A 144,179-nucleotide genomic window follows, 5' to 3' on the forward strand; every position below is an offset into this window, starting at 1 on the left:
TCGCCTTCCCCCCGGAAATTTGCACTTTCAAGAATATCCATGTTATTCACACCAAGACTTTCTTCTCTGCAACACAGCAGGGCCGTTGCTGGGAGCTGGCCGGGGCCCGGGGTCAGCAACTGGAAGTGTCGGGATGACTGCGTCCTAGGAAGCAGACCTGGGAGGGAGGAAAGAACTGGGAGGCTGAGGTCATTCTTGCTCTCCGCTTGTGCACACCAGAGGCCACCCCGAACGCGACACCTGACGCAAAAAGGGAGGCTTCACTCACTTGAAATGCAGAAATATTTATTTTGGTTTCCTTCATTGTTTTTGGAAATTCTGTTTTGGTTTATAAAACATAGAAATAGCCAACACTTAAAGCAAACATTCAAAACCCCAATGTGACAAATTATTGACTTCTTGTGCAATTAAGAATGCACATATGAAGCTAGGCTACCAAATAGCGTTATTACAACGACAACTCTTTAGGGCAAACCCCGTTGTGCTTGTATAATACAGGTACTCACATATCCACAAACAACTGCTTTCAACATATAAATGACAACTAAATTCAGTCACATGTGGCAAAGACTTGCAGTAAAGTGAAATGCTGCTAATTTCCCAAATTAACTTAAAAAAAAAAAATCCCTTGAGAAGTTAATCCCAGGAAATGAGTTTTTCAGATTCCTATGTCTTAGAATTTTGGCTTGTCAAATACATTTCATAGAAATCAGGTAGCATTATGATAGAAGAGCATTTATTAATTACTGTCCATTTCAATAAGTACCCAAGTGTATCTACTCCCTTAATATTTTTAAAGACACGCCTTGCCTGAGAGTTTATTCTGGGGAAAAAAAGCCACTTAATCACAACGTACTCTTTTGATATGAAAACCACATTAAAAACCATCACAGACAGAGCGACGGGTTCAGTGAAGGTAAAGTGGACAGTTCTTCAGGCGTCACAGTTGAACATGGCTGATCCAGGTAATTGTTTCCTTGTTGAAATGCTTGTCTTCACTGCAGAGTCTAAGGCAGATTTTTTAATAACCCCTGGGAAGGGATGGAGGAAGGGAATCGGGTCTGGAGAAGAGGGTCAGCGAATATTCTGCTCTGTGGGCGCCAGAATCCGCCCGCTCTGGTGAGCGGCCATCCATCCATACCTGCGCTGTTCTGAGCTAGGTCCATCCTCTGCTCCAACAGGAGTGACAGGGGTTAATCAGAAGGGTCACGTGAGATGGGGAGGGGACGGTGGCAGGGATTAAAAGAAAACCTCTGGTCCACTTGCGACCTCCTGCAGCTGGGACAGTTCTTGTTTATAAGGGACGGTTGCCTCCAGTGCACGGTACTCTTCAGAGCAGCAGACACCTGCAGAATTTGCAGCAAGTAGCAGACATCTCAGAAATAGCAAAGTCCTAACCACTTGGTTAGCAAAACAGGGAGACAAGTTTTCACCCTCTTTTTAAACTGAGGAAGTCATAAATAACTTAGCACATTTATAGTTTCCCCTTTACAATTTTTTTAAGGCTCATTTTGGAAATTGTATATCACCGTGAACATGGTCTGCAATGCGAGGTGACCATAAGGCAGTGTTCCATTCCCTCTAAGCTTCCTACGACGAGAATCTGAACGCACGAGGCAGACAAAGACGCTCCTTCCCTACTTGCTGTTGTCAAAACTACCCACTGAGGCCATGGGCGGGAGAAGACCGCAGAGGTATGCGGCCTCTTCCCAGCTTCCTTCCTCGCATTAGATTTTGATGGTGGAATAAAGTTCATCGATCTGTGACCTGAAATAATTCCGAAGCTCTGGCCTTTTAGCCTTCATCGTTGGGGTCAGAAGGCCGTTGTCGACAGAGAATAATTCAGAGTGGAGACTAATACCTTTGACCTGCAAAGAAACCAGGCAGTCAAAGGAGGAAAGGAGGACGGAGGGCACCTGAGTCTAAAAAGCACTTAAGCTTCCCAAGGGATAAAGACCCTTCTGCGCGATTCAAGCCAGCCTCTCAGGCCAGGCCCCACTGCACTGTCTCAACAAAGGGCAGTGGCCTGCTGTCAGTACAGAATCAGGATTGTAGCCTGACCTCCAGGAAGAGAATTCATACCCTTGGTTAAAAAATCCCCTCCCCTGCCAAACCACTCCACTATCCCTTCCGCACAGATGTCTTTACGTCACCTCATCCTCTTCTATAATATATTCACAAAAAACATCCTCCAGTCAAAAACCCATTTTGCAGGAATTCATACACTTGGATGCAAGTCTTACCTGTTCAAATGCTTTTAGGCCAGAATCCTTCCCCAGTCTCACCATGTCTTCCAGAATAGCTTTTTGGACACCCTAATAAGGCAAGAAAAGTAAGATCCTTACTCCCGCAGCGGGAGCCCCTGAACTTTGCTCCTAATGCAAAGGGAGGGTCAGGAGTAGGCTGCATGCTTCGGAACCGACCTTGTTTCTGCACAGTTCTTCAAAGGAGCCTTCAAAGCCTCTCTTCCGGGCCCAGGTACCTAGCGTCTCAACGTCTGGTATCACAATTGCTATGAGAAATGCCTTTAACAGAGACAAGTAAGTTGTTAAAGGGCTTGATCCAGATGCTCTAAAATTGTGGTTCTTTATTATCTGCAGCCTGAGCCCCTGGGAGAATCTGATGGGAGTTACAGATCCTCTTTTCAGAGCATGTTACCAGCCCCAGAGTCCGCGGGGCCCAGGTTAACTCCTGCCTCTGAAATATAGACAGCATTGGGGATTTTGCAACAAATGTTTTAAAAGAACCATTGGAAATCAAAACCTAATAAAACCCTAATATTTACTTACTCTTATATATATTTTTAAAAATAAAACAGGGTCAAATAAGCAAACAAGGGGATAGATATCAGGTAACTGCTTTAGAAAAAGAGAAAATGTATGCAGATTCATTTAGAAAAAACTCTAATACCTCATTCTTTACAATTTAGTGACAACGAAAATAAATAAAAATTAGAGGCGTGGGTATGATTCCAGGTCGAAGAAAAATAGGTGCACTTTCTTATAAGAAAATATTCTTCCAAAATTATTTGAAAATTTCAAGATTTGTAGAAATATTAACCCTCAGGAAACCAGACACCCTTCTCTTCCTTCCCACCATCTGTCCAAAATTTTAGCAAATGATGTTTCATTGCAATACTGATGTTGGTTTTCGACTTTAAGATATGTTGGCTCACAACCACCATTTGCTCAAAAATGACGTAGGAGACATATCATAAATAAGTTGCGTTTAGTATGTTTGAAAATTCTAAACTTTCTTATAACCTGTATATCAATATTTCCCCTCATAATTAAATTAGAAGCTTATTTTACCCACTCCCTTGGTATCCTTATCCAACTTCCCTTGGTAACATGAAATTAAAGAGAAAAAAACTTTTCTGGATAAGAACTGCCAAGAATAAGAGGTACAAATTTCCAGTTACAAAATAGATGAAAAAAAAAAAAGAAATGCCAAGCAGTAAAAACCAGTAACGTGTTGATAATATTCCAGCACATCAGACATGAAAGTCAACTCACACCCACCGCAAACTTCCCATCACACTGAAAGGCCCTGGACTTCTAGGCCCGGGCCACGCCGGCCACAGAATTCATGGCTGGGGCAGTGCGTACCTGCAAGCTCTCTCCATGGACAAACACCTGAGCGATAGGTTCACTTCGCTGGTAGATGTTTTCAATCTTCTCCGGAGCTATGTACTCTCCCTGTGCCAGTTTAAAGATGTGCTTTTTCCTGTCGATGATCTTCAAGGTGCCATTCTGTTTGGAGGGCGGGGAGCGGCCTGTGAGCAGGTCCAGCAGCTGCTTTCCCCCAAGCAGCGGGCATTTCCTGTACACTATCATTTAATCCTAATAACCTCTGGCGGGGGTCAGCTGTTAACCCATTTTGCAGAGAGGCAAACTGAGGCTTAGAGAGATTACGTAACCTCCCCCAGGCCACTGAGCAGAGTAGAGAGACAGAGAAGGGACTTGGGAGCCCCCCTCACTCCCAGCCAACCAGAGCACCCTGCTTGCTCCCTTCAGCTCAGCGAGCTTCACTTTGTCTCATATCTGAATCGGCCGCTCGATGGGGTAAAGGTCCTTGAGAGCAGAGACGCGCTCATCCTCCCACAGGGCTCTGCACAGAGCAGGGGCTGCAGAGGCAGCAGCTCACTTCCCTCTGTCCCTGTTCCAGGGTGGGGGCAGGAGGGGGCTGTCAGCTGCCCCCCATGATGACTGTGGGGATGCAAGAATCTCCAGACCAGACTCGCCAAATGCCAGTAGCTCCCACCTCCCCAACTCCCGTAAACAAAACCCCCATCCCCACCCCAGGCCACTCTCTCACTTCGGAGAGTCACCCACTGGAAAGTTCTCTCGGCCCACATCAGTTTTCCTCCGTTTCCAAAAGGAGCTGACTGAGGTCCAGGGAGATTATGAGATGTGCTCCTTAGAGCCATAGTCATAATCAGAACAGATACTTCATCCCTCCTGAGTCTGGAAAGAGGGACTTAATTTATTTCTAAATAGCCTGGGTGGACTTCCCTGGTGGTCCAGTGGGTAAGATTCCAAGCTCCCAATGTAGGCGGTCCAGGTTCAATCACTGGTTGGGGAACTAAATCCTGCATGCATGCCACAACTGAGAGTCCACATGCTGCAACTAAGACCCAGTGTAGCCAAAATCAATCAATCAATCAATAAATATTAAGAAAAAGAAAAAAAAGAACCATGGTGAAGTACCATAATGTCTATGAAAAAAATAAATAGCTTGGGTACTCTGAAATCTGAATTAATTGGGGGGGGGGATATTTTTCAAAACAATAAAAATTTCGGAGTATAAAGCACCATAAAAGAGGGCAGACAGCAGAAGCAAGAAGAACTACAATCCTGCAACCTGTGGAACAAAAACCACATTCACAGAAAGATAGACAAGATGAAAAGGAAGAGGGCTATGTACCAGATGAAGGAACAAGATAACACCCCAGAAAAACAACTAAATGAAGTGGAGATAGGCAACCTTCCAGAAAAAGAATTCAGAATAATGATAGTGAAGATGATCCAGGACCTCGGAAAAAGAATGGAGGCAAAGATCGAGAAGATGCAAGAAATGTTTAACAAAGACCCAGAAGAATTAAAGAACAAACAAACAGAGATGAACAATACAATAACTGAAATGAAAACTACACTAGAAGGAATCAATAGCAGAATAACTGAGGCAGAAGAACAGATAAGTCACCTGGAAGACAGAATGGTGGAATTCACTGCTGCGGAACAGAATAAAGAAAAAAGAATGAAAAGAAATGAAGACAGCCTAAGAGACCTCTGGGACAACATTAAATGCAACAACATTTGAATTATAGGGGTCCCAGAAGGAGAAGAGAGAGAGAGAGAAAGGACCAGAGAAAATATTTGCAGAGATTATAGTCGAAAACTTCCCTAACATGGGAAATAAAATAGCCACCCAAGTCCAGGAAGCACAGCAAGTCCCAGGATAAACCCAAGGAGAAACACGCCGAGACACATAGTAATCAAATTGACAACAATTAAAGACAAAGAAAAATTTTTGAAAGCAGCAAGGGAAAAACGACAAATAACATACAAGGGAACTCCCATAAGGTTAACAGCTGCTTTCTCAGCAGAAATTCTACAAGCCAGAAGGGAGTGGCATGATATACTTAAAGTGATGAAAGGGAAGAACCTACAACCAAGATTACTCTACCCGGCAAGGATCTCATTCAGATTTGATGGAGAAATCAAAAGCTTTACAGACAAGCAAAAGCTAAGAGAATTCAGCACCACCAAACCAGCTCTACAACAAATGCTAAAGGAACTTCTCTAAGTGGGAAACACAAGAGAAGAAAAGGACCTACATAAACAAACCCAAAACAATTAAGAAAATGGTCATAGGAACATACATATCGATAATTACCTTAAACGTGAATGGATTAAATGCTCCAACCAAAAGACACAGGCTCGCTGAATGGATACAAAAACAAGACCCATCTATATGCTGTCTACAAGAGACCCACTTCCGACCTAGGGACACATACAGACTGAAAGTGAGGGGATGGAAAAAGATATTCCACGCAAATGGAAATCAAAAGAAAGCTGGAGTAGCAATACCCATATCAGATAAAATAGACTTTAAAATAAAGAATGCTACAAGAGACAAGGAAGGACACTACATAATGATCAAGGGATCAATCCAAGAAGAAGATATAACAATTATAAATATATATGCACCCAACATAGGAGCACCTCAATACATAAGGCAACGGCTAACAGCTGTAAAAGAGGAAATCGACAGTAACACAATAATAGTGGAGGACTTTAACACCTCACTTACACCAATGGACAGATCATCCCAAATGAAAATAAATAAGAAAACAGAAGCTTTAAATGACACAATAGACCAGATAGATTTAATTGATACTTATAGGACATTCCATCCAAAAACAGCAGATGACACTCTTCTCAAGTGCGCACAGAACATTCTCCAGGATAGATCACATCTTGGGTCACAAATCAAGCCTCAGTAAATTTAAGAAAATTGAAATCATATCAAGCATCTTTTCAGACCACAACGCTATGAGATTAGAAATGAATTACAGGGGAAAAAAACGTAAAATACACAAACACATAGAGGCTAAACACTACGTTACTAAATAACCAAGAGATCACTGAAGAAATCAAAGAGGAAATCAAAAAATACCTAGAGACAAATGACAATGAAAACACGACCATCCAAAACCTATGGGATGCAGCAAAAGCAGTTCTAGAGGGAAGTTTACAGCTATACAAGCCTACCTCAAGAAACAAGAAAAATCTCAAATAAACAATCTAACCTTACACCTAAAGGAACTAGAGAAAGAAGAACAAACAAAACCCAAAGTTAGCAGAAGGAAAGAAATCATAAAGATCAGAGCAGAAATAAATGAAATAGGAACAAAGAAAACAATAGCAAAGATCAGTAAAACTAAAAGCTGGTTCTTTGAGAAGATAAACAAAATTGATAAACCATTAGCCAGACTCATCAAGAAAAAGAGGGAGAGTACTTAAATCAATAAAATTAGAAATGAAAAAGGAGAAGTTGCAACAGACACCGCAGAAATACAAAGCATCCTAAGAGACTACTACAAGCAACTCTATGCCAATAAAATGGACAACCTGGAAGAAATGGACAAATTCTTAGAAAGGTATAACCTTCCAAGACTGAACCAGGAAGAAAAAGAAAATATGAACAGACAAATCACAAGTAATTAAATTGAAACTGTGATTAAAAATTTTCCAAACAAAAGTCCAGGACCAGATGGCTTCACAGGTGAATTCTATCAAACATTTAGAGAAGAGCTAACACCAATCCTTCTCAAACTCTTCCAAAAAATTGCAGAGGAAGGAACACTCCCAAACTCATTCTATGAGGCCAGCATCACCCTGATACCAAAACCAGTCAAAGATACTACAAAAAAAGAAAATTACAAACCAATATCACTGATGAACATAGATGCAAAAATCCTCAACAAAATACTAGCAAACAGAATCCAACAGCACATTAAGAGGATCATACACCATGATCAAGTGGGTTTTATCCCAGGAATGCAAGGATTCTTCAATAGACGCAAATCAATCACTGTGATAAACCATACTAACAAACTGAAGGAGAAAAACCATATGATCATCTCAATAGATGAAGAAAAAGCTTTTGACAAAATTCAACACCCATTTATGATAAAAACTCTCCAAAAAGTGGGCACAGAGGGAACCTACCTCAACATAATAAAGGCCATATACGACAAACCCACAGAAAACATCATTCTCAATGGTGAAAAACTGAAAGCATTTCCTCTAAGATCAGGAACGAGACAAGGATGTCCACTCTTGCCACTATTATTCAACATAGGTTTGGAAGTCCTAGCCATGGCAATCAGAGAAGAAAAAGAAATAAAAGGAATCCAAACTGGAAAAGAAGAAGTAAAACTGTCACTGTTTGCAGATGACATGATACTATACATAGAGAATCCTAAAGATGCCACCAGAAAACTACTAGAGCTAATCAATGAATTTGGTAAAGTTGCAGGATACAAAATTAATGCACAGAAATCTCTTGCATTCCTACACACTAACAATGAAAGATCAGAAAGAGAAAGTAAGGAAACAATCCCATTCACCATTGCAACAAAAAGAATAAAATACCTAGGAATAAACCTACCTAAGGAGGTAAAAGACCTGTACTCAGAAAACTGTAAGTCACTGATGAAAGAAATCAAAGTTGACACAAACAGACGGAGAGATATACCATGTTCTTGGATTGGAAGAATCAATATTGTGAAAATGACTATACTACCCAAAGCAATCTACAGATTCAATGCAATCCCCATCAAATTACCAATGGCATTTTTTTTTTACAGAACTAGAAAAAAAATCTTAAAATTTGTATGGAGACACAAAAGACCCCGAATAGCCAAAGCAGTCTTGAGGGAAAAAAACGGAGCTGGAGGAATCAGACTCCCTGACTTCAGACTATACTACAAAGCTACAGTAATCAAGACAATATGGTACTGGCACAAAAACAGAAACATAGATCAATGGAACAAGATAGAAAGCCCAGAGACAAACCCATGCACCTATGGTCAACTAATCTATGACAAAGGAGGCAAGGATATAAAATGGAGAAAAGACAGTCTCTTCAATAAGTGGTGCCAGGAAAACTGGACAGCTACATGTAAAAGAATGAAATTAGAACACTCCCTAACACCATACACAAAAATAAACTCAACTGGATTCCAGACCTAAATGTAAGATCGGACACTATAAAACTCTTAGAGGAAAACATAGGAAGAACACTCTTTGACATAAATCACAGCAAGATCTTTTTTGATCCACCTCCTAGAGTAATGGAAATAAAAACACAAATAAAAAAATGGGACCTAATGAAACTTCAAAGCTTTTGCACAGCAAAGGAAACCATAAACAAGACGAAAAGACAACCCCCAGAATGGGAGAAAATATTTGCAAACAAATCAACGGACAAAGGATTAATCTCCAAATATATAAACAGCTCATGCAGCTCAATATTAAAAAAACAAACAACCCAATCCAAAAATGGGCAGAAGACCTAAATAGACATTTCTCCAAAGAAGACATACAGATGGCCAAGAAGCACATGAAAAGCTGCTCAACATCACTAATTATTAGAGAAATGCAAATCAAAACTACAATGAGGTATCACCTCACACCAGTTAGAATGGGCATCATCAGAAAATCTACAAACAACAAATGCTGGAGAGGGTGTGGAGAAAAGGGAAGCCTCTTGCACTGTTGGTGGGAATGTAAACTGACACAGCCACTATGGAGAACAGTATGGAGGTTCCTTAAAAAACTAAAAATAGAATTACCATATGATCCAGCAATCCCACTACTGGGCATATACCCAGAGAAAACCATAATTCAAAAAGACACATGCACCCCAATGTTCATCGCAGCACTACTTACAATAGCCAGGTCATGGAAGCAACCTAAATGCCCATCGACAGATGAATGGATAAAGAAGATGTGGTACATATATACAATGGAATATTACTCAGCCATAAAAAGGAACTAAATTGGGTCATTTGTGGAGACGTGGATGGATCTAGAGACTCTCATACAGAGTGAAGTAAGTCAGAAAGAGAAAAACAAATATCGCATATTAACGCATATATGTGGAACCTAGAAAAATGGTACAGATGAACCAGTTTGCAGGGCAGAAATTGAGACACAGATGTAGAGAACAAACGTATGGACACCAAGGGGGGAAAGTGACGGTGGGGGGATGGTGGTGTGATGAATTGGGAGATTGGGATTGACATGTATACACTGATGTGTATAAAATTGATGACTAATAAGAACCTGCTGTATAAAAAAATAAATAAAATTTAAAAATTAAAAAAAAAAAGTTCTAAAACTAATGTTCCCTTAACCAATGGTCATCATGTTTTTCTCCTTTTTCAAATTGTCCAAGAACAGCAGAAATAAAGGGGAAATTCTATGTAATCATTCCTCATAGGTGATAAATAAACAAATAAATAAATAAATAAAGCACCATAAATCTGTAAGACTAGAACAATACACAATAATAAAAATTACACTAGCCATTTGAGTGCCTGCAATTAAACATAGTAACAACTTTAAAAAGCAGTGGTGTCACCACAACAAGCACAAGTGATGAAACCTACAGGTCAGCTTTTTGCACAAGCATCTCACTCCCAAGACGGACTCTGTATTTCTCTATAGTAAACAGTTCTGGGGCTAAGTTCAAAGGGGATGGCCTGATCCTCTAAGCACTTATCCTGCTTTTACTGAGATTACAATGCTAAGAAACATGTGTGTTCACAAAGTCTCGCCTGTCATACATTCCTGGCAGCCTACGCAGTGTCCCCCAGACCTTAACTAAGGCCTCAACATCAAGGCACAGCAGTGAAATGTGAAAAGCCAGACACAGTGTCTCTGGATTTCAAGCCAGAAGCAGCAACCGGAAAGGATGTCAAGCATCAAAACAAAACATATTTGCTGCCGTTAAAGTGAAAATGCTACATGAGAATGCTAAGTATAAGCCTGTTTCCTGCAGAAGACGGAAGGGTCTATGCTCCACCGCTCAGTAAGGAGAAAGAGGAGGGAAGGTTAGGGTGCCCCTGCGACGTGGGGTTTTTTCTTCCCTACGGTGGAACAAAAGTGTCTGTGAACAGGGGAGGGGACCACTTACTGGTAACCACTTTCCAATGTCCCCTGTGTGCAACCAGCCGTCTTTATCCAGAGCTTCTGCTGTGTTTGCTGGGTCCTTTAAGTAGCCTTGAAATACATTAGGCCCCTTCACACATACCTGAGGGAAAAAGATAGGGAGGGAGGCGTGGGCGTGGGAGTTGGAAGACGGTGGATGAAAGGTACAAACATCCAGTTGTAAGATAAATAAGGACCAGGGGTGTCATGTACAGCATGGCGACTACGGTCAGCACAGCCATACGGAAGGTTTTAGAGTTGTTAAGAGAGCAGATCTTAAAGAGTTCTCATCACAAGGAAAAAAACCACATTTCTTCTTTTTTTTGTATCTGTATGAGATGATGGATGTTTCCTAAACTCGCTGCGGTGATCGCTTCACAATATATGAGAGTCAAATCATGATGCTGTACACCTTACGCTCACACCATGCTGGATGTCAATTGTATCTCAACAAAACTGGAGGGGGAGAAAGATGATCTGTTAAGAGCACTGACTGGGCCTTCTCCAGAGAAAACTCGTGTGTCTCTGTGTCTCCCAGCCTTTAGCCAGACCCTGAACGCCATGATGCACAGGGAGCTACCAGAGCCCCGCTGGCATCGTGGCGGCACCTCCAATCCCCCACTTCCCTTCCATAATGGCCTTGGCTGCGGTCAAGTTCCAGGGCTCACGCTCACCCTAGGCTCTGGATCAGAGCTGCTGGAAAACCCCAAAGGGGGTGAAATCCCAAAGCAATTTGGCCTTCCTTCCTCTAGCCAGTAGCTCACTAACAGGCATGGAGGGCAGTTAGCAGACAGGAAGCCGTGGCCCAGGACTTCAGGCCCTGGAGCCTCTGTACCCTCCTGGGCCCATGGCCCCATCGTGGCTGGCGGCAGAAGGCAGGCATTAGTGCCCCCCACCTCCCTACCCGCCCTGCGAGTTAGGCATAAATGTACCATCAAAAAGAAGGCTGTGTGACTCAGGGTCACCAGCAACACCAAGCTCAGTGGCTTTATGTGCTGTGGTGCTGAGAGGTGGTTGGTTACTGGAGGAGCCCGCAGTGAGGGGGTGACTGCGGGATTTCACTCACCTCGCCCTCGCCCTTGGCAGCCACGTAATTCATTTCTTCCACATCGACAAGCTTTATAATGTTGCAAGGCATTGGGGCACCAACATGGCCTGTATATCAAATAAAAGATGATCACTCCTAATGTGACAACCGATATCCTTAGGACAGATCACTTTTATCACAAACAAGCCCACTCATGATGAGAACAGAGGGTATAAACCTCTGGTTTCGGCAATCACAGCCTGTCTCCCCCTGGTAAATTACAGAGTTTATTCCTAGAAAAGAGACAAAAACATTCAAAAGTCTCTTAGGGAGCTTTCCCAAGTCTGATGCTCCAAATTATTTTTCAAAGTATAAATGATTTGGCTGCTCATTTTCAGGGTTTCTTTGAACACCTGGAAGCAGGTTTCCTGAAACTTTCACCTGGTTCCTATGATCTGACGGCCCTGCTCTCCCTCATACAGACGTAATGTCCCCGTTCTCTATAAGAACAAACCTTGACGGGTCAGATGGTTCCGACCAATACGGCCTTATTCCCTTGATTATAAACGAACATGTTTTACATGTAAGTTTATTAAGACAGGACAGGGATTCTTTTCACAGCTCACTTAACTCTCTTGCCAAAGGGTGCTAGGACTGGGTTCTTTTCCCAAAACAAAAATAACAGAAATTAGATTAAGTTTTAAGAGTATCATCACAAATCATTCTTCCTATGTTTTGATAATTTTAGCTTAAAGAAGTCACTATTCAAATTCTCTAGCCGGTAAGGCACCAGGAGTTAAAAATTAAACAAACAGGGACTTCCCTGGTGGTGCAGTGGTTAAGAATCCACCTGCCAATGCAGAGGACACGGGTTCGACCCCTGGTCCGGGAAGATTCCACATGCCGCGGAGCAACTAAGCCCGTGAGCCACAACTACTGAGCTTGTGATCTAGAGCCCATGAGCCACAACTATTGAGCCCATGTGCCACAACTACTGAAGCCCACGTGCCTAGAGCCCGTGCTCCACAACAAGAGAAGCCACCGCAATGAGAAGCCCACGCACAGCAACGAAGAGTAGCCCCCGCTCGCCACAACTAGAGAAAGCCCACAGGCAGCAACGAAGACCCAACACAGCCAAAAATAAATAAATAAATAAATTTATTAAAAAAAAAAAAAATTAAACGAACACCATGAAAAATGTTCACAGACTGTTAGTGCCAATCGCAGCGGAATTATGCTACTAGAAAGTGCTTCATACTAGAATCTATGTCATTAGATGCTCATATGTGTAAAACAGTGAACAAATCACAGAATTTATTTATCACAGTGTAGAATACACTGCCGGTGTGGGACAGGGGAAAGCATAGAAGTTTTGTGGTCAGACCTGGGTTGGAATCCTGGCTCTAAAACATAAAGCTGTGTAAATTCTTATACATTACTGACATGCTTTTTAGCCAACAATCAATCATGTCCTCTCAGAGGTAACAGGGCTTCTCTCACAGGGATGTTGGGATGAAATGCATATAATATGCATCATAAACTCCTGACGCAGAACCTCATGCAGGACAGTTTGTCCTCCCCTGTTTTTTCCTTTTGGAACAAAGGACTTGTGTTTATTTCTGTCTGGAGTCTCTGGAAATTTAATTAAAATTTACCAGCAAGTAATTAGGCCCCAATCAATTCCTGGAAAGCTCTGTTGGGCCAAACATTCTGAACCTGGTATAAAGAACACCATCTTTAGATATGACCTTCAGGATCTACGTAAGTCTCTGTTGCCACCCACCCACGTTGACAGTCAGAGCCTCAAAGTCACATCCCACTCTGCCACAGGGCCCCCTGGTTTCCAAGATTGTTGGCCCCGAGGCCTAATCATCAGAGACACAGCACTTGTTTAAGCTGGTTTATTAACCCAATTCCAATAATTCCGATGCCAAAAGGAAGATCCCAATAAGGAAAGTCCTGCCATCATACCTGCGGTCCAGTCCCCAGGCACGGTCAGGCAGCACCCGGCAGTGCACTCGGTCTGTCCATAGCCTTCGTAGAACTGGGTCACCAAGAGATGGGACAGGAAGAGAGGGGGACAGTCACACCTCTGCTGGAAGTGCTCAGTAATTAAGTTTCTCTAGCTCGTTTGGTAACCGCAGCCCATACACTACAACACGCTTTATTACAGCACCCAACGTATTCACCCGCATAGGAGACAATGTCATTAACAGGTCGCGCTGCGCACAACCTGCCCAGGGACACACTCGCTCCGTCGGCTCACGGCTACTTATCACCCACTCTCAGCTGGCTCCCCCTCCCCTTTAAGAAAGGGTCTCTGCATGGTTTGCAGGTCGGCTTATCACTTACTTCCAATCCCCATGCCCTCACACCTGATCTAAAGGCATCTTTTGTGCCTTACCCTAGAGAAAATTACCCAGTGGTAGACACAAACGCATATTCTGCCTGGGGTAAAAGATATATACAGCCACACCTCGTTTTATTCGCTTTGCAGATACTACTTTTCTTACAAATTGAAGGTTTGTGGCAACGCTGCGTTGTCAGATGACGGTTAGCAGTAAAGTATTTTTAAATTAAGATATATACATTGCCTTTTAGACATAATACTATTGCACACTTAATAGACTACAGACTAGTGTAAACATTACTTTTATATGCACCGGGAAACCAAAAAGTTCACGTGACTGGCTTTACTGCGATATTGGCTTTGTTGCAATATTGGCTTTATTGCAGTGGTCTGGAACTGAACCTGCGGTATCTCCGAGGTGTGCCTATACCCCTTTCTCCAAGCAACCTAGGAATAACATGATCTTCCAAACAAAAATACGACACACAGAGGAGAAGAAGAGTGCCTTTTGGAAAGCAGACTCCTGGGCGTGACTCGGTCCGAGACCAGAGGGAGGTGTGGAGGGAGGCGCCTCACCTGGCAGCCCAGCGCGGCTCTCAGGAAGGTCAGCACGGTGGCGGACACGGGCGCTGCTCCTGTGATCATCAGCCGTACTTTTCCTCCCAGGCTCGACTTGCAAGGCAGGGAGAGGGGAGAGGGGAGAGGGTGAGGGGCAAGTGGCTGGAGGGTGGCGGGCTTCTCAAAGATTCCTTCTTGGAACCCCAGTACTCTAACCCACCAGCTTCTTGTCTGCAGGCTGCAGAGAACTCACTGCGCCCGAGGACGCACAGGCACCCCAAGGGGGACCCCTGACTGGAGTTTGGTTCCACCCGAAACCACTCCATTCGCTCTCAACAGGTGTGGAAAATAAAGCAACACCTCTATACCTGCAGGTGTTTTAAGGAATTAGAACAAGAGTGTCGTGGGTTTATGGCAACCACCACCTTCTGGGGGACATAATATTATTCCATATTCTTTATCACTCATGCCTAAAAAAATACCTCAAGAGTTCCAGAACAGTAAAACAAAATGGAGAATCAGAAAGGCTGTGCTACCTGATTCCTTTTCTGCCCTGGATAGCTAAACACTGTTCAGATTTATCTTGGACACTGAGGTTTTGCTAATGGCTTTGTCCTTAGTTTTTAGAAATGTGCCAGAAATTCTCTCTCTCTCACCTTCTCTTTTAAAAACAGCCCTCACACAATATAGGGGTAGGGGATTAAGAGGTACAAACTATTAGGTATAAAATAAGCTACAAGGATATATTGCACAACATGGGGAATATAGCCAATATTTTATAATAACTATAAATGGAGTATAATCTTTAAAAATTGTGAATTGCTATATTGTACACCTATAACTTATATAATATTGTACATCAACTATACTTCAATTGAAAAAAAAAAGAGCCCTCACAGAAAGTTTGAAATGCAAATGAGTTTACAATGACAAATAACCATTGTGAGTCAATGTGCTACCTGTATTTTGTGGAAGATCAACTTATCCCACAGGCTGTTGTTTCTAATGATGCCACTGCGAAGCTCGGCTTCTTTCCTCTTGGAGGCAAAGTCCAACAGCCATCGCTTCAGCGTGGTGTTTGCCTGAGCAAAAATCTAATAAGTCAAGAAGCAAGAAGGTTTCACAATAAGTAGGATGGCGAGATAATAAGAAGTCAGATAATAACAAGTGTTGGTGAAAATGTAGAGAAATTGGAACCCTCATACACTGCTGGTGGGAATGTAAAATGGTGCAGCTGCTTTAGAAAACAGACCGGCGGTTCCTCAGTTAAACACAGAGTTACCTACCATATGACTAGCAATTCCGCTCCTAGGCACATACCCGAGAGAATGAAAACACATGTCCACACAGCCTCTTGCCCGTGAATGTTCACGGCAGCATTATTCATAATAGCCAAAAAGCAGAAACAACCCAAATGCCCATCAATGGATGGATGGATAAATAAAACGTGCTGTATCCATGCAGTGGAATATTATTTGGCCATTAAAAGGAATGAAGTATGGATGCATGCTATGACATGGATGGACCTTGAAAGCATACTAAGCAAAAGAAGCCAGCAACAAAAGAATATTGCATGATTCCATTCACATGAAAATCCAGAATAGGGAAATCTATAGATTCAGAAAGTAGATGAGTTTTTTTGGGGGTGGAGGGAGGTAGCAGGGTGGAGGATGATACCACATTCTTTCTGAGGTGATAAAAATGTTCTAAAATGGACTGTAATGATGGTTGCAGAACTCTGTGAATGTACTAAAAACCTTTGAATTGTACAATTAATGTACAATTAATTGTACAATTGTACAATTGTACACTTAATGGGTGAATAGCATGTAATGTGAATTATATCTCAATAAAGCTGTTTTACAGTTTTTCAAAAAACAACCATTAAAAAAATGAGAAGGTTGGCACTTCCCTGGTGGCACAGTGGTTAAGAATCTGCCTGACAATGCAGGGGACACAGGTTCGATCCCTGGTCCGGAAGATTCCACATGCCGCAGAGCAACTAAGCCCATGAGCCACAACTACTGAGCCTGCGCTCTAGAGCTCGCGTGCCACAACTACTGAACCCACGTGCCACAACTACTGAGCCTGCACGCCACAGCTACTGAAGCCCGCGTGCCTAGAGCCCATGCTCCACAACAAGAGAAGCCACCGCAATGAGAAGCCCACGCACTGCAACGAAGAGTAGCCCCCGCTCGTCGCAACTAGAGAAAGCCCGCGCGCAGCAACGAAGACCCAACGCAGCCAAAGATAAATAAATTAAAAAAAAAAAAATGAGAAGGTTCTCATAGATGACGAAAGCCATGTCTCAAAATAAAGAGTATTAGAACTGCCCAGTCCACATTCATTCTGGAGACTGCTCACGCCACACGGGGTCCTGCCCCAGCTGTGGGGTCCGTGCTCCAAAGGCTCACACCTCCTCTCGGTCCCTGGCTTGGTTTGAGAGTCACGTCTCTCAGGGTGGCTAAGTAGGTAATATTTTCCATGCAGTGGAGCTTTACAATTTATAAAGCCATTTCATAGTTATTATTTTCCTATGATGTAATTAGCATCTTTATGAGATGGAGGAGGTAACAGCCCACTGTAAAGATGAGAAAACAGAGGCTCAAAGAGTTTATCGTGAAAATAAAACAACCTCCACCTCACACCTGTATTGTGCCTTCCAGTTTATAAGGTGCGTCCACAGGCCTTTCTCTTATAACCCTCACTCACAGCTCTCGGAGGTCAACGCACTCAGGTTTATTAGCAGAGGGGTAAACTGCAGCCCCTCGAGAGAGTAAGGGCAGCGGCCGTGGTCACACACGGTCTTGGATTCAAGGTCCGGAGCTCTGCCCCTGCTCTTCGCTTGGCACTTACTCGGTCAAACATCCGGTTCAGCAGTCTGGGGACCACAGGGAAGATGGTGGGTTGAAGGGTCTTGAGATCATCCATAAGGAGCCTGATATCTCCTTGGAAAAATCCTATCTTAGCTCCGTGACACAGCATCATACACTAGAGAGGTAAACAGAAATATCCAACATGTCATCATTGCAGCAGGGATTACACAACACACACAGACACACAAGGCTCCAGTTTTAGCATTTCAGACCAGCTTCCAGAAATCATAAAGTTCCTAAATGTAGGGAGCTTTTAAAGCAACGTTCTTGTGTTCTGGGGTCCTTGTACAACATGGGAATGTGGCATTGCTCTTGACTATCCTGAAGATAAAGGGACTAGCAAGAAACCAGGGAATGTGGTTTTCAGGGATGATCAGAGAGGTTCTGCTATTTTAGCTTCAATAATAAATATCTGCTGAATGAATGACATGGTATTCGATAATCCAAATATTTTTAGCCTTCCAGAAACTTTAGGTCTAACTTATTCTCATCAAAAAAACTTAGCTACTTGCCTTAGCTTTTTAAAGTCTCATTTCTTCTATTTGAATCTAACTAAAAAATTCTGAGTAGTCAGAATACGCTGCGGCTGAGGCACTAGGCCATCTGTACCACAGCGGTTTGCATTCGGCTATAACCTAGTGCCTGAATCTTTTCCTGTCTGATGAAAGCTGCACTGGCAAGCCACAGGCACTTGACAAAGAGTCTGCCTGTTTTAAATTTTAAAAAGAAAGAGAGATTCAAGAGATGATGCAACGGAAGTACAAACGGTCTCAGGCTTGAAAGCAGAAACAACTAGAAAGGTTCATTGTTTAAAAATACAGCTCGGAGGCTTCTGTTCAGTGTGGCCTGCCTCCTGGGCACACTTTGAAAACTAGTTAGGCACCTACGGTCCACTGTCAACATGTCTGCAATCACTCTGTAAACTCACAAGGTCTCCTGAGGCGTGCAGGAGACACAAGTATCAGATGGAAGATCCTTGATCCTTTGGGGGAAGTGAATCCTACAGGGCGGCAGCTAGTCAAAGGGCCGGGACTTTATCAGCCACCCCTCTCTCTCCAATACCTGCCCAGTACCTGCAACACAGCTGGTGCTCCGTGAACATTCATTAAAATGAGTGAGCAGTGCTCACTGTTTCTCCTATAAGCATACAATCCAAAACTGTCCAAGAAGGAAAAAAGATGGTTCTTGGTCAGTTTTTAAATTAGTCACACAGTCGTGTATGAGGAGCTCAGGCAGAGGTCAGCTGAATATCATCCCGCTTTGCCAAAGGCACTTGGAATATTGCTGAAAAAATGAATCTGAAGTCAACTTGTGCCTTATGAACAAGCACAGTCAAAAATAGAGACTTCTGGGACTTCCCTGGAGGTCCAGTGGTTAGGACTCCACACCTTCCACTGCAGAGAGCACGGGTTCGATCCCTGGTCGGGGTACTAAGATCCCACAAGCCGCATGGCGTGGCCAAAAAAAAAAAAAAAAATAGACTTCTTACAGAACTGAAGCCTCACCAGCCTTTGTGGGATGGTATTCATAAAAATTCTACATTCACAGCTCACCTTTCTGAATTCATGTCCATATTCGTGTCCTTCAAAAGTCTGAGCTTCCAATTTTAAAATGAGTATTAAAGTTCAAGTATCTGGACCCAGAAAAAAAAATTATACTCTTAAATAATTAGCTCAATTTCTAAAATAGGGCTGAGCAAAGAACTCTCTACATAGAGGACAGTCTGCACATTCAAACTTATCTGCATGAACCACTCATGCATGTGTGCAATGGTAAAAATGAAATGTCTGTGTCACTGGCATTCAAGACAAGTGCTTTCTGTAAAACACAACGACTTAGCAGAACACAGCCAAACACATGTGCACAAACAAAATAAAACTCAGTGCCTACCTCTACAACTTTCTCAAACATGTGGGCAAGAGGCAAGAAAGAGATCAAAGTATCATCTGAGGAAGCAATGAATGCGCCCTGGAAAGCAAAGACACCAGGCAGGCAGAAAAGCATTAGAATTTCCAGGAACTTTCCGTTTTATTATTATAACTTACAAATTATTAATCTTAATATTAACATTAACTGTAAACATTTACTTCAATGATTCATGAATTTTAAGTTTTCTTTGAAGGTCAATAAGGAAATTAAAATTTCACTTGGTAAGGTACTAAATGTTGAACTCTGTTTAGAAAGTATATACCAAAAGGATTAAGAAAGTGTAAGTATAAGTGAAAGTGAGATCGAGCTTCTGCAGTCGCCAAAGGTGCCCATTCCCCAAAACCATTAAGCACAGGCTCCTACCTCAAAAAGGAGACCGTATGGAGCCCTCCCAGAGACATGTAATTTGCAAAAGCAAATTATGTAAAAGCGTGCAAAGGATATGAGGGAAAGGCATACATTATATTATTCAATAAGTGCTTTTTTAAAAGGCAAGTTTGAAATAGACCTTTGGTGTTACAGATTGAAATGTGACCACCCCCCTCAAAGTCATATGTTAAAGCCCTAGCCGCCAAAGTGACTGTATTTGGAGACAGGGAAGGTCATTAAGGTTAAATGAGGTCATGAGGGTGGGGCCCTGATCCAATAAGGCTGGTGTCCTTGTAAGAACAGAAAGAAACACCAGAAACCTCTCTCTTGTTCTCCATATGCAAACAGAGGAGAGGTCGGGGGAGGCGTGGTGAGGAGCCTGCGGTCTACAAGCCAAGAAGGGAGCCTTCACCAGAACCAAACTTGCTGGCGCCTCGATCATGGACTTCTACCCTCCAAAACTGCGAGAAAAATACAAGTCTGTTGTTTAAGCTATCCAGTCTATGTTATTTTGTTGCGGCAGCCCACACAGACTAAGATACGTACAAAGCAAACTTTAAGATTATAGGAAATAACTAAAGTTCGAGGCTTTAATCCTTCTTATAAAGTGGAAGCCAAATCAAATCAAGCATAATAAATAATAAAAACAATAATAATCCAAAAAACCTTCAGCAGCATTTAACATTTCTTTGTCAACTTAAAGAAATTAATTCTTTTCCATACTAAAATAGGAGATAAAAACAAGAGAGTCAGTTCTCTGTCCTTTCCTGGAAACATTTATAGAGCAGTATCCAAATAAAGTTTTACTACATAAAAGACGTAATAGGGCTTCCCTGGTGGCGCAGTGGTTGAGAATCTGCCTGCCAATGCAGGGGACATGGGTTCGAGCCCTGGTCTGGGAAGATCCCACATGCCGCGGAGCAACTAGGCCCGTGAGCCACAACTACTGAGCCTGCGCGTCTGGAGCCTGTGCTCTGCAACAAGAGAGGCCACGATAGTGAGAGGCCCGCGCACCGCGATGAAGAGTGGCCCCCGCTTGCCACAACTAGAGAAAGCCCTCGCACAGAAACGAAGACCCAACACAGCCAAAAATAAAAATAAAATAATAAAAAAAAAAAGACGTAATAAATTCTATCTGTCAATTCAGCTTAACGGTCACAGCAGGAGTTGGGGATTAGGTCCACAGTGAAAACTATTTGGGAGAAGGTGAATGTACGAAAGCTCAGACCTTATCTATATTTCAGACAGTGTTTCAAATACAGTCCATGCCTAACATAATAGTGGGGCTTTTACCACCTTCATTCTTGAGGCCTGATGCCAACCAATGGATATGAAGAAAGATGACAATATCCCCGAAGTTTACCTCTGTCATTTTCATAAACGCTGAACAATCGCTCACTACATTTCGATGGGTGATCAGTGCTCCTTTGGGGTTGCCTGTGAACACATAGGAACGAACAAAGTTAGAGGACAGAAACTCCATCCAAGAATGATGGACATGACAGAAGCCCAGAAACCCCATATCATTAGAGCCTCTGATGCCTGTAGTGTGAGGTACACCCATGAAAGCCAAAAGTTAGTCACATTAAATTCCTGAGCAATCTGCAATCCTTTAAAATGAAACTTATTATCTTAAACCATCTTTACTAATATGGGCAAGTTTTAGAGGGTGTGTGTAGCAGTTAAGAAAAGAAAATCCAGGAATTTTATTTCTGGAAACCATGGATACAGTTTGTCCCAGGAAGATGGGTGATCCTACTGTGACCTTTCATAAATGTTTGAGGACATGCTCAGATTCTGGGAACGTCTTATAGAGCTACCGTACGACAGGCTTGAACACTTCGGTCTCTTCTGCTTCTAGGCCATCTATAGCTCGAATAAGTCATCCACGAGAAAAGGCAGGGAATATACAGTTCCAGGTACCACTCAGAAACAATTCCTTTTCAAAACTGACCTGTAGTGCCACTTGTGAAGCAAATTATTGCAATATCTTCAGGCGCTGGAGGCTATAGCACGTTTAAAAAAAAAAAAAAAAAGCCAGTATAAATCAGAATAGAATAGAAAACTTTAAGTCCTAAGCTATCACTCAAGATTTCTACTAGGCTCTGAGCTGACTAGACACGGAAGCTACACAGAGGCTGGGGCAGGGTTGCCCATGGTACACTCACCTTGGGCTTCCGTTTGTTGGCTCTTCCCAGGTCCTTAAAGAGAAGAGAGAAAAAAAATCTTAAATGGAAACATTTTCTAAATGTAAAGAACAAAAGTCACATCAAGTCAGTTCAAGCTGACTTTTCTGTGGGATTCACTCACAGCTGACTCAAAGACAGCACAGATTTCAAATTAAATAAACTACAGCAATTTTAATTAACCTGAACCCAAATACTTACCCATTGTTCTAAGAAGCCATTTTCTGGTTGTTTTCTCCCTTATATAAAACTATATCGATGGCATTAGGACTGGCCTTTGAAATAGGATTTATTCAAAAGACAGGAATCAAAGTCTTTTACACGTTCTTCTGGTTTCCACTCCCCTTCCTATCACAGCCTTTAGCAAAGCCCGGCTCTTCACCATAATCAGAGAACCACAGCTGCTCTGTACCCTTCCAAAACCAGAGCTCAGCACAGATACGTGAGCACCCAATTCTGCAAAACTGACATCTTCAATCTGGAGAGAGAAAATCAGTCTCTGCCAGATTTAACTGGTGGCCATTCTGGAGAGGCTCAACTATCTGTACTCCCCACGTGGAGCAGAGGAAGGATCTGGGCACCTCTGATTACAAAACAGGCCACGACAGAAGCTCTAAGACCACTCTCGAATGGCTATGAAGGTTAAGAACGACAGATTCATTTCTGAGGTACGGCATTTCCCAAAGGCGGACTCCCAGTTACTACCAAGGGCTAATTCTGATGTTGTTATTTCATGAACGTGTCTCCATGACCACTTTAATATCTATTAATTTTTTTTAATGAACTATTTATATTCTTTTCCTATTAAAATTGAACAGCTTGAGTGAGCATATGGAATGAGCATGCCTAGAATTAAATGGAAATTAGATGGGTGGGCTCAGGGCTCAGTGAGTTTCTACCCAGCATACAGTTTTAAACAGTTTTTAATCCTAATCACACTTTAAATTATATATATATAACAGACCACTGATTAAAAATAGGAACACTGACATCCATATAGAAGTCAACTAAGAGTTAAAGTAACGATAATTCCACCAATCTTTTTCCTAAAATAATCTTTATCAGATCCAAATTTCCACTCATCTTTTTAAAATTTTTACATTAACTTCTTAAGATCTCTAATTCTTCAAAAATTGATGTTAAGTAAAACAAAGCAAGTTATATGCAATTAGACTTTTAATTTATTAGAAAAAAATTATCCAAACTAGTCCATTATTTGCCAAGAAAGTTTCATAGCCTGAAGCCTGACTTATGTCATTATTTAGGAAAAAATACAGCTATTATAAAGATTAAAGTTGTCATCTTTAGGTTCCAAATGCCAAAATAAAAAAGAACCATAAACAGAAGGAAAACTGAATTCTACTTAATGAAGTATTTGGGGGTGATAAAATTTGTACCCTACTGAAAATGCATAAAAAAAGACAAATCAGTGAATAAAGAGATAGAATGATTAATCTGTGATAAAGCAGATATATTAAAATGGTAATTGTAGACTCTTGGTGGGATATAGTGGTCTACTGTACAATTCTTTCAACTTGTTTGCATATTTGAAAATTTTCATAACAAAATATTGGAAAAAATGCAAAAATACCAATGTTTCTATTTTTGATGCTATAAAAATATACATTAATAAAAATTAGATCACATGATCAACCAAAAAGTTTTAAATTCATTGCTTAAAAATTTAATCTTTTGCTTATAAAAATTTTAAAAACCAAATATGAATCATATTATACAGGTAAGTGTAAAACAATGTCTTTTATAAATATTTTCATATAAACTTTATATTATAATCTTTGGTCACTTACTTATCTAAATTATAATCTTAAAATTACTTCTTTATCATACAGAGCAGTCAAAAAAGACAAAAAAAAGTTTGTGTATGTGTCTGTGTGTGGTGGGGGCAGCAGGAAGAGGAAAAATGGGGGAAAAGATATTATTATGAAATGGGGTTACAAGTAAAAAATACAAAAATAGGGAAATGCTAGGTGAAAAGCTAGTTAAAAACCCAATTTAGCAATTCAGCACACCCATTAGCTCTTACGGACTCCTGTTGTATGCTGTCGTGTGTGTGTGTGTGTGTGTGTGTGTGTGTGTGTGTGTGTGAGTGAGAGAGAGGCAGAAGCTCTGACAGAACAAATGACAGATTCTCTGTGACGACTAAGTTCCCCAGGAAAGGTTTTATAGATCCTTCCTCGTAGCTCAAATTCTTGATAGAAGGAGAACTGTCAATAAAATTCAAAACCCTATTTATAACAGTTCCAGGAAAATATTTATAACATTTTCAGAAAGAGAATGACTTATTCTATTGAACCTATTGCTTCCCGTGACGTGCACATAATAACAAGGGCCTCCTCTTGCCCACTGTTTTGGACTGAAGTTTAATCCAAAACCAACCGGGGAGACTAGCTTCTTATATGATCCGATGTCAAACAATCAATTTAAATATGGACCACACTCATTTCCCTAGAATGGTTACCTTTAAAGTTGTGATTAATGTGAATCTTAAATATAATACGAAAATAAACCAAATCAAGCCTCTATGCTAGAAATTCACCAGGACCCTATGAAAGCAACCTGGGGAATAATGAGGCAGATTTCTATGTCTGGCTCCGTTTTAGAGATAAATCAGTAAGTAAAAGGTGTTAAAGCCTAAAGAGGACATACAAACCTAAATCTCTGCCTGAATCTGAAATTCCCATTCCCAGCATTTATTGGCGTGGCTCGTCAGTGCCCTAGAATGAGCACGTGAGCGCTGCAACGCGCCTGATGAGAACGCTTTCTGTAAAATGTGATGGATTAACACTGGGCATGCGGGTAGAATTCTTCTTTCCAGTAATGAGGCACAGATTTCTGCTCTCCATCTTTTACAGGACCAGCCAGAGTTGGGACTTTGTGGTCGCACTGGACGCCACATCTGAGCCAAAATGAACTCAGGGAAACCCCGCAGCGAGGTGGGCAGGGCAGGGTGACTCACCTCCATCGACTTCATGCTGATGATCTCCACCCCGCACTTCTTGCCTCGTTCCGACAGATTACTGCCATAGGAGTCCATGAGAACGATAGTTTTAAGGGATGGTGTTAATTTATTTTCTACACCTTCTAATAAGAGGTTGGCCTTCCCTGGCTTGTCCACAAAAACCAGAGAGAGTTCAGCTGGAAGTGAAGAGACACAGTGAGGAACCAGCTCTGGGATATTAAAAGCTTGACTGTAACATCTGACACCAGGTTAAGTACTACATTTTTTGAATAGGAGGGTAGATGTACATTTAAATGGAAAAATCCCTATCATATCATGTATCAGCAAATGTAGTCTCTGTATTTAACCAATAACTATGCCAACGTGCCCCCAAAGGCCGCAAACGTACCTTTGTTGATGATGTAGGTGATTGCTTCTGTTCCGAGGGTATCGTAGAGGGGAACGATCACCATCGAATAAGCAAAGCATCCCTGTTCAATGATCACCCACTAAAGAAAAAAGTAAAGGTCAGGGTGAGAAAATGAGATATTGTGGAACCACTCCAGGGAAAACAATACTCTATAGAGATTCAACGTGGAAACACCAGATTTGGCAAAACTAACATCTGTGTATCTACTACTACGTGCTATGCACCAAAGGGATTCCTGATGAGAGCAAAACACTTGCCCACTTCTAAAGAGGAAAGTACAATTTGCCTGAAAATTTGAGGCAAATATGTGAAAAGAGGATGAACAGCATGAGAGTGACGGGCTCAGAGGCAAGACAGCCGGCAGTGGGCCTCCTTGGTGGGGGAGGTAACCGAGCTTGCCCTTTGCAAGAGCAGCACGATTTGGACAGGTGGAGAGAAAGGTAAGGGGACTCTGGGAGCGGGGACTGTGAGATCAAAGCAGGGAGGGTGGTCCAGTGGGTAAGAATCTGCCTTCCAATGCAGGGGTCGCAGGTTCGATCTCTGGCCGGGGAACTAAGGTCCCACATGCCGCGGAGCAACTAAGCCCACGTGCCACAACTACCGAGCCCGCACGCCACAACTAGAGAGAAGCCCGTGTGCCGCAATGAAAGATCCTGCGTGCTGCAACGAAGATCCCACGCGCCGCAACTAAGACCTAACGCAGCCAAATAAATATTAAAAAAAAAAAAAAGCAGGGAGTGGGGGCATCAGTGAGCCACAAGGCTGGCAGGGACGGCCCAGCAGGGCTGTGGGGACTGGCTAGGCTGGAGCGAGGGCTGGAGCCAGCCTGAGGCCACGGGGGAGCCTGGCTCTATGTCCCTGGCAAGGTGCAGCCTCTGGGGTTTCTCGGCCAAACAGCAACTGGGGCTCTGAGGGACAGCAATCTGGCCACAGTGTGCCGTAGGGCCTGGGACTAGGGGAAGAGGGACACACCGTCTAGCGGGAAAACTGTCCTGGAAGTTTCCCCAGGAAAGTGAGGAAGGAAAGAAGTGACACAGTCACTGGTCATCTTCCTCGACACCCACCAGCCACACAGCGACTGACCCGCCTACAAGGCAGATGCAGCAGAGTCACTCCTTCGCTTATAATCCTCAGTGGTGCCCGTCATCTGCAGAACACACGGCAGCACGGACGAGGGCAGAGTGGCCACGGGAAGCAAGCACAACCCACTCACATTCACTTGGCCTGGAGCTGCCTCTCTCTCTCTCTCTCTCTCTCTCTCGCCCTGACACTCCACCCTCCACCACAGTGAAACGCTTCATCCCCCATCACAGACATGCTGCGCCACGCAAACGTGCCATTGTTCCTGACATTCCCTTGGCCTCCCCACCCTCGTAGGCATCAAGACTCCACCTTGGACTTCCCTGGTGGCGCAGTGGTTAAGAATCCGCCAGCCAATGCAGGGGACACGGGTTCGAGCCCTGGTCCGGGAAGATCCCACGTGCCGCGGGGCAACTAAGCCCACGCGCCACAGCTACTGAGCCCGCGTGCTGCAACTACTGAAGCCCGCGCACCTAGAGCCTGTGCTCCCCAACAAGAGAAGCCACGGCAATGAGAAGCTCGTGCACCGCAACGAAGAGTAGCCCCAGCTCGCCGCAACTAGAGAAAGCCCGCGCACAGCAACAAAGACCCAATGCAGCCAAAAATAATCAATCAATCAATCAATCAATCAATCAATAAATAAATTTATTTTAAAAAAACCGCTGAGAAACCACTCTAATTTATAACATAGTAGCACAGGGATTGAACCAACATGTCTTTTGGACCCAAGTAGGTCTAAGAATCAATTCAATTTCTTCAAGCCCAGTGCTTGAATTTTTCTGCACCAGCTATGCCACTATTTGTTTACTCACACTACAGGCAATAGCTCCAGGGGGCTTCTCATTTAAATGTAATTTAATACAGTGGTTTACAGAAGCACCACGCATGGGCCCGGATGGCTAAACAACAGTCTGCTTGTCCAAATTAAGGCCAGCTCCCAGTGAGGCCCCTTCCCCATGGCCCCTGGGATTTTAAACTTGATAACCTGGGCAGAGAGAGCCCAGACCTTTTAGAGAGAAAAGATGAGAGTTTGCTACTGACAAAAATGTACCCAAGTTTCTCTGTCATTTATTAATGCCATTTTTCTAATCACAGAGGAAGCCCTTAAAGTGGGAAGACTTCTTTGTTAGTTATTTGCTCTAAGACTTTCTTCACTAGTTTTTGTTTGGGGACCTGATTTTAAAAAAAACAAAAACCATAATTTTCTTTAAAAGTGATTTTTTTTTTCTACCTAAAGGCTAAGAAGGGCCTGGTTTGGGTTTTCATACATGTAACTCTCTAAGGCATAACACAACGTCATGTTCTCAGAGGTAATCAGACCAAAGAGTCTGGTCTGAAGCAGAGGTAGGTGCGAACCCTAACTGGTTCTTCCATCTGAGACCTCTCCAAACCATGTACGGTCAGCGCCTAATGGTTAATACCTCAGGTCTGTTCTGAGAAAAGATGCCGATGAACTGATCTGGGGCCGCCTTGAAGCCCTTGTGGAGCAGCGCCGAGCCCACACACTCTGACATTTCTGCAACCTAAAACGGGGGAGAAAAAATCAGGAAGAGCATCAGGCCCAGCTCAAGGAACACAGCTTCCTGTGATGGCCAAGCCTAATATCTTAGCCAAGAAGCAGCACTGCCTGGGGGGGAAGAACAGGGGCAAACAGGTATTCCTTTAGTTACATGTTTTTGTAAAGTTCAAGGTTTGAATCACCAGAACTCACTGTAAGAAAACTGATGATTGATGATATTTCCTTCTGCAAAGCAAATGAACTTCACCCCAGCAGCTGCAGGTCACACGTGATAACATGTCAGAGTTCCTATACTTGTTTAGTTTCGATACTTTTATACTTCAGTTTTATAAAATTATGAAAGCAATCCAGGGACACAGAATTTTGTGTCCAAGCAGCCAAAACTTGTCCTTTGATGTAAACACACAAACAACAAGTCTGGGGGAGATCTTTAAAAAAAAAAATAAGAACAAGCTCTTATCGTTAGGCTCCACAATTCTAGTCTTGAGAATTTATTCTTTGGAAATAACCCAATCCTAACCAGAGGTCTGAAAAAACTTTAGGTACAAAGATACGTATTTCAAAATTATCTAAAGTCACAAAAGTCTAGGGGAAAAAAGACCAATGGCTGGATGGTTAAGTAAATGATGGTAAATCTCTAAGAAAATGTTCTACAGCTAGTAAATACTACAGTTATGAAAACCATATCAAACAGAGTATTTGTAACAATTTTAAGTAAGATAAATGCATACAAAAACGCATACTATTAATTACAACTATGTAAAAATAGGTAGATTCACAAAAATTAGGCAGGGCTATATCCCTGCCCCTATCCCTCATCCTCTCCTCATTCCTACCCCAAATGAACTAAAAAAAATTTTTTTAAATCTTAATTTGGAACTCTTTTCTTTATTCTCAGTTGGTAAATTCTCAAGAGCACTTTAAATCCACAGAAAATAGAACCACACCTACTCCTGCCCCAGAAGCCTGTAGGTTCTGGCACGTAGTGCCCCTCCCCCCGCACCAATGGCCAGGCGACAGCAAGAATGACATTAACATGCTTATTACTTCCGTACCCCATGGAATGTTTCACAACTCCCGCTTGTGTGTAAGCGCTGGGAACCTGCGAGTACCTAGATGGTTTTCAGAGCTTACTGGGATTCTACGCACGCACTTGTATCTCTAGAAAGAGGGTCCAGACCTTTCTTCGAAAAACCTTACAGGGGTTCCTAGCCCCCAAAGCTAAGAATCACTGGGCTAGGGGGAAAAAGTGATTTAAATATACAAATTCAAAGTTAGCTTAAGTCTACTTTTTTATCTTCACCAGCCTCTGTCTGAAATGTGCAAAACACCTTCTGAAACCCCAGTGATTTTCAATCTGCCTTCAAACATCCCACCTGCAATGGACCTGTTTTCTCTCCTCCAGCCAATATATAACAGAAGCAACAGAGGAACAGGTCACTATAGGTAACTGCAGTGTAAACCCCAAGCGCTGGGCCTTCTCTTTTTTTGTAATGCAAGTGCCTGCCTTAAGCTCTGATTGCGGACCATCCACTTCCAAGGCTGACGCATCACCAGCCAGAGGCTAGATAAGCAGCCAGGCCCCCTCCCCGCATGAGGCTCCTTTGTTTTACAGATCTTGGTTGATGTTGTTAACCGACCATGTGAGCCACTTGTTTTCTCTCTTCCTGTGCTTTGTTCCTTCTCTTCTGTTTCAAATTCATCAATAAGGGTGAGCCCTCGAAACCCTAGGCCCCCATCTTTGACCCCAATAAAGCAGAACCCCAGGTGCTCTACGCTCTCTCTCCCCCTCCCCGAGACCTCGCTTGTGTGGCCCAGGTGTGTTGTGTCATTTCCACGTCCTGTAGTAAGAAAGCTTTATTTTTTCCACGTTTCCTTATGGTTATTGCTGAAAGGCGCCTTGCAATCATAATATGAACCACGAGGGCTGGCCCGGCCACAATATTGATTATTGATAGGCTGAGACCTGCACAAAACAGTAACATGACAAGAAGATGATGTAACCCAGAAGCACTTGAAGATTCTGTGAGGCCTGAAGACCATCGTGCAATGTGAAAATTCCAACACACATGAACTGTTTTTACACCACTTGTGAAAATGAGGGATCTGAAAACTACTATTCGGCTGTGGTAAGGCAAAATAAGCACTGAGAAATCCCTCTGCCCACCGGACCTACAGCTCATTACTCCTTCCTGCCCAGTGTTCAACAGCTCCAAGAACTGCCATGTTGCAGCACTATGGCTCGCGTGAGGCGGCCACACAGCCAGAAAACTCACCTGTTTGTATGAAAGCCATTCATAGGGTTGGTCTGGTTTCCGAGAGCCTAAACATGGGCCATTATCTGAAAGGAGAAAAAAATTTTTTAAAAAAAGGATGGACTTAACATGCATAAATATTCCTAGGTTCTCGTTTTAACACACATAAATATTCCTAGATTCTCGTTTGTATCTTTCATTCCACAAAGTATCAGGTAGACTCTACTGTGGTCCTCAGATGTGAAACAATGAATTCAGATTGGAAATGTTTTCTCCCTGGGTTTTGGTCTGAGACTTTGTTTGTTTCTTTATTTCTGTTTTGTTCCTTACATGGGGCAGGAGGGAGAGGGACTGGAAGGCCGGGCAGCTTCTGGGTACCCGGGGTCTTTCGTGCCATCCTCAGGGATGAAGGGCAGTCCCATGAGCCAACACCCCCCAAGTGTCTCTGATGGAACCCCGCTTCCTTGGATGTCAGTGTTTATTTCTCAAAGTATGGGTCTCCTGGTCAAGCAAGTTTGAGAAATGTTGGATCAGGCACAATTAAACAGGTCTCTTTACTGCAAGAAACGTCAGAGCCTATTCTGAGCTAAGAGACGTGTGACTCTCCATGAAACACATATGTGACCACGGAAGCCCCTTGGCTGCGGGGCACAACAAGCGGGACCCGTGTGCAGTGGGACTCACTCTGCGGAAGTTATGGGAGGAGCCAGGGAGCCAGGAGCCAGACTGAGTGGGAGAAAGTTGGGAACAAATATGGCTTTCTAACGAAAGACCCCTCTTTCTGAAGGAAAAACATGAAGCATTAGTCACACGGATTCAGTCAAATGCTTACTTGACAGCTGTATGCCCCTCTGGAAACCTTCATATAACGTTCTGACGTCGTCATAGAAATACACCAAGGGCTCGTCACTGTCCAGAAGCACAGATCTCCGGGCACCATCGCTGCCCTGGGAAAAGACAGACAGACAGATGGCACGTCAGCAGAAAGCATCAAAAATAAAAAGTCTACCGTGTGCACCTTCAATCCTCTCCAGGGCCTGGAAGCAGCTGCTCGGTGAGCATTTGCTGGATGAACTCCAGGGCGGGATGTGGTGGTGTCTGATATAAATCATCCACCTGGAGACAAGTGCAGGCTTCAGAGAAGCAAGGCCGGGACCATGTCCATCCAGGACCCCTGGGAAAAGGAAGCAACTGAGGGAAAAAGAAAAGAGGCTCACAGACCTATAAGCACTGGTCCTGCCAGACAAGGCTGAAGAGTCTGAGGACTGGACACCAGCCCCCTAAATGCACTGCGATGATTCTCAAACCATGGCCGGCAGCACAGAGGACCGATTTTTGTCAGGTCTTGTGGAAAGAACACACCGTTCAGTTTTACTTCCATCATGTTATCTATGTTCTTTTGGAGATTATGTCTACTGCTTTTTCTCTTTGCCAACTTCAGTTTCTCAGGCAGCATCTACTCGTTACCATCATCAGCTATAAAATGTAGGATGTGCATGGACACACTGACCTGCAGCACTTGTAAGGAGGCAGAGTTGCTACCGCTGTGCCCCCTCCTCTAAGTTGCCATCTGTCAGCTCAGAAAGTGCACCCGTTATGGACAAGAACTCCTAACGGGCAAGTCATCTCAAGAGGCAGGAGTTCTCAACCAGCGAGCAGCTCAGCGTGCTGGGGCCCCGGAGATACTGCAAGGGGTACAGATGTATTTCTGTTTAAAATTTCTTTGGGGAAATTAGATTACGATACAAGGACTTCTGGTACCACAAGAAAGCACAGTTCAAAAGTGGGAGACATTGTTTCTAGCATGAGGTTTGAAGGAAGAAACTAGGAAAGGCTTCAGGAAGGGGCAAAAGGTGAGGTCTCAAAGAGGAAACAGTCTGAAGTGGCAGAGCTGATGGGAAAACAGGATGCCCTCCAGGGGACAGACCAATGTGGAGACCCTTTATAAGGCAAAGAGACGGCCAGACAGGTGCTGGTGGATTCTTTTCCTTATCGTTGTTGTTTTTTAAAAGTTAGGATTCTTCACTCCTCCTCCCACTAGCTCTTTCCTTCCCCTATTAAGTTATCATTTATAGGGGACTTCCCTCGTGGTCCAGTGGTTAAGAATCTGCCTTCCAGTGCAGGGGACATGGGTTCGATCCCTGTTCGGGGAACTAAGATCCCCCACGCTGTGGGGCAACTAAGCCCGTGAGCTCTGGAGCCTGCGCTCCGCAACTAGAGAGAAGCCCGCGTGCCGCAACTAAGACCCGACACAACCAAATAAATAAATAAATAAATATTTTTTAAAAAGTTATCATTTATATACTTATTAAAATTTTTAATAGTACAGAAGTATACCGAGGAAAAAAATGACTAGCCCCTGTTATCAGTTTGGTGAGCTCCTTCCAGACTTTTTTTTTTTGCTTATACATTTACATACGTTCTTTTAATATCTACTATGTGCTACATATGTGTGTTTAACTCTTGATCTACAACTGTTAATAGTCTTCTGGGGTAAATATCACCCAATCATATTTTCTAATCGTCACACAGTCTTATCTTGGCAGAAACTTTCTAAGACCTGTAGCCATGATTCCAAATACAATTATTAACTACAACATGCTACTTTATAAAAGCAAAGAAGTTATTCTTCGTGCACATAAAGACGGAAAAATCTCTTCACTTGAGAATCCTGCATTATTATTACTTAATCTCGGAGTCTGTTTTCTTTTCTGTAAAATGGGGATATCACGTGCCAAGGTCCAGGGTTAGTTTTAGTTAAACAAGAACTTTCCTGTAAAACACTAATGTGTAGAATATTACTCAGACACCTGATAACGTGTCCTAACTACAAAGCCAGTCCTTCTTAGCCTATACCATTTCACCAACAAATATTCAGATTAAAATTCAGGAGCAATTCGTGGCTTTATAGTAAACATCAGAAGCCTCTTCAACCCAGGAAGCTACCCCAAAGACCCAGGGCATCGAGGCTAAGATAGAAAGAGAGAGACAGGAGACTGAAAGACCGAAAATGGGAAGGAGAAAAAAAGCTGAGAAAAGTAAGAGCTGTGCCTGGTAAGGAGGAGCCAACCGCCATTAAATAGCTGCCTCCTGGCCACCCGCCCCACCTGCTCTGCGTGTCACCACGTGGCCTGGAGGCGCAGGCAGCCTGGTGGCCCGCGGAGAGGTCCTCATGACCTCAGCCGAGCACGGTGCCACCTACACCTCTCATCAGGACAGTCGCTCATCCATGGCACTACTCAGTTGTTTCTCCGCAAAAGCAATACTGCCTTCCCAGGGCGTTCTGCTGAGCGGCGCCCACGGCTGCCAACAGAGCTGACGGGAACCAGGCAAGTAAGATACAGGGCTTGCTCTGAAGGCGGCTAAATCTTATCCCTACATGACCAGAGGGACTCCAGGGAGTACTGGCTGAGCAGAGGAGCGTGGAGGGAGCTGGAATGAATAGAGAGGAGAAGCCTAGGATCTACAGAGCACAGGCTCACCCCAGAGCTGAGGTCCTCAGAGGATGGCCAAGGGAACTCCTGGCCCTCGTAGCGAAAGCATTTAGCGAGCCCTCTGCCAGATCTGCCAAGTCAGAAACTCTGGGGGTGTGATACAGCAGTCGCGTTTCAGCCGGCCCTTCGGGGGACTCTGGTGCGCCAGCCTGGAGGCGTTAAGGTCCCCAGCAGGGAAGCAGCGAAGATCCGGGTAATGCTGTAAAAGGAAGTCTACTAGGAGGCTGAGCAGTGTACAGAACAAGATGGACAGAGAGCAGCTGACGTGGGCCTGGACTAGGGCAGGGCCGTGACGCTGGAGGCGCTAAGCACGAACGAATGGGATCGGTAGGTAACGGGATGCAGGAAAGCGGGAGGGGAGAGTCGGAGGCCTGAGAGAACAGCAGTTCCGATTTATCCAAAATAGGAAACCAGGGATTGGGGGTAGGTTTGAAAAAAGAGATTAAGTTTAGCTCCGGATATATGGAGACCCTACCTCTTCAAGACAACAGGTCAACTCCCCAGTTCCTACTTTGAGAATCACTGCTCTGGAGGTATCGTTTTATAACAAACTTTTGCCTAAATAATTCTTTGGTTATGCTACCGTTTTGGTGGTATATGATCTTCAGGACTTTGAGAAGCATGGTGGTGAAACAGCCAAATCAAAGTTAAAGAAGTTAATCACATCCCAAATAAAGCCATCATCTTGACAAAGGAACCCGAGGACAAGACATTTATTATTACTCTAATTAGCAATTAGAATAAGTAGCAAAAGTTTGAAGATAAAGCAGTAAATGAATTCTATGCCAAAACTGCACAATTGAAGGTATAGGTGACACACTGGGTGATAGGTCACATTGTCACTTAACTGTAAGGCGTACTCTGTAATTTCAGGAGAGGAGCTGAGTGAAATGAGGGTGGGGAAGACTAAGCAACAAGGTCTGTGTTTTGTTGCTCCATGATGATCACAATATGCCCGTAAGGACTCATCATTTTTGATGTGCATGTGAGTTACCATTCATCTTGAACGAAAGTGCTATCCATAAACCCTGGGTGTTAGCAACCTTAGTTACACCTGCAAGGTGAGGGCTTGCATGCTGAGTGCAATGGAAGCTCAAATGTCCATATGTGCTACAAAATTGAGCCATTTCAAAGGCAGGGCATTTAACTATCGGGTTATTCAAGTACATGCAGCTATTTCTAGGAACACCTACTTAAATGAAGAAATATTTTAAATCTGGCCTTTCTGGACTTCCGACATAACCTACAGATCGGGGGTGGAGGTGCGGGTTTCAGCTGTGCTCAAAAAACAGGGAGAGCTATGCAGACAACCCCAATGGAATGTGCAGGAAATTGGTCGATAAAGATTGAGTCAGGGAGGATTAAGGGTTTTTTCTTTCCTCTTTAATGTGGTTTATACAGTTATCCCAGTTTAAAAAAAAAAAAAGATTGTGAGTCAGTGGGTAGTGACCACAGTACCGTCAAATCGCGGTCACGAGGATATTCGGCAATGGCTATACAAGCAAAGGTTCCTCTAGAGGTCAGTCTCCCCACGTGGGCTGAGTTAGGAAATAAAAGTTCAAGTTCCCCTCAGGGGCAGTAAGGACAGGAAGACAGTGAACATCTGTGAATCGATGGTTCCCAGGACTAGAGCTCTTGCCAATATTTGAGAAAAAGGAACATGTGATGGTGAGACTCATTTTGCATCACTCCCATATTTAAATGCAAAAGCAGGGACTTCCCTGGTGGCGCAGTGGTTAAGAATCTGCCTGCCAATGCAGGGGACAAGGGTTCGAGCCCTGATCCGGGAAGACCCCACATGCTGAGGAACTACTGAGCCTGTGCTTTAGAACCCATGAGCCACAACTACTGAAGCCCGCGCGCCCAGAGCCCGTGCTCCGCAACAAGAGAAGCCACCGCAATGAGAAGCCCGCGCACCGCAACGAAGGGTAGCCCCTGCTCGCCGCAACTAGAGAAAGCCCGCACGCAGCAATGAAGACCCAACGCAGCCAAAAATAAATATAAATGAATGAATGAATGAATGAATGAATAAATGCAAAAGCAAATTATTACATCCTTGAGGATTTCTCAGGGATAGAAAGGCCTGAGCTTTATAAATTGTGGTCCCATTTATCTCCATCTAGAAAATGGCCCCAAGAGTCAACCACCTATTATGTTACTACCATTTATTTCCTCTAAGGAGATGGACTGGGGGAGGGCAGGAAGTAGGAGGGAGGGAGGGAGGGAGGGAGGGAGGAGGGGAAGGAAGGGACAGCAGAGAGGGAGTGGGGAGAACCCAGAAACATCTAAAGAGGCTGCTGAAGACTGGGCTGGATTTCATCTACTCCATCTCTAGGGAGAAAAGCAGCAGGTGGAAACCACAGTTCTCGGGGGTAAAAATGACTTTTTTTTGCTTTTTCCAATATCGTCCATGTAAAATACACTCCTCCCAGCACGCAGATTTCACATGCATCTTACCTGCTCAGGCCACCATCACCTACAGCCTTTTATAAACAGGCACAAAGAGACTTTTCCATCCGGGGACCTAGAGGCTCTCTGGCCATCAGTTCTATCCAGCAACACGAGATCTTTGACAGAGCAAACTAGGGCCTTTATTCAAGACCAGCCAATAGGTGGTGTTCCCAACCAGATTTTTTAGGATAATGAACAGAGGGTATTTTAAAGATACCTAGACTCCTCCATTATGTTGACATAAATGTAACCATGCAACCATGAACCCTCAGGTTTACTATTCGCGTTCACCATTTAACCAGCCAACTTCCTGAGATCCTTTACACCCAGTGAGTGAAGAAGGGGCAGATGCATCCGTTACAACCGGTGCTGGGTGTTGTCATCTGAGTGCAGGAGGTTTGGAAGGAAGTGAGTATTCACTTCGAAGATGAGAAAACGGACAAACAGATGGTGGGGAGACCTTCCTGTCTCAGTCCCACGTCTAAAATGCAGCAGAGCGAGCTTCAGACCAGCCTGTAGGACATCTGGGTTCAAACTCGCCCACACACGGTTCATCTCCACCTTGCAGGAGACAAGCCCAGATCCTGGTGGCCAGCTGGGGGGGTCTGGTTCTCTATCACTCTCCTCTAATCCTCAGGAGGCTTTCCTGTCCCCCCACCCCAGCTTCCTCTCCAGTTTTCAGCTTCCTGAGCGCCCCCTGTACCGAAGGGAGGACCTGCCTAAGGGGTGGGGGAGGCCGACTCAGTACTTAGCAAACCAGTTCTGTGCCGCCAAACACAGGTCAATCTCATCACCAGAGAAAACTAGCCAACTGCACAAGGGAAAATAGCTCCCTCCCAACTCCGTGGAAGGGGAGAGAGTTCAAAGTCACAAAATCCAAATTCCCACAAACACACACTGGTCCAGCAAAACAAGCCTGCCTGTAGCATCTCCGAGTGCTGGCCACTTAGAACGAGCGAGGCACTAGCTCATAGTCTGAAGGAAACGCGTCTGTTCCTTACCCTTGTTCGGCCTTTTAGAGGCTGCTGTGAAGGCGGGGGTTTTGCCCAGAGGCTCAGAAGGCCTACATCTGCCGTGTTTCATTCGACAGGAGTGGACCTTGCTTGGGGCGAGGCTAATTAATTAATTTACTTATTTATTTATTTATTGGGCTTCGTTGGGTCTTCGTTGCTGCGTGTGGGCTTTCTCTAGTTGCAGTGAGCGGGGGCTACTCTTCGTTGTGGTGCGTGGCCTTCTCGTTGCAGTGGCTTCTCTTGTTGCGGAGCACGGGCTCTAGGCACGTGGGCTTCAGTAGTTGCAGCACGTGGGCTCAGTAGTTGTGGCTCGCGGGCTCTACAGCTCAGGCTCAGTAGTTGTGGCGCATGGGCTCAGTAGTTGTGGCTCGCGGGCTCTACAGCTCAGGCTCAGTAGTTGCGGCGCACGGGCTTAGCTGCTCCGCGGCATGTGGCATCTTCCCGGACCAGGGCTTGAACCCATGTCCCCTCCATCCCACCCTCTGCGCCCCAACTGCTAGGACAACTGGCTGAAAATGCCCTCTGAAGTTGTGATGTTTCTGGAAAACTTGTGTGAAAATTCTCTGAATATCACAGCAGCAAAGTCGCCAGTGGTGGGGCTGCAAGGGCACATCTCTGCCCACCTCTTTACCTGACCACATGTATAATCATATCACAGGGAAGAACAGGCCGTGGGGAACAGTGACAGGAGCTTGCAATTACAAAAGGTAAGTAACTGAGCGTTAATGCCTAATCACAGATTTACACAAGAATTCCAGACAGATATGAAGCCAGAGCCTCAAACCAAGGGATTCTTCCAAAGTCTCACACGCTCTCCTAGTCGACTGTTCCCGGGCTTCCCAGAGATGAGAATGATGCTCACGTTTAAGTTCACATTTACACGTGACTGCAGGAACGAGGCCGCCCCTCCCTTCCTCCTCGTGTGGACCTGGCTCAGACTAACGCCTGACGAGGCTAATGCCCCTCGCAGATTGCCCTGTCAGTCCTCCGCACGCCCACAGGGCTGTGTCAGAGGAGTGAGTGAGCCCACCATCTGGCCGCACCTGCCCTTCCTGGACAGCCTTCCTCTTGCTCTGCCCCTGCAGCTTCCCCTCGGGCTCGTCCCGACGCTGCTGCCTCTCATCCTGCCCAGTTCAACAGCCGCTTAAGCCCCTCCACTCAGGTCCGGAAGGGCATCGCCACTCTTGCTGTGTTTTTCCAGCTTTGCTGACGTGTAATTGACAACACTGTAACATATCTACGTGATACACACATGCGTTGTGAAAGGATCCCCCCATCGAATTAATTAACACGTCCATCACCTCACATATTTACCCTTTTAAATCTTTTTTGGACACTTAGGTTCTACTCTCTCAGCAAATTTCAATTATACGATACAACATTATCAACTACAGTCACCATGTCAGACATCAGATCCTCAGACCTTATTCCTCTGACAGCTGAAAGTTTGGACCCTTTACCAACCTCTCCCTGTTTCCTCCACCCACCCAGCCCCTGGCAACCACCATTCTACTCACTGTTTCTAGGAGTTCAGCTCTTTTTTTGGGGGGGGCACCATCATCACCCCTTTGTCTCCACAAGTCCAGGGTGAGAACTTCATAAAAGCTTTCAAACAACGACCTGCTCTCTTCTCGTGTGGAAATTGCTTTGCCAGTTTGCAAGTAGGTCTTTACACCCATACCCTGTGTCAAACGTGATTCTGCCAGCCACGGGGGAAATCCTACTCAGTGGCAGTCTCCATAGGCACCTGTACACATGGACTAAGAATGCCAGTCCCTGTCACAGCGGGCACGTGAGCTGGGAGGCCAAAGGTTTGTCCGGATAAGCAATGGCATCGAGAAGGCCTCCCTGGAGGAGGGGACTTTTGAATTCGAAAGCCTTGCTATTTACTGAGCATGTCTTCCACAGGCTGGATGTGCTACCTTTAGTTTGCTTCTTTCAAGTTCTTCCTGATAAAGAACCGTGGTTCTAGTTTTGTGGCATGAAAACAAGTCACTCATGTGACTCTTAGTTTGAGGATGGCCTTGTCCTCTGCCAGGGCTGGAAGGAGTCCTTGGTGGTCCTTCCTGCCGGGCTATACACTCCACAAGGGCAGCAACCTCTTCCTGCCTGGTCTGGGCACACCATGTATTTGCTGAATGAATGCCCATCTCATACCTACTCTGTGACTCAGGGAGGATCGAATCCAGAGTGTCCCAGCCTCTATATCTGACTTTCAGCAGCACGGGATTAAAATGCTAAGGCAAGTTCCTCACCATATATATATCCCAACATATGAATGTTTAAATCTCAACCTTTCATGCAGAAGGGTCACCCAGCCAGCATATGACCTGGATGTCATGAGGTTATCTGGGGTGGAAGTAAGTCATCCAACACGGAGACAGGATGAGTTATACCCACAGAACTGGTTCTACATATTAAAAGGTATGAACCCACGCTAAGCCAAGGCCTGGTAACAAGTCGAAACAGTGACTCTGTTATAGACTAACTGGTTGAGTTACCAGAGGTACATTTTAAACTAAGTTGTGATAGTCTTCAAATGAAGCCTTTAAAATGCTAAGGACTGGAAAGTATAAAAAAGTTTTTACTCGCAACGATGTATTCCCTTCTCTAATTTTTAAGAACAAAACAAAACAGTTAACTTGAGCTTTTGTTTCAGTGCATTATAATCTCATGGTAGGTCTCAAAAATCTTTCCAACGTAATTTGAGAAGATAGCCATCTCAATGCCTGTAAGACATCTTTCATCAATTGGAGGAATTCACATACTCGTCCTGCCACCTCCTTCCGCAACGGCAATGGTTCTCATCTATACTTTGTAATGGTTTGTTGCCTAAACCCCTTAAACCCAGGCCCACGACCCCATCAGCACCGAGTTCTGCTCTAGCCCCACCTATGTCCGACCCGGTTCAGGGAAGGCAGAAGCTCACCGCAACTCGCGTGGGCTGCTGCCCAGGTTCTGACAGCGCTCTGCCCCTCCCCCGGTCCCCACCTCCACCTCATCCTTGACAATTTCTGATCCTATCAATACATCCAACCCGTGTGGGGGACCCCAGACTCTGTTTCTTACCCTACCTGTACCTTCTCCTCCTTCCATTTCCATTACTACCTTTGGACTCATTTGCCTGCAAATCCGTTTTCAGAAGAGTCTGCTCCTGGGTTTAGAAACTCTAGCCACTGACTCATCAAATTTACCTACACGGATCCAAAGTTTCCTTATTATCCTGCTTTATCCTTTTCCCCCGACCAGAGTCCTAGTTATAGTACATAACTTTCAACCACCGTAATGAGGCAGCATAACAGAGTTCCAGAACTTCCACTAACTGTATGGTATAATTTCACCTCTGTGGGCTCAGTTATTTTCTTGTGTATAAAATGTGAGGGTTCAAAGAGAAGACCTTCACGGAAGAAGAAACTAACATTTACTGAACGCTTCTCTTGGGCCGAGTGGATGCTGCTTGCATCTATGCAGCCTCTTAACACTGCGGGAGGGAAGGTCCCGTCACTTCCGTTCTCCAGATGAGGAATCTGAAGGTCAGGCTGGGTGAGCCTGCCCAAGGCCGCCTGGTCCAAGCAGAGTGGTCAGGTCCAGCCTCGGCCACAGCTACCCCTGTCCCTCTGGTCCCTTCCGGCTCCAAAATGCTCTCCTACGCCCCGTAACTGCAACTACCACGGCCTGGGCCCTGATCAGTCCCAAAGGGTTTCTGGTCACTCCAGCAAAGATCAGCTTCACGAGTGGGACATGAGATCTCAATTCCAGAGAACAGGTTGAGACCAGCTAAAACTGGAAAACTTGCACATCACTTGTGAATGTGATTTAAAAAACAAAAAACAAAAACACCCAGATATACACACAAAAACGTGCTTTCATCCCCTGCTCAAAGTTATGGAGCAACAGTAGAGAAACGCTGTGGAAGACAGAATTCTTCCCGGACACGCATTGCTGCAGGTTGGGGGCTGTACCTGCAGACAGAGGGAAACGGCTCTCTAAATAGGGTCCTGATCGAACCAGGCTCAAACATTTATGAGACACTTTTGGGATTCTGTTGCCAACTCCAGTTTCTCTGCCCTATTCTATAGCGTGTGTCTGCATCACCTTTCCTGCACGGGTGCTAACAGCCTCTTTATTACCCTGATTTGTAAAAGGAAATTTCAGAAGCTTTAACTTATCCAGAACCTCTGTGCTGCTGCTTTATTTATTTATTTTCTTCCTTTTTTTTTTTTTTTTTTTGGCCACACTGTGCGGCATGCAGGATCTTAGTGCCGTGACCAGGGATGGAACCCACGCTCCCTGCACTGGAATTGTGGAGTCCTAACCACTGGACTGCCAGGGAAGTCCCCTCTGTGCTGCTGCTTTAAAAGAAAAGTGTGACTGGGAAGCAGCCCGTGTGGGTAGTGATGAGATGCAGCCAAACGCAAAGGGCAGATTCCTCTCATTCTCATAGGCATGTAAAGTTTACGGGAAGAGGAGGGTGAAAAAACTGCCTATGCAAAATGGGAGGGGGGTGTGAAGGTGGCGATGGGCAAATGGTGCTTACTTGGCTTCAAAGTAGGAACAAAGCAACAATACTTTATTCGGCTGATCAGCCCCTTCAACAGTGCCAGCCAGACAGGCTCCTGATTAATACTTAATGAATTAAGTTACTCTTTCTGCCATGGAAGTCCATATGACGATGCTAGCTATATAAAAGCATCTATATTACTAAGTATCGTAATCCCAAATTCAATATTTTAAGTTCTTTTTTAGATATGCAAAGCAAATTTTGTATCTCTTCCTAAGACCTGCAAATTCTGAAAATCAGAGCTAAATCTATTCCTATAAACAAGGAGAAAAATCAGGAAGCCCATACACCAGGTAATGGAATTAGAGATTTTAATTTTCTTTCTGGTTATCTGTAGTTTTAAATTGTTCTACAGAGAACATGTATGATTATTTTAATAAGGCTCAATGACTTTATGCTAAACTGGAACTTAAAAACCACATTGTAAGTGCCTCTCCAATTTCTCATAGAATAAGAATTTGGCTTTTTATTTTTTATTTTTTACAGTTACTGCTTAATTAAAAATATCTTAAATCTATACTGGCCAAGTACTCTTTTCAGAGTGATGGCAATGCTACGGTGAGACACCAAGTCCTCTGCCAGAAGAGAAGGGATGCCAAAAACTTCACACATATTAGAAAAAATTAAATTCTATTTACACTTGGTATATGACTAGCTGTTGTGAAATACTAAGTTTACCTTCTAACTAGAAATAAAATACAAAGCCAGCTTTCCTCAGCAGTAGTTCATTCTATTTTTACATTTTGGCATGAATTACACTGACATATCTTTTTATATATTTTAAGAGTTCCACATTAATGAAGCCAAGAAATTGTCTGAAATGAAACAAAAACTGAAACCTTATAAATACCAAAAAGGTATTAATTAGGCCAGGGCTTCATTTGGAAGGACACACTCTCCTGCTTGAGACCAGCAGTCCGGGTCAGAGGAGGGCAGGGAGGGGGTGGGGGGCGACCATTCACTGCTACATCTAAAAGTAAATGAGGCGATTCTCTGTTTCCCATTACTTTTCTTTTGCGAGTCATAAATCCTGAAAATGAATTCTGACCTGGGTAGGGGAAAGCAGGAAACTACAGAGAGGAGGTGAAGAGTCAAAGCACCAGTGAACACCTGGCTACTTCATCTTTTCTATTAACCTTAAAAAGAGATGTGCGAGGGAAGGAAGGCAGAGCAGGAGCACTGAGGATCTCTCTTTGGACGTCCCTATCATCCCACCCAGCAAGCCCTAATTACGGAACATCACTCTCTGCTTGGTTTTTAGAGCGATGAGAGCCTGACCTTTTGTTTGCCCAAGTTAAACACAACCACGGCACCCAACTCTACCTTACACACCTCTTGAATGTCCTTGATTCTTCACGCCCATCCTAAATTCTGTGGCCACATTAACCCTGCAGGCTCCCAGTCTGGCCTCATCCTATTATAAGTCCCCAAATCCCAACTCCCTCTTGTGAGAGGCACCAGAATCACAACTAACTGCTGAACAATCATCAACAGGAAGACACTGGAACTCACCAAAAAAGATACCCCACATCCAAAGACAAACGAGAAGCCCCAGTGAGACGGTAGGAGGGGTGCAATCACAATAAAATCAAATCCCATAACCACTGGGTGGGTGACTCACAAACTGCAGAACAATTATATCACAGAAGTCCACCCACTGGAGTGAAGGCTCTGAGCCCCACGTCAGGCTTCCCAACCTGCGGGTCCGGCAACAGGAGGAGGAATTCCCAGAGAATCAGACTTTGAAAGCTAGTGGGATTTGATTGCAGGACTTCGACAGGACTGGGGGAAACAGAGACTCTACTCTCGGAGGGCACACACAAAGTAGTGTGCACATCAGGACCCAGGGGGAAGGAGCAGTGACCCCATAGTAGACTGAACCAGACCTACCTGCTAGTGTTGGAGAGTCTCCTGCAGAGGCAGGGGGTGGCTGTGGCTCACCACGGGGACAAGGACACTGCAGGCTCCAGTGCTGGGTTTCCTCAGGCCAAACAACTAACAGGGAGGGAACTCAGCCCCACCCATCACTAGGCAAGCAGATTAAAGTTTTACTGAGCTCTGCCCACCAGAGCAGCACCCACCTCTACCCACCACCAGTCCCTCCCATCAGGAAGCTTGCAGAAGCCCCTTAGATAGCCTCATCCACCAGAGGGCAGACAGCAGAAGCAAGAAGAACTACAATCCTGCAGCCTGTGGACAAAAACCACATTCACAGAAAGATAGACAAGATGAAAAGGAAGAGGGCTATGTACCAGATGAAGGAACAAGATAAAACCCCAGAAAAACAACTAAATGAAGTGGAGATAGACAACCTTCCAGAAAAAAAATTCAGAATAATGATAGTGAAGATGATCCAGGACCTCGGAAAAAGAATGGAGGCAAAGATCGAGAAGATGCAAGAAATGTTTAACAAAGACCCAGAAGAATTAAAGAACAAACAAACAGAGATGAACAATACAATAACTGAAATGAAAACTACACTAGAAGGAATCAATAGCAGAATAACTGAGGCAGAAGAACAGATAAGTCACCTGGAAGACAGAATGGTGGAATTCACTGCTGCGGAACAGAATAAAGAAAAAAGAATGAAAAGAAATGAAGACAGCCTAAGAGACCTCTGGGACAACATTAAATGCAACAACATTTGAATTATAGGGGTCCCAGAAGGAGAAGAGAGAGAGAGAGAAAGGACCAGAGAAAATATTTGCAGAGATTATAGTCGAACACTTCCCTAACATGGGAGGGAAAATAGCCACCCAAGTCCAGGAAGCACAGCAAGTCCCATACAGGATAAACCCAAGGAGAAACACGCCAAGACACATAGTAATCAAACTGACAAAAATTAAAGACAAAGAAAAATTACTAAAAGCAACAAGGGAAAAATGACAAATAACATACAAAGGAACTCCCATAAGGTTAACAGCTGCTTTCTCAGCAGAAATTCTACAAGCCAGAAGGGAGTGGCACAATATATTTAAAGTGATGAAAGGGAAGAACCTATAACCAAGATTACCCGGCAAGGGTCTCATTCAGATCGATGGAGAAATCAAAAGCTTTACAGACAAGCAAAAACTAAGAGAATTCAGCACCACCAAACCAGCTCTACAACAAATGCTAAAGGAACTTCTCTAAGTGGGAAACACAAGAGAAGAAAAGGACCTACAAAAACAAACCCAAAACAATTAAGAAAATGGTCATAGGAACATACATATCGATAATTACCTTAAACGTGAATGGATTAAATGCTCCAACCAAAAGACACAGGCTCGCTGAATGGATACAAAAACAAGACCCATATATATGCTGTCTACAAGAGACCCACTTCAGACCTAGGGACACATACAGACTGAAAGTGAGGGGATGTAAAAAGATATTCCATGCAAATGGAAATCAAAAGAAAGCTGTAGTAGCAATACTCATATCAGATACAATAGACTCTAAAATAAAGGATGTTACAAGAGACAAGGAAGGACACTACATAATGATCAAGGGATCAACCCAAGAAGAAGATATAATAACAATTATAAATATATATGCACCCAACATAGGAGCACCTCAACACATAAGGCAAATGCTAACAGCTATAAAAGAGGAAATCGACAGTAACACAACAACAGTGGGGGATTTTAACACCTCACTTACACAAATGGACAGATCATCCAGACAGAAAATTAATAAGGAAACGAAAGCTTTAAATGACACTACAGACCAGATAGATTTAATTGATATTTATGCGACATTCCATCTTTAAACAGCAGATTACACTTTCTTCCCAAGTTCACACAGAACATTCTCCAGGATAGATCACATCTTGGGTCACAAATCAAGCCTCAGTAAATTTAAGAAAATTGAAATCATATCAGCATCTTTTCCGACCACAACACTGAGATTAGAAGTAAATTACAGGGAGAAAAACGTAAAAAACACGAACACATGGAGGTTAAACAGTACATTACTAAATAACCAAGAGATCACTGAAGAAATCAAAGAGGAAATCATAAAATACCTAGAGACAAATGACAATGAAAACACGACCATCCAAAACCTGTGGGATGCAACAAAAGCAGTTCTAAGAGGCAAGTTTATAGCAATACAATCCTACCTCAAGAAAGAAGAAAAACCTCAAATAAACAATCTAATCTTACACCTAAGGAACTAGAGAAAGAAGAACAAACAAACCCAAAGTTAGTAGATGGAAAGAAATCATAAAGATCAGAGCAGAAATAAATGAAATAGAAACAAAGAAAACAATAGCAAAGATCAATAAAACTAAAAGCTGGTTCTTTGAGAAGATAAACAAAATTGATAAACCATTAGCCAGACTCATCAAGAAAAAGAGGGAGAGGACTCAAATCAATAAAATTAGAAATGAAAAAGGAGAAGTTGCAACAGACACCGCAGAAATACAAAGCATCCTAAGAGACTACTACAAGCAACTCTATGCCAATAAAATGGACAACCTGGAAGAAATGGACAAATTCTTAGAAAAGCACAACCTTCCGAGACTGAACCAGGAAGAAATAGAAAATAAAAACAGACCAAGCACAAGCACTGAAATTGAAACTGTGATGAAAAGTTGTCCAACAAACAAAAGCCCAGGACCAGATGGCCTCACAGGCGAATTCTATCAAACATTTAAAGAAGAGTTAACATCTATCCTTCTCAAACTCTTCCGAAAAATTGCAGAGGAAGGAACACTCCCAAACTCATTCTATGATGCCACCATCACCCTGATACCAAAACCAGAGGAAGATACTACAAAAAAAGAAAATTACAGACCAATATCACTGATGAATATAGATGCAAAAATGCTAAACAAAATACTAGTAAACAGAATCCAACAACACATTAAAAGGATCATACACCATGATCAAGTGGGATTTATCCCAGGGATGCAAGGATTCTTCAATATATGCAAGTCAATCAATGTGATGTTAACAAATTGAAGAATGAAAACCATATGATCATCTCAATAGACGCAGAAAAGGCTTTTGACAAAACTCAACACCCATTTATGATAAAAACTCTCCAGAAAGTGGGCATAGAGGGAACCTACCTCAACATAATAAAGGCCATATATGACAAACCCACAGCAAATATCATTCTCAATGGTGAAAAACTGAAAGCATTTCCTCTAAGATCAGGAACAAGACAAGGATGTCCACTCTCACAACTATTATTCAATATAGTTTTGTAAGTCCTAGCCACAGCAATCAGAGAAGAAAAAGAAATAAAAGGTGTACAAATTGGAAAAGAAGAAGTAAAACTGACACTGTTTGCAGATGACATGATACTATACATAGAGAATCCTTAAGCGGCCACCAGAAAACTACTAGAGCTAATCAATGAATTTGGTAAAGTTGCAGGATACAAAATTAACGCACAGAAACCTCTTGCATTCCTATACACTAACAACAAAAGATCAGAAAGAGAAGTTAAGGAAACAATCCCATTCACCATTGCAACAAAAAGAATAAAATACCCAGGAATAAACCTACCTAAGGTTTACCTAAGGAGGTAAAAGTCCTGTACTCAGAAAACTATAAGACACTGATGAAAGAAATCAAAGATGACAAAAACAGATGGAGAGATATACCATGTTCCTGGACTGGAAGAATCAATATTGTGAAAATGACTATACTACCCAAAGCAATCTACAGATTCAACGCAATCCCTATCAAATTAACAATGGCACTTTTTACAGAACTAGAACAAAAAATCTTAAAATTTGTATGGAGACAAAAAGACCCTGCATAGCCAAAGCAATCTTGAGGGAAAAAAACAGAGCTAGAGGAATCAGACTCCCTGACTTCAGACTATACTACATAGCTACAGTAATCAAGACAATATGATAATGGCACAAAAACAGAAATATAGCTCAATGGAGCAGGATAGAAAACCCAGAGATAAACCCAAGCACCTACGGTCAACTAATCTATGACAAAGGAGCCAAGGATATACAATGAAGAAAAGACAGCTTCTTCAATAAGTGGGGCCGGGAAAACTGGACAGGTACATGTAAAAGAATGAAATTAGAACACTCCCTAACACCATACACAAAAATTAACTCAAAATGGATTCCAGACCTAAATGTAAGACTGGACAGTATAAAACTCTTAGGTGAAAACAGGAAGAACACTCTTTGACATAAATCACAGCAAGATCTTTTTTGACCCACCTCCTAGAGTAATGGAAGTAAAAACAAATATAAACAAATGGGACCTAATGAAATTTAAAAGCTTTTGCACAGCAAAGGAAACCATAAACAAGTCGAAAAGACAACCCTCAGAATGGGAGAAATATTTGCAAATGAATCAACGGACAAAGGATTAATCTCCAAAATATATAAACAGCTCACCCAGCTCAATATTAAAAAACAAACAACCCAATCCAAAAACGGGCAGAAGACCTAAATAGACATTTCTCCAAAGAAGACATACAGATGGCCAAGAGGCACATGAAAAGCTGCTCAACATCACTAATTATTAGAGGAATGCAAATCAAAACTACAATGAGGTATCACCTCACACCAGTTTGAATGGGCATCATCAGAAAATCTACAGACAACAAATGCTGGAGAGGGTGTAGAGAAAAGGGAACCCTCTTGCACTGTTTGTGGGAATGTAAATTGGTACAGCCGCTATGGAGGTTCCTTATAAAACTAAAAATAGAATTATCATATGACCCAGCAATCCCACTACTGGGCATATACCCAGAGAAAACCATAATTCAAAAAAACACATGCACCCCAATGTTCACTGCAGCACTATTTACAATAGCCAGGTCATGGAAGCAACCTAGATGCCCATCAACAGACGAATGGATAAAGAAGATGTGGTACATATATACAATGGAATATTACTCAGCTATAAAAAGGAATGAAATTGGGTCATTTGTAGAGACATGGATGGATCTAGAGACTGTCATATAGAGTGAAGTAACTCAGAAAGAGAAAAACAAGTATCATATATTAATGCATATATGTGGAATCTAGAAAAATAGTACAGATGGACCTGTTTGCAAGGCAGAAACAGAGACACAGATGTAGAGAACAAACGTATGGACACCAAGGGGGGAAAGCGGCGGGGGTGTGCTGGTGGGATGAATTGGGAGGTTGGGATTGACATGTATACACTAATATGTATAAAATAGATAACTAATAAGAAGCTGTTGTATAAAAAAATAAAATAAAATTCAAGAATTAAAAAAAAAGCTTAAAAAAAAACAAAAACAAAAAACAGATGTACCATACTAATGTTAGATGTTAATAATAGCAGAAATAGACGTGGGGTTTATGGCAATTCTGTAATTTTTCTGTAAATCTAAAACTGTTCTAAAAACTCAACTTAAAAAAAATCTGATATAAAGAAGCAATTAATGAGTATGCAGCCAAAAAAAAAAAAAAAAAAAAGAAATCCCTGAGTCCTTTTTAACCCCTGTGCAATGTGTTCCAGGTATCAGACAACCACAGGTGAAATCCTTCTTTCTCTAACAATTGACAACCCTCTTCTCCGCTGAGGGCAGGGACCCTGTGCCTGTCCTTTCCCCTCTCAGGATCCTCCGGGCACAGCTCAGAGCCCAGCGCAGGGCAGAAGCCCCATGAGATTATGGGACGAGCCTCTGCTCCGTGTGACGTGGCCAGACACCCAAGCAGCGTCACTGCCTGTGTCCCTCTGTCCTATTTTTTGCCCTCCTCTTCTCATCACTGCTGAAATTCTGTTTGGGGAGCACATTTCAGTTCACAAAGTGCCCGACCAATATTTGCTTGTGATTATGATCTTGCTCGACGCCGCCTTCGATGGGGCCTGGAACCTGCGGAGAGAGAGGCAGAGGTCCGGGGGCGGCCAGGCTCCACTTACCGCCACCTGCACCGACTGCATGGCCAGGTCGCACGGTGGCTTCAGGGCCCGCGGCCGCGTGGCGTACCAGAAGGTGGTGAGCGCCGCGAACGCACCGAAGCCCATGAGTGTGTTGGTTGGAAGTGTGCGCACGTACTGCCGGAAGTCAACCATCTCTGGCATCCGAAAGTACTGGGACAGCTCGTGGGCTTGCATCGTCCTGGGTTGGTGGCACACTACGCCGATATCTGCCGGAGAGAAAAACGTCACGTTCATTCCAGGGCGGCGCAATGCTGCTCTAGACTCCCCGGGCCGACCATCAGCTCGACGCTGGCTGACCGATCGGGGGCACTAAAGCCACAGGCTGACGGTCCAGGTCTTTTCTTGGCTGTCAAATCTCACTTTTCTAAAAACAGTTTAGGAATTCGTTTTACTTCTATCATCGTGTGTAAAGTTTTTGTTGACCACATTAAAAAGATTTAGTCACTCAGAATTCCTGCCATAAAATGTTCCCACAAGGGGCATAAGTTACCATTTTCTTGCCTTATATTCTCTCTCTTGTTCTCTTCCACCTAATCAAATACACTCAACTCTCATTATCACAGCTGATGGGGAGAAGAACAGAGAGGCAGAAACTAGCCCCAACCACCCAAAGGCCATCAGTTTCCCTTTCTTCTGACAAAGCTCAGCACAAGCTCACCAGCTGGTGAAAGAGACCAAGCTGGGTTTTGAGTGAGCCCCTCACCTTCCCCACGCTCTTTGTACCACAAAAGCAGCCATATAAGCGCACGGAAAACTGGAGTTGGCTATTCTGACAAAACAGTGTCATTTATATTCCTCAAGCTATTATAGCTAAAATAAATAATAAAAGGGTGTGCATAAATATCTAGAGATATTTATCTAGCAAATATCTAGGGAGATTATAGCATAGTATTTGAGAGAAAGTATAAAATAGTATTTAAGATCCCAGATTCTAGAGCCAAATCCCGCCTCCCCAGCTCATCAGCTGTATGACTGGGGACAAATCACTTGCCCTTTCTGTGCCTCAGTTTCCTCATCCACAAAAACAGCACCTATCTCATAGGGCTTTTATAAGGACTAAATGGGTCACATAAAGAGCTCAGGATGGTGTGAGGCACCACAATGTGTTCAATCCATGTTGGGCATTATTATTATTTCCTCTACCGACATTCTGTGATTAGTCCTGCATGGAGAACAGTAAGAGACGGAGGTAATAAAAGACGACACAACTACAGGGAGTTTACATACAAAATTAAGAAGCCAAAACACACCAAAGAAAATCAGATGAACAACCCCATATATATATTAAAGCCTCAAATTGAATATTATAAACAATTAATATATATATATCTCAATGTAAAAATAAATGTGCAGTACAGAGAACAAATAAGAATAATTCTAATTAGAAAATTATTGATGAATAACTGCTCTAAAGTATGTTTGGCAGTACAGGGAAGGAAATCCTAGTAAACGATCTGAAAGACTTTTCTCAAAAACTGCCCGGCAATGCGACAAGTGTTAACCTTTATCATTAATTCAGATGGTATTTTTGAGCTCCTTATTATATGTTTTTTAAATAGCTAGGTCCCAAGACTGAAAATCGTTTTTTTTCCCCCAAATATAGAAATCCTCTTCAAATTTAAATCTATATCATCGTATATATATTTTTACAGAGCTGCAGAATATCAGGAGCTTTCACTGGCCATCAATACTCTAGGAGGCAATGTAATGCAATCTTGTGCTACAATAGCCCTGTGTAGGCATACATACACACACACAGACACACAGAAAATTTCGAGCTTTAACATGACAACAGAGAAGGAGCAGGTAAGTGCATTTCTTCAGGTCATAACTCTGCAGAGAAAGCACCAGCAGTTACAAAACCACTCACCATCTGTGCCACCAACAGCTGGCTGCTGGGTGACACACCACTGCAGAAACAGACTAGGCAGCGGGGTAGGGGCGGAGTAGGGGATGGACGTGCTCACCCGGCGCTTACCCAGCCTGCCAAGTTCTCTCAGGGCATCCGTCACATGCCTGGTCCTGTGCTGCTGCCCACTGGGCTAAAGGTAACTAGCAGACAAAATCCATACTTGACTTCCCAAGAGAACAGACAGTGGAGGATAGGCCAATGAGAAGCTGGGAGCAGTCACCCCACTGGGCAGGGACAGGATCAGTGAGTGTCAATGCCGGTGCCAGTTCTGAAGACAGACACTGTTTTCTTTCTGCTCAGCAGCCCAATAAGGAGAGACAATGGGCATATTTTTTTTAAAACCACTGAAATGAACGATCAGATGTTGGGTGGTCATGTCAAACGGACATAAGACAGCTCAAGAAAGTAACTGATTATCAGTACACTGACAGCAGGTTTCTTCTAGATGAATTCATAACTCGAACTGAACTATCCCAGCCATTCAACAATTCTGAGCATCTTGTGTGGGCTAGGAGCTGGGAAGACAGTGCCAGATGACCCGGTCTGGGCTCTCAACGGGCTAACCAGCTAGTGGGGGAGATAAACAAGCAGTATCTGTCTGCAAGGTGGAGTAAGTCTTAGCACCGTTAAGACCCCTCTGAGGAGGGGACGTTTACACCGAGACCTCGAGCATAAGCAGACAAATCAAGTCCAGCTCTTACTGGCCCCGACTGGTCAGATTTCATACACGGTATTGCAACTCCACGGATGCATAGAAACCTTATGCATATAATGTGCACACCTGCCTTTCCCTCCAATCACTCTGGCTGTCTTCATCACCTCACAGCACTTCGAGTCTGAATGGGAGGTACCCACCCTATTTATTACACACATGCCTGCCCTTGCCTCCTCTCTCCCCAAAGTCCCTGAAGTCATTTCCGTAAAACCTAGATGGTGCAAATTTACAGGAGTTGTTCAACAGACTCACATCCCTGTGTGAGAGTATTAAATCATCCCCCCATAAACAAACACAGTCATAAACAAGTGATTAATTTTTTTAGATTATATTAAGCATCAGCAATAGCCAAGCTACAAGTAGATGGCATTATACTAAGAAAGAAATGTCTATTTCTAGAAATAAGTCTAGGAAAGAAAACTTTAAAAAAAAAAAGAACAAACCCCAAAAATTGCTGATTCAGTGGCATTATACTAAGAAAAAAATAAGTCTATTTCTAGAAATAAGTTTAGGAAAGAAAACTTAAAAAAAAAAAACACAGAAAAGTGCTGATTCAATAGCACCCATGCAAGAACATTTCATTAGGTACTAATCTGTAACACTAAGGATTTAAATCCAGCTAAATTCTTATCTTTAGTGGGTTATGATGACAAGCTATAGCAGTTTAATTCATGCCTTTTAGCTGGCAGCCGGGTAACAAGCTGCAAATCAACTTTGCTGAACAAATCGGTTAACGCTATACATGGGAAAACTATAGTCCACACAATGAAGAACGAAGGCAATACCTCATGTAGATCCACGTAAGGGAGAACTCTTAAACGTGAATGGGGAGTATTATAAATCTTTTCCCTTCTATTTAACTGCTATTAAGGAAACGGCACTTGGGCTATTTAGAAATGGAGGCAGACCTACATTCAAAGAAAATTAGCCACAATAAATAGCCTTTAAATGCTCCAGGTGAACACAAACGCCACGTCTTAAGACAGTCCCAGCAGGTCTCTAAGAAGTATCAAGACTCATGTACTTGCCAACAAGCGGTTAAAACCCAGATTTTATTCTTGTTCCAATAGTGCTCTAGTTGGAATCTTTTTCCTAATTCTTAATCTCCACATCATCTCAGGAAGTTTTTTATAGCCCAGGCATATAATCATGGTGCTGTTTGCTAAGAACATGATTCAGTCGGCTTTTAAGCCGGCTTAAGCGGCCAGTATTTGTTGCACACACAAGGCTACTGGCAGGCAGCTCCTCCTTCCCTATAGCTACTCTCACACCTACAGAAAGTGAGCTCGCTCAGTTGAGTCTTTCGTAATTCCTATAAAGCTGGAGTCTAAAACCACAGGATGACAGGGAGCGTTCCAATGGTGGGGGAAACCTGGCACAAGCTCACTGCAAAGAACCAGAGCAGAGGACACCTTTAAATAGACCTGGGTAGAAATAGATGTACGGGCAGGGGAATAGAAACTGGACTGCATGACCGTCAGAAAACAGAAATCCTGGCACCCAACTGCCCAAACTTCGGAAAGAAGAGCTAAATGATACAATTAGCATCAATTTTGTGTTTTGGAAAGGCTTTCACATCGTGTGTCTTATTTAAACATCAAAATATAAAATCTGATGAGGAAACGGAGGCTGGACACTTACAAGGCTTCCAGAAGCTATCTCCCAAGACCGGGACGCCAACCTAACTAAACTCATGCTTTTTCCTCTACAGGAACAATTCTTACCCTCTGCTGGGCCGCTGAATCTCTCCACTAAGAACATGCACGTACTTGTCTGCACCTGGGGCTCACAAGCCCCCAGCAGCCCACACCCCAGGTTAGGAACCATGAGAGCAGGCGGCCTCTACAGGTCCCTCCAGCACTCACACGCCACAGTATTAGGAGAGCTCGGCATCTGAAATCCATCTCACTCTCCATGTCCTACAGAACCGCTAGCATTCACCCCTTTACCTTGGCCTGGGAGCATGTGGGTTCAAGGCCCACTGTACACAAAGGGTCACCTCTTACCACTCTGTTTGCACCAGGAAAAAAGTGGCTCAGGGCCAGAGGTGACTCACAAGGGCATCATTCTCTATGGACACACACACACACACACACACACACACACACACACGCACAGCTCCTGCGATTCTGCAAACGGATACTTACATTAGCATTTTATTGTCTTCATGTCATTTATAAATCCCCCAAATGGGTGAGCTGGATGTTTCTCTCCTTCTAAAGTTCCTCAAGCTTTTCATCCAGCTGAATAACAGCGGTTTGATGGACTATTTCTCCAGGAATGCAGCCCTCAAACAAACCCACATAAATAGCACCCTTGCCCCAGCAGCAGCAGCAAATGAAGAAGTAAGTCCTGACATCTCGCCTTAAAGCAGCAAGCCAAGCTGGCAAGATGCTGCCATTCCTTGTACACCTCCTCCCCTGCACAATAGGCTGTTTACAGAGGCCTGAAAGCGCCCTCTTTGTCCGGCACTAGCTGGGCAGAGCTCGGCCTCGAGAGCAACAAGAGGGCAGCAGCCAGACCGTCTGCTGTTCTTTCAACAGGCCTCTCCAAACCCGGTGGATTCTTGCTCCTTAACCCTGGCTGGCAAAGTACCTAAAGCTAGATTTGCTTAAACCATCCCCTCTGGAACGGAAAGGGCAGTCAGGCTCTCTGTAGAGAGTGGGAGCCATAGAAGCTCCACAGAGGTGCCCAGGTCTGCTGTTCCAACCTCATCCCACGGGGGAATTCCTGACCATGGTCGCTGCCCCTGGACCATCTCCTCATCCTGAGCATGAGAAGGAGAAGGGCCACTTGGGTCACTCAGGGATCCCAGGCACAGGAGCAAGTAGTTCCACAGGGAATTATCCCCACCCGCTGCCTTGGGGCTTTCCTCCCCAAGGAAGCATAGTAAACCTTAACCCCGCTTAATTTTCATTAAAGTGATTCTCTGTGTGGATCCCCAATTCAATTTCCAAGAAGATTTTAAAAGGAGAAAGGGAGCGGAGATGCTTTGTTTTTAGAAAACTGTTTTATTGAAACAGTCAAGGCAAGCTGAGTAATTCTATACTCAACCACTCCCTGCCCATCTCCTTAAAGCTGTCCAAGAGTGGGACACAAAGCTTTCACAGGCAAGTATAGGGCTAGACTGATTTTTACCAGTAAGATTAGGGCCAGGCCTCACCCGTTCACACTGGCCACCAGCCACCACTACCACCTACATCCCAAAATAAAGACATTCCAAATATAATGTGCCCAACTGGAACAGATAAACTTTTAGGGATCAGATGAAACTGGTCAAATGCCTGCTTATTACAGTCTCTGTATTCACCAAGCTATACATATATTTAAGTCACACAACAATATACATTACTTTAGAAATATTTACTGGTTTTCTATTCACATTTCATTAATATTTTATTCAAAGTCTCTGAACATGCTTCTTCCAACAGGGTCTTGAGAATCTCCGAAGCCACATTTTGAGGATTAACAGTTTTCTGTGGCATATCTTCACATTTTTCTCTTCCATTTAAGCTGGTTAAGTGGAAGCATTTTTTGAACTCCCATCTGCAGCTACCACTGAAAAAATTCTCCCAAGTCACAGGAACACATCTGTATAATGTTAGGACAGTTTAAAAAAAATCTGTCCTATGGGTCCATATTCATATAACTAAACCACATACTTCGCTGCTTTCTAAACTGATGTTTAAAAGGTTTTTATAATAATATCCAACGCTTGCCTTTGTAAAGTCCAAAAGTAATTACCCAGAAGTAATTACCCAGCCAGCATTCAATTTCTTTGCCTTAGACTTTTAAAAGAACCCAAGATTCGGATTGGCAGGGGTGGCTTCAAGACAGGGTGCCCGGGCTTCCCTGGTGGCACAGTGGTTAAGAATCCGCCTGCCAATGCAGGGGACACGGATTCGAGTCCTGGTCCGGGAAGATCCCACATGCTGTGGAGCAACTAAGCCCATGAGCCACAACTACTGAGCCTGCGCTCTAGAGTCCGTGAGCCACAGCTACTGAAAGCCACGCGCCTAGAGCCCGTGCTCCGCAACAAGAGAAGCCAACGCAGTGAGAAGCCCGCGCACTGCAATGAAGAGTGGCCCCCGCTCACCGCAACTAGAGAAAGCCCGCGCGCAGCAACGAAAACCCAACGCAGCCAAAAATAAATAAATAAAATGAATAAACGAAAAAAAAGACAGGGTGCCCCTTCTACTGATGTTGTTCAAAATAAAGTGCCCGAGAGAGCGCACTCCGTAGCGTGAAAGGCTTGGTAAGACTCTAACGTGAGGACTGAAAGAGGGTTTGGGAAAACCTCACCTTCTATTGGGCATGTACATGATTTAATATCCACTTGGGGGTACAAACTTCGAAAACTTGCAGACGCCATTCATGAGGCTTGGAAGTAAACTGCATAACAACAACACAGACACAAAATAGAGAATAACGAGGTGCCAGTAAGTGCAAAAGAAACTGTGGACGCCATCACACCGTCTCGGGGGAGCTGTGTGTGGACGCAGGAGGTGAGCGTGGCCTAAGCAAATGAGCGTAACTTCAGGCTCCGGGCATGAGAAGCAGCTCCCCCACCTCAGCTCAAGGATTTGGAGCAAGTTAATCCGGAACGCAGGACAGGGTAAGCTGCACAGGAGGTGGGAAGGAAGACGTGCGGGGAAATCAGCGTGCGGTTACGATGTCTGTGAGGCCACTGTGAGCTAAGCACGTAGCACGCGTCAGGCCGGTGCTGAGCAGTCACCGTGAGAACACGTGTAGTAACAGTCCTCACTGCACGGAGCTGCTACTGTCAATGCAAAGACCAGGAAACCGTGCGGGGAAGTTCAAGTCCCTGCCCAGCTCCGCACAAGAACAGGACTAGAGCCTGGGCTGAGGGCAAGGCCACTGGACCTTAAGAGGCAAGTGCTGGGACCCAGGCACACAGTGATTCAAATCTACACAAAGGTGGGACACAACGCAGAGGATGACAAAAAGCGAGGACACATGGGGCTTTAAAAAGCTGGGATGTGACCCCCAATGTCCACCCACAGGTGAAGAGATAAACAGAATGCGGTGCATGCACACGATGGAATATTCTTCAGCCTTTACAAAAGACGGAAATTCTGATACACGCCATGACATGGGTGAACCTTGAAAACGTTATGCCAAGTGAGAGAAGCCAGACACAAAAGGACACATAACATACGATTCTGCTTATACCAGGGGCCTAAAATAGGCGAATTCATAGAGACAGAAAAAGACACACGGTGGGGGTTACTGCTTCACAGTACAGTTCCTGCTTCGGATGATGAGAAATTCTGGACTAGAGTGTGGTTATGGTTATACAACACTGGGAATGTACTTAACGCCACGGAATTTCACACTTAATGCCACGGAACTGCACACTTAACGATGGTTAAAATGGTAAATTTTATGTTACTCATATTTTACCAGAATTTTAAAAAATTTAATCACTTAAAAAAAATACGTACCAGGATTCGGTAACTAAGTGGGTATAAATGGAAAAAAGAGAAGGAATTGGAGGGTGAGTTTTTGAGTCTGGAGAATGGTGGTGGGGCCGTGAAGTGCGGAGGCGGCTCTGAGGCATCTGTAGGCCCTCGTCCCGGGGCGAGTGGAAGGGCGATCCCTCCTCTCCCCGTGCTCCTCCGGGCTCCCCTGCCGACCCCAGCCTTGGGGCCGCCACGGAGGCAGGTGTCACAGCGCACGCCACCTCCGTTCCTCCTCGGCACCCCTGCCCTTGCTGCACCTCACGAACCCCCCAAAGCCCAGCAGAAGGTCCCCGTGCCTCCAAACCCGCTCCGCAGTCCCCCTCACCTACAGCTCTCCTCCCTGGTCCTGCTTTAAGATGTCCAGGGCTTCCCTGGTGGCACAGTGGCTGAGTGTCCACCTGCCAGCGCAGGGGACGCGGGTTCGAGCCCTGGTCCGGGAAGATCCCACATGCCGTGGAGCAGCTGGGCCCGTGCGCCACAACTACTGAGCCTGTGCTCTAGAGCCCGCGAGCCACAACTACTGAGCCTGCGAGCCACAACCACTGGGACCCGCGCGCCTAGAGCCTGTGCTCTGCAGCAGGAGAGGCCACCACAATGAGAGGCCTGCGCACTGCAGCGGAGAGTGTCCCCCCGCTCGCTGCAGCTAGACAGAGCCGGCGCACAGCAGTGAAGACCCAACGCAGCCAAAAAAAAAAGATGTCCAAATCCTACCCAAATAGGCCAGAGGCTGCTTTCCCGAATAAATTCTTACAGGACCCACTCAGTCAGAAGCGGGGAGTCCTTCCTCTGAACTCCAGGAATGCTTTAGTTGTAGCCCTCGTGTGGTCCTTAGCGCCTCCTGTTTTGCGCTTATGGTGAGTGTACGCTTCCCCTGGGGAGATGCTCCCCTCCTCATGGGCCGGAGCCCTGGCCCAACTGTCTCAAGACGCCCTCAGTGCTTAGCATGGTGCCCTGCCCAGAACAGGTGCTTCCTAAACATTTCCTGAGTCATGAACGACCCTCTGTGATTCTGCCCAGTTCTCTACTGCAAGCCTCCACAAGATGTGTACACAGAGCTGTGATTCTCCAAAGAGAAAGGGGGTATTCAGGCCATTTCCAAACTTCAGCATCTTCCCTCGGCACCCTCGCTGCTGCTATGAGGCAGTGAGCTGGGAGGAAGCAGCACCTTCCAGGGGAACTGAAGGGGAAAGAAACAAACCAGCAGACAGGATGGCAAGCCACTGACTGAGAGGCTACCTCAGAACATCCACTTTCCCATCTTCCCATTGCCTATTTCTCAAACTGTCTCACTTAGGTATGATGTCACCCCCAAGGTCATCTAAGGGCAAGGGTCCTCACTTGTCCTTTGTAGAAATCCATTCAGACATGTGATTGCGGGTTAGTTTACAACAAATCAAGCCTGCCCATGAGGAAGACAAGAGAGCAAACCCCTTTCTTAAATAGAACAGCCAATGCCAGAGGAAGGGCTGAGTCCAGAGCCTGACCCCAGGGCTGGCCACCAACTTCTGTAAGTGAGTTTTATCTCTGAAAGGAAAGCAAATCCTCCCAACCAGAGAAACTGCCCAGGGGCTGGAACACAATGGCGGGTTGGCGTGAGGAGCCCTTAGAAAGGCCGAGAGCGTGGATGGGTGGGTGGCCATCTGGGATGCAAGGAATGCTCGAAGCAGGACCTGCCCAGCATTCCCCAGAGAGAAAAAAACCACCAAGCACACAGCTCTCCTCCCTTCTCTCTTCAACACAGATACAGAGGCCTGCCAGGTACATCCACTTGGGAAAACGATAATTATAGTCACGCCCTGCCTGGTGAAGATATGCAGGTCACCTAAAAGCCTCTCCGTCAGGGTGAAATTTTAGTGCCATGGATTTAAGAGGAAATGTTTCCATTCAGAAAAAAATTCCTAAGAGAAGGAAGATGTTTTCCACTGGTCTTCAAACAGCGATACACTACTGTTAAGTGGTATCTAGATATGAGTCATGACGGGGCAGGGACGTTTCCCAGGAAGAGCCAGAGAAGGGAACAGCCCTGGACAGAGCAGACCCACAGTCAGCCGGCTCTGCTTCAGCGGCTGGAGACCAGGCGGCTGTTTGTTAGGCAGACCCCAGGCTTCTGCGAGAACCAAGACAGAAGAGGCTCCTGCAGGCGAGGCTTCCCGCTCATCAGCGGGTCTGACAGGCATGTTGTTTCAGCTGATCTGGGCACAGGGAGGGTCCTGATTACGTCTGGGGGCCTGCGTGTCACAGAGAATGGCACCGTGGTATGGGGCAGTCAGGCAACACAAGGAGAGCCTGTTATGATGATAGCTGGAGAAGAAATAAAATTCTTGTGGCCACTAAACAATCCAGAAGAAAAGATTCTCTACCTTCCGGGCATGCAATGAACCACAAAGTAAACCCTGAAGCAGAAGGCACCCCGAGAGAAGGGGACAACAATCGAACAGGAAACAGGACCCATGTCTTTCACAACGACCAGGGCTGGACCCAGCTGGCAGGGGCCCTCCTCTAAGGGCCTCAGGACCGGGAGGAGGTCCATTTGTTTGAGGAGCTGCACACAGAGAAGGCACCGAAGTCCTGGGGCCCCTTCAGATGCTCTGTCCAAAGCTAGCAACTTCCGGTAGTGGCCATGGGAGGAGGCAGAACAGAATCATGAAAGAACGTTAGGCCCACACGCACGGAGCTGTCCGTCCAGGTACTGGCTGTGCCCCGTGAGCTGCAAAACATGAGTCAGCCCCCCTGCTGCCTGCGTAGGCCCCCGGGGGACAAGGAAGGGAGGGGGACAGAGGGAAGCTTCGCCCCTTCTGTCACCAGCACCACAGAGCATCTCCAAGGTGATGCTCAAAGAGGCAAAAGCTGGCCACGCAGTCCTGGCATTTGGGACTAAATAACAGGATCCCACCCACCCAGAAACTCCGGGTGATGGCAGGACATAAAAAGAAAACAGCCCATTGTTAAAAAAACCATCAATTCTACGGGTATTTGTTTTATGATTTTATTACTGTTTGTACTTTGCTGTATTTTTTTTTTTTTTTTTTTAGTTTCTCAAGATAAACAAGCTATAACTAGGTCAGGTCAGTTCATTTCCTCCTGTATTTATGTATTTCCCACCTGCTCCAGAAAGGGCCCCGGGTGGTAACCTGTCCTTCCAGCAAAGTGACAGATGGGGTGAAAGCCCCTCCCAGAAAATACATATCTAAGCTCTCACCGTCTGCCCTAACCCCTAACCTGTAAGAGTTAACACACCTGCAGGAGTTAACTCACCTACAGGAGCTAACTCACCTGCAGGAGCTAACTCACCTGCAGCAGTTAACTCACCTGCAGTAGTTAATGCACCTGCAGGAGTTAACACACCTGCAGGAGTTAACCAAACTATTGCAGGGCCCTGGGCTCCAGGAGCCAGAGGGGAGAAAGCACTGTGTATGGGCTGGAGCACAGAGGAAGGGCGGTCCAGTGAGCCAAGAGCTAGACAGGAACAGGCAGAGGCAGCTGGGGGTGGGGAAACGCCAAGGCCCAGCCTGTGCTGGCAGCACTCGGGGTGGCGGGTAGGTTAAGGACAACAGTGACATAAACCAGAGGCCCGACACTCCTCTCTCCCAGGAGAGCAGCCGGGCGGCAGTCTGGGCAAAGCTGGTGCAGGAGCCAGAGAGGAAGCAGGACCAGCCCTTGCAGCTCCCAGAGGTTGCAGTGATCAAATGTCAATGACCTGGATAAGGAGGCTGAGGGGACACAAGGTTGGGTAGAGATACTTACACTTCTGAAAACAGACCAAGGTTCCAAAGGGACAGATAAACCAGAGAAATGGCTAACAAAGCGGGGGTGAGGGAACACAGAATAAAAGGCAGATTTCTACCCAGAGAGAGAACAAGGCCAGCTACTGCCAAACTTGGGAGAAATCCACTTTTGAGCGTTGACGGATTTCAGCTCAGGGGACACCCTCAGTGGTGCAGCAGGAAGCGACAGGAGAAACAGAGAAAAGGTTTAAGCAGGATTTGGCTCATTGTGTGAGAAGGGATGAGGGAGGCCTCGGTGAGCGAGGGTTACACCCAGAGTTCAGGTAACTGTAAGAGGTGATTAGCCCTGGGGAAGCTAAAGACAAAACGAATCTAACCAGTTGCAGAGGATTATAGAATAATGACCCAGCGTTTAAAAGAAGGAAGGGGAAAAAAAAGAGATTGTCCCATCTGGCCGTACCTCCTCGGAACAGGTGACGCTAGTTTTGGGTCTTTATTTTTCCTTTATGCTTTGTTTAAATTTTTATTATGAAAATTTCCAAATCTATTCAAAAGTATACAGGGTAGTATAAGAAGCCACCATGTACCCATAATAACCCCAGCTTCAGTTTCAATAATGATCAACATCTTGTCAGCATTGTTTCATTCTTAAAAAACAACTTAAAAGAAAACCCCAAACATCTCATCATTCAGGTGACACTTCTGAGGCCCGTTTTAGCTCTACGATCCTACAGCTTTGAGAACTCAGTTAAGAGGAGTAAAACGGGCACAGATGCTGTAAACTGCCACTGACCAAAGGTTTAAACAAAGAAAGCCAACTCAAATATTGACTTGAAGTGTCCAACCCAGCATGACATTTAATTGTCATGCAAGAAGAAGGTACATATATACACACTGAGACTATTTAAGGAGCACCCACTCTACATCCAGCACTGCCTGAGGCACAGGAGTGAATAAAACAGAAAAAAATGAAATCCTTGTCCTAAGGATGCTTCTTTCTACATTGTCAAGTTTTGGCCAAAGGCAAACCATCTTCCAGATTTAACCTGGCTCTCCTAAAGTGAGAGGCCAATCTGACACGAATCACAACCCAGTGTCACAAAGCAGTGTCTATCCCCCCTTAACTAACAAATTCCTTTCTTTTAAAAATGGCATTTGGAGGGGTCTTGCCACACTGGTGGCAGAGAAGGAGTTAATTTTCTGGCTCTCTAAACTTTTGATAATGCATCAAAAATCGTAAGTAAATGTATCCCTAATACGTAGATGTACTTATTTATAAACTGTATACATGTGCAAATATTTTCTGAACATTATGAAACATACAATTATGAATTTAAAAAGAAAGCTAAAAAATAAATATCTACAGAAGTTCTAATATATCCACCTGCACCCTAATAGATGGTCTCTCCCCACCCGGGGCACATGCACCCCATCTTGGAGACCAGCGCTCCACCTCCTCTCTGTCACCTACCTGGCTAGAGTCTCTGTCAGTTCCCGACTACGGGCAGCAGTAAATACAACTGCTAACCGGAGCGCCTGCAAAAGCCCGCAGCGCCCAGGACGCAGGGTAACAGTGCCGGCCCAAGCTGCACATGGACTTTCCATCCAGGGGGAGACAAAAATACTCCGCGTCGCCCTGTGATGGAAAGAAGCGTGCCGGGGAGGGCAGTACAGCACAGGTCACAGGCACCTGGGCTAGTGCTGAGGCCAAGCGGACTGGGGGCGCTGCTCTGGAGGAAGGAGACTCTAGGCAAGGGCCCCCGGCAGGCTAAGGGCCTGGCTCATCGGAGGCGGTCTGTCCCGGGACCTCAGCTAGAGTCCCTGCGTGCCCTCCAGAGAGGCCCTGGAGTCTGACGTGCTGCTCTCTGACTCATGCCAGGAGGGGAAACACAGCCCCGCACCGCCTCCGGCATCTAGCCTGCTCGGGCTGCTGGGCATACCCTCTGCATTGCGGGTCCCTCCCCGGTGAGCTGGTTGGTTGGACAGTGTGACAACAAGGTCCCTGCCAGCTGCTCAGTCTGGGGCGCCTCCGGAGATTTTCAACACCTTGATCTCAGCTACAAGATCTAAGCCTTGCACAGGATCATAACATACAACCCTGGAACGATGAAATGTACATTCTTGTCAGTGACACCGTCTATGAGACATCTGTCCATCTGAATGTCTCCTGGTCTCAATCAATCATCAGATAATACTAAGGACTTACTAGCAGCGAGGCCCTGTGTTAAACGCTGCTGAAAACACAGAAACGGCAGTGACTAGGTCTCCTAAGTGCACAGAGTTCAGTGCGTGGCTGGGGGACCTAGTGGGGAAGTGAGCTATGCGCGTACGAAGAGGCAAAGGAAGGGCAGGGGGGTGCCACTCAAAACGCGGAGTAACCAGCACAGCCAGGCACCAACCAACTGGAAAAGAAGAGCCCAACCCCCAGAACAGGATTCAGGAGAGCCTCCCCGGACAGGCACTAACCCTTCAGTTTCTGAATTAGGGGTGAGGGCTCTTGGGGTAGCAGCTGTCTTCTAACCGGAATGGGAGTGTTTCATCATTTTAACCACCAGTTGCTGTCAGCCGAGGGTTTCAGGGAGCGACGTGGAGTCTGAGGACGGCGAGGGTCCCTCTGGGGAAAGTGCCTCTGAAGAGCGGAGCGGTGAGCAACGAGGGTGGGACGAGGAACGTCACTGCGGACAGGGGACGGCGGGCACACAGGCCCGGGAGGCTCGGCCGGGGCACGGGACGGCAAGTCGGGTGGAAGACAGAGTCATGGGTGCAGAGGCCTGGGTTCAACCCTGTGCCACCAGAGTCTCTTTCCGAAAGTCCCAGCTCACAGTGGTTTGGGAGACTCATGGGAAACAGCAGGTTGGAACCAGACCCCAGAAGCCCCCGACAGCCAAGCTACGTGAAGACTTGGGGCCTTCCAGAGGGACCCTGGAAGGCTTCTGGGCGGAGGAGGGATTCGATCCGAACTCTGTGTTAGGAAGAGTCATCATCCCCCCTCTTTTTGTAACTAGGGACTTTTGCTGTCTACACGAGAGGCGGCAGACTCTGGATTCGGGCAGTGACATGGACAATGAAAGGAAGAAGTGCGTGTGTGCTGGGCAGCACGGACAGAATACGCAGAACCTGCTGACCGGCAGGATGGTGGGGCTCAAGTCAAGGATGACACCGAGGTCCGGCCGTTCCTCGAACAGGCATAGGGCCCGGGAAAAGACTCCATTGTGTGCCACGGCCCGAGGGGAACACAGTTTGTGTAACCTTGGTAAGTCACCTCCTCTCCTGCACCAGGTACTGCATCGGGCAATGAGTGAGTTAGGCTCAGGGACCCGGGAAACCTGGGGTGCGCTGGAGTGTCTCAGAGGTGAGGAAGCAACCGCCTCTCGAGTCTCTGTGATCTGGGATTCCCACCCCTCCCTCCTTAAACCATGGCAGCCCTGCTTTTATTTATTTCATATATTGGGGTTCTGCCTAAAACTGTCCTGAGGAAAGGAGGCCATAACCACTGGACTATACCTCTGTGCCTTCAAACCCTGCAAATCCACAATTCTATTCTCTTGTCTATTAAACGTTTCCAGCACGGTCTAGAACAAGACTAACTTCCAGGGCAGGCAAAGCCTTTTACTCTTTAATTTTCTAGAAAGTCACAGCTGTGTAGCAAGTGATCTTATCACTCGCCGAATGGAGCTGAATCAAAATCTGTTATCGTTTCAGCCCGCTGGTAGTAAAGACAGCGTGTGAATGAGATAGGGGATGACCAAGGAGCAATGATATGGAAGAAGAACCAGCTCTGTCCTCAGTCTTGCTGGATAATCTAGAACTTTCCAGGCCCCCCTGGACTAAGAACTCTTCAAGTTCAAGAAGCAGAGCCAATGGGCTTCCCTGGTGGCGCAGTGGTTGCGAGTCTGCCTGCCGATGCAGGGGACACGGGTTCGAGCCCTGGTCCGGGAAGATCACACATGCCGCGGAGCAACTAGGCCCGTGAGCCACAGCTACTGAGCTTGCGCGTCTGGAGCCTGTGCTCCGCAACGAGAGGCCGCGACAGTGAGAGGCCTGCGCACCGCGATGAAGAGTGGCCCCCACTCGCCGCAACTAGAGAAAGCCCTCGCACAGAAACGAAGACCCAACACAGCCAAAAATAAATAAATAAATAAATAAAATAAATTTATTAAAAAAAAGAGAAGCAGAGCCAAGCCATTAGGCGCTCTGGCCCTGAAGCCAAACTGCCTAGGTTCAAACCCTGGTTTGGGAGACTTAATCCCTGCACCTGTTCCTTTACCTTTCGTAAAATATGGATAAAAGGAGGACCTACCTTACAGGGTAGTTGGGAGGATTAACTGCGTTAACAGATCTGAAGCACCAAGAACAGTGCCTGGCGCTGTTAGCTGTCGTTACCCCCTATCCTGTCCCTCAGCTGACACTGCCCTGCTCTGCAGCTGACAGCTGAGCCTGGAGGGAGAGACGAGCTCCTGCAGGAACTTTCTCTTTACTCTGGTTAACAAAAGAATAAATGGTACTCAGGGCATTTTGGCCTTCCGTATATGGACATTTTCCCCACTACAAACCTGTGGGAAAAGTGCCAGCTTCTATAGCGGCCAAATAAGTGTGCAAATGGACAGATAATACATTTAACAGAAGTCCCTCCCGAATGAGGAAATGGTGCAAAAGGCAGCCACATTTCCTCCTGTGATGCCCTAACTTCTTTTCACTTATCTTTCCAAAGCATGAAATCCTTATTTCAACAGCTTTTGACTAGAACACATGAACCCAGAAGTCCATTAAAACCATACACTAATAAAAATAATTTCCAAATCATTGTCAATTTCAACAATTTTAAAGCAGAACATGCCCAAACTTAAAAATATATATATTGAAATATATAAGAAGCTTGGTGAACTGTTCTGAAATAGACAGTTGTTCCTAAATATCCAACAATAGGGGAAAGGTAAATAAATTATGGCATATCCCATAAACCATATAAGGCAGTCACCTTCAAAACTCATTTTTTTCAAAAGTATGTAACAACATGAAAAAAACTGTTCATGATATAACTTAGGTGATTAAAATTAAATTATCAAAAATTTTATCTTCAATTAAAAATATACACCTAAGCTTAAAAAAAAAAATCTGGAAAAACACAAAAAGGAAATACATGAAAATGTTAATAGTATTCAATCTCTTGAAGAGAGGTCTTTGTTTTTTGGGGTTTTTTTTGGCCATACCATGTAGCTTGCACGATCTCAGTTCCCTGACCATGGACTGAACCCGGGCCACAGCAGTGAAAGCCCAGAATCCTAACCAGTAGGCCACCAGGGAACTCCCAGATTTATTTTTTATAGTTCACAAATTTTCTATAACAAGCATAGATTTTTATTACAACATTAAATGTATATATTATAAAAATGATGTCTTATTGTATACTGTATTTATATAAATATATAGTTTTATTTATACATACAGATTTCTGAGGCAAATGGTTTTGACTTAGATATTAGACAGCTTTCAAATTTTTATTTAAAACTTGAAAACTACATGGAGCCACCAGTCCTGAAATCTTAGATTCTAGAGACACGACGCTGGCCTCCAGCCAAATGTATTCTTCTGCAGCAGCGAAACAGTCCTCACCTCCAGCTAAGTTTTTGGCCAAAGAAAGTGCCATCCCTCCAAGCCGGCCAAATTTCAGGGAAGGCTCTGTCATATTTCACCCTTCCCTCTTGATTCCACAAAAGTTATGACTAATACCTGTGTCGCCTCCAACACAGTTAAGAAATTCTAAATGTTAGGATGTGAGAAAGCAGAAAAATGAACCGAACTCAAATTATGTGACCCTTTTCTCTTGTCACTGTGGTACAAATTATGTATCACCTCGAGCTTACACAAACTAGGATTTCTTAAGAGCTGGCATTCAGCATTTTAGATGAGGAACGGGCGAGGAAATGGCATGGAGTTGTGGACACAGGCACTGGTAAGTTTGCCTCTACCTTCTAGTTCATCACGTCCAGCTATGACTTCAGGGCCTGTGCTTGTTTAAAAGCTCTCCAAAGCTCCTTTAAGTACTAGAACGTTGAAACTCAAACTCAACCCCTGGCACCTTCTCTGTTCCCTGAGCGTCAAAGCAAAGTGACTCTAATGTGTTTGTCTGGACATCAAGTTGGACCGATAACCTTCAATAGAAACTCTGGCATCTTTGATCTCCCTCCTGACTGGCCACGGCCTGTCAGAGAGCAGAGCTTGAAGAGGACTTAGGATAACTACAGCTCTGAGCTGCCTTAAAGGATGTTCTTTTGTATTTTCTAAGACAGGAGTCTAACGCATTGCATCATCCAAACAATACTGTTCACAAAACGTGATTAATTCTGTCAACACTGACAGAATTTGGTTATAACAGATAGTAAATGCAAAAGAATAATGGACATAGGTGGCAAATTTGCACAATAAATTCAGCAACCGACCTTAAAAAATTATCTATTCCCCCAAGGTTACTGAGTATCACATCTAGAAATTACTACTATTCCTACAGTCTCGCTCTTTCCAGGAAAGTGAAACTTCAAGGGAGAGAGGAGAAATCCCCAGCTGTAATGACAAAACAACATGATCTTTCCCCAGCCCCTCTTCCAAACTTCCACAGGACAGCTACATCAAAAACCAAAGATGTAGCCAGCCCTGGATATCAAGCAGGACACTGTGGCATGCGGTACACTGTCAGCTATTCTCAACCAGAAGCAGAGACAGTTATGAACCCTTGACCTTTGTGATATAAATAGACACCTGTCTCTACCTGCCTTTGTCACAAGTATCTATCTCTTAAATGCCCCAAATTTAAAAGCCCAGAGATTCTTTTTAGTCAGGCTGCCCACAACAATAATAAAAATACTGCCAAACTATGCATAACAGAGGCGGGAAGGAAATAGGTCAACATGCTTATAATTGTGAGAGAAGGGTGATTTAATAAAAGTCTTTTCATTTTACAGCAAATGCAGAAAACAGAAATCTGTAACACATGGTCTATGATGCGTCTATCTTATTTTAAGTGAGGGAGGGAGGTAAGAAGTGTGCTGCTCTTCAGGGTTTGCTTTTTCTAGTCACAGAATTTTAGCTGTGAAAGACTTTGGTCTAATGCAGTCTTTTCCAAATGAGGAGTCAAGTTTCATACTGGGAAGGGATTCTCCCAGTTGAGTCAGAATAAGAAAGTCTCCCAGGACTGGCTCTACCCTGATGGCAAGCGAAGGTTCCTTTGAAAGTCCCACCTTCTCAAGCCCACCCAACCAGACTGTCAACTCAGACCTTAAGTTTTAAGCCAATCTAACCTGCCACCTCCATCTGAAAATGCTGAATCAAACCAGAGGTTTTGACTGGCTTTTTGTTTGTAAGTGTTAAGCAAATAATTGTTTAATTGAGATAATCACAGGTGAAATTTGTGTCAGAAACTGTGAAATTTAACCAGTTTCTCTTACGCTAAGCAAAGGTCAAAAATAAAAGTAAGGATATTAACAGTTAGGGCACTCTGTATATTCCTGCACCAACAAGAAGCTTAAAAGTCTGAACTTTCAAAGGCAAAGGCACTTTTATAATGGTCTTAGTTAAGCTCCATAACCTTGAAAGCGAGTGGGGTGGGGAAGGAGTTTGCAATACTAACGTACACACTGATTAGCAGGAGCATCTGTCTCTAGGTTCTCGTGCACGTGTTCATACAAGTCACCGTCTAGGCTACAAGGTAATAGATAACATGATTTTTGCTTCCTAATTTCAAAACATGCCAGGCTCTTTAAATGACTCCATCACGGCCATGTGCAGCGGATATGGGCACTCCGCTGCAGGCACCGCGAGAATTTCCACATGGTGGCAACCGGCTTTTGATGCTGCCTTTGACCCTCCCGCGGGCGCTGTGCGCAGGGGCCACCGTCACGCCGAGGCTGGGAGACCGCCTGCTCCGATGCTTCCACGCGCGGTCCGAGCGCGCCTGAAACCCCGCCACGGGGGCAGGAGGGAGGCCGCGGCCCAGAGAGCACCGTCACGGCCCCGCGGGATCATTGCCTGGTATCTGCAGCTCCGGGTCCGGCTTCCCGCCGGGCCGATCCCCGCCGCCACACAAACAAGGACCCGGTCCGGCGGCGCGCGTCACACGCACCACGCCGTGCACCAGCCCCAAGCCCGCGCCGCCCGCGGGGAGCTGCGTGCCGGCATCCCCGGCTCCGGCACAGGAAGCGGCGGCGGCTAGGGCGGCCCGGAGGCCTCCGCTGCGGCGGGAACCCGAGGAACCGCGGGGCAGAGGCCGGAAAAGCGGAACGTCCCTGCGAGCCGAGGCCCTGTTCGCGTGCCTCCGCTGCGGCCGCTACCTCCTGGGCTCCGGCCGGCAGGGCAGCCTCAGCCCCGCGCCCCGCCGAGACGCCGGCACCGCAGCGGGCACGGATGCGGCTCCCCGCGGCAAGAGCACTCACCTCCTCCACAGGCTCTCCCGTCCACCGCCGGCTGTCACCGCAGCCCACTGCTGACCCCTAGCCGCCTCCGGATCCTATTTAAGGGCGCCGCCGCCGCTGCGTGCGCTGGCTACGCCCCAGGCCCCGCCGCCTTGGAGCCTGGCTGAGGCGGGCGCTCGTATCGCGCCCACCCCGCCCTCAGGCCCCGCCCCCACAGCAGGCCCCGCCCCGCCCCGCCCCGCCCACCGAGCGCTCGCCTTCCCGTCTGGTCGCGCGCACGCCGGGAGGGCGCGGAGAGGCCCGGGGCACACGTATCCCTAGTCGTCCGAACTGCCGTGGATTTCATAACGAGTCCGAGGAAGGGCAAGGGGTAAATTGTGGTCGCTCAGCCCGGAAGGCTGTGGTGCCGCGGCGGCCGGGAAACGCCCTTTTGCGACTTCCACCCGCAACCGCGTGCCCCGCTGACTCCTTGGCGGGCGGGGGCTTTTGCAGGGAGGGGCCCTGGGGGCCCGAGGATTTTCCTTTCCTATTTTCTTCGGCAGCGACGTGCGCAACCCCTTTTAACCTGGTTTCACTACGGCCCCCACATAGAGTTTCGCCACACTCCCTGGCTGGGAAGGCTCTGGTCCGGATTTCTGCAGAGCCCTGGACATGAAGCAACCCGGACGGGTGAGCCCGGGTATAGGTGGAGCAGAGCGCAGGCTCGACATCGCTCAAGGGCAGTATTCACCTGACAATTCTTGTGGCCTGTCCTCTGCTCAGTCCTGGCTGTGCGATTTTGAGGGCTTCTGTCTGCGAGTATGCGATGCCGATTTGGGGCTTTCAGAAGCCAACGCAATATTTTTCAGGCTCGTAGCCCAAATGTTACTTTTTCCTCTTAGCACCTGTGGCCTGCCGGTATCCTTAACCTCTAATACCGGTGGTCCCAGTTACAGTGGCGCTTGTGCCCCGCGGTGCGTGGAGGGCTCTTGTCTAGTACTGCTTGGAATTGGAGGCAGGAGAAGAATTATTGTTATAATAAACACCTCTAATAATGACAGATGAATTTTACTGAAACATTTCACACACATTATCTTATTGAATCTTCATCATAACCCTATGAGGTGGGTGCAGTCATTATTCCCTTTTCACAGATGCAGAAACTGAGGCCCAGAGAGGTTGAATGCTAGTGAGGGCAAGTCACTGGGAAATCAGGCAGTCGGCCTCCAAAGCACGTCCATAATAGGCTGCGCAAGTGTACTTGTACACTGTACAGTACAGTACAAGTGTACTTGTACTTACATTCTGGTGAACTTGTGCTCACGGAGACCTCAAAGCAGACTGCAGCTGACTCCATGATAACCTCCTAAGGACTTCCCCTGGGCTTCTCTCACTGCTCCAGAACATCTGAACGTGGCAGCAGTACTTGTTTCCTGCACGGTGGTCCACTGATGGTGAGGCAGCCCACACCCCCGCGGCCTCTGTAACAGCTCACTTCTCCTAGGCCCCCTTCTCCATCTAGATCTGCTAGATCTTGACTCTCCATTTAAAAGAAAAAAATGGACTCCACTTTCGTTTGTATGGGTTTCCACTTGCTAACCCTGGATTTAGATCTCTGCCTGTGTCTCCTTCTCCCCACCCGTGATTTCATCATTTCAGCCTCTCCTTTGCCCCCTGGCTTCTCCTGCCGGTCCTTCAGCCCCGGTGCCGCCTCAGATGCTTCCCAAGGTCTGTGGTGCATTAGTGTGCTGGGGCAACCATAACTAAGTGCCACAAACTGGGTGGCTTAAGCAACAGGAAAGTATCGTCTTACAGTTCTGGAGGCTAGATGTTCAAAATCAAGGTGAGAGCAGAGTTGCTTCCCTCTGAAGGCTGTGTGGGGAGACTCTGTTCCGGGCCTCTCTCTAGAGCCGTCCTCTCCCTATGTCTCCTTGTGTGGCTTTCCCTCCATATGTGCCTGTGTCCAGATTTCTCCTTATAAGGACACCAGTCCAACTGGATTAGGGTCCACAATAATGACCTCACTTTAACATGCTTACCTCTGTAAAGACTCTATCTCCAGATAAGGTCACATTCTGAGGTCCTAGGGATTAATACTTCAACATATAAATGGGGGGGGGGCCCTCAATTCCACCCATAACATGTCACAGTTGTTATTGGCTGCCTCCTCTTATCCCTTCCCTCTCCAAGGACACTTTTCTCCTAATGAGCATGTCTGTCCCTGGGTTCTAGCCCTTAATTCAGGCTCTAGACTGGGACCGGCACACAACCGGGGATTGCATCTCAATTCCTAGCCTGCTGGCAGAAACTACTGTGTGACGCTGGGAAGAAACTTCACTCCCCAGAAGTTCAGGTTTCCCGTCGGGAATTAAGGGGGCTAGATGAAATCATTTCTCAGGTCCTGTTCGGCACTAACACTTTTTTTTCTTTTAACATCTTTATTGGAGTATAATTGCTTTACAATGTTGTATTAGTTTCTGCTGTATAACAAAGTGAATCAGCTATACATATACATATATCCCCATATCCCCTCCCTTTTGTGCCTCCCTCCCACCCTCCCTATCCTACCCTTCTGGTGGTCACAAAGACTTTTTAAAAAACCTTTGCTCCGTAATCATTTCAAAAACTTTCACAGTTTATGGGGTTGTCCTGTGACCATCAGATACAGACTTGATGGGTGGCAGTATTGCACAGAAGTTGAGAACACAGGCTTTGGGGTTGGGCCAACCTGCATAAAGCCCCATTCCATCCTCTGTAAAACGAGATTAAGAGTACGTACCTTAGAAGGGTGTCACAAGGATTGCCATCCTCTGGCCTCAGTCTTCTCATAAAATGAAAGTTCCAGACTCCACAGTTGGGGGTTCCATTTTGTGACTTGCGTACAAGTAGGAATCCAGTCTCAAACCTCTTTTCTACTTTATTTCTTCCAAACGCCTCTCTACCTGAGCGACCAAGAGCCAACTGGAGGTTTCAGTGCAACGAATTTCCTAACAGAAGCTTGAGTCTTCTCAGTTGTTCTCACCCCCATTACATTTTGGCTTGATTAGAATTTTGTGGCTAATTCCAGCTAGATCTAAATCTACATCAATCTTCTAGAGAAGCTAAAGTGAGTCAAAGTCCTCCTTTGGAGACAAGCTGAGGGGCAGGTTGACAATGGCCTTGTCTCCAAAGCCCTCACTTGCAGTTGCCCCCTGCGAAGTTGTGATGATTATTAATCGTCTATATCTGTTGCTTTTGAGCATGGTCCTCTGAACTAAGCCACATCAGTTAATAATGGCTGGATTGTAAAGCAACTATATTCCAATAAAAAAATTTTTTTTAATGTATGAACAATTAAAAAAAAAATGGCTGGGACTTCCCTGGTGGTCCAGTGGGTAAGACTATGCGCTCCCAATGCAGGGGGCCCAGGTTTGATCCCTGGTCAGGGAACTACATCTCGCACGCATACCACAACTAAGAGTTTGCATGCCGCAACTAAAAGATCCCGCATGCCACAACGAAGATCCTGCGTGATGCAACTAAGACCTGGCACAGCTAAAATAAATAAATTAATTAAGTAATAATGGCCAATGTGCTTTTACTTCCAGACCTTGGGAGGTGGATGGTTAAAGAAAGGGTTGGCATCAGTGGCTGGGCATTGGTCACTCAGTCTGTTTGGAGGCTACGTCTGCGTTAGACATATAACCATCTCCCCCATGAAACTGTAAGTGTCTGGAGAGCAGGCACTGTATCCTATTAATCTTCATAAACCACCACCACCCTGCACGCCTATGCAAGTCCTAGCATACTATTTACACACAGTACGTACTCAGTTGTTGAACTGGACATACTTTTCTAACTATTCACACATGATCAAACAAGCGTGGATCCAGGTTTTGTGGAACTGGAAGTTTATATAATTTAGAGGGCCTCCTTAAGAAAATTACAAAGTTGAATACAAAAGAGAACGTTTCTATAGATTGAAACAAGAAATAACAATAAATTTCAAATCTTAAAACTTTATAACACCATACATTTCACAAAAACTAGGAGAAATCTAAACATTTTATTAATTTTCTCCGACCTCTATAATAAGTTTTTACCCCTACCATTTTGGCTGCATACTCATTAATTGCTTCTTTATATGAGATTTTTAAAAAGTTTATTTATTTAAAATAATCTCTATTTTTAAAAATATTTATTAATAAATTATTTATTTATTTATTTTTAGCTCCATTTGGTCTTCATTGCTGTGCGTGGGCTTTCTCTAGTTGCGGTGCGCGGGGGCTACTCTTCGTTGCGGTGCGCAGGCTTCTCGTTGCGGTGGCTTCCCTTGTTGCAGAGCACGGGCTCTAGGCACACGGACTTCAGTAGTTGTGGCACATGGGCCCAGTAGTTGTGGCTTGCGGGCTCTAGAGCACAGGCTCAATAGTTGCGGCGCATGGGCTTAGTTGCTCCGTGGCATGTGGGATCTTCGCGGACCAGGGCTCGAACCCGTGTCCCCTGCATTGGCAGGCGGATTCTTAACCACTGCGCCACCGGGGAAGTCCTAAAATTATTTTTTAGAACAGTTTTAGATCTACAGAAAAATTGCAGAATTTCCATAAACTCCATATCCAATTTCTGCTATTATTAATATCTAACATTAGTATAGCATATTTTTAGTTTTTGCTTTTTTTAAAAAATTTTTTTATTCTTGAATTTTATTTTTTATTGTTTTATGCAGCAGGTTCTTATTAGTTATTTATTTCATACATATTAGTGTATATATGTCCATCCCAATGTCCCAATTCATCCCACCCTCCCCCCCCGCTCTCCTCCTTGGTGTCCAGTGTCCATACGTTTGTTCTCTACATCTGTGTCTCTGTTTCTGCCTTGCAAATCAGTTCATCTGTACCATTTTTCTAGATTCCACATATATGTGTTAATATACGATATTTGTTTTTCTCCTTCTGACTTACTTTACTCTGTATGACAGTCTTTAGGTCCATCCACTTCTCTACAAATGACCCAATTTCGTTCTTTTTATGGCTGCGTAATATTCCATTGTATATATGTACTACATCTTCTTTATCCATTCATCTGTTGATGGGCATTTAGGTTGCTTCCATGACCTGGCTATTGTAAATACTGCTGGAATGAACATTGGGGTGCATGTGTCTTTTTTTTTTTTAATTTAATTTAATTTATTTTTTTATACAGCAAGTTCTTCTTAGTTATCTCTTTTTTTTTTTTACTGTTTTTATCTTTTTTCTTCATTTTTTAAAAAAAATTATTTATTAATTTATTTTTTGAATTTTAGAATTTTATTTATCTTTTTATGCAGCAGGTTCTTATTAGTTATCCATTTTATACATATTAGTGTATATATGTCAATCCCAATCTCCCAATTCATCACACACACACCCCCCGCCACTTTCCCCCCTTGGTGTCCATATGTTTGTTCTCTACATGTGTCTCTGTTTCTGCCCTGCAAACCGGTTCATCTGTACCATTTTTCTAGATTCCACATATATGCGTTAATATACGATATTTGTTATTCTCTTTCTGACTTACTTCACTCTGTATGACAGTCTCTAGGTCCATCCACGTCTCTACAAATGACCCAATTTCGTTCCTTTTTATGGCTGAGTAATATTCCATTGTATATATGTACCACATCTTCTTTATCCATTCATCTGTTGATGGGCATTTAGGTTGCTGCCATGACCTGGCTATTGTAAATAGTGCTGCAATGAACATTGGGGTGCAGGTGTCTTTTTGAAGTATGGTTTTCTCTGGGTATATGCCCAGTAGTGGGATTGCTGGGTCATATGGTAATTCTATTTTTAGTTTTATAAGGAACCTCCATGCTGTTCTCCATAGTGGCTGTATCCATTTACATTCCCACCAACAGTGCAAGAGGGTTCCCTTTTCTCCACACCCTCTCCAGCATTTGTTGTTTGTAGATTTTCTGATGATGCCCATTCTAACTGGCAGGAGGTGATACCTAATTGTAGTTTTGATTTGCATTTCTCTAATAATTAGTGATGTTCAGCAGCTTTTCATGTGCCTCTTGGCCATCTGTATGTCTTCGGAGAAACGTCTATTTAGGTCTTCTGCCCATTTTTTGTTTTTTTAAATATTGAGCTGTGTGAGCTGTTTACATATTTTGGAGATTAATCCTTTGTCTGTTGATTCATTTGCAAATATTTTCACCCATTCTAAGGGTTGTCTTTTTGACTTATCTATAGTTTCCTTTGCTTTGCAAAAGCTTTTAAGTATCATTAGGTCCCATTTGTTTATTTTTACTTCCATTACTCTAGGAGGTGGGTCAAAAAAGATCTTGCTGTGATTTATGTCAAAGAGTGTTCTTCCTGTTTTCCTCTAAGAGTTTTATAGTGTCCAGTCTTACATTTAGGTCTTGAATCCATTTTGAGTTTATTTTTGTGTACGGTGTTAGGGAGTGTTCTAATTTCATTCTTTTATATATACCTGTTCAGTTTTCCCGGCACCACTTATTGAAGAGACTGTCTTTTCTCCGTTGTATATCCTTGGCTCCTTTGTCATAGATTAGTTGACCATAGGTGCGTATATTGAAGAACACTTGCATCCCTTGGATAAGTCCCACTTGATCACGGTGTGTGATCCTTTTAATGTGTTGTTGGATTCTGTTTACTAGTATTTTGTTGAGGATTTTTGCATCTATATTCATCAGTGATATTGGTCTGTAATTTTCTTTTTTTGTAGTATCTTTGTCTGGTTTTGGTATCAGGGTGATGGGGCCTCATAGAATGAGTTTGGGAGTGTTCCTTCCTCTGCAATTTTTTGGAAGAGTTTGAGAAGGATGGGTGTTAGCTCTTCTCTAAATGTTTGACAGAATTCACCTGTGAAGCCATCTGGTCCTGGATTTTCATTTGTTGGAAGATTTTTAATTACAGTTTCAATTTCATCACTTGTGATTGGTCTGTTCATATTATCTATTTCTTCCTGGTTCAGTCTTGGAAGGTTTTACTTTTCTAAGAATTTGTTCATTTCTTGCAGGTTGTCAATTTTATTGGCATAGTGTTGCTTATAGTAGTCTCTTAGGATGCTTTGTATTTCTGCGGTGTCTGTTGCAACTTCTCCTTTTTCATTTCTAATTTTATTGATTTGAGTCCTCTCCCTCTTTTTCTTGATGAGTCTGGCTAATGGTTTATCAATTTTGTTTATCTTCTCAAAGAACCAGCGTTTAGTTTTATTGATCTTTGCTATTGTTTTCTTTGTTTCTATTTCATTTATTTCTGCTCTGATATTTATGATTTCTTTCCTTCCAGTAACTTTGGGTTTTGTTTGTTTTTCTTTCTCTAGTTCCTTTAGGTGTAAGGTTAGATAGTTTATTTGAGGTTTTTCTTGTTTCTTGAGGTAGGATTGTATTGCTATAAACTTCTCTCTTAGAACTGCTTTTGCTGCATCCCATAGGTTTTGGATGGTCCTGTTTTCATTGTCATTTGCCTCTAGGTAGTTTTTGATTTCCTCTTTGACTTCTTCAGTGATCTCTTGGTTATTTAGTAATGTACTGTTTAGCCTCCATGTGTTTGTGTTTTTTACATTTTTTTCCCTGTAATTGATTTCTAATCTCATAGTGTTGTGGTTGGAAAAGATGCTTGAAATGATTTCAATTTTCTTAAATTTACTGAGGCTTGATTTGTGCCCCAAGATGTGATCTATCCTGGAGAACGTTCCATGTGCACTTGGGAAGAAAGTGTAATCTGCTGTTTGGGGATGGAATGTCCTATAAATATCAATTAAATCTATCTGGTCTATTGTGTCATTTAAAGCTTTTGTTTCCTTATTAATTTTCTGTCTGGATGATCTGTCCATTGGTGTAAACGAGGTGTTAAAATCCCCCACTATTATTGTGATACTGTCGATTTCCTCTTTTATAGCTGTTAGCATTTGCCTTATGTGTTGAGGTGCTCCTCTGTTGGGTGCATATATATTTATAATTGTTATATCTTCTTCTTGGATTGATCCCTTGATCATTATGTAGTGTCCTTCCTTGTCTCTTGTAACACCCTTTATTTTAAAGTCTATTCTATCTGATACGAGTATTGCTACTCCAGCTTTCTTTTGATTTCCATTTGCATGGAATATCTTTTTGCATCCCCTCACTTTCAGTCTGTATGTGTCCCTAGGTCTGAAGTGGGTCTCTTGTAGAGAGCATATATATGGGTCTTGTTTTTGTACCCATTCAGAGAGCCTGTGTCTTTTGGTTGGAGCAGTTAATCCATTGATATTTAAGGTAATTATCGATATGTGTGTTCTGAGCTACCATTTTCTGAATTGTTTTGGGTTTGTTTTTGTAGGTCCTTTTCTTCTCTTCTGTTTCCCACTTAGAGAAGTTCCTTTAGCATTTGTTGTAGAGCTGGTTTGGTGGTGCTGAATTCTCTTAGCTTTTGCTTGTCTGTAAAGCTTTTGATTTCTCCATCAAATCTGAATGAGACCCTTGCCAGGTAATCTTGGTTATAGGTTCTTCCCTTTCATCACTTTAAGTATATCATGCCACTCCCTTCTGGCTTGTAGAGTTTCTGCTGCGAAAGCAGCTGTTAACCTTATGGGAGTTCCCTTGTATGTTATTTGTCATTTTTCCCTTGTTGCTTTTAATAATTTTTCTTTGTCTTTAATTTTTGTCAGTTTGATTACTATGTGTCTTGGCATGTTTCTCCTTGGGTTTATCCTGTTGGGACCCTCTGTGCTTCCTGGACTTGGGTGGCTATTTCCTTTCCCATGTTAGGGAATTTTTTGACTATTATCTCTTCAAATATTTTCTCAGGTTCTTTCTCTTTTTCTTCTCCTTCTGGGACCCCTATAATGTGAATGTTAGTGCATTTAATGTTGTCCCAGAGGTCTCTTAGGCTGTCTTCATTTCTTTTCATTCTCTTTTTTTATTCTATTTCTTGGCAGTGATTTCCACCATTCTGTCTTTCGGGTCACTTATCTGTTCTTCTGCCTCAGTTATTCTGCTATTGATTCCTTCTAGTGTAGTTTTCATTTCAGTTATTGTATTGTTCATCTCTGTTTGTTTGTTCTTTAATTCTTCTAGGTGTTTGTTCTTTAATTCTTCTATGTCTTTGTTAAACACTTCTTGCATCTTCTCGATCTTTGCCTCCATTCTTTTCCCGAGGTCCTGGATCATCTTCACTATCATTATTCTGAATTCTTTTTCCGGAAGGTTGCCTATCTCCACTTCATTTAGTTGTTTTTCTGGGGTTTTATCTTGTTCCTTCATTTGGTACATAGTCCTCTGCCTTTTCATTTTGTCTTTCTGTGAATGTGGTTTTTGTTCCACAGGCTGCCCGATTGTAGTTCTTCTTGCTTCTGCTGTCTGCCCTCTGGTGGATTAGGCTATCTAAGAGGCTTGTGTAAGTTTCCTGATGGGAGGGACTGTTGGTGGGTAGAGCTCTGGTGGGCAGAGCTTAGTAAAACTTTAATTCGCTTGTCTGCTGATGGGTAGGGCTGAGTTCCCTCCCTGTTCGTTGTTTGGCCTGAGGTGACCCAGCACTGGAGCCTGCAGGCACTTTGGTGGGGCTCAAGGCGGACTCTGGGAGGGCTCATGCCAAGGAGTACTTCCCAGAACTTCTGCTGCCAGTGTCCTTGTCCCCATGGTAAGCCACAGCTGGCCCTGCCTCTCCAGGAGACCCTCCAACACTAGCAGGTAGGTTTGTTTCAGTCTCCTATGGGGTCACTGCTCCTTCCCCCTGGGTCCTGATGCGCACACTACTTTGTGTGTGCCCTCCAAGAGTAGAGTCTCTGTTTCCCCCCAGTCCTGTCGAAGTCCTGCAATCAAATCCCACTTGCCTTCAAAGTCTGATTCTCTGGGAATTCCTCCTCCCGTTGCTGGACCCCCAGGTTGGGAAGCCTGACGTGGAGCTCAGAGCCTTCACTCCAGTGGGTGGACTTCTGTGGTATAACTGTTCTCCAGTTTGTGAGTGACCCACCCAGCGGTTATGGGATTTGATTTTATTGTGATTGTGCCCCTCGTACCCTCTCATTGGGGCTTCTCCTTTGTCTTTGGATATGGGGTATCTTTTTTTGGTGAGTTCCAGTGTCTTCCTGTTGATGATCGTTCAGCAGTTAGTTGTGATTCCGGTGCTCTCGCAAGTGGGAGTGAGTGCATGTCCTTCTACTCTGCCATCTTGAACCAATCTCTGGTACATTTGTTTTAATGAATTTTTTTTTGGCCATGCCAGGTCTTAGTTGTAGCACGTAGGATCCTTGTTGCGGGGTGCAGGATCTTTAGTTGTGGCGCACGGGATCTTTCAGTTGCAGCATGTGGGATCTAGCTCCCCAACCAAGGATTGGACCTGGGCCCCCTGCATTGGGAGCGTGGAGTCTTAACCACTGGACCACCAGGGAAGTCCCCAGTATGGTACATTTGTTAACATTAATGAGCCACCATTGATACTTTTTTATAACTAAAGTTTATACGTCATTCAGATTCCCTTATTTTTTACCTAATGTCCTTTTCCTGTTCCTGACCAGACACTATATTACATTTTGTGGTTGTATCTCCTTAGACTCCTCTTGGCTGTGACAGTTTCTCAGACGATCCTTGTTTTTGACCTTGACAGTTTTGAGAAATACTGGTTATTTTATTTTGTAAAATGTCCTTCTATTGGGATTTGTCTGGGGTTTTTCTCACAATAAGTATGGATTTTGGGGAGGAAGACCACATATGACATTTTTATTATATAATTTTCTATAGAGAGAGTAGAAGGAAAGTTCATTCTTTTCCTTCAACATGGTTGATGGAATAATTTTTAATGATAGCTTTGATTAGCTGTTGATGAGAATCAGATCCAGTGCTTTCCATTTTAAACGAGCACTGATCAGAAGAATTTTCAGTAGTATGGCTTCTGGCTATGTACCTTTCACCCCATGTTTCTCTTTCATTGCCCAAATACTTCCAGATGCCTTAGGACAGGTTGATAGGGAAATATGAGCACTGGCCCTGAGCTTTTCTGCCAGGATACTGCGTGAGTTGGCAGAGAGAATAGTCCTGAAGGCTTTCTTACAGTTTGAGGTTATAAATATGCATGCAAGTGACTGAACATCCCATATATATCTCCCCAAACCCACAGTAATATATGCCCAACTCCAGTTCCCCTTAGCTGGGTGCCAAAAACGACCTGACCACTTCAGCACTGCCAAGGGAGGGGTGGTGACAGAGGGGACTTGGAGTAGAGAGTGGCAACAGTGTTAACTGATTGCAGTTAAATTATCTTACTTTTGCAAATTTTGCAGAAACATTGAACTATGTGAACATGTTGCTAGAGCCCCTCCCAGGTCTTACAAGGGGCTCCTGTAAGGAGGGGAGCTGAAAATTAAGCTACGTTAGCTTCACAGTTGGCAGGACTTTTTGCAGAGCTACTGTGCTACTGGTCAGATTTGCTATTGCAGCTCTCTTGTGCTTCCAGCAATAGGGAGGGAGGATATTTCTCCAAACTGACACTGTTCTGGAACTACTGATGATTATCACATGGTCTTTAGTTGCCCTAATGAAGCCATAGTCCTCCCATCTCCCACATCCCTTTTATTTTTTAAATGCACTTGAACCACCGACTCTGTTAACTTTATGAGGGAGAGCTAGTCCACAGCTGAGCAGGCAGTGACTTCTCTGGGCTTGCCCCTCTTCCTCCTGGGTGAGGGTCCACCAGCTCTCCTAGAGGCGCTCTCCAGGCCCTCTCCTGGCTTTTCAGGGCTGCCCCAACACAGAGTTGTTGGATGAGGACAGGGCTTCCAGACTCTATCCTGCACTCCCACAACACTAGACTTTCGTTTTTTGAGGTGGGATGAAGATTTTTTTTAGTCCATCAAATAGAAATTGTAAGTACCCCAATCTTCCAATTCAACTGGGTTCTCATTGTCAACCAATAAAATTCAAACTCTTTATCAGAACTTCTAAGACGCACTTCATAAGATGCTGGTTGCTTTTCTCACCAGCCAGCTCTCTGACCACTCCCCTCTCCAGCTGCATGGAACTACTTGCAGGTTAAGAGCTAAAGTTTTGGAGTCAGACCACTTGAATTCAAATTCCACAATTTACCGGTTGCAGACCTAGGGCAAAAAACCCTCTGGACCCTAGCTTTCTTATCTGCCAAATGAGTATAGTACTGTAAAATAAAGTTAAAAAAAAAAAAAAAAGCCTTCTGTTTTAGGAAAAAGGTATTTAAACTACTTATTTATTTATTCAACAGATATTTATTGAGTGTTTTCTATGTGTCAGGCACTGCTCAAGGTAGGCTTCAGGGAAATAGCAGTGAACAAGAAAAGTCCTCACCACCGTATGAGAGCTTATATTCTAACAGGGAGGGGGCCAATAGTAAAGAAACAACTCTAACAATGTAAGGTGGAGATACATGCTATTAAGAAAATTAAAACAATAGAAAAATAAAAGTTGGGATTGAGAGTGACAGAAGGAGAGAGGCACTCCCTACATAGGCTGGTAGGGAAGGCTTCTAGAGGAAGTGAAAGAGCTTTTTGAGCAGAGGTTTAAATGAAGGAAGAGATTGAGTCCCATGAAAACAGGTGGGGAGAATTTTCCAAGAAGAGTGATCAAATAAAGGGTGAGTGCAAAGGTCTCAGGGTGGTATGTTTAAGGAAGAGCAGGAAGGTCAGAGAGGACAGAGCCGAATAAGAGATGTTTCAGGAAATGGGACAAGCAAATGCAAAAGCTCTGAGTCAAGTTTAAGAAGGACAAGGCTGGGCTTCCCTGGTGGTGCAGTGATAAGAATCCGCCTGCCAATGCAGGGGACACGGGTTCGAGCCCTGGTCAGGGAAGATCCCACATGCCACGGAGCAACTAAGTCCATGCGCCACAACTACAGAGCCTGTGCTCTAGAGCCCACGAGCCACAACTACTGAGCCCACGTGCCACAACTACCTAGAGCCTGTGCTCCGCGACAAGAGAAGCCACCGCACCTCAACGAAGAGTAGCTCCTGCTCGACGCAACTAAAGAAAGCCCACATGCAGCAACGAAGACCCAACGCAACCAAAATAAATAAATAAATAAATATATTTATTTTTAAAACAAAGTTTAAAAGAAGAGAGGGCCAGGCTACCAACAGAGTATAAGAGTGAGCCAGGAAAACAGACAGGGATGACTTCAGAGAAGTGGCCAAGGGTCAACCTTCATCCACAAGTTTTTTATTATTCCATTATATCAGGGTGGCAGGCACTGTGCTAAGCTCTGGGAACACAGCCCTGAACTGGCCCTGCCCTCAAGGAGCTTAAGTCCCTTCAATGGACTCCCAAGTATGTCAAACACATTTTCAGTCATCAACCTTATTTTCGATCACTTCCTATCTTGCCAACTTCAGTCGAACTCTTCTGGTCCATCAAGCTTTTGCTTAAGATGTTTGCTTTGTCCAGGTTTGCCCTTGTTACCATCTCACACATGTAAAGCTTCCTTAGCCTTTATGGCACAGCTCAAATACCAGTTCCTTCAGGAAATTTCTAATACCCTAGGCTTGAAGAAATCTATGCTGCTCCAGCCATCCATCCATCACATTCATTGATTCTTTTTCTTTCTAACAGGTAGCAGGGCTGTCCTGGGCACTGCTGATGCAGCAGTGGGCAAAACACAATCTTACTTTTGACAACATCAGAATGTAATGGCAAAGTTCAACAAGAAATCAATCATTGAAATACGGGGAAATATTACCATCAATCGTTGTTTTAATCAGGCACTTGCTGTATGCTCAATGCCATATTAAACATGAGAAGTAACAAAAAGTAAAATAGGAAATCCTGACTTTAAGCATGTGTCCTGCTTTACGAATAGAATTTTTAAACAATTTTTCAGTGTAGAGAATAGATATTAAATATCTGCTTATTGAAGATTTAATATAAAGTTCAAACAATAGAAATTCAATTGGATAATTGAGTATGATGATGAAAATATCTATATATGACTTTCACTGATAATGGAGTAGATCTCTCAAATAATAAATTTCTATAGAAGTCAATCAATTAATCCAAAAATATTGCAAAACACTCTACCAACTAGACACTGTGGGAGAATCCCCCTCAGGGTGTTTATATTTATATTTAACTGTGGGGATAAGACCTACACATACGAAAAGATAACTGCATTTAAGAAATGAGACAGTGAAGGATAGGAAGCAAATCAGTAAACGATATAAATTCAGAGAAGTATTGGGGGTGGGGAGGCTTTGAATCGGTCCTTTCATGATGAGCAAAATTCACAGGATGAAAATGAGCAAAGGTGGAACTCCAATTTGGGGAAATAATGACAGCGAAGGCCTCTCTGAGAAATGAAGTATTACAGATCATACAGAAGAGTGTGGGGTTCATTCAGACTCGGGGACTTAGCACTAGACTCTTTCACTCATCATCATCCCCAGCACCTAGCATACGGCCTGACATAAATATCTGTGGGATGAATGGATTTTTTTAAATGAATGAATAAGCCATAGGGGGCTACGTAGATTCATATTCAGGAAAATGACTTAGAAAAAATGGTGCTTCTGGAAGATTCACCTGGCATAAATGAACGTGATGAGTAGGACTGAGTAGGGAGGAAAGTGGAGAGAGGCCCACCCCCAGGGAAACGTGTAGTCACGGGGAAGAACATGATGCTCTGGATAGTGGCAACAGGTCTAAGAAACATCTGAAGCACTACACAAGAGCTGGCGATGGCTATGAGGGACCGGATGGAAGGAAGAGTCCAAGGGTGACACGCGGGACTAGAAGGATGGCAGTGGTTTGTAAGGGAAGAGGATGTTTAAGAAGGGTCGTCCCAGGAGAGGGTGAAATTTAGGGGCTGGGGGAGGGAGGCCATGGAGATGTAGAGCCTTAGTCTAATCGCAGAGATGAGCAGGGAAGATGCCTGCTCTCCTGTCGTGGAAGGGAACAGGCTGAGGTCCCTGTGAAAGGTTCCTGCTCAGCATGTCCCTCTTCCCTTAAGCTAATTTTCCCTACAATTCTGCAGCAGTACAAGCTCATTAAATAACCCGGTCAGCAAAATGTGCCTGTGATTTAGTTCCATGAGTGTTTGATTTCTTTTATCTGTGATCATTCATTTTATCTGTGATCCAGCAGTTGAAAGCTATTTGTATGTTTTGTATGTTCTAAGTGGAGGGGCGAGGGCTCTGCTTTGCTTGCTTCTGAGCTAGGGAGACTCGTTGGTGACGCGCCCAAAAGCGCTGGGATGGAGAGTGATGTTGCTGTGGCTACTGTACCCACCACCGGGGGAAGGCCGGGGTCAAACGGTTAATAAACAGATAGTCAAAGCCTCGACCCGCCTGCCTCTGGAGCCTACATCTGCAGAGAGATTTATAAATAGAGTTAATTTCTGTCTGGACCAGCCTAACTGAATACTTGCGTGAAGGCAAGCGTATATTTAGATGACTGCCCCAGCTGTTTCCATCCCGCAGTTTGTGTGCCTGATTGAAGCACGTTTGTTAAATACAGATAAAAATGTTCTTATGGTCAAGTTTATTGGGCATCCATTTCTTTGTCTTTGTCAGAAGGATAATAATGGTTCACAGAGTTTCTGGGGGCAGTGGCAGCAACATGTGGGCCAATTAGGAACAGTAGTGCCGGTGAAAGACCAAGGCGGCTTGTACCAAAGTGGTAGCAGTGGTGGAGAAAGTGGATATATCTGGAATATATTTTACAGTAGAACCAACAAGACTTGTTTCTTGATTGGATGGGGTTGGGTGGTGTTATTAATGGGGGAAAGAGAGTACTTAAAATGATTAGGTTTTTGCCCTGAAAAACTGGTGGATCATGGTTCCGTTTATTGAGATTAGAAGGACTTTGGCAGAAACAAGTTTGAGAGAAAAAAATAAAGAATTCTGCTTTGGAGATGTTAAGTTTGAGAGGTCTACTACCCATCTAAGCAGAGTTTCTGAGCAGGCTGTCAGATGTACACTCAGGGGAGTTCCGGCGTGGAGATTCAGATCTGGGAGACAGAGTTTGCAAATCTCCAACCTCTTTCTCAGGTTTTAGGTTAAGGTAAGGAGGGGGAAGAAATCCTTCTCGGCTTCAGAGAAACGAGGAACTGATGTCTATTTGTCAATTTATATTTTCATTTGTTCCTCAAATATTTACTGAGTGCTTTTAGCGCTAGATGGTGTGTTGAATTCTGTGGTTACAATGGTAATAAGATGAGTAAAAATAGATACAATCACTGCCCTCATCGACCTTGACACCTAGAGCAGCACTGTGCAACACAATCTGAGCTTCATATGTAAATTTAAATTTTCTAGTAGCCACATTAAAAAGCTAAAAAGAATTAGATGAAATTAATTTTAATAATATATGTTATTTAACCCAATATGTCCCCAAATAATATCATTTCAACATGTAATCAATATCAAAATTATTAATGAGATCTTTTACCTTTTTTTAAATTAGGTGTTCAAAATCCATTGTGTATTTTACACGTACAGCACACCTCAGTTCAGATTAACCACGTTTCAAGCATTCAGCCGTCATGCGTGGCTATTGGACAGCTCAGATCTAGAGTGTGTTGTACAACCTTGCTCCTTGATATGCAAACCCCTCCCTCTGCCCACTGATTATCTCAGGACATCGGGGACCATCTGGAGCTCCAGGATGCTGTACAATAGCGAGGTGGAACCTCTGAGGATCGCGGCCCCAGGGCAAAACCATCAGTTCATGCTGCCTGAAGGGCCAGCAATGGCAACCTGATGACACTGGTGTTACCATTCCACAGATCAGTATCCGGCTGTCCCCTGCCACGCCTAGATTAATTAGTGACCCACTGAAGGATAACTGCTGTGTGCTTTTAAAATGGCAGCGTTGCCACCATGGTAAACATGTTTACTGGCAAGGTTAAAAAAAAAAGTTGGCTTTCTGTAAATCAAGCTGTCTCAATCCCGCAGTCTCTGTGGACAACCTCCCTTGTCATGTGTCCCTGACACGTGGTGGTGACTCCATTTGGTGGTATTTCTCCTCTGAACCCCAGCACCTGGCCATGGTAGAGGGTAGAGCTCACTATGTGTTCAGCAAGTGAACACGGGAATGGTATGCTTGTTCCATGACTCAGGGGAGGAAAGTGTGTGCGATTATGTTTCTGAAATTGGTTCCTTCTTCAAATGACAGATATAGACAAAGACTAATGCCTTCTCTGACATCTTCCTCTCAGGAGGAATCAACACGGGTATTTCTTTCTTTAACAAGTATGCGTCATAGCTGGTTGCCTCTTCCCCATCACGTGCAGTTCAAAGGTCAGTAAAAAGAGGTCTTGAGGACAGCGGCTTCTGAAACCTAAGAGAGGTGCAGAAGCTCCAACAGTGAGATGGGGCTTCATTGGGAGCAAGCTGCTTAGGAAAAGTACTTCTTCCCGACCATTTCAAGAAGGCTGCCCGTGCAGACATGCCCGTGGCAGTTTTCCTGCTTAACTTCTTCCCTGAAGATTCCATGTCTAAGGACAGATTCAGCCCAGCATGGGCATGCATGTTGCAAATTGCCCAGTCTTTCTACATTTTGCCTTTTTGGTTCATCTGCTATTTCACGAGAGTCTGAACACTAGGTCCTCCCCTGGCTTCCTGAGCCTAGAGATGTGCCTTGCAGGGGCGTTGGCAATGAAGGAATGAGACAGGCTGTGATAACCGGGGCCTTCGAGAAGCAGCAGCCAAGGACTGATCAGGGAGCTGCAGGAAGGCGAGCCTGCCAGCAGACTTGAGGGAAGGAGAGGAAGGAAGCTGGGATGGACTCTTCCTTGCAGTCGTAGGAAAGTTGGGCAGAGCCAAAGGGAGCCTGAGACAAAGTCACCAGCCAGCCAGAAGAGCTCCATGTCCCCCAGGAAGGGGCCGTTCCTAGCGCCCCTGCCACCTTCAGTCATCGGTGGGGAGCTGCCTGTGGGGAGCGAGACCTTGGCCAAGGCAGAGATGGATTTCAGAGCAGCAGCTGGTGCCCTGGACCAGCGATGCCCCTGGTAGCTGGAGGTCTGGGAGGTGCACCGCCATGGCCGCTTTCAGGCCCATGTCCAGTTTCTCTCATGAACAAGCTGTGTGGGCCGTGCATGGTTCATACACAGAGCAAGGGCCACATGACATGGGGGGCTGTGCCCTGGAATTGACACTGAGGTCCTAGGTCAAGTTCCTGATCATCACTTATTAGCTCTGTGACCTTAGACGAGTCACCGAGCCTCTCAGAGCCTCGGTTTCTTGATTTGAAACCAATACCCATCTCACAGTGTTGTGGAAAATGAAATGAGCTCACGTGGGAGAGAGTGCATTGCACAGTGTTGATACAAACGCTGAATGCCCGAGTTGAACAAAATCAACAAAGCACAGTTATTAAAGACCAACAACAGGAAGTCTGGAATGTTGCTCTGAGGAAAGTCTGTGGCAATGAGAGGGACTTTCCCCATCTTCGTGGTTACATTTGTGGAACACTGCACGCTAGCCCAGTGTGCAAGTTCCACAGGGTCTCTATCACTTAGTGGATGCCAGTTTCTAGACTATGCTCCAGGCAGATATTTATGAAAATTTTAAAATGCACAAAGATTGGGGAAGATGAAGAGTGTTTTCAGAAAGGCCTAAAATTTTATAGAAGACGGCTATTCTGCAGCTCCTGAATAATTTACGGTGGAAGATAATTTGTGGTGAGTCAGTGGTAGCTGCTTACTGCTTCCCTGCTTTCCTCTTCTGCCTTCTAAGATGAGGAAGATGCTGGGAACAAAAAGCTGTTTGAGTTACAGGTCGTCTGGCAGTTTCTATTCCAGGGCAATATTGAGATTTGAAAGGCTGGGGCCCTGCCTCTTAGAGACCCCAGGGTGACAGCACAGGAATAAGCAGTGACTCAGAGGCCTCTGGAATCCAGAGACTCAGATTCCAGGGCAGACTCGCTCACTGGGCAAAGGATTCTAGGAGATGGTGCGAGTGAAACTGGAAGAACAAAGCTGGAAAGACCCTGTGAGTTTATTTCTAAATAGCTGAAGGACTCAGAACCGCATAGATTTTATTCCGGAAAAAAGGCATTGAAGTAGATAATCTGATGTTAGAATCCAGGCTTCTAATGTTAGCTCTGAGGTTGTGAGTAAATGAAATTAGGCATTGGACCGGTAGCAACCAGGTAGCCAGGGGTGGAGACTGAACTGCACGAGGTGATTCACACCATCAACAATTTACTCAACTATGAGGAAACAGGTCAACCCACCTGAGGACACCCCCAGACGGAAGACTCCCCAACCAGGCTACTTGCTTCCCTGCTGATCTCCGTGAAGTGTTTTGTTTCATTTAGCCACCACCCAAAGATTAAGGGCAGTGATTTCTCCTTCAAAGACAGCCCTGAAGTTATAGCTTTCCCAACTTCTCTTTCCTTCTGGCCACGCTACCTCTTCCGGTCCATGGCAGCCAGCAGCCACAGCCAGTTCAAAGGGCACAGGACACAGCGTGAGTGCATAAACCAGACACCGATGGAGGGGGCCTGACTAAACCAGGGTTTCTGCAAGTGTGGTCCATGGACCACCTGCATCAGAGTCCCCTGCAGATCTTACCAAGGAGGAGATTTCATCAGCCCCACCCAGACCTACTTATTCAGAATGTCTGGGAGTGGAATCCAGGATCTGCATTCTCTCCCCACCAACACACACTAGTTTTCCCCAAGCCATTCTTTTGCACACAAGAGTGTGACACGCAATTAGATGATCACTAAGCTCTCAGATCAAAAACCTTCATGATCCTGATTTGAGAAAATTTATCTTATTTTTCAGTTATTTACAGTTTTAAAGTTTTAAGCTCTTTTTCCCCTGTATATACTCTCTGGACTTTCTCTTTTATTAGTCAGGGATCTATTTTCTAAGTCTCAACAAAGTATTCATAATGTATATAGTATATTACATGCAAGACCCTATGTTTTGCATGGGGGATGGGAATACTGACAAAAATATATGAGGCGCCCTGCCCTGAAGGTGCATACAGGCCACAGGAGGAGCTAAGACTACGTGGAACCAACTGTGCTGCAAGGCGGAGGGTCACCAAATTACAGGATAGATAACGCAAGAGGCCCCCTTCTGACTGGTCGATACTTGGCCTTGCCAGTAGTGAAATATGCTGAATATCAATCGTGGCAATAAGTACTATATGACTGGTGGAAACAAAGTTCTTCAAGGTTTGAGAGGAGGAAGATATCACAACCAACTGAGGCAGCGAGGGGAGCTTCATAGAACATGTGGCAACTGAGTGAGCCCATCAAGGATACGTAAGATTTCAATGGGAGGAGGACATTCCGATAGAGGAAATGGTATGAGAAAGGCATAGGGGTGGGGAATTGTGAGGTGTGGTCAGGGAATGCAGAGAAGTTCAGTCTGGAGTGAGTGGAGAGGGATTTCATTGGAAAGATGGATGGTTCCTGTCAAGTCAAACCACTCCAAAACCTAAAGGCTTTAAACAACAACCATTTATTTTGCTCATGAATCTATAGCTTGTCTTTGTTCTACTCAACATCAGCTTAATTGGGGCTGGGGGATCCACTTTCATGAGGACCCCCTCCCATGGCTGGAGGGTTGGAGACAGCTGTCTCTTCTTCTTTATGTGGGCTCCTCTATAGTTTGGGCTTCCCCACAGCTGTTGGGTTGCAAGAGTAAGCATTCCCAGAGAGCCAGGTGGAAGACGTGTCACCTTTACGACCTAGTACAGGGAGTCAGAGTATCACTTTGGCTGTGAGCACGAGCCCAGATGCAAAGAGAGGGAACAGAGACTCCGCCTCCCAATGCGAGGAGCAGCAAAGTTCTTTGTAAGAAGAGAAGGTGGGAAGGGAGAAGTGATAGCCAATTTTAGAAAATTTATGTGAGAACCATCTCTAATGATGCATTAAATGGTAATATAAAGCACTTTTTAAAAACACAGATAATTTTATTATATATATCATGGCAACCTTTCAAATAGGCAAAGCTATTATTATTCTTATTTTGCAGATGAGGAAACAAAGCTGAGAGAGACAAGAGTAGAAAGGTGGATTTGCCATGAATTTAATGAAGCTTTAGTTTCAGAGCCCCTCACTAGCACTGACACCTTCTTCCAAGGCCCTAAGAGGGTCCCAGAATTGTGTTCACAGGGTCATATGTTTTGTAAATTTTCAGAGGTAAGATATCTTAACTGCAATTGGTTAAATCCATTGTACTTTTCCACTTTGACCTCCTCTCCATCACATTTCTCCTTGTGTCAGGTGTCACTGGAATGATTATGAGCATTTTGGAGATCCTGTTAAGGGGAAAGTGAATTACGGATACATTTAGTTTTGGTGGAGTGGGATTTACAGATGTGGATTTCAGTAACTTCAACATATAGTTGTTATTACTGGGCTTCCCAAAGCAGAAATGACTTCCAGAAATACTCCTATGGCTTACTGGAACTCATCCAGGAATGTGATACTAAAGTCCAAGCCCAGAGCTCGTATTGTGATCTGACTGTGTCCTATGGTATCTGGAATTAGAGTGAAAACATATGCGCGGTGGAGGAGAAACAAAGTGTGAAATGTATATAACCGGAAGCTAGTCTGTGGAGAATTCTTCCAATCAGAAAATAATTGTTGTACCTGCCCAAAGTCATAATACAATGCAAGGAAAGCAGGTAAACATTATGATACGAGTATTAAGAGAGAAACTCTCTGAAAGGAAGAACTGGAACTCAAAGCTGCTGGCAACCAAGAAAGTTAACGATGCCTGCAGTGGGTTTGCAGGAAGTGGAAGACAAATGAGGCTCTCTGGTTGTTACCATGAAAGATGACCTTGTAGAGAATAGGAATGGGGTCGCAATCATTATCAACTCATCAACAAAAAGCACCAATAAAGTACCATTTCACACATTACACTGTGCAGGGATACTGGAGTGTAGAGGATGGCCTTTAGTTACACATGCCGGATTAGACATGGTTTCTGACCTGTATGATGGAAGGTAATGTAAAATGAAGCTAACTCAGGCTAGCTTATTGGGTAAAACCAACAACAGAAGGAAAACAAGACATTACTTACGCGATGCAATAACTGTATCTACGTTGTTCATTGGCACACAATATTTGTTACTTGAAATGGAATGCAGGTAGCATGTTTTGGAAGAAGAAAAATGGGAAATAATCATTGAAGTCCTATGATTAAACAGGGCAGGAATCAGAGAAATCCAACTGCAGAGGGTTTGTGGAGGAAATAGGATTCTAAGAATCACAAAGTTGGCTGGGCAGGGAGGTTATTCCCAGTGCATGCTCCAAATAACAGTTGGGTACATCTCATGATGCAATTACGGTGTAAGGGGTAAAGGAACTTTGAGCGTGCTTGAGAGGAGTGATCTGAATAACAATTGCTATCGTTTTTTAGATACCTGTGTCTAAGCAGAAGAAAATAAATTAGGTAAAATAATCTTCATTCCTGATGATGACTTTGAAAGAAAAACAATCTTAGTTGTGCTTGTTAAAGATCATAGAGTCCACAACATCATCAGAAATGGTGGGTTTGGGGTCCAGTGGATGAGGTTGATGAGTGCAGTAGCAATAGTGAGATCTAAAGGAGAAGATGAGAGTTAATAGAGGTCAGACTAGGATGGTTGTAGTAGCCATGGGAAAAGGCGGCATGTCCGTGAAGAGATGACCGTGTCAAGGGGTGGAGATGAACGGAAGCTCACTCTGAGGATTATTGGTGGTGTTGGCCTCTCCAAGAACAAGAAATAACCTCCTCTGTTTGTCTTGCTACTACCTCTAGCTACAGCCTAGTTCTCTTTGTATATTTATGTCTTAAATCAATGGGCAGTGCCTTCTAACTGGGTTCCTCCCCATCTGGGTTCCATGCTGTCATGGTAGAAGTCTTTTCCTAATCCCCTCAGTCTTTTCTCCCCACAGGAGCCCTGGGCACAGTAGGGCCCTCTCCTTTTGGAAACTCTCTTCCCTGATTTGTGACTTCCGTGACCTACATTAGTGTCTTATCTCTCTCTCTCTGCTCCTTCCTTTCATCTTTCAGTGACTCCTTTCCCATATCATGCTCCTCAACTGTGGGCGCCCCCAGGTGTCAATCCTAGTCCTCTGGTCTGCTCTCTTTATACTGGACTCTTGTTCATTTTCACTTTGCAAATAAATACATTTATAATAATCTCCAAATCTGCATTTCCACAGTCAACCTTTTTGCCAAAGCTTGTAGTACATACTCCTTGATGTATTATCATCATTTCAAGCTCAAAACATCCAAAACTTACCTCCTCATCTATCTCCCAAAACTAACTCCCCCCCTCACTTCCTAATTTCTGGCCACGTTATCACACTTCACACTCAAATTCTTCTAAATTTGTGTCTTTGGGCTTTTGTGTTCCTTTGTCCCTTACATCAGTCACCAAGTCCTGTGGACTCATCTTTGCCATGTTGGTAAATTCATACCTGTCTCTTCTTATCCCAAGAAGCCCAAGCCATCTCGTTACATCTCTCCAGGGAATAGAATGTTTGTTGTTTTTCTCTAAATTATCTTCCTTAAACACTGCTTTGGTAGCAGTGGTAGTAGTATCATAACTAAACACTTACTGTATGTCAAGTACTTTAGTAGAAGCTTTAAATACATTTCTTCATTTAAGCCTTTCAACTCTATGAATTGATACTACTGTTAAACACATTTTACATTTACTGAATCTCAGCAAGTTTAACCATGTTTCCCAGAGTCATACAGCTAACATGGAATATGGCCTTGAACTTCTGTCTTGTCATGCTACATATGTGCTAAAAAATCTACAACAGTCTCCTGTTACTTTTCAGGTCAAATCCAGCATCCAGTGTCTCCATAATCTAGCCTCACCAATCTGTCTAGTTTACTGCCTTCTACTCTCCAGAGTGGTACCTTTCTTAATGGCCCCACCTTCCTATGTAATGGGTGGAGCACAGACATTGAATCATGAATCTGACATCTACTGCTTCCCTACATCTGAGTTCTCTTAATTGTAAAATACCTACCTCATAATCCCAGGATAGCTGTGAGGACTCGATACAATGAATGTAAAGGGCCTGGCATGGTGCAAGGAACATAATAGGTGCATAATAAACAGGACCCACTGTGGCTGTCACTATTATTCCTGCCTCTGTGCCTATGTTCATATTCCCCACATAGGAAATACTTGTCCTTCATATTGCTCTAGCCTAACAGTTCCTAAAGGCCAAATCCCATTTTTATTTTTTATTATTTATTTATTTTTAAAATTGAGTATAGTTGACTTATGATATTATAGTAGATATTATATTAGACAGTAGATATTAGGTTAGATTTGATATTTTTATAGATTACAATGTTATTATAAAATATTGACTATACTCTCTGTGCTGTACATTACATCCCTGTGGATTATTTATTTTATAACTGGTAGTTTGTATGTCTTAATCCCAAATCCCATCTTTATTAAAGTTTTCCTTTACTCCAGCATACATTAGTCTCTCCCGTCTACAATTCTGAATGCACTTTTTATATAACTAGACAACTAGTATCATATACTATCTTATTCTTGAATGGTTTTGCATAAATCAGCCTCGTAAGTTACTTGTGAACTTGTTTGTATTTCTTCTGTTCTCATCTCAAAGCTCTTGGCAAAGTGTACCAAAGTGATTTGTTAATTGATTGATGGGGAAATTTAAACATTAGGAGAAATGTGAGAGGAAAAAGGAGCAAATTGGATATTCTCTTGTTTGATTTGATTTAGCAATCAATGACTGGTGTTTAGATTATCCTGTAAGAAGCCTGAACCAGAAGGGGAGATACAGAAAAAGAGTTGGTACCAACTGTTGTATAGGGACAGAGAAATGGTAGATCTCTGTATTATTCATCTCTTACTTTTAAATTCTTTCTCTTAAAGAAGAGATAAACCCAAGAGGAAATGCTGTGAGACACATCTTCAGGCAGTGAAAGAGACAGAATGGTGTGAAGGTGCCCTGAGCTGGAAATACTGAAGAGAGGGTCCAAGACATTCACGTTTGTAAACCACACAGAAAAAACCAGGAAGCACATTTAAACAGAAAAACCCAGGCAACATTAAAGAAGTGATATTGTGACTGATGCAAGAGTAAGAGGAAAAGCCTTAAATGAACTCAAGGACCCAGTAAATTCGTGGAAAGCCAGATTCATTGCTTTACTAGCCACTAAGGAAGGAAATCAGATAACCATATTATTTTGAAAGAAACCAGATTATGTTTATTGAGTGACCCGGAAGAAGTGAAAAAGGCTAGATACAGGTGCTTTGTTTTGGTTTCTGAGACTGAGTCACGCCAGGGAGCCCATTTGCTGTATTCATAAAATGCCAGAATAGGGAGAGATCTTGACAAGCTAATGAACTCTGACCGGTGGGACTGGCCACCATGGATGAGCAGTCAAGGAGAATTGAAAGGAGAGCATGTATTCATGCTTTGAACCCCTGTATTATTCTGCAGAGGGGATGTAAGTTATATTATGTGACGTGAAGGCAGAGTAAGTAGTCAGCTTGGTGTAAATCACTTGCAGAGCAGCCTCTTTGGCCTCAGGCCAAGGCAAGTAGGCAAGGCTACTTACTCCAAAGACTCTGCAGTCACTAGCTTGTTCGACTTAAAGGATAAGAGGGATGTATTCACCAGGTGTGCAAACTGCTACATCAGACAATCCCAGAACTCTAATGTCCAATCAGGTGTTAGGCAGGTGGCCTTCCACATAGTCATTCAGGGAAGCAGCTCCTTCAGTGAAGTTCTGCTGTCTTCAACCCAAGATGTCAAGATCATCCTGGAATCATCTATCAGCAAATGGGGGAAGCGGGAAGAGAACTTCCTTAGTCCCTAAGTGGCAGGATCACTTCCTCTACATTCCATTGATGAGAACCAGTGGTAAGGCCTCACCTAGAAGCAGTGGCGACTGGGAAATTAATTTGACTGTCTTCCGAGGAGTATGAAATAGGAGGGGTGAGTTAATCCCTGTGGAGGAAAATACTGGGTTGGATTTTTTTTTTTTAAACATCTTTATTGGAGTATAATTGCTTTACAGTGGTGTGTTACTTTCTGCTTTATAACAGTGAATCAGCAATTGGGTTGGATTTTTAAAAATCCAAATAATGCTTCAAAGTTTTCAGCCAATCAACATGCCTATAAGCATGGAATTATTTAATTTTTCATTTCAAACAGATGTTTTGGGTTGTGAAGACCCAAAAAGCCTATGGGTCTCATGTGCTTTTTGGTAAAAGAATGTGAGTAAATGGAGATTGTAAAAGTTTATTTGTTGAATCAATGAGTTACTAAATTAATGAAGCTTCTATAGGGGTGTAGTGGGAGCTAATTCTTCCCCACCAAGAAACAAAGAAATAAAAACATATCTAAGAAACAGAAATGAGAATTATGAAAATTAATCATTCAGCCAACAATTACAGCATTTATCAAGAGACAAAAGTATGGAGCTTTGAAATAGCTGAAATCTAGTAACTTCAATGTTTCAGTTTTGCATCAGGGTGATATTTCATTTCCAAGGTTATTTTAGGTCTCCAAACCTCTTTCATATTGAAGGAAATTATCATGCTTTTCATGCAAGTACCTTAATGTAGCAAGTTGAGGGTATTTTATAGAAGTGTCAGAGGTAGATTTGAAAGTTTAAAAAAATGACCAGTATGATAGAGGTTATACAGACAGAAAAGATTATTCTCAAACAATAGCATGAGGGATATGAGTTGGGAATAAAGGCTAGAGTTCTTTGTCTATGGCAGAGAAAATGTGCAGAATCTCCCCCTGGGAGACAGACAGACTTACTTAAAGTCATTAGACCAATAACCGTGTTTTCTCTCTTAGAGTTCTCAGGTAACAGAAAAGATGTTTCAGCTCTAAATACAGAGTTTTATAGCAGAAAGATGTCACCTAATTTAATGCCCACTATAAAACTAAAAGGAAGTAAAGTCTTGAAGCAGTAAAATAATTTGCCCAATGTCACAGTTGGAGTGAATAGTCTAATTCTACTCCATAAAGAGGTATTAGCAATCCTATGGTTGTGTTGAAACTGAGGCTACTTGGATGCAAAATATCATGGGTCCTTTGACAAAATGCGTGGTAGGAAGGAAGAACAGAGGGATGGGAGGCCCTAGTTTCTGAAGCTGTAGGTAAAGAAAGTGTCTATAATCAGGTGGGCAAGGCCTGGGACTGGGGGACACAGGCAGCCTTCAAGTGCTCAGGAGCCAAGAGGATGAAGCACTGTTCACTGACATCTGTTTATGGCAGGAAATGACACTATGTGTCAATTCAAATCCCAGAGACGGGGCCGGGCTGGGTGCCAAGTCCACTGACAGCTGAACCGGGATTCAGAATAAGGCTGGCCTCCCCATGGCCGAGAGACTAGCTAGGGCAACAGATCAGACTTAAGGAAGCAGTGCTTAGCTAGAGATGGGCGCCAGGAGAGAGAAGGCTGGGGACTAGGTGAGCCCCCTGGATGCTTCTGGAAGCTGCCAGGTCTCACACAAGGTCCCTCCAAGAGTCACCTAAAGCCCAGCAATTGTGGCCAGGCCACAGGACCCAGTCTGGGCTGGTGGCTTATCCTCAAGCCCCCTAGGTATGTGAGGAGGGGTGGAGACACTCATGTTTTGCATCTGTGGCGTCCAGGACCGACTCCAGGGCTGGGGGTGGTGAGAGGATGTAACTGCGGGTTGATTAGGAAGGCAAGGCCCCCAGAAGCGGGGTCGATTACATGGAAATGTGGTGGATCAAGTGGACATGAAGAACAGACCCAGCAGCTCTGCTGTCTCCAAAAGGCCCTAGGTTGGTCCTCTGAAGACCTGGAGCTTCAGCTCAGCTTTGCCACTCATTGGTTGTGTGCCCCAGGCAAACGGTTTGTATCTCTAGGTTGTGGCTTCCTCCTTTTAAGGGAGGAACAATACAGCTGATGAGGAGGGGCACCGAATCTTAGAGAGCTTGTGCAGATGGCGGGGATGCTGGGGCATCAAGGGGTCTGAGGCACACAGAAGTGCTCCCAGAGCTGGAAGGCGCTGGACAAGTGGCAGCTGTCACCCTTCTCAGTCACCTCTCCCCTGGGGCCAAAACCCATTCTTCCAGATTTTCCCTCACTGGTCAATGATCCATTTTCTCCTCATAGGATCAAGTCTAGAGTTGGACAAAGTCCATGAAGGAAGGACTGCCTACCTAAATAACATTATTCCCTATACCCATTCAGGCAACACCACTACCAGTGAACAGTCATTGAATCCTTCTTCAGTTGCCAGATTCCACACTAGACGCCTTGCATTCCTGACCCCTCCCCCAACAACCCTACCACATAGTTTGTCAATTAGCCCCAATTTATAGATGAAGTCACTGAGGCACGCAGAACTTACAAACCCGTGGTGGAATCAGAACTTGAACTCAGGCAGCCTGTGCTTTATAACCACCAAACCATAGCGTCTTTCCTAGGCAAAGCTGCTAGATCACGAACAAGTAGGAACAGAGAGTAGAGAAGGAATTTTCAGTGGTAAGAACTGATGACTGGAGATTTGGGGAAAGAGAAATGAAAAGAATTGAAATGGAGAAGAAAAAAACATTAGTTTTTTGTGGGGAAAATACAGAGAATAACATTTGTCTTGAGAATAAATGAAAATGAAGCCATCAAAGCCGGTTTCATTCATGCATCATAGACTTATAAATTAGACATTCACTGAAGAGCTAGAATTAAACATGATATCAGCTTTTAGGGGACTCACAGTCTAAAAACCAGATGTTCATACACCTCCAAAATCTAGTTCAACAACAAGAGAGATTTCTAACAGAGTGTGGAAATGGCTGCCTAAAATAGATACCTAGGCCAAAAGTTACAGAAGAATTGCAAGAGCTGTCGGGGGAGGGAGGGGGGAGGTTCTTGCATTATCATGAAGAAAGTCAAATAGATTCCCCTCAGTCAGGTCAAGCTCCCTCCCCTAATCCCAGCCATATCAGACAAGAAAGAACAAACTTAGGGTCAATTATTTGGGGGCAGAGAGAGGATGTAGAAATGAGGCCACTGGGGACTTCTTACATTGCAAAGCCTTGAAATTATCTCAGTTTTGCTCTGTCGTAAGAGGAGCCAAAAATTAGCAACCATTCCTCGGTGGAGAGGTGTTGAACCCCTAAGTCTACTGACCTCTGCCTGATATTTGCAGATCGGCTTTGTGAGTCTCTAGAAGACACTTCATGGCCTTTTGTAAGTAGAGAGAGGGCCAACACAATGATTCAAAAGTTGTGGCGGACTATTTTCAAAGAAATAAAATCCTGGCGCTAGAAAAGCGAAGCTCTTAATCTTTCGGACACGGATGTAAACCATCGGAATGGGATGGAGTGGGCAGGATTGACAGAGTAACTGTAGTCCAGATGCTTCGGGAAGCTGGAAAACCCAAAACATAACAGGGAGAAGAGCAGGATGGCAGACTGAGCAGGAACCACAGGTCTCTCTGGTTCCGTAAATTCTGATCCCCCCTCAGCCCCTCACCCATCATCAGGCCTGTTCCTCTCTATATGGATGGGGTATGAGTTTACACCAAGGGTGAAAGTCCATCTCAATTGCTTCTCTTCTTTCACTTATGTTTTCTCCCCAAATATAAAAATAGCATACTCAATGAGAAGGATTTAGAAAATATAGAAAGAGATAAAAAAGAAAGAATTTCTTATAATCTCAATATCTGTTATCTCCTGCCCTAAGGGGCCACCTGTCTTGTTTACCAAGCTCTACCCCCAGATCCTAGAAGAGTAACTGGCACATAGCAGGCGTTTAATTCCACATCTTTTCTGTACGAATCAATCCATACTTTAAGAATGAATCAATCGGTATCCAGAGATTACATCTTAATATCAGTTGCACATCATCCCATATTTCAAAGCATGCATTTTTTGTAAACTTGTGTATTTTTTTCCTGGGCATGTTTTTATTGTGGTAAAATACACCTAACATAAAATTTATCATTTTAACAGTTTTAAAGTATACAATTCAGTGGCATTAAATATATTCATAAGATTGTACAACCACCACCACTATCCATTTCAGAACTTCTCATCATCCCAAACTGAAACTCTATATTCATTAAACAGTTCTCCCCATTCATTCCTCCTCCAGCCCCTGATAACCTCTGCTCTACTTTCTGTCCCTATGAATTTACATATTCTACGTACCCCCTATAAACGGAATCATACACTATTTGTCCCTCTGTGCCTGACTTGTTTCACTTAGCATAATATTTTCAATGTTCATCCATGTTGTAGCATGTATCAGAATTTCATTTCTTTTAAAGGCTGACTACTATTCCATTGTGTGTGTGTGTATTTCACATTTTATTTATCCATTCATTTCTTGATGGACATTTGGGTTTTTCCAGTACATATTTACAATTTTGCATCTCCTTTTTTCACTTTATAGTATCTCATGATCATTCTCCATTTTATTAAAATATTTCTTATTGTATATTATATATAATATGAATATATTTACATATATAATAATTATACATAATAATTACAGTTATTATAATTATGTTATATATTTATCCATTTTATTATTTTCTTTTGGCAGGCACATTTTATCTGACTGAGAGACAGTGTCGCTATAATCGTTCTCCTATGTTTGAACATTTAGGTTATTTCAGTCTTTTGCCATGGTAAGCAAGGCTGCAACACCCTTGGACATAAGCCTTTGTCCAAGTGTGTTTGTGATATTATTGTTTTCTAAGGATAGATTCTTAGAAGGTGAATTACTGTGTCAATTATGTTATCTAAACTTCTCTTGATGTTTTCTTTCCAATTTGCTTGGCAAATGGCTTTCCAGAAAACAGTATGGTGATTCCTCAAAAAATTAAAAATAGAACTACCATACAATCCAGCAATTCCACCTTTGGGTATTTATTTGAAGAAAACAAAAACAAAAATTTGAAAAGATATCTGCACCCCCATTTTCACTGCAACATTATTTGTAATAGACAGACATGGAAACAACTTAAGTGCTCATCAATGAATGAATGGACAAAGAAGATGTGATACACACACACACACACACACACACACACACACACACAGAGGAATATTACTCAGTCATATAAAAGAATGGAATCTTGCCATTTGCAACAACATGGATGGACCTTGAAATACTGCATGATTTCACTTATACGTGGAATCTAAAACAAAACAAACAAATAAAAAAGCCAAGCTCATAGATACAGATTGGTGGTTGCCAGAGAGGGGATGTGAGGGGTGGGCAAAATGGGTGAAGGAAGCCAAAAGGTACAAACTTCCAGTTATAAAATAAATAAGCCACAGGGATGTCATGTACAGCATGCTGACTATAGCAAATAATACTGTATTGTGTATTTGAAAGTTGCTAAGAGAGTAGATCTTAAATCGTTTTCATCACAAGAAAAGATAATTTTGTAACTGTGATGACAAACGGTAACTAGACTTATCATAGTGATCATTTCACAATGTATACAAATATCAAAGCATTATGTTGTACCTGAAACTAATACTATAACGTTATTTGTCAATTATACCTCAATAATTAAAATATAAATAAATAAAAATAAAATTTTTAATTTTTTGCTTGTTGTTGGGATAGAAGGATACAATTGATTTTTGTATATTGGTATATCCAGCAACCTTGCTAACTAATTAAATTTAATAATTTAGGTGTAGATCTTTTTGGATAGTCTATGTACACTACCAAATTGCCTGTGAATAGGGGCAGTTTTCATCCTTGTGTTCATATTCTTACACTTGTTTTCTTTATCTTTCTTATTAGTTGGATCGGATATTCTTGTCTCATTCCTAGTTCCAGAGGGAAAGTTTTTAACATTTAATCATAATGTTTGTGTACGTTTTTTTATAGGTGCATTTTATCAGATTCAAGCAGTTTTATTTACATTTGCTAAAAGTTCGAATCATGAATATATATTGAATTTTGGCAAGTTCTTTTTTGGTACTTATCTATAAGGTAATATGATATTTTCCCCTAATTCTGTTAATATGACAAAATTTTTCAGGTGTTAAACCATTCTTTTTTTGTTTCAAATGTGATGGTTTTATTTTATTTTCTTCTGATGCAAAACCAAAGATTCTACTACAGCACAGAGACCAATATAATAAAAGGTCATGAGGAAGCGTGGGACAGGCAGGACGTGATGTACAAACTGGAGGATCATGTCATTTCTTTATAACATGACACTACATCATCACTGAGGAACACACTCAAAATAACACTTCGGAACTAAAAGGTGGCACAAACGTGACAACCTCCAGGAATGCCTTCAAGCACCTCCCTTAGGATGGACTTAACGATCTCTAGACTTCAGTATGGGCAAGATTACAATTCTTCGGAAGAATAAAAGTTTACACTTTTCAAATTTCACAGAAGAAGAATTTTAAGGTCAAGACATAGTGGGTTCATTTCTCTTAATTCCCAGGGACAAAGCTGGTGCATTACTCAAAACCACATTAAGCTTCTTAGTTCAAATCCCGACCCAACCTTGTGATTTCCCGCATTGAAGTTCCTTCCATCAATCAAAGCAGATAGGGTCAGTTTGACTTCTGGGCAAAGTGTTTGGGTATGACCCAGTCCAATCAGGCTGGCATGACTTACTTTAGCAGATAGAGAAGTTCTATAAGTCACTTTGTATTTAGCGGTGATGTCAGAAACAGGTGTCATTAACTGCCAGCCATCCAAGCGAGGTTCGGTGACATTTCAATCTTCTCCTTAACCTTCTGGTGGATAGAACCTCCAAATTCAGTGCCATGGTTCACATAAGTGAGGAGCTGGAAGCCTGCAGCCTTGTATCCCAGGGCAAAATTATTCCGTGACAGTTTGAACTTGGCTGTGTCAAAACTCATCAAAACTCATCTGATAGTCAGCAAGCCAGCTTTCAAAGACTAACACAGCCCACTCACAGATGGTTGGTTCAGAAAAATCGATCAGTTAGTTCATTACTAGGTACAGTTGAGTGATATTCTATTGTGTTAAAATCCCACAATTTGTTTATGCCTTCACCGTTTGATGGACATTGGAATTGTTGGGTCACGTGTAGGTGTATGTTTAACTTTTTAAGAAACAACCAAATTGTTTTCCAGAGTGGTTTTGCCAAGTATTTTGATTTTTATATATTTAAAACCCCATAAGACTTCACTATTATGGTTTCAATCCTCAATATTCGTTTATATTTCCCTTTATGCTTAGCTTCTATTTTTCTTTTCACTCTTTTTTGCATCTCTGAGCTACTATCTGGAATCATTTTCTTTCTGGCTGAAGAACATCTTTTAGTATTTTCATTAGTGTTGGTCTGCTGATGATGAATTTTTTTCATTTTTGTTTGACTGAAAATGTATTTTTTTCACTTACATTTTTGAAGGATATTTTTGCTGTCAGTCTGGTTGCTCCTTTGAAGGTCATTTTTCTTCTTCTGTTAGCTACATTTAACACTTTTTTGCCCTTCATTTCCAGCAGGTGTACTGTGGTGTGCTTAGGTGTGATATGTTTTATAGTGACCTTCTTGGTTTCATTGTGCTTCTTGAATCTGTAGTTTGATATCATCCATCCATTTTGGAAAATTCTCAATTGTTATCTTGGCAAATATTGCTTCTGTCTAATTCTCTCTTTCTTCTTCTTCTGGACCAATTACTCATACAATTTTCACTATAGCTCCTATGTTTCTTAGCCTCTTTTCTGTGTTTATTATCCTTTTGTTCCTCTGTGCTTTTATTTTGGATGTTTATTACTGATTTTCCAGTTCACTATTCTCTCTCCAGCTGCTAAACACATTATAAAAATTTTCTGTTATAGAAGTTTCATTTTAAAAATCATTTCCAGTTTTCTACATAAATTCTCAATTTCACCTTTTATCTCTGTAAACATATTAAGTACAGTTATTTTAAGGTTTGTGTCAGATTATTTGTACACTTGTAAGTCTGTTTTTATTATTGTTTTCCCCCCTTGGTTATCTATCACATTAACTTGTCTCCTCATTTTCCTGATTTTTTTTTAATGAGTAGCAGATATTGTATATGAAAAATTGGGAGATAAATTGGAGTCTAAGATGATGGTATCTTTAAATAGAGCATTTATGTTTTTCTTCTTGTTAGTAGCTGAGATTATCTGAAGCTTGCTTTAGTCCCTTTGAAGGTCAGTTCATTTAGAGTTCACACTTAGTCCTAGAGTGTAGCCTTGTAGCTTATCCAAAGCTTAGAGGGGTTCCTGGGATCCTCTTCTTCAGTAGTTTGTGAATTCCAGGTTTTTCTCCTAACTTCATGAATTTGTCAGTACCTCTGCTGAGCTGCTCAGCTTCTCATCTGCCTCTTCTGGAAGCTCCAGAGACCTGAATGCAATGACCATCTCTTTGTGTTTCCTTCTTTTTTAAGATTGTGGATCCTTGATTCTTCCTAACGTCATAATTCCTTGATGACTTCAAACATTAAAAAAAATAATTGTTCAGATATTCTAGTTCTCAGCAGGAGGATTAATCCAAATTATTTACACTACCACATCCAGAACTGGAATTCCTAAGAACAAAAATGTTTAGGTATAAATGAAAAGAATCAGAGTGAAGGAGAAGGCAGACTACAAAATAAAATATTAGAAATCATATGTACATGAACATAAATATGAAGAACATAAAATGAACATAAGTGAAACATAGCTATAGCCTCTAATATTCCTCAGTATTTCTTTTATCTTTGGCTTTCCATATACATATGAATATTCATATATATATGGATATATATTCTCCCCTATGACTATTCATCTCCTTATTTTGGTACATTTGCCTGAGAAGTGTGAGGAAGTTTGCTACACAAACACAAACTGTCAAGTTATTTGTGAGAATATATAAGAAATTTAGAGAGGGAAAAAGAAATGGTATACACTGCAGTTACTTAGTAATAAAACAATATAATAAGGTACAAATAGTAAATTAATTATTAGAGACAGAAAGTTGCCATTCAAAAATTAATTACAGTCATTCCTCAGTGTTCACAGGGGATTGGTTCCAGGATCCACACCCCTGCCCCGCTCTCCCATACCAAAATTCCCTAATGCTCATGTCCTTCATATAAAATGGCAGTACTAGCATGTAACCCATGCACATCCTCCCATTTACTTTAAATCATCTCTAGATTACTTATAATACCTAATACAATGTAAATGCTATGTAAATAGTTGCCAGTGTGGCAAATTCAAGTTCTGTCTTTTGGAACTTTCTGGCATTTAAAAAATGTATATATTTTCAATCTGCAGTTAATTGAATGTGCAGTTGTGGAACTCACGGTTACAGAGGGCCAAATGTAGTTGATAAAAATATGTGAGAATAGTAAAGACTTAAAATATAATAATTAGGATAACTACGGTTCCCGGGAGGGAGTGAAAAAAACTAAGAGCAGATTAGTGCTACCAAAATAAAAGCACAGCAGCATTAACAAAAAGAAAAAAAGAAATCTTAAAGAAACATTATCACCAACAAAAATAATAGAAAATCAAGTGGCGCTAGAATAAGATTTAAGGAAATAAAAGTTCTTAAACAGAAAACTCCCTTAAACTCTTATTGAAAAATCAGTCTTTCATAAGTTAATCTATTATTTCCCGCCTCAATAGTTACAATGCATAGTGTATATTTCAAGATTTTTTGTTATTTTAGGACTTTATAATCAGCTTTTTAGGATCACTACTTTGAACACAGTCTTTATTGAACAGATGGAAATATGAAATGTGTATGGGATAGGATGAATCTACACAGACCCAATTTATCCTGGACTATGTTTTTGGAAAAACTTCCTGATATAATTTTTGTTTCCTTGTATTGGCTTCTTTTTCATAAAAACCTGCTTACAAAAAGGTTCCAGTGATGTGGTTAATCAATGATTTGAAGTAAAAGTACAACTTTCAGAGTTGTAGCAATTCAGTACAACAGTACAAAGTCAAAACATGCACTTATAAATGCAGGAGAAGAAAGGAAATAGAATTAGTGAGGATGGAGAGTTAGAAGCAGTTGAACGAGTATTTTAGCTTGAAGCCATTCATTGGTTATTATGACAAGGAAGTCTACTGAATGAGGTTGAAAGCAAAACCAGCCGACCAAGGCTAGGACTTAAGAGCATGATAATTCGTTTACTTGAGAACGAAAGAGTACACCAAGTACAGCACTGCAGGCACTCAAGCTTGGTACATTCTAGAAGTCAACATGGAGAAGAAGATGCTAGATAGACACAAGAACATCGAGCTCTTTTAGTCCTGCTTTTATAATTGGAGAACAACTTGAAAATATGCAGAGCATATTACAGAAAATACATAGTACTGTAGAACATAAACCTGGTATATGAAAACTGAAAACCAGATCAAGAAACACAGTGTTCATACAAGCCACTAAAGTATGAGGCCAAAATATAAGTGAAAAGACATAGATTTCACTCTGAAAATAGGATATATTTTTCTTAATCTCACTTTCTGATTCAGGGGGTCTCCTTTATGGGTTTCTTTTCCCGAATTATTATGAAATGGTTTGATGGACTCATCCACTGATTTGATCCAGAAATCCTCCTCCTGTTTTGAGTAATCCTAAATCGTCTTAAAGAATGGTATGAAATCCCTAAACAAATGAATTACCAGTTGTAATTTGCTTTAATTAAAAAACTAAATATGTACCAGAAGGGATTTATGGAGATCACGTGGGAATGTTGTAAAGCCAAAAAATCCAAGAGTGCATCCTTTCTAAAAAGTTTGGAATCCTTGCACTACCTAAAGTATATATGTGCCACATCTCCTTTATCCATTCATCTGTCGATGGACACTTAGGTTGCTTCCGTGTCCTCGCTATTGTAAATAGTGCTGCAGTGAACATTGTGGTACATGACTCTTTTTGAATTATGGTTTTCTCAGGGTATATGCCCAGTAGTGGGATTGCTGTGTCTTATGGTAGCTCTATTTTTAGTTTTTTAAGGAACCTCTACACTGTTTTCCATAGTGGTTGTATCAATTTACATTCCCACGAAAAAGAAACGAAATTGAGTTATTTGTAGTGAGGTGGGTGGATCTACAGTCTGTCATACAGAGTGAAGTAAGTCAGAAAGAGAAAAACAAATACCGTATGCTAACACATATATATGGAATCTAAAAAAAAAAAAAAAAAAAAAAAGGTACTGATGAACCTAGTTGCAGGGCAGGAATAAAGAGGTAGACATAGAGAATGGACTTGAGGACATGGGGTGGGAGGGTGAAGCTGGGGTGAAGTGAGAGTAGCATTGACATATATACACTACCGAATGTAAAATAGTTGGCTGGTGGGAAGCAGCAGCATAGCACAGGGAAATCTGCTCCGTGCTTTGCGATGACCTAGAGGGGTGGGATAGGGAGGATGAGAGAGAGGCTCAAGAGGGAGGGGATATGGGGACACGTGTATGCGTATGGCTGATTCGCCTTGTTGTGCCACAGAAACTAACACGGTATCGTGAAGCAATTATACTCCAATAAAGATCTATTAAAAAAATCCCCCCCCCAAAAAAATAAAGTGTATCTAAAAACACTAATTTCCATACATACGTCTCAAGGTGGTCTGAGGCTGCAACATATCAAAAAAAACCCCAAGGAATTGAGGGGAAAAAGTCATGGTTCCAGGATGCTTAATATAAACAATGGGTTGATGTATGCTTTTTGCTTTTCATCAAGTTGAGTCCTGTGTCACTTGTAAAGCTATTGTCTCTCGAGTTCCAACTTACTTTCTGTGTTTGGCTTTGTAACGGTGGAGCTGGGACTCCACATATGTTTTTCTTTTGCCAGCTGGCTCCCTCCTGCCAATAAGGAGCCCTAGAGGAAGACTGGTGGGAGGGAAGGAGGAAAGGGATCTACTCCTTCTGGTGGCTTCCAGTGGGCTTCCTGTTTGCTTCCTGTTCTGGTCGTCATCAGAAGCCTTGCTTCTTCCCCACTGCAGCTGTGCTTGTTCCAGATGCAGCAGTGTGCAGCTCTCCTAACCTTCCTAGAACCGGCCTCATTGTCCCCTTCAGACACACCAGCACTAGCTGCCGGCATCCGGGCCTCAGAGCCTAGGCTTCTGCTCTGTGGGCCCCTTTTCTAAGCATCTAAGGTTTAAACATTCCAACATCTTCCCTTCATTGGAACCCTAGGGGGGGTATCTGCTTCCTGCACTTGCTGATTCAGTCTATGAAGTGTGGTACCTTCTGTTCTGTTTTTGCGTTGTCAGTTACTTTGATGGGTAGAATAATGGTCCCCCGAAGATATCCATGTCTTAATCCCCCACACCTGTGAATATGTTACCTTACATGGCAGAAGGAACTTTGCCGTTAATTTAAGGATCTTGGGATGGGAAGAGTATCCTGGACTATCTGTAATGTAATCACAAGGGTCGACACGAGTGGGCGCAGGAAGGTCAGAGTCAGAGAAGGAGACGTGACAATGGAAGCAGAGGCTGGACTGACGTGAGGCCAGTGAGACAAGAAATACAGGTGATCGCTCAAAGCTGGAGAAGACAAAAAAACAGACTGTCCCCCAGAGCCTCCAGAAGAAACACAATTCTGCTGACACCTTGATTTTAGTCCAGTGAAACTGATTTTGGACTTCTGACCTCCAGGACTATAAGATAATAAATCTGTGCTGTCTTATACCACTCAATTTGTGGTATAATTTGTTACAGCAGCAATAGGAAGCTACTGTAGTTACCTAGTTTATAATGCTTTATATTAAATTCTGTCTGTTAAAATAACCGCTGAGGTTTGTACCCCCTGACTCGCCCTTGACCGATTCGAGTAGAATCTGCACATCTAGTTCTGTATTGTTAAAAGGGTAAGTACTGCTCAGTTAGTTTTTTAATTTGAATTCTCAGGTCTCAGTTGTATTTTCCAAGTTTAACATTAGTTTGTGATGACACACTTAGCACTGAATTTTTGGAAAAGAGTTTTCTTTTCCTATTTGTAAAATTTCATCCTTCTTATTAAGGTCAACTTTATATTATAGAATATAACATTAAAATATAGGAACTAAATTAGAAATTAAAACAAAGGACACAAACATAAATTTGTGAGGTTGTCATGACAACCAGGAAAAACGAGTCTAAGATCTGTGGTGCTCGCTATGGTCACGGGGTGGGAGGAAGGGCAGGACACCTGGACTGGCTGGGACTGGGAGTCCAGTGAATGATGAAATGAGTGAATGTTACTTCTCTGCACATGAAGGCACAATCCAGTGACTGGGAAGTCCAGGGAGACTGCGAGACAGAAGCAAATGCAAATTCTAGGAGTTTAATGAAGGTATGAGGTCATAGCTGTGCATAGTGGTTCTGGTAATTGAGCTGAATCCAACATCCAGGGAACACCCAATGGATTAGAAGCAAGGCTGCCATCATGGCTTTTAGTAGACAAATAGAGTTCAGAGTCCAGGGGAGTCTACAGAGGCAGTAATGAGCAAGTGGATCCCAACAGGGTCTCTAGAGAAGGGATTTTGACCTCTAGTCTCAAAGCAGATACGTGAATAGGTGTAGTGTTTACTCTGATTTCTGTAACATCTACCCCTCAGTGTGAGGATGTGCAAGGACTCCAAGTCAATTTAGAGGTTTCAAAAAAACATACATATATAAAGAGATTTATTTTAAGGAATCAGTTAACACTATTTTGCAGGTTGGCAAGTCCAAAATCTGCAGGATGGGCCAGCAGCCTGGAGACCCAGGAAGAGTTGATGCTGCAGTTCAAGTTGGAAGGCCATCTGCTGGCAGAATTCCTTCTTGCTTGGGGGAGGTAAGTCTTGGTTCTATTAAGGCCTTCAACTGATTGGATGAAGCCCACCCACCTTATGGAGAGTTATCTGCTTTACACAAAGTCCACCAATTTAGACGTAAATCTCATCTAAAACCATCCTCACAGAAACATCCAGATTAATGTTTGATCAAATATTTGGATATCATGGCCCAGCCAAGTTGACACATAAAATTAACCATCACAACCTTCTTGCCTAGCTACTGAGGTAGAGGAGGATATTATATTTTAAGATCAGAGGATGTTAACATAGCTTTTCTTTCTTCCCATACCCTGAAGATAGCAGAACAACTCGAGAAGTAAATTATATAGTGCTCTCTTCAAGCATAGGCTCTCAGCTTAAACAAATCCAATTTTACTTTGTTTCAAGGCTTAAAAAATTATAATTATAGTAGAACATCATATATTTAGAAAGAAATAATCTGGGGAAATGTTTCCCATATAATGTAATTGCAAAGACAGAAATCTTCCCCGTGGGGTGGTGGTGTTGAGAAGCAAAAGCTTCATAAAGCACATGCATGTTTTTTTTTTTTGTCTAAAGGAGAGGCAACTGTATGAAACATAAGACCACCAATTACAACAATGAGACAGTGAAGGAAGTGAGAAGTGAGAATTCATAGCTAAAGGAAACAATAACCATGAGACCTCTGATTGCTGTCTACTTCATCAACCAACAATTGAGTGTCACTTAGTGTTTGGGTTCGGTAGTGCCACACATCTCAATAGCTCCTGAAGGTATTTTAGTCCTAGAGCACAGGACAATAATTAACAAAATAACTGAGTTATTAAATTGGCTTATATTCAGTACAACACTGAATCTATAGGAAAGGGAGAATAGATATTGAATTGAGATGGAAAACTGAGTGTACGTTTCTACCCCCATGCAAAACATCCAGAAAAAATACCTTCAAACATTAAAAGAATGAATTAAAAAGAGAGAGAGAAAATAAGAAGCACAACCAGAAAGCTGAAAACTTTGAAAAAATTCATGAATGATAAAAATCAGAAGGGATCATATTAACCGAGGAAACCCTAATCCAAAACACATTCAGAAGGTAGCTATGGGGTCAGGGGAGCTTCTGGCAGAATTCCAAGCTCAGAGTCAAGGGAACAGGGACCAGAAGTAACCGAGGAAATAAGCAAGTTGCCAAGTGAACAACCGAGAGAGGTGGGCCCCTCCTCCTTCCTGCTCTTGTGTGGAGTGCCAGCATCGGCAGAGTTTAGCACCTGCTACGGCAGGGCTGGCCAGCCAGAGCACAGGATCTGTGCCATTGTCCCCAGAGAGATCTGAGATGTGTGTTAGATGTCCAAGTGGGATGTCAAATAGGCCACTGCAAATTTGACTGTGGAACTCGGGAAAGGTAGGGGCTGGAGACACAAATTTGGAGTCATCATATTTGGATGGTAATTAAAGCCATAAGACTAGATGAGATCACCTAGTGAAATAATGTGTACAAAGAAGAGAAGAGGGCCCAGGACTGAGAGCCAGGACACCCCAACATATGGAGACAGGTTATATCCGTGTGACACTGAAACAACCAGTTAGTTAAATTAGATTAAATATGTGAAAAAATGAGTGGAATGGGTCACTGGTAGTTATGCAGAAGGGGACTTGCCCACGTAGACCAGAACTGAAACATGGTGTAGTCCCTGACCAAATCCAGGACAGTTTGACTGGGAGCTTTTTGAGAAGAGACTATTTGCTCATCTTTATATACCTGAGCTGCCACACAATAGGTGCTTGATAAATGTTTAATGAACAAATTTGTAAATTTAAAAACAAACTTTGCATTGTTTGGGGAGAATTTCGACCAAATTTCTAATTGTTGTTAAGCATTTTCTCCACCCATCTCAATGTTTGCTCTCCGTTTTGGTCCCTTTGCAAGTAATGTCTAGAAACATACCTTTTAGATTCAAAGACTTTTAAATAATAAAGGACCTCCTTCCTTTTTACCTACCTCAGTATTAAATTAGCAGTTTGTCATTTATTTCTAATTTTCCAGCTGCATTAATTTCACTTTTCCATCAAGACCTTTTTGAGAAAAATCTGAGATAAGGAAATATTCCCTCCATGGACTCCTCCAAGGATGATGGTGGAAGGTGATTATCTGAGGATAAGAGTTGTGACTACACAGTTCAGCTACTTTTTCCCAAAAGAAGGTCTCACCTCTCCGATGACATCTGAATTTGATTTCATTAAAGGAACCAGCAGGTTTCCTTGTATTATTTTAGTGAAATTGTAACAATATTCACATTGTTTCACAATTCTAATGTCTGTCTAGGTTTCAACAGAGTGGAGTACCTGTTTATTGATGTTAATTATAGCTGATGGTAGCATCCATCATTGCAAAGAGGGGGGACAAAGCGACAAGAAATATATGCAAAAGAAAAAAAATGTGCTGTGGAATATTTCCATACCAATAAATATAGCTCTACCTCGTAATTTTTTAGGACTTCAGAGATTTCCGTTTTACAAATTTATAACAACTCACTTAACCCAATCTACATACTTGGACATTTAATTTTCTCTTATCATAAACATCTGTTGCAGACAGTTTCAAACTCAGTCTGATTATTTTCTTGGGAGAGAGATTAGTAGATTAAAGGATATGCATTTGAAAGGGTTTTTGACAGGTCCTGCCAAACTTCTCTTCGGAAGAGTTGTATCAACTTAAATTCCCGTTATCAGCGACCTCCTTTCCCACACCATTGCTAACTTAGGGCATTATGATTCTTTGAAATATTTGTCAATTATATGGGTGGAAAAGTAGCTTATTGTTGTTATAATTTACTTTTTTTTGCTTACATTTTTTTCACATTTTTATTAAGGTGCAATTTACCAAGCTGTTAAAGAGGCAAGAAGAAAAATGGAAGCTGGTGTCTCTTCTTTGCTCCAGGGTGCCTTGCACAGTGGCTGATTTTGCCCAACAGGCTTCCGCCAAGTGCCCTTAGGTCCCGAGCGCCTGAGTAGTCAAACAGCAAGGTGCTGACTAGGCTGAGAAATCTGAGCCCGTGTCCCAACCCTTTGCGTCTTGCATCGAAACCACGGTCTTTCACAAGATTGCAGAACGGTGTCTTAAGGATGAAGAAATATATCTCTTTTTAAACAGTTTATCTAATGATGAAAGACCTTTGTTATTGGGAATATGTTGGAGAAGAAAAAAAAAAAAATCTGTAGAAATCAGAATGTGAAAAGCAGTTCCAACAGCAAGAAGTTCTTTGCTTTGGGGGACAAATGTCAGTCAAGAGCCTAATCCTAATCTTCACACATCCCCTCTCAGGATTTAGTAGGAAACTTTATAACTCTGAGATGAGAAAGAGGTTTCTTTTGGAGTGCCTGCAGTTTGGGTTTGTGGTTCATTCTTGCCACCTGTGTTACTGACCTGAGAGGTGCGGGCTTTGCTTTCCCCATTGTCTGCTATGCTTGTCTCGGTCAGTAGCACAATGGGGTGAAGGCTTTTAGTCTCTTAGAGGACTACTGTACAAGTGATAGCCAGTCACAGCTCCAAAAGCATGAAATGGCATTTTGTCACACAGTCAGTGAAGTGCTTGGGTTTTCTCTACAGGAACAGCAATTATTATATTGCATAAGGCCATCTTTTTCTTTAAAAGGGGAGAAAAATCCACTTCCAATTCAGGCAGGATATTGAGGATTGCAGAAGAGTGAATGCTTTTCGGAATTACGTGCTTGTGCAAGGCAAGGGAGTGAGGACAAAATGCTAATGAAATACAGAAACCAGACCTACTGAAGTGTGGAAAAGGTCTGGCATAATATCCAAGCCGCAACAAAGCACTTCACTTGTAGCAAAACTGCACTCAGCCGCTGAAGTTCAGCGGTGTCCACATCAGGAGGGCTTCTCCCCAGCAGGGACAGCCCCCTCAGGAGACAGGACAGAATCGCATCTTAGAGCCTGGGGATCTCAGGGTGTGCCTCGTACAGACTCCTCAGAGCAGGGTAACAGCCAGCCCAGAGGAGATCCACTGGACACCCCGCTGGGCCATCGTCCCTCCAATGCTTTCCCTCCACCCACCGCAGGCCTCTCCAGCTCCCTCTCCTATCGGCTGCTCCTCTACGGGGGCAGGAGAAACTCTCGATACTTACTAAAATATATTTACAGGTGAAATAAGATGTCTAAGGTTTCTAGTGATGGGGAGCCATTGGTAGGGACAGAGATGAAACAAAATGGCTATGAGTTGATAACTGCTAACGTTGATCATGGATACGTGGAGGTTATTGTACTATTCTCTCTATTTTCACCTATGTTTGAAATTTTTCACAACAAAATACTTTTTAAAAATCATGAGACAGTGAAAAAAAAACCAAAAAGGAAATCCTCTCTAAAAATCAGGGTGAGGGGAGCTAGGAGGTTCCTACAGAGCACTGGTCTGGTGTCCTGTACATGGCTTTTGACAATAATTATGAACAATAGTGTTAATGATCACAACAATGACGTGAAAAGCCTGGAATTGTGAAACTCAGTAGATATAAAGCCAGTCCAGGAATCTACCCTTTGAACAAGCACTTCAGATGACTCAGAAGTAGGTGGCCCAAGGGCCACAGTTTGAGAAACTCTTCACTAATGAGCCTGATTTTTTGCTTCCAAATGGGCTCATTTTCTTTATTCTAGCAAGACCACTCTAACAGTAGGATATGGGCAATTAACTCAACTAACTGCATTAGCCCAAAGGGTTTGAAAACTGTGATGATGAGTAAGTGCTGCCCAAGTGCTACGTACCTAATTACTGCACCCCAACATATTATTGACGGAACAATCTTCCATAGTTCTTAGAAATGTGTATGCCTCAGATTAAAGGACCACTGGTTAGAATAATATTGTTAGGAGATTTAATAGAAAAACTATTAATTATTAAGAAAAAAAATAGGAAAATACTGAAAGTTCTTAGTATTGATGAAAGCCCTTGATTTAAAGATTTTTTTTAAAAAAAAACTTACATCACTTGATTGAAACAAAATATTAATACACTAGCATTTCTTTGGCAGGTCTAGGGAGCCAGGTCGGGTTCTGGGGAAGGGATTAACCAACAGTGTTCCCCTCTAGGTCACAGTTGCTAATTTTGGATCAAGTCATGTAGTCTGTGACATTTGAGAGCAAGGTTATAGGAAAACGGGATTTCTCATAACTTGTTTTAGGATTGCAGAATGTCACAACCCCAACTGAGGGAAATTTGGCAATTTCTATCAAAATTACAGATTCATGTGCCATTTGACCCAGCAATCCTGCTTCTAAGTATTTTCCTGTAGACACAACTCCACACGTGTAAATGATACAGCATTGCCACATTGATTGTAATGGCAAACAATTGGAAATAAGCCAGCTGCCCATCAGTAGCAGAATGGTTAAATAAGCCCTATATTAAGATATTCTTATTTGTTTGACTTTGAATAAAGAAAAGCTTGAAGGAAGTAGTGAAAATGGTTAACTATAGCTAGGGTAACCAAATTATTTTTTTGCCTAAATGGGATATTTTTGAGAGTGAAAGGGGTCACTATTAATATTTGTACCAAGACAATAGGTACAGCTTGGTACAGTCCTAGACAAACCAGTCTGTACCTAGAGGGGTGGGAATGGGGTCTGGGGGACAGAGTAACTGGGGCCAGGTGGGAGTGACACTTCACAAAGTCACCTTGTTATATTGCTTTGACTTTGGAATTATGCATGTATATTACCTACTGGAAACAACAAGAAATAAAACTGAGAAAATATTCGAGAAATTATCATGGTCTTTGTAAAATTTGCTACTGGATTTTAATGGTCTTTAATGGTAGACAAGCATTTAATAATTTATCAACTCCCTATTGGCAGTGTTTGAAGACAAGACCAGAGCGTGAATGAATACAGAGCTACGTTCTCACAGGTGAACATTCCAGTAGAGAGCTGAGGATATTCAACCTTTATTGATTCCATCTATCCATTCAGTCACTCATTCAGCTTTCAGCATATATTAATTGAGCACCTTTTATGTGCCAGGCTAAGTAGGTACTGGGAATTCTCTGGTGCTCGGGATAGATCCTGACCTCCTCATGGACCTCTGGACAAGTACACAGGACATGAGAACAGCATGGTGAAGTGCAGTTGCCAGAAATGTAGCAACGAGGTGGGTACAAGAGCTTCCCTGAGGAGAGCACTGAGCAGTTGAAAGTGAGTGAAAGAAAGAATGGGGGCTTCCCTGGTGGCGCAGTGGTTAAGAATCCGCCTGCCAATGCAGGGGACACGGGTTTGATCCCCGGTCCGGGAAGATCCCACATGCTGTGGAGCAACTAAGCCCGTACGCCACAACTACTGAGCCTGCGCTCTAGAGCCTGCCAGCCACAACTACTGAGCCCGTGTGCCACAACTACTGAAGCCTGCGTGCCACAACTACTGAAGCCCACATGCCTATAGCCTGTGCTCTGCAACAAGAGAAGCCACCGAGATGAGAAGCCCACGCACCGCAATGAAGAGTAGCCCCCGGGCTTCCCTGGTGACGCAGTGCTTGAGACTCTGCCTGCCAATGCAGGGGACACGGGTTCGAGCCCTGGTCTGGGAAGATCCCACATGCTGCGGAGCAGCTAGGCCCGTGAGCCACACGCATGCTGAGCCTGCGCATCTGGAGCCTGTGCTCCACAACAAGAGAGGCCGTGACAGTGAGAGGCCCGCGCACCGCGATGAAGAGTGGCCCCCACTTGCCGCAACTAGAGAAAGCCCTCGCACAGAAACGAAGACCCAACACAGCCGTAAATCAATCAATCAATCAATAAATAAATAAAATTAAAAAAAAAAATCAAAACAAACAAACAAAAAAGAGTAGCCCCCACTCACTGCAACTAGAGTAAGCCCGCGTGCAGCGACAAAGACCCAACATGCCAGAAATAAATAAATACATTTAAAAATATAAATATTAAAAAAAAAAAACTTTCCATCTTAAAAAAAAAAAAAGGAATGGATGAATGAATGCAATCGCATAAAATGACCTCTTACATCTCTTCCAAATGTGCAATTCACTTGTTGTATGACACACAGAGCTACTAATATTCTGGAAGAATGGGAATGGAGTAAACTCAGTTGCTCAGCTTGGTTAATGAGAGGGGTTGGTAACAGAATAGTCCAGAGTGCTGGATCTTAGTCCCCCTCTTCCACTGGCCTCTATGAGATTTTAGGGAAGGTAACGAGACTCTCTAAACTTTAGAAAACATAAAATAATGGTGTTTGGCAAATTGTTCTCTGTAGTTCTTCTAGATCCATAATTCTCTGTCCGACGTGCAGATTTTTATCTAGATATTTCCTTCTACTTCAATAGCAGACATTTAACTTTCTCATCTCAGGACCTTTGCAAATGCTGTTCCCTCTGCTTGGAATGGCCTTGATCTCAATCTTCACATTCCCATCTGTTAGGTCTCAATTTCACCTTTTCAAAGATCCCTTATCAAAGTTGTGTCCTTGTTAGTTTCTGTTTCCTTCCCGGATCTTATAATTTCCAGGTATTTTATCTGAAATCGTAGGCTTTGTAAAGCAGGAACATTGTCTGTCTTGTGTCTCTAGGGTCTGGCACCTGGGAAGTAGTGGGTTCGCATAAGGATATGTTGAATGAATCAGAGAAAAGGTCCTTTCATTCCATCATACCCTACTTGCCTGAGTTGAGTGGGAGGTGGCATCAATAACCTCTGAGGTCCCCGTTTCTGGCATGGACAACAGCTGTGCCCTGTCCAGACCAACTCGGCACCAGCTCCTCCGCCCCCCACCCCCATTTTGCGGGGAGGGGAGTGCTTGCACTTGTGTTGCTGCAACACTTAAGTGATTGCAGGCTGGGGTGGCAGGTTTTGGAGGCAGTTAATCCTGTTTCCAAATCTGGATATTTCAGAGAAATAGCTCCACATGACACTCGCTTTTCTGTCTGGGTATAATTTTTGCAAAACCAATAATTATTTATAGCAGTTTACACAGCTGACATACAATTCTGCTGGGACGAAAAGTAGCAGAGTTGACAGGAAGCTTGCCAATTATGTAGTATTTCAGGCCCCTTGGTGCAAATCTATTCTCTAACAGACAGAAAATGATCTTTCTTTTCTCCCTTTCCATGATTTTTTTCTCACTTTTGCTGTTTTTTTTTTTTTAATCCTTTACCGATAGTCTTTTATTATAGAGATTTTTGTAGAGTTTATACTTTTTAAAATTTATTTATTTTTATTTATTTATTTTTTGGCTGCATTGGATGTTCCTTGCTGTGCGTGGGCTTTCTCTAGTTGCAACAAGCGGGGGCTTCTCTTCGTTGTGGTGCGCTTCTCATTGCAGTGGCTTCTCTTATTGCATAGCACGGGCTCTAGGTGCACGGGCTTCAGTAGTTGCGGCGCGCGGGCTCAGTAGCTGTGGAGCACGGGCTTAGCTGCTCCGCGGCATGTGGGATCTTCCCAGACCAGGGCTCGAACCCGTGTCTCCTGCATTGGCAGGTGGATTCTTAACCACTGCGCCACCAGGTAAGTCCCGCACTTTTGCTTTTGAATTGAACTTTAGAGGCTACAGCTAGCTTAATGTAGGAGTTACCATGAGGACCTATCACTCTACGCAAGCATTGGTTCTCCTCTCCATTCATTTTATCAATGACATCAGCCCAGGTTGGAAATAAACGCTGAGGAAAAGCCAGCTAATGGGAACAGACAAAGTTTCAAAAATTATTTAATTGGGCTCCGCAAATGAAGAGTTATTTGGAAAGTGTCCTCAAGGTCACCATTTAATCAAATGTTCTCTCCTCTTGCCTTCCGCTGACGTTTAGGCCTCTGAGAATGCTGTAGAGCAATGGAACGTGGAGAGCTGGCTGGAGCTGGGGACAAGATTCACTCCCCGAAGTTCACTTGACAGGTGATGATGGGAGGCCCAGATGGCGGAGTGGTTTGCCTGCAGCACAAGGCATGGGCGTGGCCGAGGTGGGAGCCAAAACCCTGGGTCCACACCCTCCACATCTATCCCGGTTCATCTCCACGCCCGCCTGTCAGCGTCAGGGAGAGACGAGGCCTGGGTTTTCTGTTTTCTGCCCAAATCAGGCTGACCGCCTGGTGAAGAGGAAGCATCCCATCTGTATTAATTTTCCAGGGCTGCTGCAACAAAGCACTTCAAACTAGGTGGCTTCAAACCACAGACATTTGTTGTCTCATGGTTCTGGAGGCTGGAAGTCCGAGACAGATCACGTGTCAGCAGGGTTGGTTCCTTCTGGGGGCTGCGATGAGAATCTGCTCCACGTTGCTCTCCCAGCTTCCGGCGGCCCCAGGAATTCCTTGGCTGTGGGAGTGTAACTCCGGTGTCTGCTGTCTGCTTCCATCTTCACGTGGCCCCGCCCCCCGACCCCGCTGTGTGTGTCTTCACATCATCTTCCCTCTGTGCCTGTCTGTCTCGTGCCCAAATCTCCCCTTTTATAAAGACACCAGTCATATTGGAGCAGGGCCCATCCTAATGCCCTTATTTTAACTTGATTACCTCTGTAGAGAACCTATTTCCAAACAAGGCCACATTCCAAGGTACTGGGGGTTAGGACATCCTACCTCTTTTGGGGGGAAATACAGTTCAGCTCACAACACAATCTAATCGCTTTTCTCTGTCAACGGAACTGTGAAACTACCATCTGACAGGGCTGAACAGGGAGAAGACAGGTAACAAAACAATACCCCGGTGGAGCTTAAACAAAGAAGCAGATGCAAGCTGAAATTGAAAAGTTTTGTTATTATTAGTTGTTCTTGTTATCTGCTTTCAGCATTCTCCCTACCAAGTTTTCTGTCATTCAGTCATCAATTCATCATAGATTTATTGAATTCTTACCATGTGCTAGGCTCTGTTCTAGGGGCTAGATACACAGCAATAAACAAAACACACAACTCTGGCCCTCATGGAGCTTAGTTCTAGTTGCCGGAGACAGACATAAGTATGTCAGATTATAGTAAATTTTATGAAGAAAAATAAAGCAAGGAAGGGTAAGAGTGCCAAGGGAGAGGAGTAATACGATTTTAGGTTAGATAGTGAGGGAAGAGCTTCCTGAGGAAGTGACACTGGACAAAGACACAAAGGGGTTGTGAGGAGGCCATGTCGACGCCTGGGGGAAGAGCATTAGAGGCAGAAGGAACAGCAATTACAAAGGCCCTGAGGTCGGAGCGTGTCTGGAGCATGGAGGACCAGCAAGGAGCCAGCACGGCTGGAGCAGAGGGAGTGAGGGGGGGACGGGTAGGAGGAGGCGAGGCTGTAGAGGGTGGAGAGAAGTATACGGGACCATCAGCCTTACAGGACATCGTAAGGATGCTGGCCTTTCGCTGAGAGATGGCAGCCAATGACAGGTTTTGAGTAAAGAAGTGGCAGGATCTGACTTGCCGCAGTTTAAAAGAATGCCTTTGGCTGCTGCACTGACAACAGACTAGGACAGCAAGGGCGGAAAGAGGGAGGTCGGCCCAGAGGCCACTGTGGTGACCTCGGCAGGAGATGCTGAGTGGACGGGTGAAACGGGGCTGTGTTCTAGAATCTAGAGGCTGTGAAGGTAGAGCTTGCCTGCTTCCCTAGTGGACCAGATGTAAAGTTTGTGAGAGGAAGGGAAGGGTCAAGAACGACTCCAAGATTCTTGGCCTGAGCAAGTGGAAGCATGGGACTAAGATGTGAAAACGGGGACTTGGCAGCGAAAGACAAGAGCTCAGCTTGAAACAAGTGAAGTCTGAGAGGCCATTAGCCTCCCAGAGGAGATGCCAGCGTGCTCGCAAGTAGCACGTGCCTATGGCACGGCCAGAGTCTTACGAGGGCTTCAAAGCCCTGCCTTTCTCAGTCCCACACAACTACCCAATGTTATTCCCACTCCTTTCTCCCCCTTCCTGCTGATTCCTGCCCCTAAGACTTCTTTGGTGTTTTTCCTCATTTTTGGAATGTCATCTCACCTCATTTCTTCCTGTCTGAATTCTAACCACCCTTTAGTTTTCATTTATTCATTCAACAAACACTCCTCTGAGGCAGACACTGCATAGGCTGCAGTTGGGGTCCCTGTGCCTCTCGGGAGCCTTTCCCTTCATCCTCACTGCTCTCCTCTGGTCTCAACCACCAACTGAGCCCTTGCGGCCTGGAGCCCTCCTTCTGGCCTCCAGTCAGACACAGCCCTGACTGTCATGAACAATTCGGGGTGAATGTCCTGCTCCCTAATGAAGATGCAAGCTGTCCTCATTGAGCACATGTGGTACATGTTCGATGAGTCCTTGTGGGATTGAATTCACAGCTCTGGTTCACTGGTTTGGTCTGCAGGGCCTCGGTCTCTGGTAGCACCTCCAGACCCAGCCCAAGCTCCCCCCGCCTCTCCAGGGGTCTCCGCCACCGGTAAAGGAACAGGAGGGAGGAGGGGAAGGAGTGAAGGAAAGGGAGGGTGAGGGTCTCAGTTGTCAGTGTGGGACTCTTGGCCTTGATCTAATGGGCTGTGAGCCTTTGATTCTGCGGCTCCAGTGCACAGCCCTACCCCCTGAGCCCAGGTAACGAGCACCTCTCTGGGAAGGAGGTTTCACGGTGTTACGTAAACAGCATGGCTTTGCTCTGTCGCTGACCTGGGCTTGGATTCTGGCTCTGCTACCTGCTAGCTGGCAACATTAAGCAACCACTTAACTTCTACATTCCTCATCTTACTCACCTCTACAATGACACACTCTTCAACATGTAGAGATGGCAGATAGCACAGTGCCAGACATATAGAACGTGCCCAGGAAATAAACGCCATATGCCTTGAAAGGGCCCACAAGGGCCTCCTCTGATTCCTGTGCTGGGCCACGCCAGTTCTAGGATGGTCAGTCCCTTGCCTACTGGCTTTGCCCAATTCCAGGAGGCCAGGTCCGGAAGATTCTCAGAAGTGAGTCCAGCATGAGCTACCTGCCCCACAGGCGTGGACAATGGATGTGTCCCTGGGAGAACCAGGAAGGAGAGAGCATTTGTACGGGGGAGTCACAAAGGAGCTTCGGGGGCTCCATGGGAAGCTCAGCCTCCTCTTTCCCTGGATCTCGACAACCTCCCTCACTCCTAGTTTGATAGGGCTTGATCCCAATCATCGTAGGTGCGTGGAGAGTGAGAGAAGTCGAGCCTCTCTCTCTTGCTCTCAGAAAGTGAAGTGTGATCACACACAAGGTGAGTAGTTGCTAGAAGGACCAGCCACCAACCTCCTGCAGGACAGTGGAGTGGTCCTGAGGCTCAGTCTACAGAGGCCAAATCAAGTGGAGTCCTATCTCCTCACCCAGCCAGGAATATCTGAGTCTCAGAGAAAGAAGGAAGGGATTATGAAATGAAATTACAAGAGAACGATTCTCTGCAACTTCCTTCAGGGCACTTGCAAAGACGTGATTCCATGAACTCCTCATCCCTGTCCGAGGTGTACAGTCCCCGGGTCATAGATGAGGACATTGCCCAGAGCAATTTCAATGGAAGAGCCCTGACCAGAACCCACGTTTTCCGACTCCAAGACCAGTACTCTTCCCCCGCCTCTATCCTGTCTCCGATACGGGTCTCAATCCCCCTCTTCCTGCACAGGCATCCATGACAATCAGCTCACTGACTGATCCTACATTTTACGCCCTGCTTGACTTTTTAAAAGGATGGCTTATGTTACACTATTAAAGTGCCCATTTTCCTAGCATGTATGAAGAACTTGAAACCTGGCCATGGGAGACTCTGAGGGCTATGACTTTCCTTTGCTTGAGTTATCCAACATGCAATTGCCAAATCTGGGTAAATACCACTCCTTTCCCCAAACTGGCAGGAGCGAATCAGAACCTCTTATCTCTTTACCCTTTCTTTCATTTGTTTTTAGGTAAAGGATGAAAAGTTTCCAGCTCGGCAGAACTCCTAACAGATAAATAATTAATAGAAAAGAGCACTGGGCTAAAGGTCAGTGCAAAGTTCTGCCTGATCGTCAGTCTTCACCTTTGTCCCTGCACCAGCCCCCTTTAAACGTCCTAAATCTGCGACTCAACCTCAGTCTGGCCCCCGGGGCGATCCTGTCCACAGTTTAGTGGATTTAGCCCAAGGCCCTAACACCTTTTTCTGGCCCTTGCTTGGTGCGCTCCTGCTTTACTCCCCAAAATGGACTCCATCTTGGACTTGATCGCTGGGTTCCTGCTCTATTTCTTAAACTTGAATATCCATGTGTGTGCCTTGCCAACCACTTCAGTCCTTATAGGGCTGAGTTCTGAGTTTCTAGTGCCAGAGACCCTCCCAGGAGCAGGAAACCTGTTCTTGAAAATGCGCCCAGGGCCTGGGGCCTGCTGCCTGCCCCACAGGGCACCAAACCCCACCTGTCTGCAAGATCTCCCAACGGTACCTGCTCCCAGCTTCTCCTTGGGTTCCAACAGCTGTCAATTATACCACCTCTTTCTGTAGCCACAGCCTTCAGAGACCTCCCTCTGTTTCCCAGAGTGTCCCTGCTCTTAGCCAAGGCCTCTCAGTGTGTTTTCCAGGTGCCTGTCCCATTCGGGTAGGGACACCTAGTCCCAGGTGCTGATCCTCATGCCCTTTCCCATCTGACGGGTAACCAGGTCACGCAAGCCGTGTCCCCAGACAGGAGAGTACAGAGAAATGGCTCTAGTCCTGGCTTTCTACTAATTGGCTAAGTAGCTCCAGGCAAGTCACGTGACCTCCCTGAGCCTCCCTCCTCAACCTCAAAATGGCAAGTACTACAGGTGCTAAAATGGGGGGCAGGTGGGGAGAGTATCTAGGGGTCCCCTGGATCATCTGCAATTTGGGGATTTTGTGAATTCCACATTTACACAATTCATTTATACCATGAATAAGATGGAAGGCCCTTGTTCTCAACGCACGAACGCCCACAGTGATGGTTAACTTTATGTGTCGACCTGACTGGGCTTAGGGATGCCCAGATGGCTGGCAAAACACGCTGAAAACCAGGAAGGGCAAATTTGCTGCCTCTGATTGAGCAGAGACATCATCTCCTGCCCCTGCACACAGGTGCTCCTAGTTCTTGGGCCTTTGGGCCAACTGACCCCCAATTCTCAGCCTCCATAACCACACAAGCCAATTCCTGTAACATATTTCATATCTATCTATCTATCTACCTACCTACCTACCTACCTACCTACCTACCTACCTACCTATCTACTTACCTATCTGCATATATTCTTTTTCTATAAAGAACTTTAATATAACACCCTTGCTTTATGCCCAATTCTGGTGTGTTTAAAATAAAACAAAGAAGTTCAGTTGCTATAGCCACGACCATCCTAAGGGAGCTTGAGGCTCAGGAGAAAGGATGCAGCTATATGCGATGGGTGCTCATTACTCTCTGCCCCACTCAGGTCTGGCCTGAGACTCATTTTTAACGTGGCCCTCCAGGCAGCCTGGATCAATTTGTTGCAAGATAGAACGTACTGCTCTCCTTCCCTGGAGCAAACCCCACTGTGTGTAACCATTTCCCACAAATCTGTGAACTCAGGTGAAATTCCACGCACACTAGAGACAGCCTGGGAAAGAGGGGCTGGCCCCCAAGGACAAGATGCTACCTGGTGGGGGCCTGGGAGAGGACAAGGGACTGCTGCCTTTTGTCCAACCCCTTCCCCAGGGCTGTGTGTGTAGGAGCTTCGAGCCTTTTCAGGCCTGGCTGACACGGCCCCTCCTGCTCCCCTGTGTTGCTTGCACAGTCACACACTGTTTTCTGTTTGACAAGGACAAGTCCCCTCCCAGGTCTTTGGCGTGGCAAACCTCTGCCCTAGGCATATTTCAGGGCAAGGAGAAAGGATTCATCAAGAATGCATCTAAGTGACCTATTCTGGGCATTTTCAAAATAAAATGTTTTGAACTGATTTTACTTCTTACACCTGAATAATTTTATAGATTTCAGTTTATAGACCAGAAGAAGACATAATTTCGTATCTGTAAAAATGAACAAAGTAAGTTTGATTATAAACATGTATTTCAGTTTCTTTGTCCAGCTATCATATTTGTTATTTGTTCTCTGAATCTGAAAAGCCGAGCTTATTTTTCAAAATAAACAACAACAACAAAACCCTGCCTGTGCCCACCAGGGAGCCCGTGGAGGGCTGGATGGGTGGACGTGTTGGCAGCTTGGGAAGGCTTCCTGCCTGTGGAGACGCAGGCCCTTGCGTCTGTCCCCTCCTAGGCTGCAAGTGTAAGAAGGAAAACATCCCCTTCTTTCACAACAGTCTTGGAAGGTAGTTTGGACAAGTGTTACTCTTATTTTGCAAATGAGGAAATTAAGGCTCAGAGAGGGCTTTCCTGGAGATCTCCTGATTAGCTCCGAATGGAAACAGAACTCAGTCCCCTGACTCTGCTGCTCTCGCTGGGACCTGAAGCTACGACAATTCTGCTCTGACATGCTTGAGCCCCTTCCTTTCTCACCTTCCCTAGAGACACACTTCAGGCCCTGAACATCAATGCACACAGGGAGCCAGCCCCAGAGGAAACTGTTGCCTGAACTGAAAGATTCTCCGGGGAAATGGATACAGGCCCACAGTCACAGCTAATGCAGGAGGGACGCAGGGGCCCGTGCAAGGAGTTCATGGAGGGGATGTGACTGCCAGTGGACCCAAGACCTGGACCCAGGTGACTGGAGGCTCCTCACCCTGTCCCCGTCCTTAGAATGTGCATTCAGCTTGCCATCCCTGCTCCCAGGAGCTGCCCCAAGGACACAGCCTTGAGATAATGATGTGGGCTGAGACCATCTGGATGACATATGTGACTGAGCCCAGTGAAGGCTTCTATATAAACTTCTAAGATCTGGTGATGGGTGTGGAGACCTACTGTCTTTCAGGGCCCAAGACAAGCGTCCTACGTCAGTCCCCTTGCTTATTTCCTTTTCTCTTTCTTTTTTTTTTTTTTAATTTCTTTTTTATTTTTGGCTGCGTTGGATCTTCGTTGCTGCACGGGCTTTCTCTAGTTGCGGCGAGCGAGGGCTACTCTTGTTGCGGTTCGCAGGCTTCTCATTGTGGTAGCTTCTCTTGTTGCGGAGCATGGGCTCTAGGCATGCAGGCTTCAGTAGTTGTGGCACGCAGGCTCAGTAGTTGTGGCGCACAGGCTTAGCTGCTCCGTAGCATGTGGGATCTTCCTGGACCAGGGCTCGAACCCGTGTCCCCTGCATTGGCAGGTGGACTCTTAACCACTGCGCCACCAGGGAAGCCCCTCCCCTTAATTATTAAACCTGTCACCCACAGATCTGGAGTGTCTGCCTCTTTCTTCAGTCTCTCCTTGCCCTGTTGAGTACAGGGGCCGGTTTGTAAACCAACAGAGAGAGGTTCTCATCCTCCGTGTTGCTAGAACATGCCTATGTACGGAGGCAGGAATCAGACTTAGGACTTCAAATGAGGCAAATATTAAAAGTCCATTCAGATGCCCGTAGGTTCCCACTTCAGTGGTCAATCTGACAATTTTCTTACCTACCACGCCTTGCTAAGTGACTGAGCAAATCAAGGAACCTAGACCCCTGGGTTCTGGTAAAATGGGGAAAATAAGAAAACTCACCTCATAGGGTCATTATGAGGGCGAACTGAGACAATTAGCTTTGTAAACAGAGAACTTCTACGGCTAAGTCACCATGATTATTAGTAGGTATTTGGAGTGTGGACTATGCAAATAGCAGATGGTTTCTGCTTCATCTTAAAGAGACCGTAACCTACGAGGAGTATAAACTATATTCACAAGATGCTTTAAAGACAACTGCATTCCTGAAGAACTACATCATTCAAAACTTGCCTAATTCAAGTATAATTTTCTTATAGTTATAATCACAAAATGGGTCGGGGGGAACATGTTCTCAGAGTACACAAATCTATAATCATAGTAACATATTTTTGCTTTAATGATGCTTTAAAAAAATGTCTTGGCAATATCCCTTTTATTTTGCAGTCTTTCTCCCAAATTAACAGCTCTGCGGATCACGGCCAGGGCCTTCTTTGTCTCTTGCATCTAACTTCATTTCATAGTAATTTACAGCACATTTTCACCAACAGTACTTTATAAAAGTTTAGATGGTACTATCATAGGATAGAAAAGATGTCAAACTATCAAAACGATGAATGTTAAAATAACATCACTATAGTCACCAAAATCACTCACAAAACTCTCTGTGCTTGATTCACAGAGACCAGGCCCATGGGGGTTTCTGTTTACCGCTAACGTAGGATGGCCCCCAGACAAGGGATTTTCCCTCAATTGGTGTTCTGGATTTGTTATGCCGTTCTGGATTTGTATGCCCTTCTGGATCGATCATACAGATTTGAAGGAATTTGCACTATTTCAAATGTTGCCCATTCCATGATATTTTATTACTATTTTACACAGCATAATTTAAAATTTGCATAATTCAAATTCACATGAAGTTTGAGTGCATTGTTTCAATGAGAGCAACTCAGAGCAAACAGCATTCAAGTGGCCGCTAAGCCCTCCGAATAGAATAAAGGTGGGAACAACTGGCTGGGGGGGAGGAGGGATGCTGGCTAATCGGGAGATACTTTTTGAAGAAGGAACATTCTGAATATGTTGAATTAAAATATATTTTGAATATGTTTGAATGGAAAATAATTTGGAATGTGTTGAATAGAAGACATGCTCTAATTACTATGATATGCCAATTCTTTGGTCCCTCTGGAAATTGCTCAATTTCAGAATCAATAGTTCTTCTGATTGCTGCACTTTTGAAAAGACCTTGGATCCTTTCTATTTTGAAAAGCTCTGCCATTATCATTTGGGCTTCACTCAGAATCATGGTAAACACCCAGGGGCAGGGAATGAAGCCACCCCTAAAGGATAAGGTGTTCTGCCTCAGATTCCTGGGGGGCCCAGAATTTAAGTCTACTTTCTCAAGTACAGGGTATGGATCATGTGATATTTCTCAATAACTAAAAGTAACCATGAATATCTGCCTGAAAGAAGCTTGAGTGGGAGTTCTAGCTTCGGTTGCCAAAGGATACATTAAATGCTCTTTGGCGCTTATTGGAATAATGGAATAGATAATTTAGGTTGCTTAGGGCAACACAAAGGTTTTTTGTTTTTTTTCCCTGAATGGGCAATTAGAAACCCTGACTTTTCAACAGCAACAAAATTCCTTCTCTGCTTGAACTAGCACATCAACGGATTAATCAACAAATATTTAAGTTCCTGCAATGGAACCTCTGACTTCCTTGTTTAATAACTCTTGACGAATTCTCTAATATCCTGTCAAAGAAAATATCTCTTCTACCAAATCAGCTTAAAACATGTTTATTTTTCCATTTCATCCTTGGACTAGCTAAAGGTGGTTTTTGGTTATTACTGTTCATTTCCCCCCATCCCCCCCCAAAGAGATGGATTAATTCAGTCCTCTGTCTCTTTCCAGTTCTAAGTTCCACAACCTTAGGTCAGGAAAGCAAATTTATGTTTCCATGTTATAAAAGATGGACTCATAGGTTAAGATCACCTTGTCCAGTGGCTCCCAGATCTGGTTGTGCATCAAAATCACGTGGAGACTATATAGACATAGAGACACAGATATGTAACTGAATGGTAGCCAATGTTCCATTAATCTATAGAATTTCACTTAGGAACCACTGTTCATCTTACAGGCAAGGAAACTGAAGGTCACAATTTGTGGCGGAGCTCAGCCAAGAGACCCCAAGCCTCCCGACTCACAGGCCTGTTCAAGTTCTACTGAAGCTTCCATTACATTCAATAACTGCAGGGATTAAAGAGATAAACATCTCTCAGAGAAATTCCAAATGGATTTTTGGGCATATCTATTTTATCTCTTTCCTCTAGATCTCCACTCTTTATAAGAATATTGGGTCTCAAGTTCCTTAAGAGTAAGAACCTTAATTAAAAGTGACTAATAGCACATAATCCTATCTCAAGTACTATTGGAAACAAAAGGCAAAGGCTCAGTTTCAGCCCATTAGGAGCTCGTTGAATCTATCATTCAGCATTTACTGAAGGCTCACTGTGTGCACGGCTCTATGCTAGACTCTCTGGGGTTATAAAAAAAGGTTTTTTTAGTTAAAAAAAACAATAAAAGATGGGTTCCAAAGGAATTTGCAGCTTAAGAGAGGGAACCCAAACATATAAAAAGGTAATGACACCAATGTGTGCAGTAGTGATTTCTCTTCTTGGGTGTGTTAGGACAGGTTGACTGCTTTAACATACAAACTCCCAAATGTTTAATATAAATTCTTGGTAGGTGGGCAGCTTTCCTGCAGGTGGGGACTGAGGCGCTCCGTCTTTTTCCCATCTTTCAGCTCCGCCATCTTCACCACCAGTTTCCACGCGGTATCAGCTGCCTGTTGATAGTGCTTTAAAATGATTAGAACCATAAAGAAGACTCCTCACTGAATCAGTTATAAGGCGGCTCTTCTGTTTGGGATTCTCTTTAAGCTTTAGGGAGCTCACGGCTCAGTGTCCCACTCAGCCTTTGTAACTCAGCGTGACCTCATCACAGGCATCCTGCGCACGAATTTTCCATCTAGTCTCCTCCTCCTCTACTTTTACTTTCCCTTTGCTCTGATTTCTTTCCTTATTTTAAAAAATTTTATGGAGGTATAAATTTTGGTAAACCCCAAAATACAAATGTAATAAGTAAAATCAAACCTAAGAATATAAACACTGCTATGCCATCTCAAAGCCTTTCTAATGAAGTACAAACTGCACATGAAGATACGATATCCTGCTACTGAATCCAAAGAGGAAAACATGGCAACTTTGCCAGCTTCTGTGATATTTTTTAATCCAAAGAACCAGTAGCAAAACAGAGAAGGTAAGGTTCTCTTCCTAGACTGTGTGGTGACAGCCCTCGGACCCAGCTCCCTGCCCATGGAACACGGGGAGGGGCAGAGATCTTAAACGGGTGCCCCCTTTGTGGCCAGGCAATGGGATCCAACCTCACCAACAGAACTGCTTTTAGCACAAACAAATGACAACAACAAAAACCTTCCTTTCTGTGGGTGTGGGGAGGGCAGAGAGGAGATAACTGAGAAAATAGACTCAGCAGAGGAAAGCCCATTTTCAAGGATCATGTAATAATACGAAAAATTTTCACTGCAAATAGGTACACAGCTACTCCTGCTAATCTTTAACAAGATTACACCCACTCGCCTTCCTGGCACCAGGCTGGGCAGAGAATTCAGGGAGCAGATATTTTCTGAGGATTCCTTTTGGCCCCTCCGTGGGCCCTGCACGATCCTGACACAGGCTACCAGCCAAGGCCGAGTGTAAGATGACTCGGGGTTCTCTGGCCAGAGGGACTGGTGCTGGACAGACCACATGAGAAAACAGTATATGTATACACACATCTACATATATATTAAGCTTTGGCACACATATATAAAGTGCTTTTCCCCCCAATTTTGCAATACATACTTACAGTCTAAAAAAAAACCTCACGGAAAATTTAGAAAACAAAAATCATTCCTCACCCATCTCCCAGGGGCAAACTGCACATTTACATATCTCTTTCTTACTTTCATATATATATACATGTATGTGTATATGTGTGTATCTATCTATCTATCTATCTATCTATATATATATCTCACATAATTGGGTTCATATTATATATGTCGTCTCATAGTCATTTTTGGATTCAACATTATATATCATGAGATTTTTGTTCATCTCACTGAAAAATCTTTAAGGACAGTATCAGTAAAAGCTAATATGACTGGACCATGATTTCCCCCATCATTTCATATCATTGAACATTTCTGTTGTGTCCAGTTTTAAGTGTAACAGAAGGGAGAGTCATGTGTACGTATGTCACTGGCTGAGCTTCTGTGGCATATCTAAAAGGAGGCGTGTGCCCGGATGCCCTGCTTTAACCCCCTTGCGGGGGGACTGCTAAGGATGGATCTGCTTTCAAATATTGTAAATCAGTGGCTGTGTGTTTGGTTTGAGCCCTATTTTAAAGACTGCTGTATCTCACTGCCTCTAGATAAGGACCAGCTCTCTAGCTGGAGCTAGAGCCCCCTCATTCCATATGCCTTACATCCAACGGGGAGCATATATCCTGATTTACCTGGATGGTCCCAGTTGATGCTGGCTATCCCTGCGCAATTAGTAATAGCTCCCCTTTTCACCCTTAAACGTGTTTACATCTGGAAGATCAATGATATGGTCACCACCTATACCCTGCCTGCTTCACTCACCTAAGTTCCCGCCATGGAAGCATCTGAGGTGACAACATGCTCCTGTGCTCTCTGGGGCGGTGAAGGAGCAGCAGGGCCTTCTGGATCTCCCTAAAACTTCACCCCAAGAACACTGGCCCTGTGGGTGTGCATAAAGCTTTCTACCTTCCAAACACATGCAGCATGTGATAAAAGCATTTCTGTTGAGGTTGGTGGAAATCCGATTTTAGATCTTATATTTTTAGGTATACTACATGGATTTATTACAACAACTCAAGAGAATAAATATTTACCCATCTTATTTGTAGTTTTCTAACACAGCATTATGCACACAATAGATGCTCAATTAATGCCACAAGTTCGCTGTCTTTAAGATTGACATTAAAAAAAACACCTTAATAAAATTTGTGACAATTCTGATGTAGAAAAACTTCCTGCTAGACAAAGCTAGAAGAAGGGACAGTTGAACTGGAATGTTAACAATGTATTTTGAAACAAGCACTAAAATAGAATACTTTGTTATTTTTTTAATCTGAGTAATCAACCTGGCATTCATTTTTTAAAAACAGAAATAGTTCTATTTTTGTCTAATACGAAAGTAAATATCACCAATAACGCCATCCTCCAAAATAAGCACTGCAAACATTTTGGTTCATACCTTTGCAGATTATGCACTATAAATGCAACCACCAAACAGGTGTGGGATGGGCACCCCCATCCCCTCAGGGGCGGGTGGGCAGCATTCTCTACACAGGGAAGTCATTGGAAATTGGCCACACTTTCTCTCCTGCAAATGTCCCTGCTGGATGACCCTCTGCCAGCATGGGTGTCTACCATTGCGCATGTTGCTGTGTGGGACTCTGAGCTGTGGTCCTTCCAGCTGGAACCTGGGCAGAGGTTCTAGGTGAGGGTGGAGGGCTAGGACCTCCTCTATGCCACCTGGCCCTTTTCATCTCCACCAGAGTAGCCCACCAGACTGCAAGGTGAGGGCAATTGTAAAAAGGAATTACAGTGACTTGCCCACCAATGTTCGCAGCAGCACTATTCACAATAGCCAAAAGGCGCAAACAACCCACATGTCCGTCAACAGATGAATGGATAAAATGTGGCATACACTTACAACAGCATATTATTCATCCTTAAAAGGACTGAAGTTCTGATACAGGCTACAACATACATGAACCTTGAAGACATTATGCTAAGTATGCTAAGTGAAAAAAGCCAGACACAAATGGACAAATACTGTATGATTCCATTTATATGAGATACCTGGAATAGGCAAATTCATAGTGACAGACAGTAGAACAGAGATTACCAGGGGCTGGGGGAAGGAGGATTGGGGAGTTGTTGTTTAATGGGTACAAAGTTTCTGTTTGGGATGATGAAATAGTTCTAGAAATTGATAGTGATGATAGTTGCACAACAGTGTGAATATACTTAACGCCACTGAATTCTACACTTAGAAAGGGTTAAAATGGTAATTTTTATGTTACGTATATTTTATTACCAAAAAAAAAAAAAAGGCTTTGGAAAAAAAGAAGAATTACAATGTAAGAGAGTGAGTGCTAAGGTTCTACACATGGACAGTCCTCCTCGTGGCCCTGGCGACCTAGTCTCCCGGGGGGGATGCCCAGGGCCCTTCCTACCCCTGCAAACCTGATTTTCTCATCCTCAGTTTGCATCCATGATCCTCTCATTCCAACACAAGCCCCCACTGCTGCCAGTGTCTCTGTTCATAAGTTCACCCCACCCTCTGAAAAACTCCACTCCTTCCCATAGGGTGCACCCTCATTCACGGGTTCTTCTCCCCACTCAGGGCACCAAGAGGGCTGCAGGCCTGTTGGGATTTTTCTAGCTGATCTAGTAAGCAAACACACCTCTTAGAGACAAATGATTATTTTTCCTGGAGACAGTGGAGTTGAACCCATCCTGAGCTCCTCGATTAGCAAAGCACTCGTTCGGCTCTTAAGGCTAGTGGTCTCCAACCTTAAACGGAGGAGAGTTTGGTTTCTGATGTTCTTCTAAGGAACCTCTTGCTGGAATCACAAAAGGGTCTTTTTCCCCTGTAACACCTGCTCTCTCATCCCCTAGGAGGGTCTCTGGACTCCAGATCCATTTCATATAAAAGGTGGGGAGAGGGTGGCAGTTTCTCCTGTCACATAAACATAGAAACTCCAGCAACAGAGTTTTGATTGTGCCAAAGACTCAGATACATTGAAATGGGGAGATGCAGAGACAGTCCAGGTGCCGGGGACAGGCCAAGCTCCTTAAAAATCAAGGGATGTTAAAGGACACATGAGCAACCATCTAGCCACACACTTGATTTGCCTGAAGTTCCATGGGAAGGAACTTGTATGCTGGGATCCTAGCGCACATGCAGAAAATCTGATGGGCTCGGTGGGCCCTGACAGACATGAGGTCCGAGCACCGGGTCCCCAGGAGACTAACTCCCCACAGGTGAGGAAGGAGGGTTGAAAAGAGCCAGACTCAGCAGCAGAATGGGCCTTGGGCTCTGACTCTCTCAAGGTTATGGGTGATGTGCCCTGCCTCATCCCTAAGGTGGGGCGCAGGCACCCCAGGAAGGAGAGTACTTGTAAAGAACTAACTAAACTAAATTAAAGGACTAAAACTAACTAAACTAAATTAAAGAACTAACTAACTAAATTAAAGAACTAACTAAACTAAATTTTTTCTTGGGGGCTTAAATCACTGGGATAAGGAACCTGCTAAAAAGGCTAGACTGGAGCAGTGGAAGCGGTCTTCCCACAGGCTGGAGACAGCTGAAAGCTAGCGGAGGTGGAGGAGGCGAGGGGAGAACAGACACCCCAGGACCACCAGAAGTCATGGGTGGCTGGACCATGTGAGCAGCTCAAGAGTCAGGAGGAAGCTGGCCTCACCGGGGGCACCAAGGGCTGTGAGATGGTCAGCCCAGCAGGGGCATCAGGTTGCTTATTTGCGAAAGACCCATGTCTTTCATCACCACGCTTTCCCTTATCCTCAGAGAAGCTGGACAAAGGAAATTGCTTCTTTCAGAGGTGAAATTTTGAACCAGGTGTGACCTTGATTAAAAACTAAACATCCTTCTGCCCTCTGCCCCATCTGCCCCTTTATCCATCCAAATAAACAAAAGCAAAAGTAAAACACAGTAATAGCAATAAGGTGTATGCAAGGTCTGATCTAGACTCTTCTGCAAGGAGAAAGGTCTCTTTCAACGGCTACCAATTTCTGTCACCCAGATCACTGCCACCTGAGTGCTACCTTCACAAGAAAAGACACCAATTGTCCTCCATGTTTTCGTCATCGGGTTATCATGTCATTTCTTTGGGAAGATTACATGATGTTCCTATTTCAATGCGGATTTGAACAAACAGCCCAAGGGGAGAAATAATGTATTCTTTAAGGGGGGTAAGTGTACTTCTTTTCTCAAGCACCTTGAAAACAGACTGCCTTCTGTGTAAGAATTGCCAATAAGCAGCAAGACACACAAGGAAGAATCAAGTGAACAGAAGCCTTCGAACATGCCACACACACTCTGCTCGCAACTGGTCTGACCACAGTGTTACAAGCCATGGCTTGGGCAGCCCTCTCCCCAGTCAGATAAGGGACATGTTAAACCAACAGTGCCAACAGTTTGCAAGAGAGGAAAGAGCGCAGAGGGCGTGATTTTATCCCAGAATTTCATTGCTCATCAGCCAACCTGCGTAGCTGGCATGAGACCCTACCTACAGCAGGCCTGGCTGAGCCACAGGCAGTTTCTAGAAACTCCAGGGTACAGTTATTGTGTTAACTTCTCCCCAAACCGATGCCCACGTGGGGCCTCTGCTCTCTGACTTCTCAAACTGGACTGACAGCCAGGGCCCAGAAGTTGGCCAAAGGGGTCATAGGAACAAGCACCTAATGCAGTTGATATAAGCTGGTGCACGTGGAGCCCATTTACAAGCACATCGGGATCCATTCCGTTCCACCATTAAAGACCCCTGCCTTTGACCGGCACTCAGGAGAGAGCATTGCTTTCACCCATGTCTCAGCATCACGTCTCCCATAGCCCCCGGGGTGCCAGATGTTGGTGTCCTAGTGGAGTTACCCTGATGTCTTAAAAGCGTTTTATTCCTCACTCTAGAGAAGAAAGAGACCATGGTTATAGGAACAAGAAATGTACCAAGTGGGAGAAGGTAGCAGGGGTGTCCCCAAGAACTGAACAGTGGCATCTACTGTGTCAGTACTGGCTGTAGAACTTGTATTCATTCATTCATTCACTCATTATTTTATTTTTCTAAATTGTGTATACGTGTGTGCATGTGTGTGTGCGCATGCACGTGTTTGCGTGCGTGTGCGTGTGTGTGTGCGCGAGGCACAGCGTGCAAAGGTGACTTCTTTCTGCCCTGTTTACCAGTTTACTTGAGGCCACAAGACTTTAAGTAGATGGATAAGTGGCAAGCTGGATTAAAGGAATGCTTAAGGCACAGTGGTTTACCTTTGGGCTGAAGACAGATTTAGGCTTTACTGAACTCTGTTCCAGTGCAGTTTTAGGTAATGGAGATGGAGGAGTGGGCCTAGAAGGGCTGAAAGAGACGTTTTAAAAAGAGAGAGTGAGGTCAGCCCTAAAAAAGGATGAAATCCTGCCATTTGCAACAACGTGGATGGACCTCAAGGACATTATATGAAGTGAAATTTGTGAAGACAAATCCGTATGATCTCACTTACATGGGATATTTAGAAAAAAGAAAAAAAGAAAAACTCAGCTCATAGATGCAGAGAATAGACTGATGGTTGCCAGAGGCGGGGTTGGGGGAATTGAATGAAAATTGTCAGAAGTACAAACTTCCAGTTATAAAATGAATAAGAAACAGGGATATATGGTACAGCTTGGCAACTATAGTTAATAATAGGTAGTGCACATTTGAAAGTTGCTAGGAGTAGATCTTAAAAGTTCTCATCACAGGAAAAAGAATTATACCTATGTATGGTGATGGATATTAACGAGACATTGTGGTGGTCATTTCACAATATATATAAATATTGAATCATCATGTTGTGCACTAAAATTAATGTAATGTTATATGTCAATCATACCTCAATTAAAAATTGTTTTTAGCAAATTATTAAAAAAGGAAGAGAGACTGAGGCGGGCACAGCTGCCATAGGGAATGGAAATTTGGGAGAAGAGGATATGGCTTTTATGATTCACAGTTCCCACCTCTGCTGGGGCACTGCCAAGCCTGGGACCATGAGCGATCCCAGGTGAGCCCTGTGCTGCCTGGACCCTCTCTCCCACCATGTCTACCCACACCGATGGTCTACACCACTTTCAGCGACCATCAGCTGCAGATAGGGATTTTCTGTTCTGAGAAGCCTAGGTTTCTCAGAAGGTTTTTAAGGGGCTTTAGTGATCTGTGGTGTTACTCCCTCTTCCACAGGGCCAAGAAACTGCCATTAAAAATCCATGTATTTCACACTGAAACAAAGATATAAACAAGGGGACAGGGCCTACCTCTGACCTGGGGAGTCAGGAAAGACCCAAGAAGCAGCATTCAAACTTGAACTTGTAGGGTGGGTGGGAATTTTCCAGAAAGAAAATGATGGGTAGGGAAGTGGGTCTCAAAAGCAAGCCCAGGACAGATGCTGGTGATTAATTTTTTCACTGGCCCGGGGAAAATGAGAAAAAGAAGGGCAAGGTAGTAAGTTTTTCAAAATTTAGATTTATTCAATTTAAAGAAATTTTGGTTTGAGATGAGGTTTCTTCCTACTTTTGGAGTGTTGCAGTTTTTCTTTTTCTTATGAAATCAAGACGGTAACAAATTATATCATTATGATTTCAAGCATCTCTTATTTGGCCCAGTAAAAATAACACACGTTACCCACATTAAAAAAAAAAAATGTACTGGTCTTTGAAATTCCAACACCTGAGAAGGGTGGGTAACCGTAGTCCAGGCTGAGGGAATTGATAATGCAGAGGCCAGCCTGCTGGGAAAGACCAGGGCGCTTGTGGAGAAGCGGGAGGAGTCCAGCATGTGGTGGACGATGGGGTCAGAGCAGCGGTTTTGGGTTAGATGGGGGAGGGCCTTTTATAAGAAGCTCAGACTTTATCCTTTAGGAAGCAGGAACCAGTAGGGGTTTATAAGTGGAGGAGAGAGCTGACTATATATGTTCTGTTGGAAGATTAACTGTGCTCCAGTAAAGCAGATAGACTGCAGAAGAAATGAGACAGTGATACAATATAATACGAGGGTGTTCATTATAACCCATAGCCATAGGAATGAGGAAACAGAACAAGACTTTAGAGACTATCCTAAGATGGAATTGGTCTCAAAGACATTCAGGGGAAGGCTACAAAGAATGCTTTAGGGCACGATCAACCAACAGAAATGACCAGTGTATCTGAGTATATCTGAGGATGTCTCAAAGCTGAGTTGTACAGGATGCAAATAGCCTATCAATCCTCTAGGCCCACAAATCCCAGTTGCTAAACCAACCTGAACAGTTAAGAGCACCAGGGTTACCACAAATCCACACTACCTAAAAAAAGTGTGCTTTTGGGGCCACTGGCCACTGGCCAGGACTTAAATGTGGCATTTTTGAGAATAAGAGATGACAGGTTCAAAAGACTTTGGGGGCCAGGCAAATTTAAGGAGCAGAATGGATTTGTAAGTGCGATGATGAACTGCAGCTGACACTAGGCCCCAGTGAAAGGGCTGCAATAGGGAACAGTGGAGACTGTGGCAGACCAGAGCTCACATGCCCTGCCTAAGGGCGGGCAGCTGCTATTCTGCACCAGCCTATTGTTGCAAAGTGGGAAAGAGGTCAGCTCTTCTGATATTTTTTAACAAAGCTGGAAATCTGGATTTTTGTTATCAGCTAATTCAAGTTTAAAAAACAACCACAACATTAAGGGAGTCAAAATCCACTCTGTTTGCAAGCTGAATGTATTCCATTGACCTCCAATCTGAGACCTTTAGACCAGGGATTAGATAACTATTAAGCTAATATAGATCCACAACAAGACCTCACACAAGAAAGAAAAATGTGAAGCCATTTAGCAATATGGGTAAGCTCTGAATCATCTGTGGGAAGAAATAAAAGGATATGAAACATTTTTTAAATTCAGAATTAACCAACAGTAATCTTGATTCTCCATTTCTATTTCCAGTGGACATAACAATGGGTTTTGGGAACTCTACTTGTAACCTCCAAGCAATGCTAGGCGATGGTCACATTTGTTTTTCACAATTGCTTTCTATGAAGGAAGAACAAATATTATTATTCTCATTTGACTGATGAGAAAACGGAGGCAGGATAAGGTCTGCAGCTGCTCTAAAACCGATGAGTGTGGTGGGAGCAGAGCTGAGGCCGGAACCTTGTCTACTGTCACTACCCCAGGCGTCAGGCTACACAGCCACTCTGATGGGTTCCCCTGGTGTATGGGGATAATCAGGTTTATCCCCTCTCCGAACAGAAAATCCCTATCTGCAGCTGATGGTCGCTGAAAGTGGCGTAGACCATCGGTGTGGGTAGACATGGTGGGAGAGAGGGTCCAGGCAACACACGACTCACCTGGGAACGCTCATGGTCCCAGGCTTGGCAGTGCCCCAGCACAGGTAGGAACTGTGAATCATAATCCAGGTGTGTGAAGAGGTACCTCTCTTGTCTGCATCATCCCACAGGGGCTGCCCTGGGGGACTTTCTTTCTTCAGTTCTCTCCATCTGCAGGATGTCAACAGGATTCCTTTCTTGTCCTCACTGCTGTCTTCAGAAGAACTGTTGCAGGGGCTGGATGTAGGCCTGCTGGATTTTTTCCTAGGTTCCTAACTCTAGGAACTCTATTTTTTTTTAATTAATTAATTTTTTTATTGACATATCATTGATTTACAATGTTGTGTTAGTTTCAGCAAAGTGATCAAAGTGATTCAGATATATATATATGTTATACATATATATATTCTTTTTCAGATTCTCTTCTCATATAGGTTATTACAAAATACTGAGTTATAGTTCCCTCTGCTATACAGTAGGTCCTTGTTGTTTGTCTATTTTATATATAGTAGTGTGTATATGTAAGGTAACTTATTTTGAAAGTCATTTTGGGGGTCTATTTTATTTATTTTTAAAATTTATTTATTTAATTTGTTTTAATTTTGGCTGTGTTGGGTCTTCGTTGCTGCACGCGGGCTTTCTCTAGTTGTGGTGAGTGGGGGCTACTCTTTGTTGCAGTGCACAGGCTTGTCACTGAGGTGGCTTCTCTTTGTTGTACAGCACGGGCTTTAGGCACGCGGGCTTCAGTAGTTGTGGCACGTGAGCTCAGTAGTTGTGGTGCACGGGCTTAGTTGCTCCGTGGCATGTGGGATCTTCCCGGACCAGGGCTCGAACCCGTGTCCCCTGCATTGGCAGGCGGATTCTTAACCACTGCGCCACCAGGGAAGCCCTGGGGGTCTATTTTAAAACTTCCGTTCACTTTTGTAAACTAACATGAAAACATATGCAATATTTGGAAAACGTGTGTAGTTAAGCAGTGATTCATAAATGTACACTTGAGGAAACTTGTACAAAATCTAAGAAATGAATGAGAAATTAAGGGGGCAAGATATTATAGTAGCTTAGAACAGGGATGATGGAGCCAGGAAGCCTGGGTTTAAATCCTGGCTCTATCCTTTTCTAGAAAGGTTATTGTGGAAACTTACTCCACAAGTTCCCTAATATTTGTATCTACCTCATAATGTCCTTGGGAGGGTTAAGTGAATGAGCGGGTTGACTACGTGGGAAACAGAGTCGGAATGGAGATTAGCGTGCAGGCCTTTGATTGGGGGCTGCTCTCAGAATCAGCTCAGGTGAGGGAAGACAAGGAAGCGAGTCTGGACACAGGCAGACGCTGGATTGTGATGTAGTCTCTTCAAAGGCCTCAGCCAACCCCACAAGGAGCTCTGAACCTCGTAGAACCTTTCAGAGTTGTCCCGAGTTGGGCTAGAGGGCCTAGACCTTTGTACCCCACACGGGTCGGTCAACGGATACAGGCTGCACCGGGGAAGGCAGGATGCCTCAGGCAAAGCGGGGCTCTTCAGGCAAGAGCAAGTCCCTGAGAGGGGCTGACACTGGAGAGCTGTCTGCAGGCAACACCCCAGCAGCTGGAGAAGCAAGTCCTTCGCTCTGGAGTGAAGATCTGAGCAACGCAATGAAGCATCCGCTACAATGAGACCACCCACACACCAAGGCAAATTCTATCTATGTGTGGAAAACACAGTAGAAGTGATCAATGCATAACTTTCAAGTATTTAGGTCACTTCCTTACTTTCAAAGCACAAACAAACATAAATATATAATCAGAGAATTACAGAGTCATAGAAGATAGTGGGCATTTTAGCGTTTATCTCCTCCAATTTCTTTATTTACGGATGAAGCAAATTGAAGAACAGAGAGGTTTAATGATTTCCCCAGGTCATGGCAGAGTCTAGATTTAAATTCAGGTCATTGGACTTCAAGTTCAGTGTCCCTGCCACCATGTCACAATAAGGCACATTGTAACAGGAACAGCAAAGAGACTCCATCTTTCATGCCAACTCTAATGAATTCGTAGTGGCTGCCTGGATGAATATGTTGAGAAGGAGATTTCAAATTAGAGCTTGAACAGAATAATCTCACTAGAGTCCTATTCTGGGTTTTATAACTTCCTTGGCCTAGAGGTGAACACAAAAATGACAAGCAAGTTAAAAATAGGACTTTTAGAGGAAAGTAGTCTATTACCCTAGAAAGAAGAACGCCAGATGTGGTTTATTTATAACTTGAAGGTATCTAGCTGGATTACTTTTTTCCCCACAGAAGGTGGTTCCTTAAGTTACATTTCCTCTTTCCTCACTTGCAAAGTGAGGGTGTTGAGCCACCTAATTTTGGGGGCTCTTTTCAGCATCCGGAAATCTCTGTTGATGAATGACTGGGTTGTCTCTTGGGATGACTGAGAAGGCTGAGGACATTCCCAGCCCCCTGTAGGTGACTGCATGAAGGTGAGCAAGGGTACACATCCTCATTCCTCACAGCAATGAGAGGCCTAGGGCTCCAGTGCCAAAGCTTATGGGAATAAAACTTTTTTAAAAAATTGTTTTTATTGTGATAAAATATACATGCCATAAAAGTTAGCATTTTAACCATTTTTATTTTATTATTTTTTAAAATGTATTTAATTTATTTATTTATTTTTGGCTGCATTGGGTCTTCGTTGCTGCACACGGGCTTTCTCTAGCTGCGGCGAGCGGAGGCTACTGTTTGCTGAGGTGAGCGGGCTTCTCATTGCGGTGGCTTCTCTTGTTGCGGAGCACGGGCTCTAGGTGCGCGGGCTTCAGTAGTTGTGGCACGTGGGCTCAGTAGTTGTGGCACACAGGCTCTAGAGCGCAGGCTCAGTAGTAGTGGCGCACGGGCTTAGTTGCTCTGTGGCATGTGGGATCTTCCTGGACCAGGGCTCGAACCCGTGCGCCTGTGTTGGCAGACGGATTCTTAACCACTGTGCCACCAGGGAAGTCCCAGGAGAGGTATGATTTTAAAGTAACAAGACTTACTTTAATAGCTATCCAGTACTTGTCATACTAAGTGCTCAACTTACCTACTGTTTGTTTTACAACTATCTTAAATTTAGCAGCACACTATTTTGTTACATTCACAAATTTGGGGGGTCTGGAATTTAGACAGAGTATAGCAGGGATTGCCTGTCTCTGCTCCACAATGTCTCGGGCCTCAGTCGGGGAGACCCAAATACCTGGGAGCAACTTGAACAGCTGGGCACTAAAATCATCTGAAATGTCTTTACTCATATGTCGGATGCCTGAGCTGGAATGCCTCAAAGGCTGGGCTGTTGACTAGCGCATCTACACTTGACCTCTCCTTGTGTGTTGGGCTTCCTCACAACATGGTGGAACCAGGGTAATCAAGCTTCTTACGTGGCAGCTCAAGGCTCTAAAAATGCGTATCCAGTCAACAGGGCAGAAACAGCATGCCCTTTTAGGACCTGGCCTTGGTAGTCACATAGTATCACTTTCATTGAATTCTATTGGTCAAAGAAGTCACAAGACTACTCACTTTCAAGGTAGGGGACACAAACCCCATCTTTCATGGGAAAAGTATCAAAGAAGTTGTGGCCATGATTTAAAACCACTGCAACAATGTAAACTATTATATATAGAATGGATAAACAACGAGGCCCTACCGTACAGCACAGGGAACTACATTCAATATCCTGTGATAAACCATAATGGAAAAGAATATATATATATGTATATATATATATGTATATATATAAAATATATCTGAATCACTTTGCTGTTAATTTATTTCAATTTAAAAAAAAAACCCACCGCACCTAGTGAATATTGCCCCCTTCAAAGTGGACACCAGCTGAATACTGTCTCCTTCAAAGTGGTCCCATTGGGATACCGTGTAACAGATCCAGTGCTGCCATCCTTGCTTACAGCTTTCTAGGGTGCCCTTTTGGAAATCCAGCTAGACTCTACTGAATATCCTTTTGACTTACTGGTGCTGGTGAGTTTTTAAAGGTGGATTTGATTTGGGGGAAATCCAGGGATGGAGGTGGATGGTTAACTGAACATTCATCAAACATTCTGTGAACTACCAGTATGTGCTGGGCACTAGGGAGAGACACATCAATATATAGTTCATTTTTTAGTTAAAAACTACCAGACTTGAAGTGTGACCCCCCCCCCCCAAATCTAACCAGATTGATTGTCTTGTATGTCTAGCAAATGCCCATGAAGGTACTTTCCCAAAAGGAGCGCATTCAGCACCACTTATATTTTGGGCAATAGTCGTGCCCCCGCTCCACCCCACGTCTTTGAAGGAAAGCCATCATGCGAATAGGTAAATTCTGGTGTGTTTGTTTAAAAGATCATCTCCCATTTTCTAAATCATAATTTTCAGGAAGGTAGTAAGCTAACTGGACAAGAGCTACGACTCCAAGTGCCTTTTTCTCCTGGAGTCATCCAAATGGCAGAGCTGTGTAAGGGAAAACAGGAATATGTGTTCTTCTACTCAGGCGGATCACACCAGATCTGTTTAGGTCTCCTGTTGACTGTCAGGCAGTCTTCCTGAACATAGCCTTGGGGCTTTCATATTTCAGATATAAATGTTGTCAGGGAAGGCTTAATCACAGAAAGCCGTCTTCCTACAGACATTGGCCTTGGTGTCCGCTCCTCCTGTCCTAGAGGGCTGTTAGGTTGCCAAGGCAACCAGCAGTCCTCTGTGAAATGTTCCCAGCCTTTCCCATGAATACAGAATTTGAACCCGTAGCTTATCATCTGACTTTTTAGATAAGCGCACAGTAGGTTGAAGAGGGTAATTTCCACCTTGAAAACTAAGCGGTAGCCTAGAGACCAGGCCAGTAAACAGGGCACACAGGGATGGCAAACCCCACACTTCCCCACCCTAAAAGTGATTGCCGTCTCTGTGGTTTTCAAGAGAGCTCAAGCTCTCCCACATTTTGTATCTGACTTGCCCAAAGACCCATGCCTGTGAAAGAACTGTTTAATTTGGGTATCTCTTCAACTACACCAACTTATCTCCTTCCTTCTTTTAAATGCCATAGAGTGGTCCAACTAATGTTCTGAGTATCAGTCCTAAATGAAATGGGGTCACAGAAAACAAAAAACTGGAAGAGCCAAGACATGTGCTTTTCTAAGATGGCGATCTGGCTAGCACATTAGCCTGAGCTCTTGACCTGTCATGATGCTTCTAGAAAAAAGGTGTATCATTGTGCTAAGAGCACTGGGCTGAGAATGAGAGTCCTGGCCTTCTCTTACCGCATGACATTCTCATCCGAACCTCAGACACATCATCAATAAGATGGGAATCATAACAGACTTCACAAGGTTGCTTTAGAAGTCCTTTGTAATATTTGATGCAGTCTACAGATATTTTTTAAAAACCTCTAAGATTGTTCATTTTAAAAACAGTGTTAACCAAAATTTTCCAAGTAAAAAACAAAACAGGAAACCCCCAAATTATTTTTACAACTTAAGTCAAGGACAAGATGGTTGAGATTCTCACAGATCTTGAACAACCTACCATCCTCTGAATATCAGAATCAGAAACTAAAACAGAGAGATTGATCCGTAGGAATTAAGTATCTGTGAAACAGGAGGGAAAGAGGCAGGGCACCACCTTTGAAAGAATGACATAGCCCGAGGACATGACATAAACTGATTAGAACCAAATGGGTCCAAGATGGCGGACAAGTCAACTTCCACTAGACCTTGAGCCTCAGTATATGCTCACATCAGCAAGCTAAATGACACACCCACAGGAGCCATGACAGTTCCAAGACAGACCATAAGGATCAAAAGTGGGCAGTGGCCCAATTCCTGGAAATCCCCACCCCTTCCTAAAATAGCTATAATGCTCCTCCCACTCATTAGCCTATGAAATTACCCACTCCTATAAAAACTGACAACCCCATACCCTGGTGCCTTTCTCACCTTCTGAGATGGCCCACACTCTGTCTGTGGAATGTG

At 43.8% G+C, this 144,179-nt stretch overlaps 1 protein-coding gene and 1 pseudogene across 1 annotated transcript; both read right to left on the reverse strand.

Annotated features, from left to right (window-relative positions):
• Positions 1 to 279: 279 nt before the first annotated feature.
• ACSL1 (acyl-CoA synthetase long chain family member 1) lies at positions 280 to 70,074 on the reverse strand. The gene is made up of 21 exons (XM_068531895.1): positions 69,923 to 70,074; positions 49,641 to 49,867; positions 31,095 to 31,209; positions 30,284 to 30,348; positions 27,910 to 28,011; positions 25,388 to 25,487; positions 24,997 to 25,175; positions 22,002 to 22,034; positions 21,788 to 21,839; positions 21,197 to 21,270; positions 19,426 to 19,503; positions 17,516 to 17,650; positions 15,619 to 15,753; positions 14,678 to 14,773; positions 13,723 to 13,795; positions 11,791 to 11,879; positions 10,711 to 10,827; positions 3,609 to 3,752; positions 2,424 to 2,525; positions 2,244 to 2,315; positions 280 to 1,868 (listed from the first exon to the last, which is right to left on the reverse strand). The coding sequence occupies exons 2-21, from the start codon at positions 49,833 to 49,835 to the stop codon at positions 1,728 to 1,730; spliced, it is 2,097 nt and encodes a 698-aa protein (XP_068387996.1). The 5' UTR covers positions 49,836 to 49,867; positions 69,923 to 70,074; the 3' UTR covers positions 280 to 1,727.
• Positions 70,075 to 102,258: 32,184 nt separating this feature from the next.
• LOC137755863 (voltage-dependent anion-selective channel protein 3 pseudogene) lies at positions 102,259 to 102,747 on the reverse strand (annotated as a pseudogene).
• Between the last annotated feature and the right edge of the window lie 41,432 nt (positions 102,748 to 144,179).

This window comes from Eschrichtius robustus, chromosome 21 (genome assembly GCF_028021215.1).
Source record: "Eschrichtius robustus isolate mEscRob2 chromosome 21, mEscRob2.pri, whole genome shotgun sequence".
Classification (NCBI taxonomy): domain Eukaryota; kingdom Metazoa; phylum Chordata; class Mammalia; order Artiodactyla; family Eschrichtiidae; genus Eschrichtius; species Eschrichtius robustus.

Bases quoted from the DNA above. Each gene is read 5' to 3' on its own strand.
- ACSL1 (XM_068531895.1), bottom strand. From the start codon at position 49,835: ATGCAAGCCCACGAGCTGTCCCAGTACTTTCGGATGCCAGAGATGGTT. The intron at 25,176-25,387 runs GTACGTTTGCGG...CTTCACTTCCAG, and splicing joins CACCTACATCATCAACAAAG to CTGAACTCTCTCTGGTTTTT. The intron at 3,753-10,710 runs GTAAGTGGTCCC...CCCTCCAAACAG, and splicing joins ACATTGGAAAGTGGTTACCA to AATGGCACCTTGAAGATCAT.